The 144,179-nt window shown below is 38.0% G+C and overlaps 3 protein-coding genes and 1 long non-coding RNA gene across 5 annotated transcripts; 1 reads left to right on the forward strand and 3 right to left on the reverse strand.

Annotated features, from left to right (window-relative positions):
* Positions 1-2,489: 2,489 nt before the first annotated feature.
* CYCS (cytochrome c, somatic) lies at positions 2,490-6,422 on the reverse strand. Of its 2 annotated transcripts, none has more exons than XM_007420820.4 (3): positions 6,273-6,422; positions 4,490-4,666; positions 2,490-2,905 (listed from the first exon to the last, which is right to left on the reverse strand). In XM_007420820.4, exons 2-3 carry the CDS (start codon positions 4,656-4,658, stop codon positions 2,757-2,759), a joined length of 318 nt encoding a protein of 105 aa, XP_007420882.1. In that variant the 5' UTR covers positions 4,659-4,666; positions 6,273-6,422; the 3' UTR covers positions 2,490-2,756. The 2 variants fall into 2 exon arrangements, with proteins under 2 accessions (XP_007420882.1, XP_088006821.1); XM_088150695.1 differs by lacking the exon at positions 6,273-6,422 and adding an exon at positions 5,477-5,616.
* A 146-nt stretch (positions 6,423-6,568) lies between these two features.
* Positions 6,569-97,100, forward strand: LOC148214591 (uncharacterized). The gene is made up of 4 exons (XR_015797865.1): positions 6,569-6,889; positions 65,872-65,986; positions 76,829-76,964; positions 96,601-97,100. It is a non-coding gene; the product is annotated as an uncharacterized LOC148214591 (long non-coding RNA).
* On the reverse strand, positions 10,458-24,105 carry SPMIP4 (sperm microtubule inner protein 4). Its single transcript, XM_088150490.1, has 7 exons — positions 23,972-24,105; positions 22,322-22,492; positions 16,987-17,016; positions 15,883-15,983; positions 12,799-13,008; positions 12,496-12,587; positions 10,458-11,498 (listed from the first exon to the last, which is right to left on the reverse strand). The coding sequence occupies exons 1-7, from the start codon at positions 24,103-24,105 to the stop codon at positions 10,704-10,706; spliced, it is 1,533 nt and encodes a 510-aa protein (XP_088006616.1). The 3' UTR covers positions 10,458-10,703.
* On the reverse strand, positions 28,653-31,683 carry NPVF (neuropeptide VF precursor). The gene is made up of 3 exons (XM_007420823.2): positions 31,540-31,683; positions 29,666-30,024; positions 28,653-29,176 (listed from the first exon to the last, which is right to left on the reverse strand). The coding sequence occupies exons 1-3, from the start codon at positions 31,681-31,683 to the stop codon at positions 29,089-29,091; spliced, it is 591 nt and encodes a 196-aa protein (XP_007420885.2). The 3' UTR covers positions 28,653-29,088.
* Positions 97,101-144,179: the final 47,079 nt, after the last annotated feature.

Here is a 144,179-nt window from a genome sequence, read left to right on the forward strand (position 1 = left end):
AAGACTAAGCTGTAGTTGCCTGGCAACATCTCATGCTGACCAACCTACTTGTCCCAGGATAGGTGATGTGGTACTACATCATTCACACCTGGATGATTTGGTGGAGCCACCAGCCTTGAAGATGAACCTTACATTGCCAAACTTCCCTGACCTGCCACTGAAAGAGGAATGAGGGAATCTCTTACCTCACTTTCCAGACTTCTGGTAGTAGCCTGGCAATGTCCATCCAATGGTGAGAGTAAAGACACCAAATCATCTGAATTACATTGACTGGACCAAGGGATACTCGACTTTATGGGGAAACCCAACTTTAAAAATTGGGAAGAAGATGGTGATATGGAAAAATTGAATGGAAGCGGGGATAGTGACTTTGGACCAACTGATAGATGATGAATTTTTAACATACTCTGTATTAAGAGATAAATATCACCAACCAGATGTAACCCAATGGCAATATTTACAGTTACATTTGTTAACATTATTTGGACCAGTAGCATTTTCAGCTTCTGAGACACCTGAGATATTAGAACTTGTTAAATCCTTTAAAACTAAAAAACCTATTAGTTTGTATAGATATTTGTTATCAATAAATCAATTTGATATGCAGATGTTAAGGGATGAGTGGAATAAAGAATTAGAGGTTTCTATATTACCTAGACAATGGGAGAGCGTCTTAACTTCTATAGCAAGAGATCTTAAACTATGACTTATACAATGAAAAACAATATTTAGAATTTATTGAACTCCACTATGGTGCATAGAAAAGGATTGTCAAAAACAGCATTTTGTTGAGATGTAGTAAAAACAATGCCTCTTTAAAGCATTTGTTTTTACAATGTCCTATACATACTAGATTTTGGGAGAAAATAGTGGACTGTATAAGTATGATTATGTGACAAAAGCTAAAATTTTCAGACGATAATATTCTTTTGAACTATATACCCTAGTTCATGGAATTTGACATCGGGACAATGTAAATGGATTCTCTATGCCCTTACTATGGCCAAGACTGATATTGCAGCATTGGAAAGATTAATGTACGGCCCCATTCACTAAGTGGATTGAACAACAGATTGCACTTGCCACGTATGAGTGGATTGCCTATAGATGTAGACTTTATATATGACAAATATAATGAAATATGGACCTCATTTATATAAAATATAGATTTAAAAAATAGTCATATAAATCTATTAGAAATATATATATGTACTTGAATAATATTTGCATTAGATAAGCATATATAGAATTGTAATTGTTAATAACTTTTTTCCTCTTTGTTGTATTTCACTTTTTGTTAAAGCACTTTTAATGTGGTTCCCCCCCGTTTTTGTAATTATAAATAAATAAAGACTGGAGGAAATGATCTTCAGATGAGTCACAAGGTGTATCCTGAATGAGACCCACTTGGCTCATCTGATTGTCCCTCAGTCCCTGAGCCACCAGTGAGCATTCACACTGGATGCAAGTCCATGTAGTTCACGTTGGCTGTCCCTTTTGCCTGAGTAACAAGCGAATAACTCCCACCAGAAAACTCCAAATGGGATTATCTAGTTCTTGCACATGGGAATCACAGGGGGATTTATTCATCATCCCATTCATGGCTCCCTACACTCTCTCAATCCCACTGACATAGTCCACCTACCTTCACATGTGGACAGCAGGGCCTTAATTCCTGACCTAGCTAGGTCAAGTGAGATGCACAAGCTCTAAGGCCCCATACATTCAAAGCACACATATACGCAGCATGAAGATGATAATGTTCTGGCCAGCAAGACAAAAGAAAAAAAGAAGACTATTCTATCTTTCCCATTCATCATGCCATTGCCTGACTGCCTAAAAAGCAAGCTACCACTGTTTTTTAAGATTCCTGTAGAAAAACTGGACTTCAAGGTAGTTTGACATATGTGGTGAAATGTGGGAAGTGATATCAAAGGTATTTGTGCATGAACATACACTTCTGTTTAAGTTTACATAACAATGACTGAAATGCAAAAAGTGGTATATGCTAGTTTGGATGGTCCACTGCTTAGGGGCATATGGGTATTCTGTGGATGCTCTTGGTTTCTGCAAATGATGAGATTCACTTTTATCTATATAAGCTGGGGTTTTGTGAACAGTCCTGCTTTGACTTCTTGAGGTGCTTTGTTTCATGGAGGTTACCGGAGACTCAGTAATAACTTGATTTGCATCTCTGAACCACTTAACGTTGTTTTGAGCTCCACGTCCCCCCCCGCCCTTGACATGGCCAGTAGCATGCACAGAACCTCTTCTAGTTACTGGACATGCCACCAGAGAAGACCTTAGAAGCAACATGAAAGTTTTATTTTGCTTTTTGGAACTTGGAGGCACCAATGCCTCCAATCAACTTCAAGGCAATTATCTGTTTAAAGCATGATCAAAGCAAAGGATTCCTTCATTTGCTTCAAAAATAATAAAACTCATTTATAAAAAAGTAATCAAAAACAAGCAAAGGAAAACAAAACAAAGACATTGATAGGATTTTAATTACATGATTCAGGTAGCAATGTAGTTATCCTGACAATATTCCTTCAAGCCTGATTACACAATTCTATAAATTATGACAAGAACAAGTACATATGTTTTGACAACCACCCATGATCAAAGTTCTCTGGTTGATGAGGAGTATTTTTGAAGTGTTAGATACAATGCATGTAAAAATAGAAAGTTTAAGATCTAATCTCATCACAGAGAATGTTTCTGCTTCACAAAATAAATAAGGCAATAGACAGCCATTATTTAGAAGTGGCTTCCTTAAGGTATGCTATTAGGTCTGTCCTCTCTTTCTTACTCTTAAGGCCAGTAAAGACCATCTTAGTTCCTGGAATATACTTCTTCGGGTTTTCCAGGTACTCCATCAATGTATCTTCTCCCCAAGTTATACCTATGAGAGAACATTAGTACAACAACATTGTAGAGCTAAATTCAAAATATTTTACATTGTAAAATCAACAGTATGATATAGTGGTTAAGGTGCTGGACTAAAAATCAGAAGACCATGAATGCCTTATGCCTGGAAAGTGGCTGGGTGATGTTGGGCCAGTCACACTCTCTCAGCCCAACCCCCTCATAGGGTTGCTGAGAGAAAAATAGAAGGAGGAAGCATTTCATATGTTGCCTTGAGTTGTACAGAATAAAGGCGGGATATAAATCTAATAAAAAACAGGAATGGTATAATAAAATTATACACAATAATGATTAAAATAAAGAAAAAAACAAAAAAGGAACAAAAATATCCATATAATATTAAGCTAAAACTAGCTCAATCCTTGCCACATGATTGGGTGGGCTGTTAGCCCTGTACCCCCAATTATCTGACCTCAAAATCTGCTGCAGAGGGACCAAGCACCAGACCAATTTAAGAACACAGAATTGCCTCTTTCTCATCAATTTAATTCCATGCAAAATGCACTAGTTAGAAACAGATTTAAGAACATAAATCTTTTTAGGATCATCTTAGAAGACTGATAGGGGATGCTAAAATGTTAGACCAATCATCAGATATTGCTACTGTAGTTCAAGTGAAGACACTAAAGAAACCTAAACATACTACATAAGCCCTGAAGTAGTATTTACTTTTCTGAACCATCTGTCAGTACAGATGTAACATGATGGTTCCTAAGCCTTATGCCTGGAAACTGTACATTTACATTGTACAAAAGCAAGCCAAATCTACACAGAAAAAATAAATTGCCCCACAGTACACAACAAATTGCTGTAAGAACTAAAAATTTAAGAACCCCTGTTGGAATTTGCTTTTTTTCATTCCTCTGCTAAACCTTTTATTTATTTATTTTATTTATTTGTCTAATTTATATAGTTATCCATCTCACAAAACAAGTGACTCTGGGCGGCATGTTTTCCTTGTGTTTTATGACATTTTGATAATTTAGGGTGCTTTATCACAAACCATTCTGAGTGGAATTAAAGGTTCTAAAACTTTAAAATGGGAATTTATTAAAATTCTGTTAATTTAAAAATTAATTCTGTTAATAAAGCCTAAAAACCTACTAACTGCACACATCACTGGGAGATGCTCCTGCACTAGCAGTATCTTACTTAGTAAGTAGGCTTTTGCCATCTACCTCCCTATACCAATGCATAAAGTCAGGAAATATAGTAATCTGGGCTGCATCATGGAGTAACAGAAGCCCAAAGTTGCAATTTAGAAGGATGAGATTATGCAACTGTCTCTAGAGAGGACTGTTCAGTGGCTATGTAAGTATGGGAAGTTAGAGCACCTAAAGGGCCAGAATTAGGATTCATGACATTCCAAAAAGCATATTCAATCTGAAGGTGATATATGACATATACTAAAATACTGTGATCCACTGGAGTGAGAATCCATTTTGTTTGAATAGATGTTTTTAAACACACAATAATCCTCTGATAACATGCCTTCCCCTTCCTGTTACTAACTTCTTAGTTGCATTTGAATTGCAAGGTGAGTGTAACAATTCCATTTTACCTTTGTTTTTGTTGGCTTCTGTGTAAGAGAAACCAACAGCTTGACCAGTCTTTCGGCCAAACAGACCATGTAGATTGGGACCAGTCTTGTGTTTGCCTCCTTCCTCTACAGTGTGGCAGGTTCCACATTTCATAGTAAAGATCTTCTTGCCCTTCTCAACGTCTCCCATTGTAAATGCTGAAGAAAAGACATACAGGTGTAAGTAGTCCAAAGCCAGCTGGATTCATTAAAAAAGTATGCAAAAATGGATAGAAATGTAAAACAGGAGGCACTCTGAAACACTTCCATAAAAAACATGTACAGACACACATGCTGCGTGTACAAATGCTAAAACTAGAAGCTAATTGCCAAAACTTATACTTTCCTGATGGATGACATGCTTTAATACAATAAATTTATTAAAAGGGGAAGAATCTCATACTTCATGTTGCCAACTACATCTGGTAAGCATCTGTCCTCAAACTAAATGAAGTTACAATCAAAGAATTCACTATACAGTGAATTATTAGGGTCAGGGTCAATTCGCATTTGAGGCCTGGTCCTAGACCCCCCTTTTTTTTACAGCCCTTGGATGAGATGATAATCCAGCAGCATACTGTCATCACAAAAGAATATAATTTAAATAGATGATCAACAACTCTAATGCTGAAATTATGCATATATAAAAATTTTATGATGCACTAATACACACTTCTACTGAAAATTATTTCCATGTAAATGCATGCACCTAGGATATCATGCAGGAAGTGTGCCAAAAATATCAGTGCATACATCATTATGGAAAATATTAAGGCTGATCACTGCAAATAACTAGAATTAAGCACATTAACTCATTTGACATCACAATCAGGACTTTACATAGGACCATCTGCCAGAAATCTTGATGCCTTTTCAATAAATTATTCAATGACCCTGACTATGACCTCTAATAGGCACAGAAACCATTACGTCTACTAATAGGCAGCAGCGTAGGTTAAACCTGCTTACTCCGTCCCTTCGTTATGAATGGATGTTATTTCCAGGTAATCTAGCTTCAAACCGAAGGACCCCAAGAGGAGCTTCCTCCGTCCTTCAGCCAAGTCCCAAATACGGGGCGGTGGTTAAAGGGCAGCGGAGACGCTTCCTCTTCAGTGGAAGACTCCTTCCCACTGGCCTCGCTGGAACGAAGTTCACCCATTGGGGACACTCGTTAAAGGGCGCTCTTTTTAAATTTTTATCTGAGTTAAAGCCACATTGGGCCTCCGCCCTGATATCCCTTCTTCGTCCCATATAAGGTCGGACGCCGCAACAAGCAACGTGGGAGCTTCTGCTTCGCCTCTGCCGGAAGCAAGGCCTGGTTCCTCAGCAGTCACGGCAGAGGAGGGCGCTTGAGGTGGACCCAGCCCCCTCCCTCCCCCCCAATCGGTCACCCTCCAGACGTGTTGCACCACAAATCCCATTATCTCAGGCCGGGTGATGGGAATTGTAGTCCAACACGTCCACGGAGTGACAGATCAGGGAGGAGGGCAGTTCCTCCCGTCCAACCGACGCAGCGACAATCCAGGGTCGTTCATTCCACAGCCACGTGAGAGCCGCGAACGGTTTCTCCTTGCGGCTCTGCGCAGGCGTCGCCCGCGAGCCTGCTGGTCTGACCCTCGCGAGCCCTCGTTCCCCGGTCCGCCAATCCGCATCTCGCATCCCGCTCAGAGCCGGCTCCGGCTTTTCCCACCAAGCCTCTTTTCCGAGATTCGGGAGGCTCCGCTCACGCGTGCAGTCTTAGCAGGGGGAAGGTTCTCTTTATTACCAGGCCAGGTCGAGGACTACGTGCAAGAAGGCCGCTGTGCCACGCTCACGCCGCTCTTCCTTCCTTAAGCCGCAGCGTCTCTACCCAAGGGCATCCCGTACGCAAGACTTTGTAACCGGTGCTTCTACAGCCAAACTCCTTGCCCGTGTACTCTCCATCGGCCAATCAGACGCTAGATAGAAGCAAGACTATTGGGTAGTCTTGGTGCCTATCATCATCTAGCAAAGTAGATTGAGTTTGGAGGGATGTCTGATAAGCCGGTCTGGTTTTGCGCAACTGGGAAGGACGCAGGAAGGAACGTAGGAGGCTACGCATGCGTGCTGGGGCCGTTGTAACAAGGTCAAGACTGCCAGAAGCGGGCTGTGCTTTTCACGATTTTTTTTTCGAAGGGTCATGTGAGTGAGCTCCGCTGCCGGCAGAAAGTGACGTAAACAGGGATTCCGCCCGTAAGGCGCGGAACTTGCTGTTCCTTTGGCAGCGAAGAGGCCAATGGTGCAGAGGGGGGAAGCGGATAATTATGCAATTACGAAACTGCTGAGATGGGACTGCTTCTGTTAACTTGCATATTCAGAATAAATTATTAAGTTCGGTTTACTGGAAGGATAAACCTACATCAGGTTTGTAGCAACGGATTGTAGATCGTGTTTTTTGATCCTGTCCAAATTGGTGGCACCCCTTAGAAAACCTTGGCTAACTTCAAAAAGCTAAGCAAGGTTAAACTTGCTAATATTTGGGTGGGAGACCACGAGGGCTACAAAGTAAAGTGGGAAGTCAGAAAAACATCCTGGTAGAAAGCAATGATGAACATGTTGCCAAGAAAACTGCATGGATGTGGTTTGTTTATTTATTTATTTATTAAATTTCTCCCCTGCCCATCTCCCCCCAGTGGGGGACTCTGGGTGACTCATACAAAACATTAAAACCATAAATACATAAAACATCAAAATTTTAAAAAACATTACTAAAAAAAGGAAAAGGAGAATCCAACAAGATGAAGAATCTGGGGCTGAAGACAGCAGGCCTCTACGGAGCTAGCCATCCCCACTCTTGAAGTATTCCCTCCCCACCCCAGGTTATGTACTGGGAGTCTCCAAAAGTTGAGCTTGACTCGAGATCTTTTGTCTCTCCTGTTAGATCTGGGAACCCACATTCATCCCCCAGAGATCACCCTGCTGCCGAAGTCAAAATGGCCATGGGGGAAGTTTGCAATAACTTGAAGGGACAGGGCACATCTGCAGCGGCCAATAGGAGTGGACAAATCCTAGCCCCTTCTCAGTTGCCACCACAGTTACTGCTGAAACACGACAAATTGTGCATATGAGTGGTCCTTGCTTTACAACCACTTGTTTAGCAACCATTCAAACTAACAGTGCTCCTGAATGAGTGGTCACAGCGTCCCTATGGTCACATAATTGCAATCTGGGTGCATGGTGCCTGGCTTGCAATTATGACATCACAGCATCCTGCAGACACATGATTGTCATTTGTGACCTTCTTTGTTGGCTTTCTACAAACAAAGTCAATGCGGAAGCCAGCAGGAGGTTGCAAATGGTGACCACGTGACTCTCAGTGATTTGCTTAATGATGACTACCGGAAGTTCTGGAATTTCCATTGCTAACTTTACAACCATGTCACTTTGTGACAGAAATTCCTGGTCCCAATTACAGTTGTTAAGTGAGGAGTAGGTGCATAGCGGCCCAGACTCTTTTGATTGTGGCAAGATAGAAATGTGAAAAATAAATATAAATAAAATATAGCAAGGCTTGTTGGGAGAAGTTGGAAAATTTCACTTTTCCATTGGATCAGATAATTACAAAACTAGATAGCCTCAGGATGTTTGGGAAGGGATGAGATGAAGGCTGTAAAGAATGGTTAATGAGGCCTCATCCAGTTGCCATTGGTGGACATGTGGAACAGCCTTTATTTGAACATATTAATTGAAATCAATGCATCTTCGTTTCTGTTTATTATAGTTATATCCTCCTCTTGTAGGGAAGCTCAGTGCAGCAGACATAGTGCTTCCTCTTTCTTCTTATTTATCCCATTTTTAAAAATATATAATTCAAGGCAGCAAACACCTAATACTCCTGCCTCCTGTTTTCCCCACAACAACCACCTGTGAGGTAGGTTGGACTGAGAGAGAGTAACTGGCCCAAAGTCACCCAGCATCCATAGTTGAGGACAGAGTAGAACTTGGGTCTCCCAGCTCCAAATTCAACAACTTAATCACTACACCACACTCGCTCTCAACTCTTTTAACTCTGACACTGTTTCTATTTCCTGCCATTTTGTCTCCTTGTTAAATGGATATTTGTAAGATCCTTATTAGAAAGAGCATTCATATTCTGTGATAAACTGCCTTGTGAATTCAACGTCATTCTCTTGGATAAGTGTATATAAAATTAATTTCTTTGACATCTTAGTGCAAGTAGTAAAGATAGGGGCAGTAATTATGAATACATTTCCATGGGAAAATGGGTTTATGATTCAGTGAGTTATAGGAACCCACCCATTGCCTTGTGAGGTCATCTCATTATGCTTTATTTGTATGGACACAGCATGGTATATATACACAGGAATTGTGTTTTCTTAACTCAGGTTTAGAATTTATTATGTAGTGTGAACCCAGTGGGTGAGATTCACTTCCTAGTATATATATATAGAGGACTGTGTTGCTAAAGATTTTTGTAAATTACTAAAATAAAGATTAAAAATTAGTGTTTTTTAAGCTCAAGTGAAACCTCAAGTAGAAGAATATTGTAGCATCGGAGTCATGAAAGTTCAGATTAAAAATCAACTGCTAAAATGCATTGCATTCAATATATTTTATCCTGACCATAAAACAATCCTTGTGCTGTGCAATTATTTCTGGAAACCTTCCATGCCTGAACAAGAAAAAGTAGGCATTTGGATCCACCCTGATATGAAACTCTGAAAGGCACTTGATCTCTGTGCTACTTGGCAGGTTTCAATTCTAGTGTGTGTCAATTACACTATTTCACAATCTTTGCAATTCCAGCTTACAGCCTAAAGGAATTTTTCCCTTCGAGGCAGCTTGTAAGTATACAGGCTCATTCATTTCCATACCACTAGCAAATTTATTTTCATCTAGATGGTGGTCTACATGAGAAGTATGCAGCTTGGTGCTTCCTAGAGTTTTAGATGGCACTTCTTCCATGCCCAACCAGGGTGATCAGTACTCAGGATTAATGATGTTATTGTTCAAAATGCACGGAGGGCATCAGGTTACCTATTCTGATCTATCTCATCAGGAAAGAGAACCACAAATATCCACATCACAATACATTGTGGATAGAAATGCTTTCTGATAAATGGGGAAGGGAGAGGAGAGATGACTTGTAGACTACCCACAAGCTGTGGTGGAAGTAAAAGGATGTACCTATTTTAGATTTCATCTGAAAAAAACAGGTTCTCCAATCCAATGCCTATAAGCCAGTGTTGTCCAAACTTGGCCACTTTAAGATGAGTGGACTTCAACTCCTAGAATTCCCCAGCCAGCATGGCTGGCTGGGGAATTCTGGGAGTTGAAGTCCACTCATCTTAAAGTGGCCAAGTTTGGACAACACAGCTATAAGCTATTTAGATAGTATACAGTGGGGCTTCCATATTTCAACACATGAGGGAGACTCTGCACATATGAGGTTTGTCAGATGCAGTCAAGTTCTAAACACGTATCCCATTAGCAGCTTGTGAACAAGCCCAGAGGATTTGTTCTGGGGCTTTCCTAGCATGAGGCGGGCAGTTGCCAGTTTTCAAAACTTCTAATGCCGGAGTGCTGTCAATTCTGTACTTAGGCTCCTTTATGCTAACCATACCAGCAAACTGATATAACCAAATACAGAAGGTATAAGGCAGAGCTATCAAACATTCCTCTCCAAAGAGGGAACACAGAGTGATATATTTCTCACTCTGAAGCAGCTTTAGTTGCTTTGAACCAACAATTTCCTGTCCATGGATATGGTGCTTCCGCATCAAATTAAGTTTGATTCCTGGTGACAATGCCTCTAGGGCAGGGACAGGTTAAAATACAACTGCAAGCCTTGCCTAACGTGTCATGTGATCAGGGTGGGGGGAGGGTTCATTTCACATGGGCACCAGAACTATACATGTGCCTGGAAAGCCCCATTTTACATTTTGCTATTACAGAACAAGGATTTTAATACAGTATTTGAAAAGTGGATAGCACAAAGACAGCTAAGTGATATTCCTATTTTACAGAATAGGAACACTGAGGGTGAAAGAGACAAACAGTTAAGCACAGCTTAAGATGTGAAGATGTTGAAACAATTCCGTAATGAATAAATTATTAAACAAAGACAGTAAAATACAAAAAAATAAAAAGACCAGTTCAATAGTGGGAGACTGTGGCTGAGGTGTTTATAACTTCTGCTGTTTGAGAAGATGAGTTATTACAAAAAAAAAGCATGAATGCCCCGGAATTTATGCTTTCTGCCTTCCCTGTCATGATCCCTCAAGTCTCTTAGTCCCCGCCTTGTAAGATCATTCAAGTACTTGATGGCATCCGTCTTTGTAAAAGAATCCTGGATATCGAGCAATTTTGTCTGAGGCCTAACCATCCCGCAATTAGGAATCCACTCTGAGGTTGGAGTGTAGCTTCTTACAGTCTCTCTGACATTAGAAGCACACTGGAGATCTGGTTTGCTAGCACATCTTTCAAACTTCAGGGGTGTTGAGGTTGGTTTACTAAGGATGGCGGGATTGTGCCACACTATATATCTGTTTAAATGGGAGGGTGGCAAGTCTTCATAGTAAATGGATTCTTCAGCCTTTACAAGAGGCTGTGGCTCAGGTGGCACTGAAAGTTGCCTTTGGTACAACTGATCTGTTTTCCAGGTATCCGTAATTTTCTGAAATTTGTTCCAGGGCAGTTTCTTATCTTGACTATTTTCTTCCTGGTAAGCTATTTCAGGCTGAATCCAATTGTAGAGCAAGTATTTGTTCCTTTGACTTGCTTTGTTTTGTGTATCCTGCTGAACGGGACTCAGGGATGTTTTCCCACCATTCTGCACTCCTTCCGAATACCTGTTTATGCTGGAATGGTCTCTGCAATGAAGTGGCGGCTCGTAGTTCTCTGTAGAATACTCATGTTGAGGATGTGAGATCTGTGGTCTGCCTTGAAGGAAACGGGCAATGCGTCCTTCTAAGGGCCTTGTTTGAGACATTGCTGAATGAAAGGTTTCTCTCTGAAGAACAGATGGAATAGAACTGATGCCCAAGATTTATATTTACAATGATGCATGTCTAAATATTATTTTCTAGGACCAAATAGACCTATATATTTCATATGAGCACCCCTCTCAATCTAGTGATTCTTAGTGGCTAACGATACATAAAACATAAAATAACACAATAAAACAATAGTAGAATGTAACTGAGGCTCCCAATAAGCTGTCTCACAGATCATCACAATAAGGCTCAACTAACATCCTGGCACCAGCGCCTGGCGGGAAAACCAGGTCTTCAAGGCCTTCTGGAAGGTTAACAGGGTCAGGGTCATCCAAACTTGGGTAATGCTGTTCCACAGTGCAGATGCCGCAATAAGGGAGGCAGGCCTTTTGAGTCCCACTAGATGACATTGTTTAACAGAAGGGACCCAGCGTATGCCCATTCTGCCAGATCTGGTGGAACGGGTGGAAACATCAAAAACAGGAGGTCTGGCAATGCAAGGCATTATAGTGACAACCATCACCTTGATTTGCACTCGGAAATCTATTGAGAGCTAGTTCCTTTGGTGGCAAACCAGTAGTGTTACATGGGCATACCGTGTAACATTGCTTCGTGGTGGACCAGTTGCAGTTACTGAATGCCCTTCAAAGGTAGCCCCATATAGACTGCATTGCAATAGTCCAACCAAGAAGTAACTAAAGTATGAGTGATCATGAGCAGGGCCTCCTGATTCAGGAACGTGCACAACTGGCAGACAAGATGGATTTGTGCAAAGGCCCTCCTGGCCACTCATTCCAATCACTAAGCCCGCTGTGCAACAGAGCTTCAAAAACAACCCCAAGTTCCCTCTGAAATCCAACCAGTCCATTAGGTGCTTGGGATGGACTGATCAAATAAGTCCTTCTGTCCTGCAGTGGGGAGTGTCCACAGAGAATTTCAAAGCTAACGTGTGATTTTGCCATGACATGGTAATATCCAGCAAATCCAGATTATGTCACCACTTTCCATACTTACAAGCTCCACATCTTTGCCCAGTTCTCCAGTTGCTCTGCCAATTAACTTGGCATTATAGTCATCCAGCAGCAATGGGTTCATAGGCCCTGTACCTTAAAAAAAAGGAACTAAAATGTTATTTTCATTATTTTTAAAGTTAAACAAGCAATATCTCTTTAATATCCTCTTTGCCTAAATTTTCTTTTTCATCCTCTCTATGTTTTTTAGGAAGAAAATACAGATCACCAGATGATTATTTGAAAGTGTTTGTGATTTATCTGCTTAACTGGAACTATAACACTTTAGTTTGCTAAAAATGTATACCTGTGTAGTCTCGCTTGTAAGTAGATAGCCAAAGAGCCTTCTTTACATTTTCTAGCAAATTGGCAGCTCGAGGTGAAATATCGAGTGCTGGAGGTTGGAAAGTTGATTTAGGAGCTTCATCTCGCTGACCATTTCTTTCAGTGAACTGAAATTTGGCATAAAAGTATAAATAAAACATGTTGAAGCCATATTTTGAATGCAAACTGCTCCCTCATTGGTTTGGGGATTAGCAGTTTTTAAAATTAAATTTAAAACATCTAAAAATCTAACAGGATGTTGTATATATTTTCCATCTCACGTGTACCTCTCTTTTTATTTTAGAATAAGTTGAGTACCAATTGGGATGGAAAGTGTTTTCATTTTTTTGCCCCTGCTGTTGTCCTAAATAAATTGGACTTTTGAGCCCCTCAGTGTGTTAATTTTTTTAGAGAATGTCAGTTCCACACATACAGAAAATGATTTGGATGGAGACCACAGAGCTTACCAAAAGTTAAAACACCCTAGCTTTCCTTCTAGTTCCTGATCCAGTTCAGATCTTTAGAGAAGAGAAGAGAAGAGAAGAGAAGAGAAGAGAAGAGAAGAGAAGAGAAGAGAAGAGAAGAGAAGAGAAGAGAAGAGGTTTTAGTAGCTATATGAAAAGTCTGTTAGAATGAAATACCCATTAGATCAAGGGTACACAACTTAGTGTTCTCCATGTATTTTGGACCACAACGCCTATCATTCCTTGTCATTGGACCATGATGTTTGAGACTGATGGGAATTGGAGTCGTCAATACGAAGTTGAATACTAGAAGTGTATGCAGTGGAGGAAGTCTGGTTTAATGCTGAGCTTTGCGTGGCAATGGCAATATGTTCTGCCCCACTGTCAGGCTTCCCCTTATCAAGGCTGGCCTGAAATCAGTTAAGCAGGCACAAAAACGATAAGTAATTTCTGTAGAAAAGCTAAGAAGTTCTTACAAAAGAATTCCAAGGACTGCTGTATATCAAAAGCGAGCCCTATTTATATTGAAATCAAATTTCATATTTTTGTACCTCTTTGTCCCAACTGAACTATACAACAGCCTGGACAGACTTCACCTTTGGGTGGGAGACCTGGTTTCCATCTGTATCTTATTTTGACAGTGAACAACATATTTACTATTAGACTCTTTTACTCTGACTATCTAAGAACTTTCACACAGCACACAAGGCCAGGCTGATCTGAAGGAAGTGCCTTCTGTGCAACTGTTCACATGTATGGAAGGCACTTTTGCCAGATGAAGTGTGGTAACTGCTTACTACTAGACACCACAGTACCTCCTGCACTGAATTTCAGGGGTGTTTGTAAAGCTCCTATGGAATATCTCTGGTGTAGCTTAAGGCTTAGACACTGCAACTGATATTCCAATTGTTATAAAAATTAGTAGCTTGTGGTTGATGTGTGTGTGTGTGTGTGTATGTATATGTGTGTGTGTGTGTGTGTGTATACATACACACACACACACAATATATTTGTGCCTTTGAGTCAGTCCTGACTTCTGGTGACTACATGGACAATGTAGTTGTCCGTGCAGTTTTCTTGGCAATATTTCAGAGGCGGTTTTCCATTAACTTCTTTCTAGGGCTGAGAGAAAGAGAGAAGGCTCCAACTTCTCTAGCCGGCTTCCATGCCTCTCAGAGATAGCAGCTCTTTGAGATTTCAGACAGAGGTCTTTCTTGGCTTATTGGGAGATATCAGACACTGAACCCGAGACCTGAAAGATGCATGCCGTGTGTTCTGCCACCAAGTTAATGCTATTTTTTGACTACTAGTAGTAATTACTTACATGACGTGAGCATGCCATAGCTTCTCTATTGATAGATTCATTGACATCTTCCTTTCTGTCAGGGCCAACTGTAATGTCAGATGAAAACATTCCATTATACCATGAAATTCATGGAATTCAGCTTAGAATCCCTAAGGTTTCTGTCTAGGTTAGCACAGAATTGACATTGTTTGTGGTATTCTTCCATTACATTGTGTAGTTTTTAAAAGTGCAATGGAAATAAAAACAAAGGCAGTTCTATTTCTCTGGATTTGCAGAGAAAGTTCCATTTCTCTGATTCTGCAGGAATATTAAAATCACTCCTTTTGCTGCAGACACAAGGAGGTAAAGCTACTGGAGATGCTTTTGCATGGTGATGTAGAAGTTCTCTTGTGAGTAAGAAAGGCAAGGCAAGGCAGTGACTACTATTAGGGTATTCAATGAATGAAAGATAGCCCCTGCTTCCTCCTCTTTAAAAGAGGAGGGTCATCCTACATTTACTAAGAATATGGTAATAGAGGCAGATTAGTTTATCTATTCTTCTTTTGGGGAGAGGATGACTTCCTTTCAATAAAATAAGACATTTTGCTATGAATTAAATACAGGAAATGGTTCATTGTGTTTTTCATGTGGTCCATGTCCCAGACAGTGAGATTTGCACACTAGTTTTAGACTTTCCAGTATTACTAACAGTTACTAACCATGGGCTATAACAGTTGCCAAGCTTGTCTATAATCCAAATGGTGACTTTTCTGTATACTACTCTTTTAATCTACAATCAAAACATTTTAGGGGAGGGAAAAAACCAAACTACAGCAAAATAAATGAACGCTAAGTGTATATACTGTAGGTCACTCAACAATATCTTTATAAGAAGAAATCCCCAAAGGTTAGGCTTTAAAAAGTGTTTTGTCTGAGATGTCTTACACAGCTTTCCAAGCATTGCTTTTAGTGAATCATGTTCACATTGCATGGATAGTTGCAAAGATAACTGAAGTCAATGTGCCTTAATATATGTTGTTGTTGTTGTTTAGCTAGGGCCGTGTAAAGCATTTGGAAGAACTACTTCACCAAGTACATGGCTTGAGCAAAGTACCCTTCCATAAAGTACCAAAGCAACTATGCTCTCTGGAACGTTTGCATAGCTGCTTTGAAGACAATCCCTGGTTTTCTGCAGATGTGCATGAACAGACAGCGCTTCTGCTGGAATTTGCAGTGAAGTACTTTGCCTGTTCTCCACTGAATATTTAAATACTGACTATTTAAAACACCACCCTATAAAAAGAGAAGCACGCTTTACCTTGGATATCAATGTTGCCATGGACATAAGGATGAAAAGGACGATATCGGCCCTCTATGAGTAGAGCCCCTGGTGTTTTATATTTTAGATACCTTGCACATCTAAACAACAGAGCAGATTTTATAAGTATTTGGCAAGAAAATACAAGTAGTGTTACCTAACAGTGTATCTCATTGGTTTCCTTAATTTTAAGTCTTGCATGTAGTGATTTCTCTTTATCAAAAATAATAATATAGATCCTATGAGTCATGTGATCAACCTTGCTATTGACTGTAGATGGCAAAGGATTTGCACCTTTTCACAACATGTGCCTGAGCCCTTCATAGATCAATATATTTTCACTATATACTTCCTATATTGTCCTATGACTATATGGAGGGCCTTGCTACTGGCTTCTGCACACAAGAATAGCAAGAGCTCATATTTGGAAGCACAGAGAATGCTCAGCTCCTTGCTGCTGCCTCTCCCTTGCTTACCTAGTCTTTAGTAACCTCATTACTTATCATATGAAAGCCACATGAGCTAAGAATGAAGACTGGACAAGCAGGAACTTGGAATCTATTAATTGTGCTGTAGATTATGAACTCAAACTTGAACTCACATTGGAATATTTGAATAAGTCTCCTCCTATTTTTTTTTTACATAGCTGTACCTTTCCTATGCTTACATTTCACCATATTCCTTATATTATTATTAAGCATTTAAGTCCAACTATAAATAAATATATTGCCTTTTAAAAAATCATATTTGATCACACAAATTCAGTTTTTACCACCACCACAGATTTTGTATGCATTTAAAGCAGGGATGGGGAGCTTGTCAACCTCCAGATGTTGCTGATCTACAACTCTCACTACTGGCCATGCTGACTATGGCTGCTGGAAGCTGGAGTTCAATGACATTTGATGGCTATAGATTCCCAGTGCTGATATAAGGGAACTAGATTTCAGTGCAGCTCATACCTAAAGCAGCTGTGGAGAACTAAAATCAATTCAGAAAGCCCAGATGTATGTCCCCACCTTCCAGCACTCAGGTGGTACCAATGAGTAGAACTTAATGGAGTGATGCTCTTTGGGCAGAGAAAAATACAAGATATACACTTACTTGTTTGAATTTTCTGGCAGCTCAGGTAGTCTGCAATTAGAAAAAAAAGTATTCAACATTTATTTATTTATCAAATTTATATAGCTGCTCATCTCACTGACATGATTCTAGGAGGCGTACAATAAAACAAACAATTAAAACCAATCTTAAGTAAACATTAAAAACAATTAACATAAAACATAAATAAGATCATGGGAGAATGCACCAAAATCTCACACACAATACAACCGTCTTGCAGGCTCCCTGTTACCATGGGATTCTTAAGTCTGCTGAAAAACCCACATTTTAAGAGATTTCCAGAAGGACAATTCTTTATCAGGCTTTACAACCAGATGCTTTCCAGATATTTTGAAATGCCACTCCTTCAACCCTGGCACAATGAATAAACAATTGTAATTGGACCACTCTGATCATTCCAGTTGTATCGCTATAACTGCCTTGAGTGATTAGCAGCCATATATACACTATTCTTAACAGGATTCTGGTCAACTATAGCTGCTTAAGTGAGAAAAGGAGGAGGCTATCAAGCTAAGTGAATAAAAGAAAACAAAAACAAAAGAACCTGATACCTCCTATCTCTTTAAGATGAGTAAGATACTCACTGATAGTAGAATACAAAGGAAAACAAGGAAGGAAAAAAAAATAGAACAGATATCCTAGAAGAAGCAAACAGAAATATTTTATGTTAGAACCTCCCTGCAATTCTTTATCACTTAGGGTTGTACAATCAAAAACATATCTCAGAGATTTGTCTGTATATTTGCAAATAATTATAAATGCCGATCTATCTACCATTTCCATGTCCAATAACTACTCGTATAGTATAATTATTATATTTTTCCTTGCCTCTATGAAAAGTCAGCTGGATCTGGATTTATATCTTTTTAGTACAGTAACTAATATATTCCACTATTAAAAGATTTAGTACACAGATACGTAAGTGTGCATGTATAAATACATACATACTGATTTGGATATATACAGGAGAGAGAGAGAGAGAAACTGAGACCGAGACTGATTTAGATATGCATATACATAGAGCCGGTTTGGTGTGGTGGTTAAGGCACCAGACTAGAAACTGGGAGACGGTGAGTTCTAGTCCCGCCTGAGGCACAAAGCCAGCTGGGTGACCTTGGGCCAGTCACTTTCTCTCAGCCCTAGGAAGCAGGCAATGGCAAACCACTTCTGAAATCTTGCCAGGAAAACTGCAGGGACTTATCCAGGCAGTTACCAGGAGTCAAGACTAACTCAAAGGCACCAAAACCACCACCACCACCTCCAAAAAACAAAAAACCAACCATATACCATATACCATATACCATATACCATATACCATATACCATATACCATATACATACATACACGTACTTCAGCCCAAATCAGTCCACTGCAGAATGGTGGCCTCTTAATTGAAGGTTATAGACTGAAATCTATCATGCTGGTCCAGTCCAGGTTGATAGATTGATGTTTTTTTGACTTCCCAGTCTAGGACTGAGAGAGAGGGACTGGCACAAAGACATCTCAAAGTCAGAGAGAGGATTAGAACCTGGGTCTGCCCATACCAACTCCAGCACCTTAGTTACTATACCACAGAGATAAGATTTTGCTGGTATCAGGGCCAAATAACCCATCTATGGGTTTAAATTTTAGCCAGTGTCTAAATTGCCTATGTCTAAAATGCAATGCCTGAAATGCCTATGGCAGTTCAAATTTTAGTCAATGTCTCATATGCAAGCATTAACAATTCCAAAAAATGTACAGGTGCTCAGAGAAGTCAGGAAATAATGGGCACTAATGAAATCTTTTTTCTTTTCTTTTTTTACTATTTGCTTTCATGCCAACTGAGTATCTCCACATCCTGAACAGAAATGGCATCTTGTATTCCTTTTGTGAGAGCAGTGTTGTACTAAGAATAACGTGCTTGGTGTACTTAGTGAGTTGTATGAACCCGGCCACTGTAATTTATGAACTACGATCCTTAACTTAGCATGATGATCATCCAGTTATAATTTGTACTATATGAGCAGATCATGGCATAGCAGAATTGTCCATAGGCCAAACTATTTATTTATTTATTTATTTATTTATTTATTTATTTATTTATTTATAGTTCATTAATCAGATAATTGAGCATGAAACTGAGCAAACTCAGGGAGGCAGTGAAGGACAGGAAGGCCTGGCGCAATATGGTTCATGGGGTCACGAAGAGTCGGACACGACTTAACGACTAAACAACAACAACAACAATCAGATAATAATTGGTTTGCACAAAGTGCTTGTAACAGTTGTTCTATTATAAAAACAATTGCCCACTTAGTTATAATACCATTCTGTAAAGGCAGTTTGGAATTGGAAAAAAAATACTGATTTGCCACCATAAGCACATAAAAATTAAGTCTTTTTATCTTTTTTCTATCTGGGTAAGTGTGGTTCTTTTTTTTTTATAACTTTTAATTATGTATTTATGGTTTTAATTGGATGTAAACTGCCCAGAGTCCCCCATTGCGGGGAGATGGGCGGGGACAAATCTACTAAATAAATAAATAAATAAGTAAGTAAGTAAGTAAGTCTGTTGTCTGATCAAGAAACAGAATCAGTTATTAAAAGTTCCAAGGTGGAGAAAATTAACATTTTCTAGGTTAAAGAATAAATATTTTTTTATTGCCACCTATTGACAGTATTTATAACTATAATATTTATTGACATTCTGATTTGGACCAGTGGCATTTTCAGCTTCAGAGATACCTAAATTATTATAAGGGAAAAAGGCCATATTTAGTCTTTGTAATACTTACTATCAATAAATCAGTTTGATATGTAGAATTTGAAGACTGAATGGAACAAGGAATTGAAGACCCCTACTTTCCCTAAACAATGGGAAACTCTTAATATCTGTATCAAAAAATCCAATAGATTATGGCTTAGTCAACAAAAAACAATATTTTAAACTTACTGGACCCCACTGCGTGTATAGAAAAAGAATGAGTAAATCATCACATTGCTGGAGATGTAGTAAGAATAATTCTTCATTTGTAAATGTTTTTGTGATGTCCTAAAGTTGTTATGTTTGGAGAATAAGTAATTTACATACATTAATTTGACTTTGCAATAGGGTTTAATACTTTCAAATATTCATATTTTCAATTAGGCACCTATTACATGGAAATGACAGCTGGAAAATGGAAATGGAATATTTTTACTGTTAAGAGACTATTCCTTCAGTGTTGGAAAAATAATTGTATGGCCCCAATTATTCAGTGGACTGGAGACCTGGTATTATTTGTCACTTATCAATCTATGCTCATAGGCATAGATTATGACAATTCAATAAAATATTGTTATCCTTTATTATAAATAATAATTTTTATCCCCCTTTTTTTTTAATGGTCAGCTCAAGGTGGCAAACATCCTTCCTGCCTCCTACGTTCCCCAGAACAAAGACCCTGTGAGGTGGTTTGGGTGGAGAGAGAGAGGGACTGGCCCAAAGCCAGTTTCCATGTCTAAGAGAGGCCTAGAACTCACAGTCTCCAGGTTTCTAGGCTAGCACCTTAATCATTACACCAAATTGGCTTAATTAAGACTGTTATGTAACACTCTATGTATGAAGCACCCTTATATATATAGTTTTTATTCCTTTTTATTTTTTTCTACATTTTCTTATTTCTGTTTAATTAAATAAAAACAGCCCATCACCAGTTTTTTTTTACAGAAAATTAGGGCTTGGGTTGTCCACTAGGTGGCAGAAAAGACTTTTTCTTTCTCTTTGTTGGCCTCTAGTGGCAATTCACATTTTTATAGCCCAGATTTTGTACTTTAATAGATTTTTTGGGTGACGGGGTGCCTTTACTCCTAGTGACTGTCTGGACAAGTGCTTGCAGTTTTCTTGGCAAGATTTTGGAAATAGTTTGCCATTGCCTGCTTCCTAGAGTTGAGAGAGAGTGACTGGCCCAAGATCAACCAGCTGGCTTTGTGCTTAAGGTGGGACTAGAACTCACAGTCTCCTAGCTTCTAGCCTGGTACCTTTAATCACAACATCAAACTGGCTCTCTTTAATAGACTATTCCACTTCAAATTGCAAGCAATAGAATATATTCATGGCAAATCATAACCAGATTAATAAAAATATGGTAGGAATAGCATGTGCATTTTAAAATGAGCAACATGCAAAATTTAACATTGGAGTGGCAAGTGATGGTCTTGTATATATTAAAACTGTAAGTACATATAGCTATCACAGTAACAGTATTTCATGTTATTTTGAGGATTTTTCATCTGAGCAAGTGAAAAGTTGTTTTGATGCTATCAGATGGTTAAATTCTAGAACACAGTTTTAATCTTGCAGTACTCAACATACAAGCAACTAAGATTTAAAATAGGCGTGCAGAATCTTTGTGAGGCCAGATTTTCAAAAAATTGCTTGACACCTGCAGTAAGAAGTCCTTTCTTTTTATAATAAACCACTCTATCTGAAAGATCACCCATTTAATAAATGTTTTAATAAAGATGGCAGGGAGTGGGATCCTAAATTTTTCTCTCAAATTTCCTCATTGTTCATGGATGAACTGAGGGGGGCAGTTAAAACTCCCTAAAATCACCCACAAGCTGGCATGTAGATTTGAAAGAAAGAAGTGTAAGAGAAGCCAAAGCAGGTAAACAAAATCTTCCCCTGCCCCCTAGATGTGGTAGAAGATGATGCTAGAGTGAAAGGTGCCCAGACAGGATAGGGAAGAGTGGAAGAAGCTGAGGTAGACAGGAATTGGACGATCCGCAGCCAGGAAAAAGAGACCAGGAGGAAGGCCGAAGCAGATGAAGCCAAAGAAGGAATCTGTAAAAAGAGCCAGTGGAAAGGAAAACACAGCTTGGACTGTAGACGGTGGCAAAGCAAATGCTGAATGCTGGGAAATTGGGCAAGTGTGTGCTAAGAAGGTGTGAAGTTGTTAGCATTCCTAAGCCTTTGTTGTAAAGTAAATGTGGGAGGAGGAAAAAACAGCAGCCAAGCATTTTGTGTTAGAAAGTAAAGGAGCAGAAGTTTAAGTCATTTAGCTAAATGGAGTCATAATTAACTATAAGGTATACTAACTGTAGGGTTAGTATACCTTATAGTTTTAGTTTTATACACACACACATTCTTATACACTAGAATTCTTGTAAATACACTATATGCTAAGCACTGTATTCACTTGCTAGCTGAGTGTGTGTCTGACTTCATTCTTATCTGGACTTGCCCCCCAACACTCTTTTTTTTTTTAACTGGTGAAAACAGTCCCTGGGAATTGGCTTGGGGATTAAAATGTAATGCTAGTCAATCAAAAAGCAAAGAATGGCGATCTACTACCTGAGTGGAACATTTTTAGGATCTTCATCATGGCAGGGTCCTTGAGTAAACTTATAAGGTGGCTCATAGATTCTGTGAGATTCAGGCAGCATAGACTCCCTCCCTCCAGGATCTTGGCCTGCTTTAAAGACTGGTTTGCACAGTTGAAATGTTTTCCTTAGTTCTTCATATCTGAAATGAGATCAAACATTATGAAAAAACAGTTGCAGCTATGACATTCTAAGCTGGGGTGACAGTTTATGGCACTCCAGATGTTGCTGAATTACAGCTCCCGATTTCTCTCACTAAGGGTTATAATTCTTGTAACAGCTAGGATCTGAAGGATGTGTTCACACCTCGCACTAAGCCATGCCTTGCTTAATCAGGGCTTATTGAATAAACTACAATTGGCAGGGTTTACACAACATTCCGAATCATAGACAAGGAAACCATGTTAAACCAATACAAGAGAATATGTGTAGCTCAGGATTGAACCATGGAGTCCTTGGGGTTCTCTGAGCTTGGTTGTTTTCTTGCAAACGTTTCGTTACCCGGCTAGGTAACATCTTCAGTGCTGAGCACTGAAGATGTTACCTAGCCAGGTAACGAAACGTTTGCAAGAAAACAACCAAGCTCAGAGAGCTCAGAGAACCCCAAGGACTCCACAAACCATGTTATGATTTACTGTACTGTGTGAACCTACAGTAACTGAAGTTTAGCAATATCTGAAATTCTCTCATTGTCCATACTCTGTAGGTAAACAATAGCCTTCAGCCTAATTTCATAACTCCACTGTAAATGACCACATCAGGCTTCTAGAAAGAGTGTTATTTAATACTTGTCAGTATTTCTGGTCTCTTCCATTCCAACAAACTAGATGAAAAGCTCATAGCAAACCAATATGTCTAACCAACTCTAGAATAACAGGTTGTTGGGGCCACTAGAAACTACCTCTCTTTCAAGTTTAAGCATTCTAGATGTGTATGAAGTTTCTTTTTACATTTCCTATGCTGAGACTATTTGAACAGTGTTGATCCTAGCATGTTAGCCACTGGTTTCTGCAGGGGCTGGAGGGAAGTAAACATAGATAAGATCTTGGTCAAGGCAGCATGATCAAAACCCTGCCCTACTGTATATATAGTTGATATTGATGCTCATATAAAAAGGGCTGGGTTTTGACTGCACAGCCACAACCACCATCTTGCCTTTTTGACAGCTGCCTGACTAGCTGGCTTTGGTGAACTTTGTTCTGAACCAAATGTAAATATTATTGCAGCGAGTAGAATGAAAGCAAGAGAAGTGTTTTAAAAATCGTGTATGTCTTTGGCTTTCCAGTTGGTGAGCTGACGCCATTACCTCTTTGTCCTACAGGATTAATTATAAAAGGTATGCATCATTTGATGTCGGTGATGGTGAAGAACATGACCTTCCGTTTAGCACAATTAACCTTTCAAATGACATTTTCACAAATAATTAATACAATCCATACAAGGGTAACTATTATTCCAAATACAGAGAATTAAACAATGCTTATCCCAAAGAAGCAAGAATACACCAGCCCAAGCCCTGATATTAGCATTGGTGCAGATACATCCCATTGTATAAATATTTGAAAATCTAGATTGAAGCTATGGATGATACAGATGAAAGCAGTTAGTAGTGAATTTTTACCTTTCTGGGAACACAGGTGGGCCAGGAGGGATATGCAGTGGAGTAAGGGAATCAGTAGATTCCAAGGCTTTTATTACTACGGCTGTTCCATCTTGTACGTCATTGTAATAGAACATTCTTGGGTGCACCTCCATCTTTAACTGCTATGGAGAGGACCTGAAAACAGACAATTTTAATGGTCTGGTTCTGAAACCAAACAACTTACATTTGAGTACATTTTCAGATTGCATTGGAAAACTAAATAAGTTTGGACAAATAAGTTTGATAAGGAATTTTAGCATTTAACTTAAAAAAGAGGGAAGATTTTTAAAATGGAGAAGCAGTGATTTTGCATTTTTCAATAGGTCAGAGGTTCTAATTAAAAACAAGAATCTGATTTGTCAGAAGTTACATAAATAAGCAATCACAAAAAATGGACTTGTGGTGGTAGTGCTGATCTTTTTTACTATTGTGCATTAGATTGAGCAGAATTTGGATGTTATGGAGAAAATTTAAATCATTCTGTATATAGTGGTCATATCGTGAACAATGAAACATATTTTGATTTCCTTTAGTTCATGGCAGAAAAGCAGAACATGTTCACACTTGCAAACTCTGTTTGTCCAAATGATCATATTTGCAACTGTTAAATGATATATCTTGCAATTACTAGATATTTCAGCCATCTTAAATTTGGTGCCCTCCAAATGTAGTGAACATCAATTCCCGTGATACTCAGCTACCATAGAAAAGAGACATGCTTTCTAGGAATTATGGGAGCAGTTTCAATACAATTCGAAGGTGTTTAGTTGGTGAAACGTCTTTGAACTCTAGGGACAGAGAACTTTATGGCCTTCCAACTGGGACTAAACTAAATTCCCATTGGCTGTGTTGGTTGCTAAGATCTATGATTCAGTTTATATTCTCTTTCCTGTTGTAGCCTTACACCCACCTACCTTTCCATTTAGGTGCTGTGCAGGATACTGTATTACTTGTTTGGCCAGTCCTCCAAGTTGCATCTGACATCACAATGACTTGGTCACTGACTCCTTGTGAAATAGAGGAGATTGTCCTCACTCTTGTTTCCAGATTTTAAAAAATGACTGAATTTAATGGATTTTAATCAAATGATACTGAAGAGTGAAGCATGCTTGCTGTACAGTAGGGGAAGAAAATGTCAATGACTGATTTACTCAGACAGGAATGAAAGTTAAGTGAGCTAAGAGAAGGAAAAGCCTTTTGCAGCCAAACTATAATCTTGCTGGAAATGATAAAACAGAAGGATTGGTATCTTTCAATGGAACTAGATTTTGGTTTCCCTTCCTACACAAAAGAAAACAATCTGTTTTATCTAGCACTTTAAACATCAGTTTTAAGCTTCAGCAGACAGCTTCTGCACTCTAGTGGCGGTAGGATAATTCTGTAAAAACTCAGATCCAACTCACTCACTTAACGTATGAGTTAAATTCACTCATAACTCTGAAATTATTATTGCCTCAATATTAGAAAAGGAATAAAGAAATACACTTGGAAACAATTTCTACTTTGTCATTATTAACAAGAAATGAAAGTATAGTTTACTCTTTCTTAACTAAAAGATAGGTTAAGAAGAACAATTTCATAGATACAGTATTTCTTTGAGGCCATAAAATAATGATGCCAATATGCTGGCTGTTTATGGTCCAGCTGTTTGCCTCTTTGCTTAATGTATGATAGGAGACTGTGAATAGAAAGATTTTTTACCATTAAAATCAACAGCATTCTGCAGCTCAAAGGGTCTATGTGATCCCCAGCACTCCCAGACTTCACCATTAAAATTCAGTATTAAAATGTCCACATTTCAGAGGCACAGTTTCAGATCATTTGAAGGTGGGGTTTGCGGGGGGGGGGGTTAAGGGTGGGATGGGTCCCCAAAACTGCTCCATTCCTAGTATAGCCTCCAAAAGACAAAAGGGCCAAAATCGTTGGCTCTGCTCTCTCAGTGACATCATAGCATCACGAGAGAGTCACCTATGATTATCCAGAAAGTTGGGAGTTGGGATGCTGCTCTGACCCCTCAGACATGGGTTGTCCATGACTTAAATTAAAATCATATGTCACCATAGTGGAGAAAGCTGTCTGGATGACATTTGTGGATGATGAGTCTTTTCTGTATATGGAGGGGAGAAAATAGCCTGGCCCATTATGCATTAAACCACAGTGTTGATTGCTTAGCTTGGTTGGTTGTGATGGATGAACCCAGCTGTTGTGGGTTGCAAATGATGGTTTATGAATTAATGTTATATGGGAGCCATACTACTACAGCTTGTCAAGCCAAGGTTAGAACAAATATGGCTTTAATGAGAGGTGTTCAATCTTTCGGAGAGACTGAAATCTGATCACACGAGGGCTAAATGTGGGAGTACTGTGTTGGAAAGCTGAATTGCAGTCCTTAACAACCCTGTGCCTGAGGTACTCATCTTTTCTATCCTTCACTTCAGACTTTTAAGTATTAGAACCTGAAAAGGACATAAAGTGTGATCTTCTCCCATGCCTGGGCAGAAGCACCTTTGAAAGTACTTCTCATTCCTTGCTTGAACGAGGAAGGATCTGCTTCCTTTTCACCGGGGCAGAGAAATCCTTTAACAGCAGAGATCCAGCCGAATCTAAGCTTTAATCTTTTTTTTTTTCCTCTCCTTTGTTGGGTGAGGTGGGGACAGCAGAGGCATCTCATGAAATGCTTATGTTCCCCTTCTTCCCCTTTCCTCTTCCACAGATGCCTCTGGCAAGAAGCAGCTTGCCAAGGTTCCACAAGTCACATGCAGCTTGTGGGCTAGCTGCTGCTTCTGCTTAAGAGCTTGAAAACTGTGCAGCGTCCATACCACGAAAGCAAGACCGGAAGTGAGATGTAAATATGCTGCAGCAAGTCACAAAAAGGTTCTTAAACTTTCAGTTGTCTCACAAGGGAGAACAAGTGGCAGAATGGTACTCCTCATAGTATTTCATTATTTTTTCATTGAAAATTTTTGCATTGAAGTTGATATGAGCAGGTTCTGTTTCTGGCACTTAATGTGTCTTCTGCAAATGTGTATCTGCTAATCAACAACAAAGTTCTATGTGTGAACTTATCCTGTTGGGCATTTCCTACTAAACTTCCTGCTTTGTCAAATCCAGGTAGCATTTCTGGGTTACTTATTCAATTTTTTTTGGGAGGGGAGAGCCATGTTAGTCTATAGTGGCAAAAAGTCAGGAGTCTGGTAGCATAAATTTATTAAACATTTGTTGGTCAGAAAAGGTGCTGAAAAGACTGATTTTTATTCAAAATAACAGTTGTATCATCTCAGGTTCTTCAAAAAATGAATAGCAGTTATTGCCAGAAGGAGGGACTGCAATACGTGGGAAGAACAGGTGCAGCATCTTCCTCTTTCCTTAAGTACCATGTCTCAATAAAAAAAAAGCTTTTTTCCTTCTGAGATGTGTCACAATGAGCAGTCTATGTGTTTGCATGATTTTCATTGGGACTGTGGCTGATTTAAAAACTATTAACATTCCCCCACCCCCTGTACTGAATCCTGAATTATACATAGAAAACAGTCATGAGATATTTTTGCAAACGTGTAGACTCTCTTAACAATCGCCAGCAAGGTGTTGGCTCAGTCAAATCTCAATCTACATTTTAAAAAACGCTGTTGTTTTAATGAAGTTTTCAGTCCCAAACCCTTTTGGGTGAAGAAGCAAAACAGGGGTTGAACTCTTGAGCCCTTCCTGAACATCATGTTTATTATCCCATTCTTAATCCTCCTTCTTCCAGCTCATGAACAATATCTGTGTTCAGGTAATAAATAAACTGGCTATGAGAGCTGGACCATAAAAAAGGCCGAGCGCCGAAGAATTGATGCCTTTGAACTGTGGTGCTGGAGAAGACTCTTGAGAGTCCCCTGGACTGCTAGGAGGTCAAACCAGTCAATCTTAAAGGAAATCAACCCTGATTGCTCATTGGAAGGATCGATAATGAAGCTCAAGCTCAGATATTTTGGCCACCTAATGCGAAGAGAGATCTCTTTGGAGAAGACCCTGATGCTGGGAAAGATTGAAGGCAAAAGGAGAAGAGGGCGGCAGAGGATGAGATGGTTAGATAGCATCACTGAAGCAATGAGCATGAAACTGAGCAAACTCAGGGAGGCAGTGAAGGACAGGAAGGCCTGGCGCAATATGGTTCATGGGGTCACGAAGAGTCGGACACGACTTAACGACTAAACAACAACAACAATAAATAAACTGCCAATTGCCTTCTTTGTCCAGCCTGCCTGGATTGTCACATTTTTACACACATTAGGCAATTACTCTTTTCTTGACTCTTATGCTGAAAAAGCAAAAAGAACCTCCCCTCAATACATTTTTGTTGTTGTTCAGTCATTAAGTCGTGTCTGACTCTTCGTGACCCCATGAACCATATCACGCCAGGCCTTCCTGTCCTTCACTGCCTCCCTCAGCTCAGTTTCATGCTCATTGCTTCAGTGATGCTATCTAACCATCTCATCCTCTGCCGTCCTCTTCTCCTTTTGCCTTCAATCTTTCCCAGCATCAGGGTCTTTTCCAAGGAGTCCTCTTTTCGCATTAGGTGACCAAAGTATCTGAGCATCCTATCATTTCAAGGAGGGAAATAAAGGGCCAATCATATGTATTTGGGAGGCAGACAGAGAGAGCCACCTATGAGTGAGTGCAGGTCAAAAAAGTAATGAGGGTGGCTTTGACTGTTTGATTGAAGTCCTGCCCCTTTGTGATACCACACATAAGAAAGAGGAGGGCTTCAATCCAGCAGCTGCAAATGCCATCTTGACTCTTTTGACATCCCCCTCCCCATGCCCCTACTTTTAGCATCTATATACAAGGTAGACACCAAGTAGTTTTATTTGTCTTTATTTTGCTTATACAGATAATATTTTTCAAAATATTGTTTACAACTGAGTGGATATCAGTTGTATGGAATACAGAAGAATTTGTACTGGCAGTATAGCTATGGGAATAAACTATTACTGAAGTTATCATGACAACTTATATATGCTTAGCTAAGGACAAATGCTCTGCAACTGAAACACAATCCGAAAGCAGACATTTTTCTTTTCCCATTTTTTTTTTCTTTCTACCACACTGGCATTTCAGAAAGGAAACTGGTCTTGCATATTCCAATGGCTTGCCTCTTCGTTACCAGAATCCCTTTTCAAAAGTTTGTTCAAATGGCCAAGTCTGAAAGAAATGAAGGAAGGAAGGAAGGAAGGAAAGCTTAACTGATTATTAATGTAAACATTTTATTTTAGTCATTGACTAGCCTTGACTATTTAATTCACTATGTAAATTAATTGGATTTTTCAAGTTTTCTTCCAACTGTACAGTTTGAACATTTAAGCTCAATTAATGTTTTAATTAATGATGCATTCCCCATCCTCTGCTAATTCCCTCTTTCTTGGTGGCTCTCAGAGTTCCTCCAAAAGTAGCCACTGAATTGTAGTTTCTAATGTGAGAGCAGGAGAAACATGATTAAATGCAGGGGTGTGATCATATGAACTGATATGCAAAGCTACCTTCACATTTAGCTGACAAATTTAGAAATAAATCTGTTGTGCCAACTCGACTAAGTGTAAAGTCATTCTTCTTGTTGATCATTGGGATAACACTTAAAACCTCCAGATACTGACTGAGATGACAATTTCATCAAGCATGCTTTAAACTATTCACCTATTTTTTACTTGCTCACAATCCTGGGTGCCATGAATGAAGCTGAAAAGAAGGGATCTTCCAAATTTCTGTGGTAGGTTGGCCAGTGAATGGAAGAAACTTTGAACTGAAGGAGCTTTCTCAGAACTGTGTGAGAAATGTCTAAAAGCCCTTCCAAACCTGAGGGGCAGATTGGCTGCAGGTTTGATGTTTCTTCTTTCCAGAAAGTTCCGGCCAAATCTCAATGGCAAATTAGCTGTTGAACTTGGCACTACCTTCCCACCTGGTCCACTCATCTTAATTATGTTCTTCAGCTCCCAGTTTTTCAGTTCTTCAAGATTCACACTTCTCTGTTTTTCTTCTATAAGGTCTTCACTAGACTGGAAGGAGGAAAAATAACATAATTTAATGTTATTAAAAAATGTAGCGAAGATGACAGAAACCAGACTAGAACAAGTGGCTTGTGGGGTTGCACCTAACTCTCTAAAGGTTACAAATGACCCTTGGCACCAACGCCCTGAGCAGGTGTGTGGAAGAAGAAATGGGATTTGTGCTGTTTGATAAACTTTGTGCAAAAGAGAATAGAAGAGTTTCCAGTTTCACTACATTGTTACAGAAATATGCACAGAAGGGAAAAGCAAACAGTAGGAGAAATGTACACATGAAAGCATTATTAGTTATTATTACTTATTACTTTTTTGAGGGGAGTAAATTTAACAAATAGATCTAATGGTGGGGAAAAACTCCTGGGAGAAACCAAAATCAGCTCTGCTTAGAAATGACTCTTCTTGCTTTCCAAAAGTAGAATGTAATGAAAAGTTCCATTTTATGAAGAAAGGAAGCCAACTTCAAAGTGACACTCAGATCAGCAGGCTTTACTTCATGAAACTACAAACAGTAATTTGAGTTTAATATACCTTGATCCTCATACAATTTTCTCAATGGAATAGGTTCCTTCTGCCGTTTTGGTGCACAGGGGAGAATATTTTTTTAATTTGATGTGGATTAAATGCTTTTGGTTATTTTTTTACAAAAAAGAATAATATTTGACTGAAATCCTCATGGGTGGGGAGCAACATTCTAGTGCTTTTTCACAAATGAGTTGGCCCCAGGATATATCTGAATGTCCTGTTCTTTCTTTGGTCAGTCCTCTCTCCAACAGATGGAGGGTCCCTGACTTCCAGTAGTTCCATTAAGTCATAAAGGAACTCCTCCTACAGCCTATGTACGGTTGTGTAAAGCTTTGATCCAAGCAACCCTTCCCTCTGCTTCATAAAGCAACGTAGTCCCTTTGCTTCTAAGGCTGAAACAACCACGTTGCTTCATTTTGCTGTGATCTGGAACCCCTCTCGGCCTTTTCCCACCGAGCTAATGCTATGAGAGAGGCTGAGGAGACTCCTTCAAGGAGCTCTGCAGAGAAGGCTGGGGAATCTTCTCCTCTGTTGGATGAAGACATCTGGCTTACGCTAAAGGTTGTCCAAGCTCAGCGGCCACAGCTCACACGGTGAGCAATTCTGAAGCACCCCAGCCTGGAAGCACTTCTGATGCCACTCAGATTGCTTTGTTGAGGTGACCTCTTCTCTTCAGCAAAAAAGAATCTTAATTGCTTCCATGGCCCAAAATGTTTCACTGAAGTGAATCTTGTCACTTTTCGCAGACCAGAGAAATTTCAAAAGCAGTTAAAGAGGCTGCAGAGTAGATCAAGAGAAGCAAAAACAACAACCTGTGCAACTGGAGAGGAATAACAAGGCTAAAAGAGGGAGGCAGAAAAAACCCGAAGCCCCTATTGCAGGAGAAAGAAAACTTTCAGCAAATTGGAAGACAGATTTCACACATTCATCATAATAACAATAATTCAATCTTCACGGAAAACATCATGCCAGTAAAGTTCTTACCTCAAAAGAGTTTTGCTCACCATTTTCTTCTCTACTCCACAAACTGGTCATTAATGATTCATTATGGCAGATGGTTTTTGAAGCTAAAAGCAGACATGTAGCTAAAGTAACTACGATCACTCTGTTCACTAGCATAACTTTCATTTCTCTTAAAATGTACTTACATAAGAGATCAAAATCTCAACACATAGAAAGTAGCATCATTTTATACCAACAGACAACAACAGAATCTTTTACCATGACGTCAATATCAAATACCTCAATTTTAATACCAGATAGAAAGGCAGTGTTAATTATATATGGTGATAATGCAGAGAATTTGTTTTGATAACTTGATTAAACAAAAGAGCTTCCTGTCAAAAATGCAGATGACTTTCCAAATATTTTCTTGCTTGTTAATTAGGGTTACTAATATTGACCAATTATGTTTAATTAAATTTTAAAGAAAAGCATCTTATTACATTGTTTGCATCAGGCCCAATCATCAATACCTTGAAACAAAATGTCAGTGTCTAGACCATGGTCACCAAACCCGGAAGCCCAACACTGCCCAAAAGGTCAATGTATTTTCAGCGTAAATATGTAATTATAGAATAGAAATTGGTTAACTGTCAAGGAGTCAGGCTTAATTCCAGGTGACCATAGGGACAAATGCCTGCCATCATAGCTCCTCTGACATTTCTGAAATTTCCCTGATTCTGTTCATCATCAGTTGACATCTCCTACAGTACTTCTACTTCTCAGAGCCATGTCAAACTTAATAATTTCAATAGAAGAGAATATTATAATAGAAGAGAACATAATAATTTTCCTAGTGTCCATCCTTCACTGACTACACTTGCCCAAAGTATGAGAGTTTTAGCTTGCTGATCAAGTGAACAATCAGTTTTTATCTCATCCCAGAATGATTGATATGTTCTTCTTACTGTCTACAGTATTCTTAATAACCATATCCAAATCCTTAATCTGAAGATGACTATTTATTTATTTATGCAATTTATATGGCCACCCAACTCATTCACAGTGACTCCAGGTAGCTTACAGAAATAATTTTCCTATTTTTTCTCAGAGTCAAGGTTCCACAGCCATATATTACTACTGGAAACACCATTGTTTAACTATACTGATCTTTGTTCTTACTGAAATGTCCTCAGTCTTATTAGTTTCAGCTAATAAAAGAATATTGTCTGCAGAACTTGAAATTTCAGTATTTTGCCTGCCAGTTTTAGTTTCAGCTTTCTTAGAGGCAACATATGATGCTATTTTAGTTCAAAGAATAATATATATTAAACCTTCTTTAACTATAGTGGCTGCGTACCACGAGTGGCTATCTCTGTTTAATAATGTCAGCCTTGTCACAACACAGCATCCAGTTGGAATGATCAGGGTCACACAGGAATCAAAGAAGCTGCAGTACAGTCTCGGCCTACTGCGTACACATGCTTTCATAATGGATGGTATGGAAATAGGATCAGGAGTAATGAAAAGAGCACCTTCATCTCCTAAGTGAATCAGTTGGTGGGTTGTAAATCATTCGATACCAGTAGAAGAGAAAGTTTTAATATTTTCTGTTGCATTTCCTATAATAATATAATGATAAATCTTTATTTATTATTAACAACACATCATGCAAAAATGCAATGTGTTCTATGACTCATGTCACCAATAAGTATCAAAGGATTTCCATACAGATGAATAATTCATGGCATATTCATTTTGCCCCAGCATATAATGACCTATTTTATGGCTCATTTTGAAATAGCATGATTTAAAAATGCATACATTTTTTAGTTGAGAAATTGCCCAATGATTTTTTAAACATTATGTGAATTATACTGCCTTCTGGTTGAACTCTGAGATAGTTTCTTAGTCTAAAAAATGCTGCTATACATAAAATGGCCTTTTCCGATTTGGTCTTCCCCAGCTAGGTATGTTCCAGACATATTGGATCTACAACTGCCAGAATTTCCAGTGAGCGTAACAGGAGAGGTTGGGAATTGAATTCCCAACACTGCTAATAGACATTAGGTTGGGAAGTCTGCGATAAAGGTTATGTTAACAATTCATGCAGTATGTAATCTGCTGGTTTCTCACCCAGTAAACGTCAACCTTAGAAGTGCTGAGTGTCACTGGGAAAAGGGGATTTTGCTAGAGGGAACAGGGAGAAGCATGAAAATGACTTTCACATTATTGGGGCTCAAACAAATCCCCCTGTGGTTTATTTATTTATTTTATTAATTAATTAAATTCTCCCCCACCCATCTCCCCCCAATGGGGGACTCTGGGCTACTCACACAAATATGCGACTCACAAATATGCAACTCACATAAATGATTGCTGATAATCTTTTGAGGATTATTATTATTATTGGTGGTGGTGGTGGTTGCCTAGTCAGCCAGATGTTTAGACTTGGTTTGGCATTTCCACCTATCAAGTCCTGGGATAGGCAGATGTGGTTGTTTGATGGTATTAAAAGTAATATCGCAGGATATAATGTGTAAAGCTGCCTTTTGCAATTGACTGATGGTGATTTTGTCAATGCCAATGGTCTTCAAGTAGTGCTCCAGATGTTTTGGGATTGCACTAAGGTGCCTATAACTATTGGTACTACCTTTGCTTTCTTTTGCCATAGTTGTTCTACTTCTATTTGCAGGTCTTTATATTTTGTGATTTTAGCCACTTCTTTCTCTTCTGTTCTGCTATCTCCAGGTATTGCAATGTCCGCTATCCAGACAATGATGACGGCGATGATGACAATGACTACTACTTCCTGTTATTACTATTCCTGTTACTATCATTTTATCCTACCTTTTTTATATTTGGTCAACTCAAGGCAGGGAACATACCTAATCCTCCTGCCTCCTACTTTCCCCACAACAACAACCCTGTGAGGTGGGTTGGGCTGAGAGAGAGTGACTGACTCAAAGTCACCCAGCCAGCTTTCATGCCTAAGGCAGGCCTAGAATTCATAGTCTCCTGGTTTCTAGGCCAGCACCTTCACCACTATGCCAAACTGGGTCTTAATGGAGACTTAATGGCTGGGTTCATCCAATATGTGAGGCTAAAATATGATTACCTAGCCTGTGGCCCAGTGCTGTACAAACCCAGCCAGTATAGTTAGCTTATGGTTCAGTGTGCATTGTGTGAACCCAGCTAGCCAATTGGGTTAATTCAAGAAACCATGATTAAGGGTTAGCATGTCATTAGAACACACCTACACTGGACCTACTGGGAAGGTAGGTGTGAGATATTTCACTGCTCCATACCACTCCTCAGTTTAAAGTTATTCCAAGGGCATGGCATTTGGAGTCTCACTTTCCTGCTAGTCTTTGTAGAGCCATTCTGCCCTATTCCGATTGAATATTTTTTGTGGCTTGCTCAGGGAAGCTCCAAATGTCCTAACTGTTACAAAGCTTCTACCTGAACTACCATAAATTGGGCTTCTGTGTCTCCTTCTGAGACTTTTAAGCTCATTTTAAAATTGAGAAATAGCAAACCAATCTCAGAAGACTTGATCTCTGCCAAATTATAAAAAACAAATGTAGATGGGTGAGCCTCAGCTCTGGAAACCTTGTTTGTAGGTGGTCCTCACTTAACAACCACTCATTCAGTGGCTGTTCATGACAATGCTGAACAAGTGGTGTTTATGACCAGTCCTCATACTTATGTTGGTCACAGCATCCCTGAGGTCATGTGATTGCCATTTGTGACCTTCTTTGACAGCTTCCTACAAGCAAAATCAATGGGGAAGCTGGTAGGAGGTCGCAAATTATGACCAGAGGATGTACTCACTTAATGACCCATGGTGATTTGCTTAATGATGGCAACTGGAACTGCTGGAAGTGCCATTGCTAAGCAGCACAGTTACATGACATCGCGCTTTATGACTGCGCTGCTTAGCAACAGAAATTCCAGTCTCAATTACCGTTGTTAAGTGAGGACTGCCTGTATACACATGGACCACTCTTCCCATATTTTAGAGCAGTGTTTCTCAACCTCTGCAAGTTTAAGATATGTGGATTTCAGCTCCCAGAATTCCCCAGCCAGCATGCTGGCTGGGAAATTCTGGGAGTTGAAGTCCAAACATCTTAAATTTGCAGAGGTTGAAAAACACTGTTTAATAATGTTCTAGAGGATTGGAGCCAATTGGAGCCAATCCATCACAGTTAGAATATATAAAAGGGAAGATCAGAAGGGGTCTTAAGGATATTTTTTTATACTTACTTTTTAGTTTTGATTTGATGCCCAGACTTTGGCTATGGGAGAAAACCACATTCCTGTTGAGCAACAACTCCTTTTGTTGAATAATTAAGTGCAGATCTCTTGTATGCCAAGGAGGCAGCCGTCTTCTGTTACACAAGTGGATGAAAAATGGAGCCTCTGAGCCCTTGCTCTCTACTGTAGGGAGAAAAGATTAGTCACCAACTCTGATAAAATGATCCTTTTCTCCAAAAGGCATGTCATTTGTTGTTATTCTTGGAAAATCAATGAGTTCAGTTTTGGTCAGGTATTCAAATACTGGAGTGTTTCCTTTTCAAGCCTGAGTGATCCAGAAAGAACAAGGGCCATCGCTATCCAACCCCACAAATCAGCAAATATTTTTCTGTGCTATGCAGTCATAATGGCAATAATCATGTCCCACCTGCATCAGCCATTTGGTCGTGGTGGTGATGGTATCATCATCATCATCATCATCATCATCATCATCATCATCATCATCATCATCATCTTCAACTCAAGAGACTGCAAAAACTATTCCCATCTTCTGTTTTTCCACAAAAACAACCCTGTGGGGTAGGCTGGACTAGGCTGAGAGACAATAACTGGCCTAAAGTCACCTACCCACAATTCATACCTAAGGGAGGACTAGAACTCACAGCCTCTAATTTAGCACCTTAACCACTACAATGTACATGGCCCACAGATCTGTAAATTATTGAGCTCTGATACCTTTTGAAACTGTTCAGTCCAAATTTCTAAGAGCCTTACTGCAAGTTTCCTGCAGAGACTGTAATTTGACTGAATCTCCGTTGCGGCACATCCATGGCTTTGCTGTCTGAAATATTAGCTTAAATTAGCTTTTTCTCTGTCAGCTGCGGACTTCCATTATTTTACAGAAGGATAATTATTTGTCATTGTGAAAGGCAGGTATAATCCATCTCTAAAATGTTGTGGGTTATCAGTACAACATGCAATCTCAGCCTCCAAAGAGCCCTCATAGAACTGAAGTGGTGGGCTTTGGAAATAGCGTTCAGAAACTTTTAAGTACTTCTCCAACTTTGCATAGGATGAGCCTGCGTGGGGGACCTCTCTCCTATGACTATTTTCTACCAAATATCTTATGCTTAACTCATAGGGGAGCCCTTACACTCACTAGATTCAATGTTGTACCATCTTTGTTGCTGGAGGGAAGAACGAGAGCCAGTTTGGTGTAGTGGTTAAGTGCTGGACTAGAAACTGAGAGACTGTGAGTTCTAATCCTCCGTTAGGTATGAAAGCTCGCTGGATGTCTTTGGTCCGGTCACTCTCTCTCAGCCCAACCCACCTCACAGAGTTGGTATGGTAGGGAAAATAGAAGACGGGAACAATAGGTGCTCTGCTTTGAGTTGTACAAAATAAAGATGAGATATAAATCTAATAATAATTGAACAATAGCTGCCCAGAGTCATTGGGAGTTGGTCGGCATACAAATTTGATAGATAATTAATTAATTAATTAATTAATTCATTCATTCATTCATTCCTGGGAAAGAGAAAGCCCTTATAGTGTCTTTCTTAATTAACAGACAGGATGAATCTGATCAGGAGAATATTCTCTTCCTCCACTTAGCTGACAAGGTTATTCAAGATCAACAGAAGAGTGGCCAACTTCTGCTGCTCCACTGCCATTCCCATTCAACATTTAGCAGTACAGTTATTTTGATAAACTTATTTACTAATTGTGTATCTTTTAATACATTCATCAGTCTATCATCTTTAATTAAGTGTAAATATAATTTCTTGTCTTTCCTTTGGTGTGTAAATCAAACAAGCTAAATTAAACTAAACTTGTTCCCTAGAGTTAAACTTGTAATTCAGGGCTGTAATGGTATGGTTTTAAATTGTTGTAGTGTTATGAGTTTAGTATCTTGTAATGGTATGTTTTTAATATGCTGTTGTCATTTTATGGTTATAACTCTCTTTCATATCCCACTTTGGGATTCTAGTTATAAGAACATCTGGTAATCAATTTTATAAATATATAAATAAAAGAAAGGACTTTTAAAGAAGAGTTTTAAGACCAGCAAATAAATCTAGTGACAGTAATCAGATAAAAGAAATTGTGTAGTCTCAGAATTTGTCTAATTAAAATCTATAGGAACGGCTTAACTTACATTAGGACAGAATCAAAGACTAACAAAGATTCTCTAAATAAGCTAAGGACTGTTTATTTTGTTGATATATTTGGCTGGTAGTAACATTGTTGAGAAAAATATACATGTTTACTTCTCCGATGTCTTAGTTATTTCAATATTAGTTTGCACTGCATTTTTTGAAGTTTCTGGAAAAAATGTTTTTGCCTGAAAAATATTGCAAAATCTAAAGTATCCAAAATTCTTCTTGAATGAATGGATTTGGATGGATAGCCTGGGCAATAGAGCAGGTCTGTGATCTAGTTTTATAGTCGTTCCCTTTTGGATTACTGCACTTATTAATTTTCCCTATTAATTTTGTCCTGACCTTTAAGACTCATTGGATTTTTTAAGATGCTCATCTACTTTTGAATTACATGCTAATGGTTTGAAACTTGATAGGAGGAAAATGTAAATCTATTCTTCTTTTGAATTATACATTCATGCTTTGAAGCTTGATAGGATGACAATATAATTCTATACTGCATGTTTTTTTACTGCAAACAAATTAATACAAAGATTATAAGACATACATTCTTGGTCATTCATATACAGAACCTCTCTCTCTTCTTCAGCAGGCATTTTACTGCCAGGAGTCCTGACTAGAGAACTGTTTAAAAATTTGGACTATATATATTAATTTATATGTTTCATTTCCAATTTTTCCCAATGACTATGTAACCTGACTTAAATATTAATCATTTATTGGAGAACATGACATAAAATATCTGATTTTCATTAATATATTAAAGTATCTGTGAAGTTTTTTTCCTTTTTTCCTTTTTTCCTTTTCCCCTATTTCTTTTTATATATAAAATAGCAAACCAATAAATAGTAGAGACAGAACTTAAACATTACAATGCTATATATGACCTTTGTGGCACTATTATATGGTAACTTCTGCTAACTTTGGGGAAATTAATTTATGCAAAAAATGGATTCAGGGAATTGTGTCATTTGTAAAGAATCTATCAATCTTTATTTTTTCCTCTAATGAAGTAAATAATGCAAATCTATATCTAATAGTATAGTTTATTAAGTCTTTTTTCCCCTGAAGGTGGGCATAACAGAAGCAATACAAAAGTCAGAAAACCATCAGGGGGTTGGCAATATTATAACAAGAAACCAAAGACAATTATACCTTCTTAGTATGAAGAAACTAATAATTTTATGTTAGACGGGTTCTTCAATTATGCATTTGATTTTTGGCAATAAAACAAACCTGTTTAGGTTATAAATACACTCATAGGTTTTTACTAAATCTTTTGAAAAGAACAATACTGTAGTTACAAATGTACTGAAGCATGTACTGCTTCCGACTCATTATTTTTCCATTAATAATTACAAAAACTTAATTATTAAAAGGGCTTGAATTGGCTGCAAATCAACAGCTTTCATAAGAGCTTATAAGATCAAGAGAGAATAAATCTGAATTCAGAGATAATAATAAAGGACATGAATGAAAAGAAATCCTCCATTATTTTATATTTATGAAGACTTTCTAGAACGTTAAAGGGTATTAATGTTAAATATTAACTAAACATCTTTCAGTGTAAATGCCCATAACTTTTAAAAAGGTTTTATATTTAAATCTCTTATTTAGATTATCATAGATTTTAATTTTTTGTTTCCTCTTAATATTTGAGTATTTCTGTTATATGTCTATATAATTTTGATTATACAGTCTGTAGAGCAGTTACTATCACACTCAGCATATGCTGCTATTAGGAAACATCTCCAGATCTGTACAATCTTTTGGTGTCACGCTGGGAATGAAGCCATGTTTTTACTAGTTCCGCACTAGTTTATTTGAAGCTGGAGCCAAGCTGGTCTTTTCTTTTGCAATTGTGCAGCTCTGTAGAACTAGGGAGGTAGTCTGTTCACCCATGGTGGAATCAATATATTAGTACAAAGACCTTGGTGATTGTTCTTGAATGGCAACTATTCAATATTTATTTAATATTTTGCACACAACTATACAGATGCACATGATGTTGAACTAAAGACATTTATGGGAAGGGGGGCAGTAGTAATTTATTTCAGGTTGAATGGAGAGGAGATTTTTGTTTTTGAAGTTCAGTCATAGCTCTGAGTAGAGAACTGATTGAATACTCTTTTTTTTTTAATCATTCAGTGTTTTGAGGTTAATGAAAATGAAGACTGTGAGAGTAATTTTCAAGCCCCTTTTGAAAGATGGAGAATGGAAATGGTGGCTCTCAGTTTACATATAGGTACAGTGACCATATTTCCTTTATTATAAAGGATGGTCCTTTATTTCAGAAAGCTGTCCTTTAGATTTATTTAATTTAATTATTTAGTTTCTTGGTTTTGCTCTTGAATTTTCCTTTGTAAAGCAAAGCTACAGTATAAACATAAATATTTTTTAAAAATCCTTATGAACCTCTTTCAGATTGTCCCTTTTTCAGGTTTGTCCTTTATTTTTTCCAAGAAAATATGGTCACTGTACATATAGGAGTAATTTCCCAACGATTTGAGCAACACACACACACGCATACACATACACACCCAATGTCAAAACATAGAGTTTAATATTTTCCTCTACTGTGTGGAAATAGTTCTATGAAGTTATACCAGAACTTCCTTTCTCTGCCCATATAGACAGGATATTTTCTGTAGGTATTGTGTGTAGCTATCTAGAAGAGTTTGAGAGTGAGGAGAAGACTCTGAAATCGACTAGGAAAGGATAGAGGAAGAATGACTCTGCTAACTAAAGAGCAGGGAGTTTGTCAAGGGGATGATGAGAAGATCATTGCTTCCCCTAAGAGTTCCGTGGACAGGAAAGGGTTTGCACACATATTATGTATGTATGTATGCATGTATGTATGTATGTGTGTGTATAGAGACATGAAGAAGCAGTGGTAACAGGTGGAGCTTGGAACTGCAAAGTTTGCCCCAGATAGAGCCTTTCAAGTACCTTTTTCTGCAGCCTGAGTGGGTATTTCAGGCTCATGTTATAAATACTGCAAATAATATACACCTCCCTACTTCACAGGAGGATAAGAAAGGTGAAAAGATACATCACAGTCAGACTTGCAGGATTCTATTATTATAGCCAATCTCAAAAAAAGTAGTTTTAGTTTTCCAATGGAATTGATTTCGTGGTCTGGTCTACCTAGTGGGGTTGACATCTATATTGAACTATGTAATGGTGCACCTGCTTGTTAAAGTTTTACCAACAAATGCTTTAAAAATGAAATGTTCAAATATGCAAGTTTCCTGGTACAACCCTAGTAATTACTCTAAAGTAATTTGTATTGTGCTCAGCATCAAGAAGACTGCAGGCTAAGGGTACTTCCACATTTTGCCAACATTTTTGCTCTCCAAATCCACAGATACACTTTGAAGGCAATCTGCGATGGTCTTTTCCTCTGTTGTCTTGAAATGCTAAGAATAAGGAGAAAATACACCAACAAAAAACAGTTCATTCTCCATACAAAAGGAAAAGAAAAAAAAAGGGGGAAATCCAGACATTTGCCCCCTTTCTTGCTGGTTTGTGGAGTGCTGAAGAGAAAAACACAAGCCAACATTTCTGTCAACTTCAGCAATTTTTTTTGTAGGCAATCAAACTGTTGTTTCTTTATAGAGTCTGAATTTAGGACCAGGAAAAGGGGTAAGTTGGTTTCTTCATGGGGGACAATGGAACCACGGTGTCTGAAAAGTAAAAGAACAAATCCTCCCCACCCCTCCATGCATGCTCACACATGCTCACACACACACACACACACACACACACAGAATTTAGTTTTGATGTTGAGAAGGAAAAGGGTTAAATCAACTTTTTATTCTAGCTATTGTTTTCCTTAACTCCTGACTACTCTTCCAGAAATGGCCTTAAATCCCTCCCCCATCCAAAAGCAGAGACTGAAAACCCCATGAAGTCATCATTTAGCTCTGAAGTAGGGATCTATGAAGTAGGAAACCATGGAGAATGAACAAGAAAAAATAGGGAAATGTAAAAATCTTCAAATAGAAGTTGAGTGAATGTGGAAAAAGAAAGAAGTAATAGCCCCAATAGTGGTTGGTGTGTTGGATGCCGTACCAAAACTACTAAGATTCTAATGAATCAAGGTGACAATTTTATTGTGTCTTTCTAAATACTAATTCTGCACAATCTTCTTATTTCCATATATAAGGTGTTCAACAGTCTTCTCCTGCTCTTTGCATAACTAGCATTTACTGTCATGCTGAGTTTTCTCAATTCTAGCTTTCATTACATTTGTATGTAACAACTGTGCTTGAGCAGCTAATGAGCCCTTCCATGCCTTCTTTAATGTGTCTTTTTTTAATCATTGGCATATTTTTTCATTATTAACCACTCTGTGGATGTTTATTTGTTAAATTTAATATGACCACCTATTTTGTACAACATAATCCTCAGTGGCTAACAACAACATTCAAGAAAACAGAACAGCTACAACTTCCCATCAACTCCACATTTACTGGGCTCAGTCCCATCCTAGCCAAGTGCCTGGAGGAAGAGCCAGGTCTTCAAGGCTTTCCAGAAGGCTAAGAGAGTACGAGCCCTCTGAATATCAGTGGAGAGGCTGTTGCACAGGGCCAAACCAGCTGTGGAGAAGGCACATCTTCAAGGGCCCACCAGATGACAGCACTTGAGAGCAGGACCTGGAGTGTGCCTACCCTATCTGATCTGGTGGGATGGGCAAATATCCTTAGGGAAAACAGTCCTGCAAATTACCTGGCCTTGTGCCATTCAAGGCTTTAAAGATAATAACTAGCACCTTCAATTGCATCCAGAAAGAAACTGGGAGCCAGTACAGTCATTCAACAACAGTATAATATGGGCAAACCATGGGGTGCCCAAAAGTGCATGTCCTGTTGCATTCCAGACCAGTTGTATCTTCCAGGTAATTTTCAAGGGCACAGTTCATTGCAGTATTTCAGTTGGGAAGTGACTAAGGTGTGAATGAATGTGAGCAAGACCACCTGGTCCAGGAATGGGCACAATTGGCACACAAGATGAATTTGTGCAAAGATCCCACTAGCCATGGCTTCCACCTGCTGCTGAGCAGGAGCTGCGAGACCAGGAACATGTCCAAATTGTACACTAACTCTGTCCAGGGAAGCGCTAACCTGTCCAGACTCAAAGATGACAACTTACCAGACTCTGGTGAACCAGTTGCAGCTGGTTCCTCCCAGGTCCTAAGCCCTTACAAATTCCAGGCAATAGGCAAGCATCCGAACAGCATCACCTGCCCAGTCTGGGGTGGAGATGTATCACTGAGTATCAACCACATATTGATGATACCACACCCCATGCTATTGAATGACCTCACCCAGAGCTTCATGTAGATTTTAAATAGAAGAGACAAGAGACCCAAGTCATGAAGTGTTTCACGTAAGAGGGGCCTAGGGCTAGACTGCTCCTCCAAATAACACCAGCTGGAACCATCTACAGAGAAAGGAGAACCACTGCAGAAAACTGCCCCCCAACCCCCAGATTGATCCAGAAGGATACCATGGTTGATGGTATCAAAAGCTGCTGAGAGATCCAGGAGAGCAAGGGTGGACTCCCATGTTATGTCCTCCAGAGGTCATCCACAAATGCAACCAATGCCATCTCAGTACCTGGCCTAAACCTTGACTGAAAAAGGTTTAGATAATCTTCTTCCCTTCTAAAACGGGAAGGTTGGAAACTAGAGTAAAGTTGTATAATACCATCAGGTCCAAGGATGGCTTCTTGAGAAGGGGGTGCCTCACTGTCTCCTTCAAGGCAGGCAAAACCACCCCCTTCTACAAAGGGGCATAAACCACCACTTGGACCCAACCACATGCCACCTCTTGGAAGGCCTTACCCAGCCAGGCGGGGTAAGGGTCCAGAATGCAGGTGTCTACTTCCTCAGCATTGACTGGCTTAAACTCATCCCAGATAATGAAGCTAAGACATGCCTCGGTCACTTCCACAGGACCCACTCAGCCAAGGTATAATTCAGAGCAAAGCAGAGCACCTTTGTTTGACAGATGCTCACATCGGCCTTGCAGGGGCTTCCCTAGAAGGAACCTGGGCACCTGAAACACGGCTGCTATATATGGGTGCAATAACAGCACAAATATCCACATACTTTGCCACTCTTATCACCAAAAGGTAAGTCCTTATATAGGCTCTTACTCATGCCCAGTCTGCTTTGTTCTTTGTCTTTTTCAAGTGGTGCTCTAGGTGTCTTTTGCATAACTTCATCTCCCAGAGCAACTCAGAAACCAGAAATCCATGATTACAGAGAGTCCATATAGGTGTGATCTGATCCAAGGCTCCAGTCATGAGCTCATTCAAACCCATGACTAAGGCCTCATTTGAATCATGCACCACAGCCTCAGGAATAACTCAAGCTCCCTCTGAAACCCTACTGGATTTATCAATCACCTGGGGCTGGCCAATCAATTAGGCCTTACCTCCTTGCAGTGGGGGCAGCCCTGCAGAGAACTCTAGGGCTAAGAGGGAGCGATCTGTCCATGACAAGGGATTGATGTTAACATCCCACCACTGCCCCAAGGTAAAAACCGATCTGTGGGACCTGTGAGAGGGCCCCTGATAAATTGGATCAAGTCCACAGTGGTCATGGTGGCCGTGAACACCTGAGGTACCTCTGACTCCAGGCCTAGAGAAGGCAGGCAGAACCTTCAACCTGGGGAACTCTACTGTAATGGCTTTTTTTTTTTTGCTAGCTTTGCCCTTGCTTCATTAGCTGCTCATTCTTTCATACATGCTTGGTTTCATTGTTTTTCAATTCACCTCCTCTTATTAGGTCATTTAGTATATATTTTTGGCTACCCTTAGTATATTCAGCCAACACTCCTTTTTTTTCTTCAACTCTTTGCTGAACTTGCAGCATTCCATGTCTGCCTTCACTAAGGGCAATTATTATTATTATTGGCAGCAGCAAACCCACAGTGTTATTGTAATGGTAGCTGAGACAACATTTAGGAAAAGCTGCATAAATACTCATTGTTCATGTTCTAATTATTATTAATATGGAGATGGGAAGTAACTGTGTATATGCTAGTATAAATGTGATTTTGATATTCAGCAGCTAAGCTGAAGTTTATAGCACATTATGATAATCAGGTGGCTCACTGGGACTGCTCATGCCTTGCACATAAAAATTGGGCGGAGCTTTGATCACACCATCACAGCCCCTTTTACCACACTGTATGGCAAGCCTGAATAAGTCTGGTTGTTTTGCCAGCTGATACTTTTATTTTTTAAAAAAACTGTAACGTTAGGATCTTCTCCCACTGGTTTGCTGGGGGAGAGAGGAGGGAAAATACATTGGACATTTTTCTTGACATGTGCACATACATCCTGTCACACAGACAGCTGCTTTGTTTGGGCAAAGGGACCATCAATTCCAGGGGGATTGTTGACTGCCATCTGCCACTTAACTGTTTATCTGGCAGGCAGGGAACTCTGCCTCTAGATCCAAATCACTTTCATTGAGTTGTGGCTCACAGCCTGTCTGCTTCATGCTTCATTTCACACACAACTGGCAATTATATTTTGAATGTTGGGAAAATCGGATAAAGCTCCTTCTTCCCTAGAAGAAAGGTTGACTCAACATTTGAGGGTGGGGTTGACAGGTGGCCCTAAACCATATTTCCAGCTTGCATGATTTCATCAGCTCAAGTTTTACTGGAAGCCCTTCTACTCATAATATTCATGCTTGTTCATTCATTTGATGTTTTCCTTTCTTCTTCAAATATATGCAAAGGACTTCAAGGGTATCATAATTTCTAGGGGATTTCTGGGAGAAAAATGGTAGCCCTTAGTTGTCCAGAGCAGCCCTTTTGTCAACAAAGCAGGATTTTCTTCTCAATTCTCTCCTCAGAAATTCTCTGACCTGCTGTATCTCCTTTCCTCTCCTTTCATGCCATCTGCAAGTGGAGAGATGTTTTGAGTAAGCACCTCCAGCTTTTAGCCTTCCAAGCTTTCTAAATGTGAAGGTCATGAAGGAAGTAGGATTTACAAAACCATGCTTCAGTCTTTTTGTAGTTTTAGGCTGTGAACAGATGCATTCTATTGGATCAGATTTTAGTTCTTTATACAAACTTGTGGATAGCTTTTTCTATAGTTTAAACTCTTCTTGCATGAAAAAAGATCTATAGCCACAATTAAAAGACTTCACAGGTCTGTTTTGCCTGATTAAACCTCTTCTTCTATGATCGTCATACCCTGACATTTTTTCAACCATCTCTTACAACAGTAGTTAGGAAATGTTGGACTTTGCACTTAAGTCCTGTATAACTCGTTTCTTGCCTCCACATTCAGCAAGCTATCCATGCTATTTTGGAGGACTGTCCTGCTAATTGTACAGATTGATTGTTTGGATTTCTTTGCTCCAAAGTTCTGTCACAATGTTCCATTGTTTCCTGCAGGGATTGTTAAGCCAGCATCTGTGGGAGCCAAGATATCTGCACCCCAAAATTAAATGAAATGAATTTGAAAACATCTAAATGTCCATGGGATTGCAGAGATTGCTCAGGAGGTCATAAATAATTTGGCATTCTCTCTTTAACTATGTGAGATCTCAGGGATGAGTATACTGAAATATTTAATTTAAAAAATATATATTTTTGGGCAATCACACTGTTATGTAAGATTGTGTTATGATGCCTATTGAATGAAAAGAAACCTCTTCTGGTGGGGATTAATGATGGTTTAGCAAATCTTCGAGGACAAAGACAGCACCACAGCAGAGATCAGCAACCAGAAGCCAGCGCTGGATGCTGAACTTCCTCTGAATAAAGAAGTGTGAAGTCAACTCATCTGACCTCTGGTCATCTGCTTCCTACCAGTTACCTGAAAAAATGGAAGCTTTTGCGGTTTGTTTGAGAGTTGAGCAACTGGGAGGTTTGGGATTCTCTCTGTACATGGCTGTGGTGCAGCCTGTATGAATACATGAACTGATCAATCCTCATTTCTTAACCATATTTGTTATAACTATTCTTCAGCCTGAGAGAGATTTTCTTTTACAACAGTAACTTCTCTTGGTGATTTTCATTTTTAGGGGGATTATACATTTATATGAAGATTTAAAGACTTAAAGTATAAGAAGTATTGGGCAAAAAGCTTAATAAAGAATGATATAAGAAAGAAAGTTAAAAACAGATGAAGGGGAAGGGTTTTTTTTTAAATAAAAAAATTAATTTTTCTATGAAACTACATTGTAAAAATCATAACTGAGTGAAAACAATTGACTCAGATCTTCCATGGGGACGCTGTTTGCCCTGCATTAAAGACTGCCGATAATTGGCTGGATTTACAAAACAAAAGATTAAGGTAATTTGAGATGGAGGACTTGGTTGCAACCATGGAAACATTGATCTGACAGATACCTGTAATTACAGCTATAAAGACTCTAGAGGGAGTGAAGTTTGTGTTTATTTTCTTTGCTGTTTAACACTTTCATTTCCAAATAATGATGATGCACAAGGCAGCAAGACTGGAGGCGAGAAGAGGTTCCTCAGAACAGCTGTTAGAAAAAGAAGATAAAACAATTCCTTTAAGCTTACTTCAATGTTTTGATGAATTGGGAACTAAATTGGCTCAGTCACTTGAAGCCAAATTTACGGCCTTTGAAAAAAAGATAGATGAAAGGCTTGACAAGATGGAAAATTCTCTAAAACAAATGTCTGAAGATATAAAGCAAGTCAATGATAAGATGGAAACTTTAGAGAGTAAATCAGAAGTTAGGGATAGAGAAATGGAGAGAGAAATGGGTAATGTGGCTTTGCTGGAACTCAGAGAGAAGGAATTTTGTTTGAGATTTAGAGCTATTTCAGAGAGTTCTAATGAAGTTATTGGAGGAAAAATTATACAAGCATTGACAAGTTTCTTTAACTGGGAAGAGCAGGATACCGAGTTAGAGGTATATTGAATAAATTCATGTTTTGCAAGAATAAGAAATGTTCCAAGAGATGTTTTGGTGCATTTTGTGAGGAAAAAAATAAGGCATTAAGTTTTGCAATAGCACTTTAATACAAGATTAAAGATTGATTATGCAGATACAGGTAGTCCTTGCTTAATGACCATTCATTTAGTGACCATTCAAAGTTACAAAGGCACTGAAAAAAGCTACTTACAACTGGTCCTCACCCTTAAAACCATTGCAGCACCCCTGTGGTCATGTGATTGCCATTTGCGACCTTTGCAGCCAGCTTCCGACAAGCAAAATCAATGGGGAATTGCATGATTCGCTTAACGACCATGTGATTCACTTAACAACCATGGTGATTCACTTAACAACTGCTGTAAAAAATGTCATAAAATCAACAACATTCACTTAATGACCATCCTGCTTAACAATGAATTTTCCAGTCCCTATTGTGGTCGTTAAGCGAGAACTACCTGTATAATTATTTTAAAAGAAATGCCTATTAGAATTTTATGTAAGAGAAAAGAATATTCTTTTTTGACTGAGGTTTTGAAGCAGAAGAAGATTTCATTTCGCTGGAACAAATTAGAAGGTGTGATTTTTACTTTTAAACAGCAAAAAATTTGAATGAACTCTGTTCAAAAGGCTAGAGAATTTTTGGAAAAATTTAAAAGAGAATTGGAAAAGGTTCGAATGGAAGCTGTAGTGGAGACTGCTCCAAAATTACAACATATGCAAAAAGATTCTGAAAAATATGATTTTGAATTAGGTGCTATAGGCATTGACTTTACTAAATTACTGGCCTAAATATGGATTATAAATATTTAACATGGAATATAAATGGAACAAATGCTCTTCAAAAAAGAAAAAAAACCTCTTTCACTACTTAAAAAATTAAAACAAGATACAATTTGCCTATAAGAGACTCATATTAGAAAAAGAGGAAGAATTAGAGAAATCACAAGAAAAAATAAGCATTTCATGTCAAATTAAACTTTTACAGCAACAGTTATCGATATTAACAGTAAGACAAATTGAAATAAAGATAAATTATGTAAAGCAAAAGAATTTTGAATTTGCGAACAAACCAGGGAAATGGTTAGTGTATAAATTAAGAAAAGAGAGAGAAAAGAAACTGATTTTGAAACTTCAAGAGGGAGATACTATATTAATGGACAATGTGGCTATACAAAAAACCTTTCATCAGCATTATTCTAACTTGTATAAAGGGCATGATATCTCTTTTGAAAAAAATAAATGAATACTTCAAAATTTGAATATTGTAAGACTGAATTTGAAACAGAATTATGTACAAATGATGAACATGTTATTGCTAAAATGTATAAACTTTTATTGAGATTTGAAACAAAAGAAGAACAAGTGAAAGAATGTATGATAAAATGGGCTAAAATTTTTGGTTATAACATACACATGGAACAATGGGAGAATATAGATGAAAGGACTGACATTTACATTATGTTAGAACTTTAAAGAGAATTTTTATAAAATGATGTATTGCTGGTAATTGTCACCAGAAAAATTGTCTAAAATGTATAAAGGTACTTTGAATCTATGTTGGAAATGTGAACAACAAGAGGGCACTTTTTATCATGCTTGGCTGACATGTAAAAAAGCTAAAAAAATTTGGATCCAAATATATACATTAATTCAGAAGATTTTAAAGATTAATATATAACTGAATCCAGAGATGCTTCTTTGGGACTGCCTGCAAAGAGTTGGAAAAAACCCATGGAACTTTGTTTTTATATAACGTAACAGAAGCAAGACTTTTATATGCACAACAGTGGAAAGATTTGACATTAGCCACAATGGAAGAGCGGATCGTGAAGATGATGGAGTTTGCTGAGATGGCTAAACTGACAGTTCTGATTAGAGAAAAGACATTATTAAGTTCAATGCTGATTGGAAACCCCTTTTGGACTTTTTGCATGAAACAGAAAAAAATGAAATTATGATATATGGGTTTGATGATTAGAAAAAATATTAGGTGATAGAAAAAATGAAAGTATGTTGTAAATCCTCGAGTAAGAGTTCAATTTAAGTTTATACCTATAACTGTTGTAAAAGAAAATCGGAAGTCATTTCTTTATATTTCTTTTTTCTTTCTTTTTCTTCTGCACTTTTGGCTTTGTTCTTTCTTTTCTTTCTTTTCTCTTAAATATTAGTTCTTGTTAGTTTTTATCTTTCTTGTTTAAAAATGTAATAAAGTTCTTATAAAGATGAAAAGATGGCGCTGGGGTACTAAAACTTGCCATTTTTTCTTCTTTCAATTTTAATACAGATTCCGGCATTGTTTGATGGGCTTAGACCCCAAACAGAAATGTAGGATGAGGTTTAACATAAGAAGCTTCCATTCCACCAACTCCTCATCCTTACGTGCAAAGCCACCTTAAATTAATCATCCACTAGGTTCGTAGCAAAAGAAAAAAAAATATCACCCAAAGCTGACATGAGGTATGCAGATATCCCTGAAGCCCATGCTGTTCATGGAGAGAAAAATATTCCCAACAGATGCCCGATGCTTCAAAAACATCCTATTACACAAACCCTCTTCCCCCATTCCTGATCTTCAGCAGTGGCTGGCTTGCTTCTCTATCAGCCTCTGTCATCTCTGTACTGAAATGAATAGAGACACCAGTTTCACTCAGGAATTTGAATCAGTTAAGAAATATGGCATCCTTTTGTGGAACTAAGTCAGTTTATTTCTAAGCCAGTCAGTTGAGAGCCAGGTAGAGCTTTTCCATCTCTAGCATCAATTGTGATGGCAGCATGAATATAATTCAGCAAATGGAACAAGAACTTTTTCGATGTTTAATAAATTATAATCAGTTTCAGATTTTTTCACTTTCCAAAAGCAATTAATAATGAAGACGGTCCATTTCCTTTCCATGGAGCATCATTTTTAGTCATCTTTGTTTTGTTTTCTAAAAACAGCTATACAATCTTGCTGTGCAGCTTAAAAAGGAAGGATATTTTCGGCAGTTTTTCAGTTTAACCACATGGGGGCAGAAGATGTTTGTGTAAGATCAGTTTTACTCTTTCAGAAGAATTGTCCAGGTTTGTTGGCCTTTACAGTACTGTGAATTGGAGGCTTGGTTACCTAGTGCTTACTAATTTGCCTACAAATAATGCATGACTGAAAACTATTGCACAATGAGCTTTATATGAAATAAATCTAAACTCAGTTACAAAGCATAGCTTTGTTTGGGAGAGAAGATATAGAAAATCCTACTTAATCTATCTGGTTTCTAAATATCACATTTTTCTTGTAATACAATATCCCAAAGGATCTTAAGTGTTAAAAATACATTCTTGAGTGTGTTTAACCTATGCAGTTTCAGCTACATTTCAGGTTAGACCAATATAAATTTGACTTATCGATATTTTATTAATTGAACCATTGTTATTAATATAATTCCAAAGTGGAAAAAATGCCTTTATACATGGCATGTATATTGTATTGACTGTAGTTAACGGCTCATTTTAATTGGCTTAGAATAATTTTAGCTGTACTTTCAGAGCTGATGATGCTTATAGGCTGCTGTTCCTTGCATTTTATTTCCTAATTAAAAGGCAAGCAGGCAGACAGAAAGAAAAGTTCTTTAAAAGAGCTTCCAATGGAATTTGAACTGCAATATTCCTTTGTGGTTTGTGTTAGGAAAAATACTTGTTCAGGAATCCCTTCTGAGAGAACAAATATGAAACCTATTTATCTGCTTAAGTGGATGTGGGTAAGATTGGATAGTTTGCTTTGCTTCCTCTCTAAATTTGTCCATTTATTTTACTGGTTGACTTTAACAATTTGAAGCTTGTTTTTTTACAAGTATTTCTGTCTACGCGATAAAATACAGAACTGTCCTTTTTAAGAATAGCTGTAGAAAAGCATTGATATTTAGCTATCTATGATTAAGAGATAAACTTTACATTACATGTGGTATTAAAAAAAATCAATTTTTTTTTTAGGGCAACCAATGTGGGTAGCTTTCAGTTTGTTCTTTAAGCAGCCTTTCTTGGTGACAGGAAAGCTGTGGGGATCAGAAATGAGAGGGTTAAGCAATCTCTCTCCCAATTACGCAGTTTCTCCCATGGCTGTTTTGCATAAAAGAATAGTTGGGGAAAGAATAATGGTGTGATAAAAAAGGAACCCTGGCAGGAATACAAAAAAGTAGAATTCAGATTACATAAAATGCTGTTTTATTCTGAATAATTTGAACATTAACCCTGAGCCTGCTTCACTTAAAGTTCTGAACATGAGTTTAAAAGAAAGAGAAAAGAAGATGCTTGAATCTACTGTAGTTTGCTATTTTTCTGTGGCAGGTAGTATCCCCATCATCCTTGATAGTTGCATTGTGAACGTCATCATTTGGTTTTAGGGTTCCCAGAGAAGGGAACATCTTGGATTGTATTCTCCAAAGGATTGCTACAATTTTTATTTCAACAGATTTCCTTGAAGTCAAATTTGTGGTATCCTATCATCTTAAGCCTTATTTCAGCTTTCTAATTATCTGTTACCCCTAAAATATGTTATATTTCAACTCCCAACCAGCATGATCAAGACCAAGCTGACTAGGGATTATGGGAGTTGATCCCAACAAATTTCTAGCGTACAAGTTTGGGGAAGGCTGATCTAAATGGCTTTGGTTTAATTTTCCATTGATGCTGAAGTGCCAGGGAGGATGACCATGAATTCATCCCTACCATAGATCTAGGGCAATCAAGTAAGAAGTCTGTGATAGACAAATGCTCAGGGACTTTAAAGGAAGCTTGGCTTTACTGTAATTCCCACTCTCAGTATATTTGTTGAGGTTGATCTAGAACATAGCATCCTGCCGTACTGACTGTTCCTAACATGCAATGAGCCCTTTGTGTGATCCTCACCCTGAGCAGTTGCTGGAATTTAGCCTTATTTATTTTTCTTACAACAAAAATGTACTCTCTCTTGGAACTGTCTGGTCCTGCTGCACACTATATCTTCCCATTAACTAGAAGGGTGGGACACACCACAAAACCCAACAGATGTTTCAATATGGCTCTCAGCTCAACCCTTTCTACTCATCTACTTCAGTTTTGGTATGACTTTGTGTTTCTCCTATCCTTTGCTGCCTTTTCCTGGTAGTGTTGAAATTCCTTGGGGCTCCACATTTTTACTACAAAGTCTTCCTTTCATAGCAACACTGGTGATAATGATGAAAAAAACTAGTGCCCTTACTTAGTAGAAAGAGCTGAAGGATAACTAAAGGAGCATTGGCACTCATTTGTAATACTGTTTGTGTAACTCCAGTTTGGTTTAGAGGTTGCAATTTTATATTGCTTTCAATTGTCTTTGTATTCTTTTATGTATTTAAATTGTTAAATTACCTGAATGTTGTTTATGGTGAACCTCCTAGACAACACTAATATAGTAGGTGTGCTACATTATAGCTAGCTAGATAACGAGAAGCATAACCTGTCTGCTTCCCCAAAATAATGCAAAAAGGTTTTAGGCACTCTATGCAGTGATATTGTTTTGGCCATAGGCATTTAATAGAAGACACAGTGACATCAAACATAGCATGCATCCTTACTGGATCATTACATCATTGCTCAAATGACATGAATGATGTAATTTGCATCATTCATGTTGTGATGCAAATAATATACTTTATGTTATTCACACCATTTTTATGACGACATTGTGACATCACTTCCCATCTTGCTGTCTTCCTTGGATGCCAATTGTGCTGAAAGCTCAGAAAGTACAGGTAATACTTGTGTCATTTCATTGAAGCATTTGTAATGGATTGCTTCTTTAGACTCTGTAATGGTCAGAAGTGCAGATCAAGGCTTAGAATTGTCATTCCAAGCCCAGATTCAACGTGGGCAAACTCTCTTCCTTTAGTGATATCAGAATGGATCAGGTAATTTATGCAGAATGACTGTACTCAACCAGTTATATCAACCCTACTCACCACTCCTCACAGTAATTATTAAGAGTATTGTTTTTGCTAATATTTCGGAACAGCCGGTATGCTAGTGAGAAGGACCTGATTTGGCCATGTTTCTTTCATATATTTCTTGGCAATAAACAATTTGCCTGTAAACCATCATCTCATTTACAGCGTCTGAAAATTATGGTGCAATGAACACAGTTGAGAGCCTGTTTGTGCTCTGTTAATACACTGAATGCCCTTGAATTCCAAGATTTATATAATGTTTTATGGAATGCTATTAAACCAGCTTGTTGCTCTTGATGATAACTGTGTTGCAACATTTACAATGTTCTATAGCAGTAGTGAAATCATTATTCCTGGTTATGTTTTTCAGATGCTGCAAATTGGAATAGCAATGGTGATATTAAATATAGCTTATTTTTTGCCACTGAAAACTGCTTAGCAAGAGTAATTTAACTTTGTATAAGAACAGGTGAATATAAAGAAAAGAGCCCTCCAAATGTGTTAGCGTATTGTCACCTGTAGCCCAAGCTCATGCATACTTACTTAACAGTAAATCCCACTGAATTCTATTGAGAATTGTTGTTGTTGTTGTTTAGTCGTTAAGTCGTGTCTGACTCTTCGTGACCCCATGAACCATATTGCGCCAGGCCTTCCTGTCCTTCACTGCCTCCCTGAGTTTGCTCAGTTTCATGCTCATCGCTTCAGTGATGCTATCTAACCATCTCATTCTTTGCTGTCCCCTTCTCCTTTTGCCTTCAATCTTTCCCAGCATCAGGGTCTTCTCCAAAGAGATCTCTCTTCGCATTAGGTGACCAAAATATCTGAGCTTGAGCTTCATTATCGATCCTTCCAATGAGCAATCAGGGTTGATATTGAGAATTAATCTGAAGTAAATAGGCAGAAAATGGTCTCCTCCATATGAGTAAACCAGTTTTCCATGGAGATACTCTTTCATTTCTCAAATCAAAGCTCACTGAAAACCAAAAGCTTTTTTCCCAAAGACATCTGGAGCTTTCTTTCAAAGCTGACACAAGCTTTCATCTAGACAAGAAAGGTGATCTTAAGATTTGGATCAAAGTCTATTTTGCAGTTAATTAGTGTTAGTGAGGTAGATTTGACAGACTGACACATGGCTTTGGAATGTCCAATTCTAGTAAGGCCTGTCAATTCTGACCCAGTCAATATAAATATATCAGCATTTGCTGTTTTGACTTTTCCTTTGGAGAGGAGAATCATAAGAGCTTACCAGCTTTCACTGCACATATTTTCCATAGCTATTCAATTAATGTCAAGAAATCATCATCATCATCATCATCATCATCATCATCATCATCATCATCTATGAAAGAAAAAGTAAATTACACCGAGACACATTTATTTATGGAATGTCAGATGGAGAGGATCAAGATGGTTTTTTCCTTCTTTTTTATGTTTAGAGGAAATCTACAAGAAAAACAGGAAGTGACATGATCATAAAGAGAAGGCTTTCTCAAATAATATAATTTTCAGGAGTTAAAATAAAATCTGATCACAAGCATCCCACATTTCATTTACTTTCTTCATAACATGCAAATGTGTATCTGAGTTCAACAGCTTGAATTTTGATTCTTGGGAGTTCTCACATTGCATTTACTCTTTCCCTGGTGGGTAACATAAAATTGTAAAGTGATTTCCCATAATTCTCAGTGGCAAAGAAGGCTATCAGAATGGAGAAGAAGCAGAAAGTTTTAAGACTATAAGTAAACAGCTCTGACTGTGGTCTCTTTGGGATGTTATTACTGAAGTTTCAACCCCATAACCCAGCATTGTTTAGTATCATTTCTGTTGTACTGTTGTTGTTGTTTTTATCTGCCTTCATCTGAGGCAGAGGAGTTTAATGGGAGATCCTACATAACAAATATATGCATGTTTACTTGAAAGTAAATCCAACTGATTGCAGTGGAGCTTTTTCTAGGCATACTGTATCTGGTTTGCTGTTCAGAGTTTTGAAAAACAGATATGATATGCCTAACTTTATGCCAAGAAGGGGTGCAGCTTTGCTATGTCAGCTCACTAGAAATCTGAGAGTCACTGCAGGGCTCCTTACTTATCACATTTGCACACAGAAGGACACACAGAAAGCTAGAAGTGGTTAAATTAGAACAAGCTGAACTGGAATGAGCTAGGAAGCCCATGAAAAAATAGTAAATGTGCTACCTGCTTGCATTTTTAGACAGCCAGATATCACTAATACAGTATTAGTTTCCAAAGCTTTTTGAGCCAATGGAAAATATATGTTTGTAGCATTGCCCTAGCTCTTGCCCTCACAAGGTACCTGGGGGAGCACAAAACAACACTTTGCAATATACACAAATACCTAGTGAAGATGGGAGGTGGAGAGATTTGTGAATTTATAGCATGTTCTCCCCCCCCACACACACACTTTTGTAGCACACAACTTTTCATCCATGAAAATGTCATAGGTCGATGGATGGAGATATGAAACCAAAATGGCCATAGTTGAATAATAGCTAGAGAATGGATTTCTATGGTTACAGCAGGTTTATATACTTAGGAGATTTTTTTTCTTGAGGTAAATGTTGAAATATTCCACACTGTCTCTATTTGTGAAACTGTTTTGTGTCATCTACTTGGGATCCTTCCATTATGGGGAATGATTCTGGTTTTCCTTATATCTGCAGTGTTATTCTTTCCCACTTTCCACTAAGGTTTCAGCAAAGTTTCTTTTGAAATACAAGTGACAAATATACTTAACATCCTGGAAAATGGCAAAGCACAATGCCAAACTGCTTTTCTCATTCCAGAAGGCAGCAATTGATGAGTTGATTGTCAGATTACATGCATAAACTCCAGTTTTCTCCATTGCAACAGCTTTTTAAGAAGCCTGAGGTCTAGGAGCTGATTCAAAGAGACTTCTGATGGAATAACCAGACGTTATGCATTAAACTTGAATGGCATTTGAATATATTTCAGCTCAATGTTTTAGCTTTGGCATAGCCAAGATTTACTTCTAAGTCTCTTTCAAGAAAATTGAAGCTGTTTTACATAGTTTTTCACATATTTCCAGAGAAACGCAACTGGAAAAAATGGGACATTTGGCTATGCAATCTTAATGACTTTTTTGATTATTTCAAAATTTAAGTTATAACCTCAAGCTAGCTTTTTATTTTAAATCTAGCAATATTCTGTGATGAAAAAACTAAATAAAAAAAAAACAGGTTCACAATGAAACAGGACATTTATCAACTATATAGATATAATACTTCTATGCACTGTGCCTTATTGATATATCAAGATTTATAGGAAGAGCTTGAATTTTTTTGGTGTTCAAATATTTCTGAAGTTCTCCTTCTCTGAGCCACTACACATATTCCATTGTGCTTCAATATATGCAACACATAACTGCAAACATATGTTTTCACGTGTGTAGCATAAAAATACATGTATGAATCAGAGCTGGTCATATTTTCATTTAATGGGAGAGGCCAGGATCCAAATAACTGGGAACATAAGATAGACTTGCCACCTGTTCCATATTCCAAAGCAGCATTCTTTATCTATGGTGAAAATGTAGTTTTATATTAACAGGGGACAGAGTTTATTGGAAGACATAACCATGTCATTTTCTCATCATCATGGTTTGTCCTGGACCTCTCTGTGTTAGAGGATCCATCATAAGTTTACAAAGAAAATTTTAGTATGTAAATAAATTGATTTTATCAATTATTGCTTTCCCTTTCTTCATGTTTCCTTTTTCTAAATAAATTCTGTTTTTGTAGCTAGAGTGGTGAAAGATTTTTTAAAATGTGATATTTATTAAAATCAAAACATTTTTGTTCAATTTTGCTTTTCTGAGCAAGTCCTATCCATTTTATGTTTCCCATGAAGGAGGCAAAGATATGGGAGAGAGGGGATTCTTGGCAGATGGGCTCAGAAGCTCTTGAAAACAGCTGAACAGAGTTAGTGAAGCATAGCCAGGGTTGTAAATGTATCAGTAATTCTTTGAAGATAACCATTATAAAGAATAGTCCTCTAATGGGAAAACTATATCTTCTTCTATATCCATTACAGCAAATTTTGAATGAAACCATTCAACCAAGTAAAAACATTACTGGCTGCTCTGGCTTCTCTGAATTATTTCTTACCATGACTTCCCCTCTGGATGGACTCATCAGAGTCTTTCTGGAACCTCTTGGCATATTTGGGTTAATTCCAAAACAGAAGGCTCCTCTCCTGAGCTACAGAAGGATCCCCAGGTCACAGCAAGTTTCCTGGAATGTAGGAACGTGTGCATGTAGGCTTAGTATCAAGTCAGTCTTTCAGATCATCTTGAACATAAGGGTACTTGGCAGCAACAGCCTTGTTCTCAAGGAGGGATTGTTGATGTACAGTATGTTTAAGGACCTATACTGCAGCAGTTATGTGGCTCTCAAGATCACTGGCAACACAGATATTTTGCTATGTAATTTGAAATCTTGTGTTCCTCAATTTCTGGCTTTGACCTTGTACCACATTCTTGTATCTCATTGTTGGGGCTGAGATGTTGGCCTCTAATACCCAGTTTGCTCTTTTGATTCTCCTTCTAACTCCCTTTTGCCTATGGAATTAATCATGCATAATGGTTAGGTTATGTAATGGTATGTGGGGATGACCTTGGGAGACAGAAGGAAGAGCTGCAGACTAGACAATGGTCAGATAAGAGACAACTTAGCCTGCAGAAGCAATGGGGCATGGAAAATGTCTCAAAAGGGACCTTCCCTAGTTTCTTGGACTGTAAAGGTGAGGGAGGAGAGATGAACTTTCAGACGTGCAAGATTCTGTTAATGTAACCTTACAACAAAGTTAGAGCTTCTAACTTTATTGTAAGTATACTTCTGGGTGTGCTTCTTGTCTAGACTACCTTGCCAGGCTGATAGGTTAACTCTGGACTGTTGCTTATATAACCTTAAGTATGTCTCACTGACTTGAGGTGTTAAATTATGCACTTCCTTTTTTCTCTTCTGGCATGGACACAAGGAAGCATTTCAAAGTGTTCACTTGAGTTCTTGATTAACCATGGTTTGTTATGTATAGGAAAAAATAGGGAAAGAAAAAACTAGTCACCTGCTCAGAACTGCTCCCACAATCCTATATCCCACTGGTTACACATCTCTCTCTCTCTCTCTCTCTCTCTCTCTCTCAATATATATATTAAGGGTGTACCAAAAGTCAGGCCGCATAGACCAATCACAATATGTTTAATTTTTTTTTCCCAGAGAAATTGTTACTGTACTTAGGAATGTTCAAAGGTCATGTGTCAAATGAGTAAGGAAGTGTTTAGAAGAAAATGGCAACCAATTGACCATTTACTGTAATAAATTGTCTGTGAGGCCTGACCTTTGGTACACCACACACACACACACACACATGCATGCATACATACATACATACATAGACACACACATACACAGTATGTAAACTTTAGAACTGTGTGATCATCTCCATATGAAATAGCTGGGAAACAATTAAAAAAATGTTAGGAATTTAAACGCACACATACTTATAAGAAACATAAAGTTACATGTGACCAAATACAGGAAATCTATTTATACTTTTTCTTTTAAGTTATGTTTACTGACAATCTATAGTATATAGGATTTATGCTTGCATTTTTTTCTTCAGTTTGTGTCCAAAACTCAATCTGGATCCTCAGGAACTCCAAAACGGAAACTTTGACACAAAACTATTCTTAAACCAATTATAAAAATACTGTACCCCAAAGTGAAAGAACTCCCCAGAATCTCCAAAAATCCCATTATCAGGCTACACACCATCATTTCTACTGTATATGATGTTGTTGAAGTACCATATTTTGATTGGTTTTCTAAGCTTTGACTCACTATTATTTACTGAATCATGTTAATATTCATGAATGTTTGCTGTGTCTGCATAGTTGTTAAGTCACTCAATTTTCAGCAAAACCCCTCAGTATTCTGCTTGAGCCCATTCTGATTTTAGCTATACATTCTGGGTGTATTTTGTTCATTTGTCCTCAATTTACATAACTTGAATAACTTTTAAGCCTGACTGCTGAGCAAACATCTTCTTTATTCCTCAGTTCCTGGCATAAATGTTTACCTGAGCAGATTCATATAGTGTCCTAACCCTCATGGATGACTCATTTTCATGAAGAGCATCAGACTAGACCATGCAAGCTGATAAAGTCACCGACCCAAGCCCCAGCACAGCAAGCAGGAACAAGTAGGCAAGAGTTCTGCATCTAAGGGTTCTGACCTAGAGTCCTTAGAATGATCTCCAGGCCTACAGAAGGGCCAGCATTATGAGGTAGAGAGTTGAAAGGCTGAGATGGGCAGAACTATCAGGTTCCAAAGAAAACCTTCCTAAGAATGCACTCAGGATAGGCATATAATATATGGGGTACAAAAATCCAGATGACAAGTAGATGGCAGCAAGGAGTTAAGAGTGCTCTGTACCTCTTTGCTGCCATCTTGAAGTTTCCTCAGTTTTTGCAGCCCAGAGATGGGCTTATTCAGTAATCAATGTTGCTCTCAAGTCACCATGTCTCTTGAATGAGTTATGCATGGGCTAGCTGTGGTAGAGACGAAAGCCTGAAGCTTTTTCTATATAACCCTTCATTCTGAAGTAATCGATTACTGGAAACAATGTTCTTACCTTATCTGTTTCTATGACCTTAAATCTTACTCTGGGCCCTTGGCTTGAATTTTTGGATTCTGACCTGATTCGTACTTCAGTTTTTCTTGTGTCTTCTGGACTGGAACTCTGATTACTTGGCTTAGCTGGACCTTGGACATCCTACAGCTGATGTTTTCTTTCACACTCTTGGACTACAAATTAATTGCCTGGGAGAGGACTTAACACATCCAAGTATATTCTCTCAGTTCTGCTGAATCCACTGGTTGAGACAGATCATATAGCTTGATCAAGCAAGGCTTTTCTGTAGAAATTAATATGTTTTTATCTCGCTGTACCATTATATGATGTAATTATGACCCTTCCTAATTACATATTAGGTTCTTAGATATATGTAGATATTAGTTAGGTTCCTCTGTATCTGTAAATATAAGAAACTTAATGTATTAGGCTACCAACATATATCAACCAAATATTATGAATCATGATTATTTTTGTTGGAAACAAGCTGACTTTAAACCATGGCTTATTAAACTGTTTTGATAAATTAGCATTAAGGTTAACTGCTGTGTCACATTTAGATGATGTCTTAAACTGTCTAATTTAAAATGGAAGCAGAGACCTTTAGTTACCTCTGTCTTGTGGCACACAAGGAGAGACATGGAAGGCACTAATCATAAAATAACCACAAGTTTCCATTGAGCTGGACAATCCCCTAGAAGAATCTGGACTAAGAAAATGGAGCCATCTGTGGAATGAAGCCATTAATAACACATCTCTCCCAGGATGTACCAACCTGAATATTAAAACTCCAAGCAGGTGGCACATTATTCAGCCAAATGAGAGTGAGCACATAGCGTTTGCTTGAATCAAAATGAAAAATGTAAAAATCTGAAGTACACGGCTGCATAATGGCATCTGAACTACTGAAGTGAGTGTCTGCATACATGAAGAGATCCAACCAGAACAGGAGGAAGGGCTCCTATTTGTCTGCAGAAAGTCAGACACCCGATTCTTCATTTGAGATTTTCATGGATTCATCACAGCGTTAGCCATGGCTACATTTAGTTGTGCATTCCCATCGGATGAGCAAAATGATGGCCCGGAAGAAAACTGTCACTTTCAAACACTCCAGCTGTGCTTTGCCACCATCACAGCATTCTGTTTCCAAATTCTGTAATTTATTATTTCTCTCTTCTCCCCACCGCCATGAAAATATTGCTAATCTGTTATGGAGAGAATAATGCAACGAGAAAAGAAATTAAACATACATTGGATCTGCTAGAACTTAAGAATTGTTGATGGTCTGCTATAAATAGTGAGGTGCTCTCCCTGCCTCCAGATATTATAAGCTGTATTAGCAACGAACGACTCTTTCTTTGGGGAAAACTGTATGGCCAAGTAGGCATGCAGAATGTGATAAAGAATACAGTATAAAAATAATAAATAACCCGGCATTAAATCTTGTGATTTATTTAAGCTCAGAGAAAAGCTCTAGAGGACCAATTGTGGTATTTGTATAAGGAAGTGGAAGCAGGCTTGGTGCTGTTTTTTGTTAAGACAGGTCTATGTTTATGTCTGTATCAACACGGCACAATGCAGGGCATAGATCTTTTTCTTGCAGTCAGACAAGGCCCTGTAACCTCTTTGCTGTCAAAAAGAAACATGTTTTCATTAAAAGAACGCTGCCTTTCAGTTCCTGCATCGTATATGCAGAGAAAGCAAAAGAAGTATGTGTTGGGGTTTTCCTTTGTTTCTAAAAACATTCCATGGTGCCGCATTTGTATGGCTGGGGGTGGGGGAGGCACACAATGGCGAGAGCTGGTTGACAGCTGAAGGATGGTCTGATTGGGAAATCTGAGCAGAAGAAGCCAGTGTTGTGGACTCCCCCAAAATGGGGCTCTGCTAAGCCTACCAGCTCCTTCCACGGCACCAGTCCGTTTAGTGATCCGAAAAGCACAACCTAAAGAGAAAGAAGAGTTCCTAGGAGGAATTCCACCCTTTTATCCTTCAGCAATATTTTGGAGGAAAGAAAAACACAAGGGAAGCAAGCCAAAGTGAAAAGTTGCCATAAATGTATAATGTATATTGTATTATACATATATTATACAATGTATAAATTCCCATAAAAAAAGAATTAAATGAAATCCTCGCCCATCTGCACCAGCCAAATTCAAACCGTATGGCTTTTCCCAACACAGAAATAAGAACAAGAACCGTCTTTATCCTATTTTTATCACTGGGACTGAATTTTCACATGGTGGTGTTCAAACAGAACATTGCTCCGCCGCAAAGCCAAATGGGGGGCTGAGAAGGGAACAGAGTTTTTGTCATTTCAAAACATTCAGGCTGGTTATGCATATTACTGAATCTTGAAATTCATTTGTAAGCAATTGGGATGGACCAGTCTGTGGCTTCACACTCTCCCCACTCACATTTCTAAAATCTCAGGTTCCTTCCATCCTCTTTATGAAGAAATGTCTAAAATGTATAAATTACCATAAAAAAAAAAGAATTAAATGAAATCCTCGCCCATCTGCACCAGCCAAATTCAAACAGTATGGCTTTCCCCAACACAGAAGTAAGAACAAGAACCATCTCAAAATTCTAGCCCAGCATTTGCCTGAAATGACCCACAGGAAAAGTCAGAGCACCAGGGTATTGGAGGGACAAACCTGCTGGAACATCCAAGGAGGGAAATTGGGGGGAAATTGGTAAATAAATACTAGCTAATCCCTCCCCCCACTGAAATCCAGGGGAAAAACCACAAATGTGTCATAATGAAGTCTGCATGTCATATTGGAAATTAATAAGGCTGAAGAGACCGTGGTAAATCCCTTCTGTTTTTCTTTTTCCTTTTAGGTATGGCTTTTGATTTGGCCAAGTTCTGATCCACTTTTTAATTAAAAACCTGGCTGGAAATTTTGTGGATTAGACCCAAGGGCAGGAGAAAGGGTTTTTTTTACAGTAGAAATTATACAAGTAATCAAGAGGTTCTTTCTTTTCTTTCTTTTAACCCTGAAAAAAAAAATCTGGCAAGTCTAACTGCACAAAGCTCTCTAAACAGTTCTTTACTATTAAACATTTTCTGGGCTATCCTGTGATAGGTCCCTGTCACAGGGTTTTTTTGGTTGCAGAGTAATGGGGTGAAAAGATAAGTCATTTTGGCTCATTTCATTCATCCCAGTGAGAATCCAGTGGGAGTCTAATAGTGTATGTTTTAGGAAGATTTTTTCTGGAGTAAAAACCCCAAATTCAGACCTGCACAAAATCTGAGAGGAGGTGTACAGCAGTGAGTATACATTTTGCTCAACGCTTGTAATGGTATGTGGGAATGACCTTGGGAGACAGGAGGAAAAGCCACAGCCTAGACAATGGTCTGATAAACAACATTTGAGTCCAAAGGAGGAGGGGTGGCAAAAGTGTCTCAGAAGGGACCATCCCTAGTTTTTGGGAAAGTAAAAGTGAGGGATGGGAGGGGTACTTTCAGACTTGCAAGATTCTGTTAATGTAACCTTACAATAAAGATAGAGATAGTACTCCTGGGTGTACTTCTTGTCTGGACTACCTCACAAGACTGACATCAATCTTGCAAGTCTGAAAGTAGATTAGGCCCATGGACTGGAGAATCCCCATCCCTCTTGTAGTCTTTTTCTGTATTATGTACCCAAAGTGGAATAAGATGCAGTTCTCATGAGCATAGGAATAGGTCCACAGAGTCTGCAGAGATAGATGATGCAAAGTAGACATGGCATTAGGTCGAGGGCCACTTAGTCCTGCTGAATACACTGCCACAAAAACCTCTGGAAAACAGTAATGCTCAATTATCATCATGGAGTCCTTGGTGCTCTCTGAGGTTGGTTGTTTGCTTATAGACGTTTCATTACCCAACTAGGTAACATCATCAGTGTGAGTGAGTGTGGGGTTTTCTCCCTGTTTATATACGGTAGCTTGCCCTGCCAGTGTTGGTGGGAATGTGCTTTTCTCCTTGGTAGTTCCTTGATTGGGGTATTGTTTTCTGCTTGATTGTTTGCCTGGTGTTAATCTCTGCTTATCTGGGTGTTGCTGGAGCAGATGTGTTGTGGTCTTTTTGTTTCCTTCTTAGCTTTTTATTGTCTCTTTTGAATGGCATGGAAATATGGTTTATACCTATGTGTCTATTGATGGCTGATTTGTCTGAATGCCAAGCTTCCAGGAATTCCTTAGTGTTTTTGGATTTAGCTTGGTCTAAGATGCTCACAACTTCCCAGTTGAAACTATGGCTGAGTCTGTCCATGTGTTGTGATATTAACGAGTTTTCATTGTGTCTTCTGCCTGCTAGTTGGTGTTCATGGATGCACTCTGCTAGTCTTCTGTCTGTCTCTCCTACATACAGTAGTGACTGTTACAGTCCTTACACTGTATGTTATAGATGACTCCTGTTTTTTTCTTCTTCTTCTTCTTGGGCTACTGGGTCTTTTGGTTCACTTAAGATGTTTTGGAGGGCTTTAGTTGGTTTGTGTGCTACAGTAATGCCGTGTAGTTGTAATAGTCTGTTGGCTGTTTCTGATAGGTTTTTGATATATGGTAGTATTACCTGTACACTGTAATTCCATTGTCATCCTAATCCAATCCAAGCTATGTTGTATCATCTAGTGACAAGCTGTGAATTGCTCTAACTTTTTAAACATCTTTCCTTTGCTTTAATGGTTCTGGACACCTCAGTTCCAAGACCTACCTATTGTTTGGGGAATATCTGTAATAAAAGTCTGTTTCCAGATTCCTCTTAAGGGACTGAACAGGAATAGAATGAGCATTTGGTGTGTGTTCCTATTATCTAGTGGAGTCTGCCTCATTGTTATGTTTCATCTCTTGCCTGGCAGCATCTTAGAAGAAACAGGAGGATGCTACGATGTTCTGATGACCTTCTTAAGACCACTATCTTCCAGCCCTTCAGAGGACATCAGTTTCAAAAGGCTGATTTGTTACATGTTAATTATTCTGCTCTTCATTTTATGTGTATAACCCTCTGAGAGGCTCAGTTGATTGTTTTCCTGAGCATGGAGAAATTTATAGGACATGGATATACTTCTCTCTGCTATATTAACTAAAACAAAATCAGAGGAAGGAAAGAAAAAATGTTCCTCAAGTTAAATGCATATTTTCCCCCTTTTTCCATGACAGACGTTTCACTTCTAAACTAATCTTGCTAAAAAGAAGTGAAATTGCTAGACATTGCCAAGATAATCATCCGGCTATATATATATTTTTTTTACTTTGACTCTGTTCCAGAGCTTATCTTTTCCTACAGACAGCTGCTACCTGGTAGAGACCTGAAAAAATGTTTCTTGTGGGTCCAGGTTTTTCAGCTGCTGATGTCTGCTTGTGATACAGAAGGTTTCCTGGTCTTCAATCACTCTTCTTGCTAATCCATCTGTTCCTCTTATAGGGCCTGGACATGATCATGTGCACCAAGGAGCTGAAGCTTAAAGGCAAGAGAACCTTGAACATCATTCTTCTTTGCCATCAGAGCAGTCCTACTGGAAAAGCTGCTGTACTAGGAGGTATTGATAAATGGTGGTTTGGGATGATACAGTGGCTGTACTGAAGCCATAACAGTTCAGTCGTAGATGATGCAGTTGTTTCAGAATGCAGCTACAATAATTCTTGCTTTAAATTGTGGTGATGACAATTCTTGGAACTTAGTTTTGTTGGACTCCTATGTTTCTTCGCAGTAATATTCAGAACTGGCTTTAGAGTGTACTGAATGTGTGTGTGTGTGTGTGTGTGTGTGTGTTTGAGCAAGAGAAAGCTGCTTCTGTCTTAGATGTGCTCCCCAAACCTCCTAAAGCTGCTGCCAGTTTTAATTTTTATTGTGATGGAAATGAGATATAATTAAATAAATGGAAAATAACCAAATTTACCATATTGCATGGTCAATTGTATGCCTGTGTTTGTTTTGGCCACTTTGGAGAGTTAAGTCCCTGATGTGCTGTTTCAACATCAAGTCCATATCTTGGTCCAGAAAAAGATTGCACACCCCTCCTGTAGAATGTTCAAGGCCATCAGTCAACAGGGTATGTAAATTTCTTTTGTAAGAAATGGGCAGAAGCATCCAGACTCCTTTATCCAGATGATTTATCCATGCAAGCCATAGCAGTAAAATGATGAGAAAAGGCCTAGACAAAAAAGCTCATAATGAAATCCACAAATCCCATTTCCTATCTCCACTTCAATTTTAATATCACCATTAACTTTCTTGTAGTTTTCTAAAAACCATAGCTAGGGTGGAACACCACATAGGGTAAGGAGACTGCCTTTCCATTGGACCCACTGTAATTCAAGCTTGTCTGTCTGTCTGTCTGCCTGTCCGTCCGTCCATCCATCCATCCATCCATCCATCCATCCATCCATCCATCCATCCATCCATCCATCCATCATATTTATATAGTTGCAAGGTATATGATAACACTGATGTACAAATTAGCATTTTTCAGCTGAGGGGAACAGTAAGACAGATTAAGACAAAGAGAAATCAAAAGTATCCTGTTGGTGCTTTAGAACATCTTGTCCAGTTTTCTCAGCCATTGTCTATGAGCATGTCCTGGCTATGAAGATGTAGCAACTCCTTGTTGGGAAAAGGCTGTGGTTTAGTAATAATATAGTCTCAGTTTCAATAATGGATATCTTTAGGTATGGCTGAATAGAACCCTCTTCAGAATATGTTGCCAGTTATTGTAGACAATACTATAGACAAATGGTCTGATTTGATATAAAAAGCTATGTAGAAGAAAATCTTCTAGAGATGGAAGGCCATGTCCAACATGGTTATACTCAGACAAAAAGCAAAGGCTGAAAGTTAAAAGGAGAAGGTCAAAAAGCAGAACTTCAGTTTTGAGTCATTTAAAAAAAGAAGATTAATGATTAATCAGATATCAGATGGCATCAAGTTTTATTGTTAAATGAAAAACAAAAAATGGGAACAAAACAAGCTGGAGGAAAACAATTGATGGCTTTGCTATTCCACCAAGCTTTCAATAATTAATACAGTGTTTTTGGTTTTAGATGGATCCCCTAGCTTACTTTAATGCATGTATTTTAGCAGTTTTGTTTTTAGCTTTTAAAAATTGTTATATGTGTAGTTCTATTTTAAAAGTGGAAGGATGCTTTAAAATATGGTTTAAAGAATGAGAAGATTGTGCTGAAGAAATAGCAACTAGTAAAATATAAAAATGGAAACTTAATGAAAGAAAAAAGGCTGAAGGTGCATAGACTTGATTATTAATACCAACAAGAATGAGAAAACCTAAGCACAAGCAGAAGGAATATATGATTCAGAGATTATTACATTATAATTACAGTTAGCCCTGATAATTTTCCATTCTGGTTGGTTGGTCTTAATAGAGTCCCATTATCTAAACAGCCATGGTTTATCTACCTTGGTCCAAAACAATAAAAAAAAGCAGGTGCCTCAAACTGAACCTTATTCAGTTAAGTTATGATAAGGTTCATCCTAATAAGAAGGGATGCCAACAATAATTTTTTAATTCATTTTATTTTTCATGAAGCAGCAAAGCCACCTTTGTTTCTAACTTTTATTCCTATGTCCCACCTTCATGCCATTCAGAGCCCATTTTGCTCCAGCATTTGCTCTGGATTATCCCTCCAAAAGCGGCCACCAAGCTGAGATGTTTAAATGAGACAAAGGGAAAATGGTGGAATATATGGGTATAAATAAATACATAAAAGTAAACAAACAAATAAATACATAAATAATCATGTTAGCTCTATTGTATTAATTAACTGCAAGTTTAATTCAGTCCAATGTTGTTCTTTTTGGAATGGCATGCTATTGCCACTCAAGGACCAAATCGGGAGTGTCAGCAGGGTATGGTCAAAAAAATAAGATGGTGGCCATGACAGTAAGATTGAAGCTCTGCTTGTTTTTTATGTGTGGTAGCATCAAAAAATGAGGAGAAATTTGATCACACTATGATGGCTGCCATCTTGGTTTTTGTGACCATACTCTGTGGACAACCCTGGACCAAGTGGATGCTGCCAGCTTGAAGTTTTTGACCCTGCTATATGATTCTGGAACCTGGCTTGCAAATTGATTCCAAACTAGCAGCTGACTCCATTTCACTGTTTGGCTGTGAAGTTATGTGTACAACTGTTCTCTTAAACGCCAGCTTCCTGCTGTTTTGTTTTGTTTTTGCTGAGGAGCAATTGACCATAGACAATATTATTTTGGATGTACACTGAATTGGTATTTTTTGTTGCAAATGGGAGCTAGAGTATTCATTATTTATAAAATGGTAGCTAAATTTCACAGCTGTTTCTCAGTCTGCTTCTGATCTATATCAATTCTGCATGTGTTTATTCATACATTCTTTCCCTTCTGTCATTTAAGTGGGAAGTGAGTTGGAAGAAAGAATAGGAAAATTCACATGATTTTTACATGCATATCCAAGATATAAATTTTAGCCCAGGAGGGATTAAATAAAAAAGGAGGATTAAGGCCAAAATGTGTGCTTTAAGCCTTGGAAAAGCTTTAGAAACCAATTTCACCCACTACAAATCTTATTCTCTTCCAAAATTACAGACTGAATTTCTTGCTTTGGAAGGGTAAGTGGTAAAATGGGTACATTAAGTCTCTGTAAAAAAAAATGGGGGGGGGAAACGTTGACCCCATCCACTCTGGTGATGTTTTGACATCACTTTGCGGTACACCCTTTGCAGTGGCCAGGCAGGTTATTGTCTTATGTTAGTAGTCTGAATTAGCAAGTGCTTGTTTAGTATTTCTTTATCCACACCAAAAAGAATAAATAAAAGGTCTTCTGTATGAAATAATGCAAAGTAGACATTGTTATATTCGGATTGTCTTAATTATTCGGTTACATTATTTCAGACTTGTACATTGGTCCACATCAGAGGTGAATGGAGTGAGAGGTGGAAACCTAGAGATATTTCAAAGCCATTCTTATTAGAATATGTGCAAATCTAGCATCTCTCTCTCTCTCTCTCTTTAAGTGAAGAATCAGGTTTCCAGGATACTAACTTCTGTGTCGCACAGCATTGGAATGTGTATTTCTGCAACAAACAACTGAACATTTAGTTGATAATTACTCATGGTTAATGGGTGGGAAATTTAAAAAAAAAAGTGCAGATGGTATGAAAATGAAGAGGAAAATTATGTATCCCAAGCCTGGCTTTTGTTAAAAATGAGCAGTTTAAGTCAAGGTTTTTTTGGTTTGTTTTTTACATTGTTTTGTTTGTCATTTGGCTTTACCACAAAATGAAGCCTGGACTGAAATCCCCACCAGAGCCAAGTTTCTGTTCTGTTCTGATTTTAAAAAGCAACAGTTTCTGGCTATTGATCAGACACCTGTGGAAATCTGATTTTCTTTCCAAGAAGGAAAAATAAATTACATAGACACGAACAATGAAATGTTTGCCTCAGTAAAGAAAATGGAAGCTTCCCTTAACTCCTTTATTTTTTAATTCTTTCCACAGATTTGACTTATGGGAGGGGGGGCAGGAGTATTTGCTTTCACCCTCTCTGTGTCATTGCTTTGCTTTCTGGACATCAGGACCAGTTTGGCGTGGCTTGTTTTTCATGGAAAGACTTGGTTGAGATAAGAGAGGAACAGGACAGTCCCAACTCAGTTCTGAAGAGCAGGTTGAAGCATTCATAAAGAGAAATGTATTACAGATCAGTGTGTTGTTTTTTAATCTGGAAATGAAATATGTGGGGAGTAGAATGAAGTGACAGGTTTACATGGAATTCACATACTTCAGTGGCGTCATGAGTTTGTTTAGTTTGTAGTTGAATGGAAACCTGTCTAATGTTTGAAGCAATATACAAACACAACCACCAGAGTTTCTCTAAGCCTGGTCTGGAAACGAATTTCAGGGGCTCTTAAAGGCCCATCTCAAGGAAAAAATAGCTTTTATGGCAACCCCCTGAAACTCTGATTTTATTTAATATTGAGGTTAAATCTCAGTTATAGTATGAAGCACGGGCTGGACTTCCTTCCATCAGTTTAGAATGCCTTCTATATTTAGTAGGACCGTAAATGTGGGCAAGAGGTTCTGTATGGGATGGAAAAAGTCAAGACAGTGTCACAACCATATGTTTGAACCCTCACCTCTTTTTATGTTTATCATGTCACACAACTAAAGAGGAGCACAGCTTCAATTGTACATTCACAACTACTGTCTTGACTTTTTTTGTCCCTTCCTGCAAATGCCTCTGTACGTGGATTAAAATTAGGACACTCAACTCACTCTGAAAATGTCAGATGGGATGCTTGCCAAGAATAGCTAGGCCAAGTAGTGTGAGAAGGGGTATTATTCAGTTCGGACCACCATATCAATGTTGGTATCTGTGTATTATATCAGTGTAAAAAAGGAATGAAATAGTCAGAATTGGTAGCAATTCTTCCCCCCTCCCCCTCCCCTTCCCCATGGTCCTCTTTCTTATACATGACCCATGACCTATGACCCATGACCAGCAAAAAACAGTTTGGGAAACTTGTGTTTCTTTCCCTGAGGAAGCTTTTTTCAAGACTGAGATCAGATGATCCTGTTGGTCTGGGTAGTAGACAGAAAAGAATTTTGACAGACCCAGATTTGTCGGTGTATTAAACTGTAGATCTGCCTGAAGGAGTTCTAAGAGCAATTGGAGAACATGACCATTATACCTCACAGTTTCTGTTTTATTATTTATTTATTTATTTCCTTACTTATTCCTGGAGACTTTGGGCCTTTAAAAAGTAAAAGCACAGATAAAATAACAATACAACAATAAGATAGGAACAAAGGATAGCAAAAAAAGAGCAACAAGAAGAAGCAAACCTACACTACACAAAAGAGGGCTTCAACCCCCCCCCCCCGGTCAAAGGCTTGGGTGAACATCCAGTTCTTCAAGGCTCTCTGAAATATCCCTGGGTGGGATGGGGTGGGGGAGAGGATCCGTATCTCAGGAGGAACCTCATTCCAAAGGGCAGGCACAATGCAGAGAAGACACACTTCCGGGTTCCTGATAGATCAAAGGAACCTGGAGTTTGCCAACCCTGCTAGATCAAGTCACTCCCATTTAGATGTGGTTGATGCTAATGTTTAGCAATTATAAGAAATGTATAAAGCTTCTTCTTATAAAGGTAGCAGTTATTTCCTAAGTCTATTTGTTAAGAATTTAGGCAATATCCTCAAGGGCCATCAATGACCCCTAGATGACAGCTGGGAAGCATGGCACTCTTATAGTATTTAGTATTATTTTGAGGCCATCTTAGACTCTGCCCCTTCAACCCAACCTATTATATAGAACTTAGTTTCTTGGATAAACTGAGGCATTTTTGATTGTGGCATCTTAATCTAGACTGCTGGTATTATTTGTTTCTTTATGTATTATCTCAGGTATGTGAGATGTAATTACTAACCGAAGTACATTTCACCCTTAATAACTAAGGAGATTCTCTAATAAATAGAATGTTCCAAGACAGCAGAGGTCATATTCTTGTTTTATATATATATATATATATATATATATATATATATATATATATTCATTTTTTTCCTGTTCTGGAACGAGATGTTAAGTTGTCCTCTCAGCAGTTTCCAAACGTGAACTTGCATTACAAGTTTACCAAATAATAAACAGCCTTGGGCTATAAAATCTTTCAGATTGTCGTCCACAGACTATATTTGTATGCTGACTCATACCCTCGATATTTATAAGCTATTGCCAAATGAAGGCAACTGCAGGGTTTCTAATAATGCTATGGAAATTGCTCACATTGCAATGGGAGTTGAATAAATTTACATTTCTAGGATTTTGCTGTCTCAAAATTTATGGTAGATTACCTTGTTTGTGCATGTCTTGGTTTTAATGGTTATTTTTATAGCAAAAATAGTAGTTTATGATACTATTCCCTGTAGAGATTGATGTGAATCCACCATATGGAATTTTATAATAACCCCTTTCCTGCAACACACAATTTGCATCAGTGATTCTTTCACAGTGAGATAACGTTTACTGTACATAATTTCCACATAGAGATTTCAGGAATATTTTAAAATGCTTTCGAATATTAATACAGTTATGTATTTTGTTTAACAAGGAACCCAATTTACATTATCGCGGGGAAAAAGGTGTGTATTCATTTGTTGTCACGGACAAGAACATGCTGTCAGTTCCTAACACAAGTCACTTGAGCTAGTCTGTCAGCCAGCCTTGTCTTCATTGAGGAATTTATAAGCTGAAAAAAGAAATAAAATGGGTTGTTAATTAATTATGTCCAAGCTATCATTCAAACTGGCATACACAGAACTCCCATCCTTCTATTTTTTACCACCACCACAATCCTGTGAAGTCTGTTGGGTTATGACAGCCCCAATAGGTAGACCAGTGTTTCTCAACCTTGGCAACTTTAAGACGTGTGGACTTCAACTCCCAGAATTCCCCAGGCAGCCATGTTGGCTGGGGAATTCTGGGAGGAAGTCCACACATCTTAAAGTTGCCAAGGTTGAGAAACACTGAAGTAGACAGTGAAATCAGCTCCCCAGGATGGCTAAAACTACTTTTATTGAGATTGGCTATGATAACAGAATCTTGCAGGTCTAATTGTATTGTACTTCATCTTCCTTCTTATAGTTTGGTGGATTAAGGAGGCATGTGTCTGAACCACTTCTGAACGTTATCTGGATGTTCTGTATTTAAAAAATGCTTTAGCCCCCTTCTGTCTAGGTAGCAGAACCTGCATATCTCCATCAAGGCCATCTTCCTTATTCTCTGCAGGTTGAGAGACAGTAAGTGACCCAAAATTACCCAGTGAGCTTCCATGTCAGACCTAATCTAATCTAATCCAAAATATAGCACCAACTCTTTAACTTCTCCTGTACAGTTTTCCATTTTTAAAAAAAATTTTAAAAGGACAATCGGACTTTGACGACAGACTGCCATTTGGTATTTTGATTTTCTTTACCCTATTGTTTAAATTGGGTTAGAGTAGGAAATCTTAGATTTCCCTGAGCTTTCAGATATCTCCCATTTGTTTAAGGTAGCCTTAGTTTGCTTTACTCCTGTCATCATGAGTGCACTGATTTAGCTATTGGAAGAATCTAGATTTTGATACGATCCAGTAAAGCTTGGGCTTTGCAGAAATTGTGCTAAAGGTCACTTGGACCATCTTGAATTTTAAATATTTAAAACTACACTTAGCTATGTTTTCCAATATACATGGAAGATACCAGGTTTAAGACAACATCCTTAATACATTTCAGAAAAGGTAGTTCTATAGTCGGGACTTTTCAAAATCCATTGCCAGTCATTCAGAATCTTGAAGATGAATGCATCTTGGAGGACTCTGGCAATCAGAACTCAAGAATCTTCTGTGAGAATATTAAAATCTAATGCAAGATTTCAGAATTCTAGCATGAGCTCATATGAAATTTCACGTTTGGTGAAATTTTGTAAGAATTCATAGAACTTGCATGATTTTTACCTTTTTTAATTAAAAAAAATAGGGGGATTGTGGGTAACATTTTGGAGGATACCCTGACACCATGTGGCAGTTCCCTGCCCTACAGACTCAGAGGAATTGCTTCATGACATTTTTGTAACTTTTAGAGGCCTGATCCCATTAGAATTCTGGGTCAAATTACTTATTACTTTAAAAAAATGTATAAAGCAGTCATGTCTTTTTGTCTTTCCTTTCTCAAAAGTATAAAGGCCATGATCCACACTGGGACTTTATTCTGATGTAGAGGCATTAACTTCTGCTCCTTCATTATGGTTCCAATTCACATTCACCCTCCTCCCCTTGGCTATCCCCCCATCCCACCTATTTGTTTTAATGGATCATATTTTTGCAACATGTGTGTACTTGTGTGTGTGTGTTTGTGTGTGTGTGTTAAGTTTCATCTAATATTCACATAGGAACACAAATAGGAGCTGGTCACCTGTACTTCCATTTAAGTGACCCCAAAGTTGGGGGAGAGACATGTTGGAAGTATGACCATCTCACCATCCATGTGAAAGAATGTATATCTGGCCTTGGGAAGAGGGAAGAGAACAATAAAATAAGGGAGGAGAAACAGCAACTCAGTCCTGAGAAAGTGGAAAGGGTGAGAAAGAAACTCAAAATAACCCTGCTTTGATATTGTTTGGTATAAGATAGGACAGAGAGAAGCTTTGACAGGCTCTCAAGATTCTATTATCCTATTTTACAAAAATAATAAACATACCTGGAATCTGTGCTACTTCTGGTTCTTGACCTTGCTCACCTGGAAGAGCTGACATCTACTGACCATAACGGGAAGCAGGGTGTAGATTGTTAGACATTTCCTTGTGTTCCTTCTTTCTTTCTTCTCTCCTTCTGCTTGCTTTTTGTATGTGAAATTGCTAATCTCAAGGGGCTTCCTTCCTGCCTTTGTCTTCCCAGGACACTTGCTTTCTGACTTACTGCCAGTCTGATAGGATGTAGCTTGCTAGACACTAGGCTTTGACTCTGTATGTCAGTCATCCCACATGGGAGTGATAAATCTTTCTGCTAAAGTTACATAGGCCTGCTTCCTCTCACAAGACATAGAGGTAGTTACGTCCTTGAAGTAGCATATAGTTTGACCTTGAGGTGAATAGGAGATTTGCAGGCCAGCATAAGTTTAGTTAGCAAGCTTGCAATTCAACTGTACAGTCTACCCCATATAGTCCTATTGGCACTATTTATTTATTCAGGCTAGTGTCATTGCACTATATATACTATTTAATAAAATTTTATATTATTTTGATTAAAATGTCAAGGAATGAAGATTTAGGATTAATCAAAGCAGTTTGCTTGCCTTGTGCCAATGCTTTAATCAGCCAGTTTCAACCCTTGTTATGCTAGAGATTAAAGATACATAACACTCAGACCTAACACTCAGACATGGAAATAGTTTAATTTTATGGAGGTAAAAAGTGACAACACGCAAAGGCTTTGCTGAGTAATTCTCACTCACTTTGGTGTAAATATGGCCAAACTTTAACAATGAATATGGTGGAAAAGAAAATCAGGATCACACCTTACGGTTTTTTTTGTTTTTATGGGGAGAGACCATTGTTCAATTAAAACACTCATGTTTTAGTTGGAGAAGGTCCCAGATTCAAATCCTCCAAAGGCATTTTTATAATTAGTTTTTATTTTAAAAGCTCATGTTATATTGAGATAGTGGCTTTTTTATATTTTTAAACTCATACTTTTCTCCTGTGTTATTAATATATTCTCCTGTTTTCATATGAGAAAATATTAAGTGATGTGTGTGTGTGTATGCCTGTTCCCTCTCTCAAATCTAAAAAAGATTTTTAAAAAATCAAGTGGAGCAAGAGACCTGATTAGTATCCGAAAGTGTATTAATGGCCATGATGGGCACCGTTCTTGGGACTCCACCCTGAGATTTGTGCTCTTTTTCCATGGAATACTTACAGATCATTAATCTTCAGAAAGTATACTGATACAGTGTGATCCATTAATAATACAGTTCCATAGGCTGTGGTGCTGCTAAGTCATTATCAGCCTTGGTCTTCATGGGCTTATGAGTTGTGAGGACCTTTAAGAAGTTATATATAGTATCTATAATTATGCACAATCACTCCTAACAATAAAATGTTCTTTACAATAAGATGAAAAGAACAGAAGTAGTGCTGAATAGTGTCAACCTTTGTAATGGTATGTGGGAATGACCCTGGGAGATGGGGGGAAGAGATGCTGCCTAGGGAATGATCACATAAAAGGGGGGAGGGTAACTCACAGTTGCATAACAGGCAGAGAAAGAAACTCAGAAACTCCCTAACTTATCAGGCTGTAAAAGAGACAGCAGGAGATTTGTACTTTCAGACTTGCAAGATTCTGTTAATGTACCTTTTACAATAAAGTAAAATTAGCTCATGTTTCCTGTCTGGCCTACCAGAAAGGCCAACAACCCTGTTGTAGTTGGCTTGTGCATGAACACCAGGCTTGAGCTGCCTTCATTTCCTGGTGGTCCTAGGATAAATTTTTTTTTTTGGAGCGGGGGGCATTGATTGTGTTGCTGCCTGAAGTCTAACCCTAGCTGCAACATTGGCCACCGGTTGAGTAGTCAGTGTCAAACTCACTAATTGGTTTTGTATAACACACTAATAAAAAATATAATTTAGTTTTGGCTTAGTATGATGCGTTTAATTGGTTTTGGTTAACATGCATGTGAACCCATGATAGTCATTTGTTTACTATGGGTTATGGTTTAACATAAGGCGTGAACCCAACCAATTGTGTCTTAGTGAACAAACCAGGGTTAAAATATAATAGTGCAATGTGTGTACTCAGTCACAATAAATAGTCACTGTTTCACCAGGAGAATTTTTTTTCTTCCATGTCAATCTATTGCAGCAATAGTGTGATGGGTCTGATCTGGACAACAGCATCTCACGGTATTAAGAGGAAGACACAAAACAACAGGAAGCTGATGTACTCATACACATATCTGGTCCAGGAATGACAGATTCTAGCTTACCTTATCTGTAAGGTAAGATTCGCCATTCTGTCTTCATCCTCTCATTCAGATCTCATCTGCTTTGTTTGATCTTGTTATTTACATCAGAAATATATAATCATAAAACCAAACATGTAATAAAATGTGATTTATGCTAAGGAAATGAATTTAAAGCATCTGTTATGGCTCCTGCTTATTTTTTTCTGTTATTTAAGAGTTTGTGCTGGATTAGGAAATAAAGTAGATATTATATAAATGAATATATTAATTTGAATGTATTTGATCAATCTGAAAATGAGCATTTCATAAATGCTAAATTCTAATCTTATTTAAATACCAGGGTGGTGCATATTTTGAAATCTGTCATAAAAAATATCACCCCTGAGCTATTCATTAAAATAGTTAGTGGTTTTTATTTTTCTGTATAAACCTAGAAAAAAAAGTTAGAGTTGCTTTATGAGTCATATTAACTTTTACAAAACAACTCCTTAAAGCAATGCCACTGATTTTTCAGCCTTGCATGAAGCTCTGAAAAAGATGGGTGATTTTAATGAATAACAGAAAGATGCTGTATGTGTTCATGATCCAGAGCAATTTTTAAAATCATTTTTGAAAAATGCATAGCCCTACTAAATATATGCCAGTTCTCTGAAAACATTGGAAATCAGGCATGTTAGATAATAATCTTAGGAATTGAATAAATGGGTAGGATTATTATTAGCTATAATTATTAGCTAAAATTCAAAATGCAGGTAAATTCCCCCCTCCTAAAAATCCCCAGGGCCCTTGTAAACAGTATGAAATCAGGCAGTAATATTGGCAATTTCTATCAAACCAATCCTTTGCCTTTTTATTCCACCAAAGAGTCTGCCAGTGAGCCACCTAAGCTGAAGCACTGTACATCCAAGTTACATTTATTCCACAAAATTTTAGCCTTGATGCCCCTTGGTTCTGAATGCAGCATTTTCCTGAAAAGGCCCCAGTTTCAGATAATTTCCATATCAATTCATATGAAAACCACTTTCAACACTCTTTTCTCTGCATTCCCTCCCATGCTGAGTTTTCCATTTCTCAGTCTTGTATGAGAATAAAGAACTAGTCATACAGCCCTTCAAGGATTACTCTTGGCATCCAGATCAGGTGGGATTTTCAAAGGCTATCAGTCAGTTTCCAGCAGAATTAAGCAAACTCAATGGACACTGACCATTGCCTGATCTTTGCTCACACTATTCTATTAGAACTACATTTGCAGTAATAACTAGAAGAACTTTCAGTGTACCACTATTTTAGCAAGTTGTTTAGAGGTAGTGGTTAGAAAGGTATTTCTAAAAATGTATGTAAGAAATAGGAAACAACAAAATCCATAAGAGTTAGAAAGAAAAAGAAATTAAGACTAAAAGAAAAAAAATGGGTCTATGTATGTATACCTAAGTATGCTAAAGAAGAAATACATTTAAAATATCTGTATTCAATTATTATATCCAGAATGATATTTATACAGATGAAAGTAATCTAATTGGAAAACTATTTCTAAAACAGCTGATAAGTGGTAATTAGGTTTGAATATAGTACATGTATTCCTCATTTTAGGGATTTTGAAAGCTGTTTGTTACTGTGATCATTTTCAGCCAGACCAATCTCCCACACTTTTGAATACCACTGATCCAATTAAATGTGTATTTTAATGTTCCAGTAATTTATGAAAATAAACTCGGCAGCTATTCAGAAAAATTGAATCCATGTTGCTTCAGTTAATATGCCTTAGAAGAGATGGTCAATGAACCACCAACAAAATTCACCAAGAAAGACTGTTGGGTAATTTTCCCAGCATCTTCAGAAATTTTCCATCTCCCCCATCATATTTTAAAATCATAATTATAAGAATATGATGCTATGGAACTATGAAGTTACTTTTCATCCTAGGCAGATCATTTCCCCTGCATTTCCTCCCTAGCAATTTTCCTCTGATTAGAATTTTGCTCCAGATATTTTTTTTTTTCCAAAGGAAGATAAAATATCAGTGAAATTCTGATGGGTGGAATGTAGTATTCTCTCTCTGATTTAATTCAATGTAGGTGTGTGATTGCCCTGCCTTTTATTTTATCCCTTGGGCAGCCTGCATTTTCCAAGATCCTTGCATTTGGTGGGAACTCATTCCATTTAGAGGTGCTTCTGCCACTGCTAAGGGAGAACTCTCTCCTTGAGAAATAGTAGTAGAATCTCTTTCTCATGGAGAAACAAGGCAACATTGTCTGTCTACTTTCTCTACTCACCATTTTGATTAAAAATATTAAAAGGGCATCATGCTCAGTTACTTTTTTAAAAAGTATATGTGTTGCAATGTAGCAGAGGGTTTGAGTGTTGGATCATAGGAATTCTCTGAGCTTGTTTTTTTGCAGGCATTTAATCACCTTAGATACCATCTCCAGTGTTATGATCTTGAAGGTGTGTTGGTAAGTTGTGGAATATATAGTTGCCTGTTGTACCACACTTGTATGTGATTGGATGGACAGCACTACTGAGTTTTGTATTTTGATGGAAACATTGTTATCTGGTTCTTGTTATGCTGATGCAGTGGCATCTCTCACTTATCTGGGTGTAGATTAATAGTTGTGGGATAAAGAGATTTAATTTTGTGTTCTGTACTGTGCACCCCTTTGTTTGGATATTTCTTTCGAATGTTGGAGCTAAGCCTATGTTGATTGATTGATTGATTGATTGATTGATTGATTGCTTATTTATTTATTTATCTATCTATCTATCTATCTATCTATCTATCTATCTATCTATCTATCTATCTATCTATCAAACTTATCCCTGCCCATCTCCCCCCAATGGGGGACTCTGGGCGGCTTACAACAAACAATAAATAAATACATAGTTAAAATTTATTAAAAGAAACACATTTACACAGAGTAAAAGGAAAAGGAAAAAGGAAAAATCCAGGAGGCCAATGGATTTTGTTAGAAAGCTGTGTCTCTGGGAATCTGTATGTATTCTTTCACTTGGAGGTTGTCTGTAAAATTAATGAGGTTTTATGGTGTCTTCTATCTGCCAGCCGGTGCTCATGGACGCATTCTGCTAACCTTCTACCTGTTTGTCCTTTGTAGCAGTGTTCCCACTCCATGCATTTTATTTTATAATGACTCCAGCTTTGTCTTCTTTGGGTACATGGTCCTTGGATTTGCTTAATATGCTTTGGAGGGGTTTTATTTGGATATATGCTACAGTTATTCCAAGTATTGGTAATAGCCTCTTTATGGGTTCTGAGACGTGCTTGGTGTAAGGGAGAGTTATTCTTCTTGTGGGTTGAGGTGGTTGTGCTGCTTTTACATGTGTTTCAGCACCTCTTAAAAGCTCAATTTAAAAAATGAACTGGTGACAAACATGGCACCCACTTCTAGAGGTATCATGAATTTGTGCTGAACAGTGATAGATTCAGCTACCTAATAGGTTTGCTACCAATACCAAAATAATGTCCCTTAAAAGAATAGCAATAAGGGCACTGATGTGGAAGAACATGATGGGCTATACACAATGTCCTCTGATAGTGTAGATAATCAATTGTAATTCCACCTGCACTTTTCAGGGGAAGAGCAATGATTTATTAGTCCTAGGAGCCATCTGTCTGAAAGCAGTCTGAATTTATTTTATTTCTGCAGTCTCAATTGATACCTACATTGAATGTGTAGGCTAGACATCACATTAAGCTATAATTATTTTTAATCCACACTGGATAGGAATTGTGACTGCAGTGAATTCTAAATGTCAGGTGATGTGACTTTTAGTGTTTGGCCAAATGAGATAGCCTCCGAGAAAGTAGTTACACCAGCCAAGGAGCTATTTTATACTGATAGGCCAAAGTAGACCATGTAGTACTGCTTACCTCTCAAAAACATCCAGACTAGGCTTCCTTACAGAATAAGATGCTCTTGCTCCTGTTTTTAAATCCACCACTCATTTATTTTGTCTGGATTACGTCCTACACCTCAACACTTTAGAGTGATATTCTATATACCATGGATCCACCATCTTTTCTGTACTAAAGGCTCAATTGCCTTTTGAGCATCAGGGATGGGGGGAAATGCAGTCCCCCCCCCCCCAAAGAGAGCATTAGGAAAAAGAAGTTGGTAGAACCAGAACAAAAACTAAATTGATCTGAACTTAAATTCATGCCATCCAGCTGGTAGGATTCATTCCGTTCTTCCTTCTGTTGTGGGATGTGATGGAAAACCTTTGGGACGTTGATTGTGAGTCTGAGGTTTTGGACTGTGCACCCTTGATACATAATTACAGCATTCTGAACTCTTTCAGAATGGACACTTTCATAGATCAATGTGATTCAAGCACAAGATAGAGCCATTACTAGGTTCTGGAAATTCTAAGATCTGCAGAGCAGCAACATCACATTTTTGGAGATGAAAGCCCTCAGAAGGGGAGTTAAACAGTTCAGTGAAAAGCTGACTCTACTGACTGGCCACACAATGATAGCTAATTGTTAAGGGTAGAGTAGGAAATAACAGAAAGCAAGAGGCAATATGAAAATAATGACATATCTGATTATTACCCAATAACTGCCTGGTTTTACCCTTAACTAGAGTTAAGCACTTCAGAAGAATATTTTGTTGCAGGTCCTGCTTATTGTTGCTCATAAGCTCCATAAAAATATATTAGGATATGCTATTATGAATGAATAAGATTTAGACAAATAAAAGGCCATAGCATTTGATTGAATTTGCCTAAAAATATTTTTTAAGCCCTGAAGTTGTGAATATAATGCAAAAAATAGATGTTTGTTTTTAGAACAGCAGCTAAAGAAGGTGAAATCTTGTCTGTCCAGGACAGCATTATATGTAATCAAAACAAAATAAAATATATTAAAAAAGTATTTTTCATCAGTGAATTTCAAATAAAAATTCATCAGTATTTCAAATAAAAGCAACCACTGTGTTGACCTACATATTAGCAACCACAGTACTGCTTAGATGTGACATTGATTATAAAGGTGGCTGTTAAGGAGTTTACTGACAAAACTGTAAAATCCTCAGTTAATATTGATTTAGTGTTATTACTGAGTGAAGAGAGAGCCTGGCAACTTAAATTTTTTTTTAATGTTTAATTTTAAAGTAATAAGTGGTGAATGATATGGACAAACTCATCAAAAAGAGATCCTGGAAAACTAAAAAAAGCACAAAGACAAAATGCAAAGTAACAAGATATTGCTGAAAATGATCTCAAGAATTTAATGTTGAACTTTGCAAAATGACACGGGCAATTGGACAAATACAATTCTGTATTCAGCTGAAGCCATTATCGGTGATCTGATAAAAAATTCTGGGTTAGGGCAATAGCCCAAACCAGTCTTTGTATTATTAGGTCAGGTTGTGTCTCAGATTGTCTAGGAAAATAGCTACCTTTAATGCTAGTTATTGAAAAACATTGGTTTTATCCATATCTATCTATCTATCTATCTATCTATCTATCTATCTATCTATCTATCTATCTATCTATCCATCCATCTATCTATCTACATGCACACACATATATATACATACCCACACTCACACACATATACATATACATATACACGCATATATATACATACATACACATATGGAACTGTGTAAGTAAAGATACCAACTCATTGCTAATAATACTGTACAGTAGGCTGTTGACACCTCTTGATTTATATATAATAATATCATTTCTCTGGGCAGGTGAAAATAAAGGTTTAATGAGTGAATTTCTATATCCTCTTTCTCTGATTGAAAATAATATAAGACAACTGGCTTGGCGTCCAGACAGATTACATAAGCACAAGTTAAGTGGTCGAATAAAAATGAATGATATCCCTTCTTGACTTAAATACAGCACTAAGTAGTGTGTCCTCCAGTTCAACATAAAGCAATTTTCTCTTGCTCAGTAACAGCTAGGGGGCATTCCAAATGCAAATAGAACCCGCTTTGCATTTTTAATATTTCATGTATACATAATTCACTGCCTTGGTTTAGAAGCGTTATTGCTACTTCTTTGGAGCATTTAAATTATTCCCCACCTCTGAACTTTCATATTAACTTTAATGCCAGCTCCTAAAATGTATTTTTCCCCCTTACCAAGCAACCCTCTGCTTATAGCTTTTTTTGAAAATTCATGAACTGGGTAAATGCATATTCAGGCTCAAATTGAGTGCACTGTTTAACCTGCATCATCCTATTGAGACCAAAAAAAAAACAGTAGTAGTCTTCTATGGAAGGTGTATTTATTAACATTGATTATAGTTATGCCAAAGTCATTCAAATCAATAGGCAACACAATAGATTCCATCAGTGTTAGAACACTCCATTTAGGGACAGAGAATAGTTTATGTCATACCACCCAGGGTGTTGTGAAAGTTCAGACTGATCAATACGAGACATTTCTGTTTCACAAACTGTTTCACAAACTGTTTCACAAAATAGGTGGCAGCCTGAATTTGGAAAGGGATGAGAAAAGTCATCATGAGAAAATAAAACCTGACTTTAGTTAGAGCAAGACTCATCTCTGACAGGTAAGGAATAATATGTGTAGGTAAGCAACAGGCAGGCAGAGACAGCTTTTCAGTACATTTCTTGTCAGAGATCAACTGTAAGTCCCTCCTTCTCTTTGCTAGTCATTAACAACCCAAACTGAATGTGGGAGGACAAGAGTTTCTCCACTTCCTGAGATGACTTTGGCCAGCTCACATGTGGGTTTATCAAGTGTTTCAATTAAAAATTTGTGAAATTGGCTCAGTAATTCAAAGAGGAATGGTTTTATTAAATGGCGTGTCCATCAATTATGTTTCTCTGGACCATTTGTAAATTCATCAGCAACTTTCCTTGTGAATAAATCCAACTGATTGCAGTGAGGTTTACTTCTGATTCAACAGGTAGAGCATTGCATTGTGGATCGCTGACTCCTTTCCCCTCAAGATTGCTCATGGGACATCTTTTAAACCAAAGGTCTCCAATATGGAGAACACTCCAAATGGGTGGACTTCAATTACCAGAGTTCCCAGCGTTGGCAATGCTGGTGGGGGGATTCTGAGATAGCACCAGGCAGCACATCTGCAGATGGAGTCAAGGCAAATGATGCAACAGGCATCATGCCATTACAACACAAGCTCCATTCCTTTTCCACATGTGTTGTGATGTTGCATGCATGTAGAAAAGGGGCAGAGCTACGACAACAGCATCAGAACATGCAGATGCCTCGGATGCCAGGGTGGAAAAAAACTGTTTTAAATGTATGAATCTGGTTTTTTTTAATGTAAAAACATTTCAAGAATTTGCAGAGTTTAATATTCTCTTTTAAAACAAAACAAATACCCTCTTCTTGCCATCAAAGTTTCCACTCTGTAATCCCTCCAAAACACTTTGAAACTAATACCAGCTTCAAAGTATAGGGAACATGTTGAGATCATCATAAGCCATCACCCTCCAGCTGACCAACAGAGAGTGCAAATATGTCATCCAATCAGTTCACTGCCCTGAGCTACATCCAGTCCAGGAACAACAAAAATCCTACCTTTCTCACTGCATCCTCCAAAAGGAAATAAAGTTGTTGTCTCTGTCTTTCACGTGTGCAGCTTTATAGTTTACTTCCTTCCTGCCTCCACTCCAGTGCATACAGTCTCAGGAATCCCACTGTAAAATGTGGAAAGGCTGCTTTGGACCTTTTGACTGTGCATCCTTGCAAATCTTCCTCTCTTGACAAAGAAAGCAGGGGTGAAACTGACAAGTGTTTTGTTTCTCCTTCCTGCAGAGATAAGCTACCGATTTTTTTTATAAGTGACTGCTTTGAAATGGAATAGCATGTTTGAATCCTAGAGAAAAGAAGCTGGGGGATGCAAGAGTTTCTGCAAATGGGAGAATGGTGCACTCACAAATTCTAGGGCTGCAAAACACCTTGCCTAGAAGAATCATAGCCTCTTGGCCTACACAAGAATTGGGCTGCTTCCGTAGTGTATCTCATTCTTGTGAAGACAAGCCACCACGTGCCCATGTCCAGGGCATATATTCTGAGGCTCCAGGACTGAATATAGTTCCCAAAGTCCTCTCTGTATTCTCAAACAACCTCTGAAAGTTATTAATTTGTTGTTATTAAATGCTAGACCTCTATGTAGGAGCCCTAAATAGCCTCATAGAGGCACTTTGTGATACAGAGGCACAACTATTAATCTAACTGAGGCATGAAGGCAATATCAATCACTTCATCAAGGCACCTCATCTCTGATTGCATCCTCTAGCACATCCAGTAGTCAAAAGAAGCATCTGTGCAGCACATATCAGAAGCTACTTCTGACTACTGGATGAACTGGTGGAGGCTGTTGGAGAAACTCAAAGGGAAATAATCTGGTAGCTTTTTGAAAACAGGAGGCCTCACAAAGAAGTGTTGAAAAGGTGTTTCTCTCAGGACATAATTGAAACTAAGCACATATGCAAAGCTTCACTGAACTATCAAATACTAAGACTGTGAAAGGCATTGGAAAGGGCAAAGCACCCTTGCTTGAAGCACTGAGGCAGCCATCTCCTCTAGAGGGCTTGATGAAGCTGCTCTGAGGGCTTCTCCAGATCATCTCAGTGGGTGCACGCTTGCCCTATGAATCTCTGTGCTGGCACTCCCAATGGAAGTGTTGCCTTTTCATGCATATTGCTGCCAGACAATCTGGGAAAACCCTCAAAACAGTTATATTGAGTCTTCCAGAAGAGGCGAATGCCTCAGTACTTTGATAAAGGGTGTTTTGTTCATGCCAGCATGTTTTATGCAGCGCCCCTTTGAATGCTTTCGTAGTCCTATTAAATGCCAGAATCAACCATATTAATGTTCATGAAATTCAAATCCAACTCAGATAAATTTAAAAAGAGTTTTCTGACCTGAGTCCTCCTCCTCTTTTTTCAAACACACCCTGTCCCCAGCATGATCCTCCAAAGTCCAGTTGGAAAAGATTGTTCAGCCCTGAGCTACTTATCTCAGTGTATATGCATATCCTTACATTCGATTTGTAATATTGTGGAGTGGCTTTGTTTTGGTGTTTTGTTTTGTTTTTTTGCAGAAGATGTTTTTTCATTACTGAATAAGTGCAGCCTTCAGGAGAGACTCTGGACCTTCTTATGCATATCTGAATGCAACCAAGTCTTTTTTTTTTTTTTAGAAATTATCCACCTTATTTGATGTCACTCTAAAAACAGAGTCTAAACTTATAAGAAACTTTTAAAGCCCTAGAGTTTTAAAACTGTTAAATCTTGAAGATTTTTTAAATTATTCCTAGAGGTTCCTTTAGTAAGCGGGGGAGGGGGGAGAGGTGCACAGTGAAATGGTATGAGCTGTGAGGTGACATAGGTAGGATGAAGACGAGGCATTGTGGTCCTTTTTTATTGTGTTATTTCTTCCCTGCTGTAAAGCCCAAAGAGTCCATCTCCCTGTTTTTTCTTTTTTATTCTTCACTATTTTGCTTCCAGGCCCTGTAAGTTTTTAAAACCCCATTCCCACTAAGCAGGAGTGAGATATGAGCATTTATTTTGATCTTTTCCTTGAAATGGCCTATTTCATCATGAAAGAGATATACAGAACTTAGGGTGACCAAAACAGAAAAGGCAAACTTGACAACGTTGTCCTTCTTTGGTTCATATTCAAGGGCTCTCAAATTGTCACAGGCAAAGAAATGGACAACAGTTTTAGGACCAGCAGAGTTGATCATAATGGCTAAGAATTATGACAGATGCAATTCTATGCCCTTTGGGATGGTTTTCCAGTGGCTACAGGATAGATGGAAATTACTCTCTGAGATTAGAGGAAAACTTCTCCAGAAGGAGATCTGATTTCAGACCTCCCCTTTCTTCCCCTTGATGTTCTACACACAGCTCCTGTTCTCCTGTGTTGAAGCTTGGGGACATATACTGAGAAGGTAATAAAAGGGTAACATGGGAGGTTCTGGTTCTGTGGGATTTAATGTCCTTCAGAACTGCTCAGCATAATTCTATGAACTGGAGACCTGGAGCTGGTACAGAGTGAGCAATGGGGACGAATCTTCCCCCCCCCCCCCTTTAATGGCAGGAATGTCAGTGAACATTCTTTTATTCCTTCTCTCCTGCCAGGGATTTCAGACAGTTCTGAATTGGCAAAACTATGCCCTATAATTATTCCTAGCAGTTATTTGAAAAATCCTTCTAATCAGAGTAACCTTTTCCTGTAACAGATCATCATGGATTAAAAACTGTTCTGATATTTTTACTTCATTACATAATGGCACCATCCTGTTAATTGCATCCATTCACAAGTGAAGTGTGTGCAAGTGGGAGGGAGAAACATACATTTATATAATGTACAGGATAGTGTTATTGCCTAGGCTGGTGCCACACAAATTTCATTCGCCTCAACCCAGTGACATGGTTTGCATCAACGAAGGTATTTGCGTGGCCTAACTGTCTCAACTGTCACTGATATGAACTGGATGAGGCTACTGTGCAGGTTCTTGCCATGATTTCTGTAGCTGTGTGAGAATTGCACCTTCAGGGTAGATGCAATGGATCTACAAATGCCTCTTCCAGTTCTGGCCTGTGCAGTTTAAGGATGCAGAAACTTTGGAACACTGTGCAGAGATGCAACAGAGCTGCTCTGCTCCTTGCTATTGAATGAAAGGAGGGTCACGTTGTTTTGCAAAGTTGCTTTGCAGAAATCCTCTGCCCAAGATCAGACTAAAGTAAAACACCACCTGGAAGATTGCACAGCCTTATTGACGCTGATTTCCACCTGAACCTTGAGCAAACCAAAAATAGATGATAATGTGGTATGTTATTTGCCACTTGAGTTGCGTATTGCACTTTTAAAAGGTTATAACTTGTGAGACAATGGATGGTTTTATGAAAATGGAAGCCCTAGAAGTAAATCATCCTTCAGTAATGAAATGAAGGAGAATGCTATAATTTCGATTTGTCAAGGTATAATGATGTCACCATCCATTTATCCTGTGCACTTAAAGGTTGAAGCTATTCAACAAATCTCTCCTAAGCAGCTTACATCGGTGACTTTAATGGTGGGCCACAGCCAAATATTCTGATTAGTTCACACATCATTCATCAATTAAAGCAGAAGGTGAAAGTGATTCCTTTTTCCTGCAATACTTCATTAAAATAAAATATTTCCCCTTCTTTGGAAGAGGAAACCTGATGAAGCACTGTTGAATCTTTATCAGATTTATCCAGTTCTTGTTCAAAACTATATGGAAACCAGATATCTGAGGAATTGCTTCTCTTACATGAACTAAAATCTGAAGAAAGTTTGAATATCCAAAGGAGGTTATGTTTTTTAGACACCTGTGGCATTTGTGGAACTCGCTCTATCTTTCTTGCTTTGCTTGACTCTTCTCTACTTTCTTCACTTTTGTATAGGCGTTTGAAACATGGCTTTGAATGATTTGAAATGTGTTAGCTCCACTCTTTTACCTTTTTTCTCCCATTCATTTTGCTGGCTGTGTTGTTTTAAAATGTCTAATCTAGGACAGCTGGTGCAACTGGAACATTTTATAAATAAAATATAAAAATATGTGGAAGCCATCATGGAGGTATCTGTGAGTCTTTGTCAAATGGCTCAGTGAATAGACCTCAGTGAATGAGGGGGAGAAAAGGATATTGTGGCAGAAGACTTTCCCCACAATTTTTGTCTGTTGATTAGAATATGAATAGGACCTCTATATGAGTGGCACTTTGTGCATATAACTTGAGAAAGTAGCCTGTGTCATGATCAATCACTTCATTAATATATTTAGGCTAAGCAATATAGTTCTGTGAGAATCCATGTACTGTGGACATCTCCCTGGCTCTTGCTCCACCTTACCTTAATATAATCTTTATTTATAAGATAACCTCTGGGGATTCTCAATAACAAAAATGGTGGGTGGGAAGCTGTAGCCCAATCCTCTTATTAGATTTGTCTCGCCCACCTGTCTAAAGGTAAGCTATGTCCCCAAAGGCAAATTATGCTGATTTAATTTTCTTTGCAACATTATAGAAGTGGTTTGTCTGCAGATAGGATTTCCTGCTGGTTTCCTATCCAAGTACAATCCATGAACCAAGTTAGCTTGGACCAGTTAAGGTCAGTGACTAAGCTGAAAAGAAAAGTAGTTTTAGGACACTTTTCCCCAACATGGTACCTTCCACTAAATTGGGAATACAACCCTGCTATCTGAGAATTATTAAATTTATACTCCCAATATACCTGGGGGTGGGGTACCAGAGTGAGGAAGGTGGCCCTGAGACTAATTCCACAAAATGTAGTCTTATTGTGGATAGCTTGTATTAAGATTGCTGGTTTGATTACAGTAGAAAGATGTGCCTTCAAATAGCAAACCAAACTTATTGATTGGATACCCAGTTCCTGCTGTGGGAATAAACATTTGCCTGGATTTTGTTTGGGAATAAAGACATTTGTTTAATCCCTGTTGGCTTATTAGAATGTTATGTAGTGCTGCACCAGTTGGGGAAATCAGCACATATGGCTGAGGTCATTTACTAATGTTGGGTAGGGGGAGAGGAGCAGGCATTTCCTAAGCCTATCCTCACCTACTCTCTCACAATCATTGCATCAGATTTATTTTCCTTTAAGAGGTGGGGTTTTTGCTCAAGGCTGTTTTTCACCCATTCTACGTTCTTTTCTGGGTGTGCTTTAAGAGCCGGGAGGAAAGGGAATATTCTGATTTTTTTCTTTTTTATTGCTTCCTGTAACTGCCCCTGGTCTGCATATGTTTGAATCTTGCTTTTCCCCCAATTTTATTATGCTTGAGTTACCTTTTACCAAAAAAATGCCTTTGAAAAGCTACTGTCTGGGTATTTTATTAACCACTACACAATAGAGCCTACTTTGCAAGAGTTACATCCTCTTGGCAAATGTCATCCGACCAGTGTATGGAGGATGATGGAACTAAATGATAAGAATGCAACAGGGTCAGTGAATCTGGGCCAGCTCTCCCCTTGCATTATTTTAATCAGGCAAGAGGATAAATATCTGAATATAGTTCATATGGACTGTTGTAAATGGAATACGTTGACCAAATTTGAGTCTAATCAACAGTTGAACAATGAAGTAAAGATTAGGAAAAGCAGTCAGAGTAGTAAGTAGGAATGGTTCCTGGAGTTTAAAAACTGATGCTGAAATCCCATCTCTGCTCTGATCTCACCATATGGAATTTAGCAAAATGCTGACTCCTAGCCTCATTATTTTTATTTTTTTTTATTTATTTCTATTTCAAATTTGGCCACCGCCCATCTCACTAGGAAGTGACTCTGGGTGGTTTACAGTAAAAACAAAGAATAAAAATTAATTATAATTAATTAATATACAATGTATATCTATAATGGTTCTTGGATTTCTGCCTTCAAATTCTTGCCTGTGGTTGCACGTCTATGAATGCTTATATGAGAGGCAGCCTTACTCACCACAGCAAGAATTATTAGAATTTCCATGATAAACCTTTCCTCTGTTTCAACCTCATTCTGCAAGAATATCTGACTCAGAATGCCCTCAGAATGTCAACTATGTACAGGCTTGTCTCTGAATCTCAGTAATAAAAGCACATTGTCAGCTTGCTTTGTCTGTTGGTGCCCTTATTTTATTTCTATCAATTAGTGAAGTACCAAGCACATTACTGATGTACTTCATGTACTAAGTATACATGGTAAGCTTTTTTATTATAGATGTATGAATCTAATGAAGAGTCATAAACTTCTATCCAAAATTTCCATAATAAGACATTGTATATATGATGTATCTCACTTCTCTGAAAATTGTAAAAGACTGCAGTGACTGAGCACAAAAATGACATAAAGAACTATGCATCAGGTTGAATGATACATAATGTAATTTGATTATGAATTGTATATTTGATGCAGAACATCGATCATTTGCCAGTCTCTAAGATTCTATGTGATCTGCAGTTTTATTAAAGATGTATTATGATGTGTCTTTGTGATTAAAAGGTAGAAAATCAAAGAAGAATGGTGTACCTTAGAATTTGGGAACTCTGTCCTTGGACTCTCTCCATTGCACCATTGCTGACAGATTGTTCATTACCTGGTAGAATTCTCAGCCAATTGCCAGGTTGATGGTACACCTGTTGAGATACTGCTTTATTCTATGTATCCCACTCTTTTTACCCAAGGCAATTCACCTTTGCAAAGTGATTTATTTATTTTAACAAAAGATAGATCCCAAACACAAATGGATTTGGGAGCCACAGTCCCAGGGAATTTGTAATAATTTTTGGTTCATCCAACTGAATGTATGCATTGGACACACAACACTTGGTTTCATCTCTACTATTGCTCACTGCCCTGAATGAGGCATTTTACTTTGCTTAAAAGAGGAGTTGCCCTGACCAACAGCATCCCCAACTGATTAGTTCAGATATAAATAGTGAGGAAATGCTTTGTATAATGGCAAAAGACAGAAAAAGCTAAACTCTACCCTAGCATTTCATAAACATTTTCCAAAATGTAAGTTGCTACCTCTCAAATAGACTGAGTATGAAAAATACAGAAGTTAGAAACAAGAATTTATTAGGAATAAGTTAGAATTAATATACAAAATAGCATTAACACTAAATGAACTGAAGATTGATATTGATTAATCTTCAAAGCAAAAAAAAAAAAATCTGATACAGTAGATCTAGGAAACAGGGCCCTAATATTTTTAGAACACTGGCCTTAAGTTGGCCCCTACAAACAAAAATTAATTTCTAATATGTAAAACAATAGGTAAAACAGTAAAACAAGAGGGAGAAGATTACACCTATGATCTTCTGGTGGCCTCTAAACGTGTTCAGATGCAACCTCATTGGACGATGGGTATACTGTTTGGGACTCATGGGAGTTGTAGTCCAGCATACCTGGAATGTGGGTAACTTTGGTTAAGTACTAGACTAGAATCCTACAAAAAAAATTTAAAAATGATAAGCACAGAACCAATACACTGTTACCTCCTTTCTTTCTCTCATCATCAGGACCAAATTAGAATAAGGAAGCATAGTTCTATTTCTCATCACTTATTACTGTGCAGTTGAAAGGTTCTGAGTAGAAAGATGATCTATCAAAGAGATGGTTGGATAGACATTTTGAGTAAAATGTGTCTGAGCTGAAGGTTAGAGTAATAGAGTGTCAGTCTATTTCCCGTCACCCTTCTTGTTTGGGAGTCACTCAGCTCATGACGAATGATGAATGGAGAGAAAGAGTCCCATTCATCGTGTTTTCCAATTTGTCCTGAAACAAATATCCCCCCCCCCTCAAAAAAGCAATGCTTCTGCAAAGTGAAAGGGCCTAGTGGAGAAGCAATCTAGGATTTGAAATGTGAAAAACCTATGCTTGCAGTTAATCCTTTCAGGTCAAAGGCATACCACCATTAAATAAAAGAGATTGACTTCTGAAAAATATGAAGAGAACGTTTGACTTAGTATCACACAGGTAAATATAGGTAGTACTAATTGATCAACAAACTGAGATCTGGTGCCTCTCTTGCAAAAACCTCACAATAAACTATGAAAACAAAGACAAGTAGTAATACTATTTAAAAACAGATGTAATTTGGAAGATCAGTTCTCCCTATGTCTTTTCATAGTTCATTTTTGCAACAAAAATGGGATTAAGTTGTTAGAAATGTAAAAGTTGATGTCCAAAAAGTTTTCCTAGAAAGTTTTATCTTGCTTTTCCAGGTGCATCTGCAAGGGTGTGGGTGTGTGACACAAAAGTCAAGACGGAGGCCATGGGAATACAGTTGAAGCCCTGACCCTTTTTATTTGTGATGCATATAAAAAGGGGGCAGGGCTTCAGTCACATGGTCCAGGGCATCTTTTAAGTCCCTCCCCCCAGATGTCTCTAGGTTCTTCCTTGTGATGTCCAAATGAATAAATAGAGTTTTATGAAGCAACAGTAAAAACTCTGCTTATCATGCTAACATTTTCACTGAATGATTTCTGCATTGTGATCAATTGGATGAACTTACCTTGCGATACAAACACACACACACACACACACACTGTGGCTCATAAGTTACATCCTAAACGAAACATAAAGGAGCATAAGTAAATAGGTTTCTTTTTTTTTTTTTAAGGCATTACTGCCACATTTATTGAGCCCCAGCTGAAAGAAATAGCACACAAACGTAAATACTCACCTGAAGATCTTTCTACAAAGGAATACAAGAGATCATAACAACCATTATGATCATTCCATATGCATTCCAAATGTTGATAAATTCCATCTCCCTGAATTTCTAAACTTTTCCCACGTTGGGTAGGGCTGCTGTTATAACAAACATCTCTCTAAAATAATTTTATGAAGCGGAAGATCACAATTGAGATATACTACTTTGATCTGTTATGGGTATTAAACTTTGAAATCTCCTTGTTATTATGACTTGCCTAAAATAAGGTAATTATTAGGCTATTTTCTTATTTTAGGCAGCAATATGACTCGCAGGAACTTTCTGCAAGGCTAGTATATATGGCCTTGCCATATATACAGAACATTTTGCCTTGCCTAAAGTAATTTTGTTTCGTTTTTCTTGCATCAGTATAAATGAATAAATGGGAGATAACTTCATTTAATACATTTTGTTGCATGTACCTGATCAGAAAATTTATTTATTTATTTATTTATCAAATTTATATGACTGCCCACCCCACAAACAAGTGACTCTGGGCTGCGTACAGCAAGGCTAAAAACAATGAATAAATACCAAACAGTTGTTGTTGTTATTAAAAACTATAAAAACTATAAAATACAGAAAACTAAAAAACAAATATTAGGTGAAGAGCAGATGTTAATAACAGTGGAACCACCTCAATATCTTACCAGTCCCTTGGGGTCCCCAGGCCAGATGGCATAAGCAGGTTTTGAGGGGCTTCCAGAAAATCAAGAGGGATGGAGCTGATCTCACTTTGGGGGGGGGGAGGATGCTCCATAAAGCGGGCACCACAGCAGAAAAGGCCTGCCACCTAGGACCCACTAAATGTAGCTCCCTAATGGATGGAGCCCATAGCATGGCCTTTCTGTTGAATCTTTTTTTTTTTTATAATATTTTATTGAAATTTTAAAGTTACAAAGTTAAAAGTTAGAAATGAAAAAGAAAATTGAAAATACAAATTATAAAGAAAAGGAAAGGAAAAAGTGAGATAAAGTAAAAGAAAAAGATATGAAAAATAGATAACTTCCAATCTATCTCTGGTCTTAGGAATAGTAAGACTATCATACGTGCTAGTTTTTAATACATTAAATAGGAATAATTCTTTGTCAAAACATATCCCATTACATTTATAATCTAATCTTCAAATCCCCATGTAAGCTTCACCCCACCTGCATTTTGCAAATAGCCCATCAATGGTTTCCATTCTTTAAGGTAATAGTTATTTGAGTTTTCTTTTAATAAGCAAGTCAGTTTATCATTCTCTGCCATTTCCATCAGTTTTAACAACCATTCTTGTATTGTTGGTAGTGTCTGGGTTTTCCAAAATTGTGCAGCCTTCTGTTGAATCTGATGGGACGGGCAGGTACAATCCGGGAGAGGCAGCCCCTCAGATAACCTGGCCCCAGGCCATGTAGGGCTTTAAAGGTCAAAAACAGCACCTTGAATTAGATCAAGAAGCAGACTGGTAACCAATGCAGCTCATAGCCCAAAATTCTTGAGTCAAATGAGCTTATCTCTGAAATAAACAGAATATTCATTTATGACACATGCCTGCTTTAAGTCATATCTTAAATTTGCACAAGTGAAAAAGGCTTAATCTTCAAAACTGTTTGTTTTGATCAGTATAAGAAAATAGTCTATAACAATGTTTCTCAACCTTGGCAACTTTAAGATGTGGGGACTTCAACTCCCAGAATTCCCCAGCCAGCCATGCTGGCTGGGGAATTCTGGGAGTTGAAGTCCCCACATCTTAAAGTTGTCAAGGTTGAGAAACACTGGTCTATAAGAAGCAATTGTGTTGCATCATCATCATCATCATATATGCTGTGATCTAAACATAGTTACTTATTGAACATACAGGGATTTTATAGTAAAAATGCAAATAAATTAGCAGTTATTTAATAAAATATTTATTTTTGAAAAAAAATGCCATTTTAATCATTTTAAAGATGTTGCATCAAAACTCAGTTTCTCTGACACAATACTCTTTTTCAACATCTAAACTTTATTTTACACATGTCTTGCTTTTACAGTTTTGCTTTCTTTGGACTTTGAAACATGTACTCCAGGAATAAAATTTATTCTTGAAGAAATGTAAAATTCCAGATACATTTTGGTAAAAGTTTTCAAATCCTGCAGACAATCTACAACCAAAATTTGGGCTGATGAATTCCAGTGGACAAAACCTGTCCTCACCCAGGATGAATGTACTGTACATACTCTATGTTTAAATTATTTTCAGCAAAAAATTTAACAGACAATAGGGCACCATCATCATCTCAGCTTATGCACCCCATTACTCATGATAACATTATTCATGATTCACAAGCCAAAAAGCTTTGTCAAAATAAAGACAGTAAAAGATTAGAAAAAGAATGATTGCAGAGGTATGAAAAAGAATAGAAACATTTTTTTTAAAAAAATCTTTGGCCTCAATCTGTGACAATAACTTTTGCAATTAAAATTTAATGCTTTGTAATTAAGCTTAACATGGTAACAGTTGCAAAAACTCCAAGAGAACTTCATATATAATTTATGCTTATGCTAAATAAAGTATTGATCCCACCATCATGCAAGAAAAAGAAGTTCTTTGTACTGCCTTTCTTCTAGGTGACATCCTTGCAATAATTCCCCCAAATTCAAGGCTTTCTCCATAAAAGTCTGCTTTGGGTAGGCTAAAATGGTGGTCTCTGAGATGCTTGGCTACTGTTTAAGTCAGACAAGATAATACTGCCTGTTATAATGAATTGTAAAATCTTTGTGGATAAGTTGTTAATCAATTGTTTGCAGTCTCATAAGAAATAGTAGAAAAGGGGGTTAATGACATTTTGTTTTTAAGTCAGGGATGATAACAGAATCTGAAGCATGCTGGTAAAGACTTCTTTGGAAAGTGCATAGAAATTAGGAGTAAGGTCTGTTAGTTTTCTGAATGTTGAAATACTCTGTAAAATAGAACATTTCTGTTCTGTTTAGTGCCTAGGACATATAATCAAATTAATACTGTATACTGAAACTAGATGGCTAAATACCAGCACCGGTGTCAAGAGTAGTTGTGATTGCTATGGCCTAGACTTCTCCAAGAGATCCAAAGCCCATTTTCTGAAGTCTCCTAATTCGTGCTTATCTTTACTGTTGCCGCCTACACACTTTGCTGTCTCCTTTTTTGAGCTTACCAGATATGTGTTTTGAAATACTTTGGCTGAGATCCCCATGCTGGCTAGGGAATTCTGGGAGTTGAAGTCCACACATATTAAAGTTGACAAGTTTGAGAAAATTGGTTTAGATGCTGCTTTCATCACTTGTCTTCTCCCAACCCTCTGGCAAGGCGGATATATCCAAACAAAAAACTGCATATAAAGATATGCATGTTAAGGGAAATATAAATGACAGATATTAAAGAAAATATGTGCATAATCATGTATAGGCAAAGTTGCATATAAAATGTATACATTAAGAGATTTCTTTTTTAAACATGTAGATTGATGTGAGTCTGTGATGGAAGAGGAGGAGGAGGAGGAAGAGAAGGAGGAAGAGGAAGAAGACGAAGAGGAGGAGGAGGAGGCCCATTTTGTAGAAGAGAACTTTTAGGAAATGGGGAGGCAGATTTTGGTACCCAATTAAAATTCACAAAGATTTTCATATCTGCATTCAGTTCAGATCCAGATGATCAGTGTAGCTAATGCTCCCTAATCAGGTATTATGTGACAGATACCTCTGCAGAAGCCAGGGGTCTGGTGTGTCCCATGGCCCAAGCCAAAATGGCCAGCAAGGGCAGTTCCCACTGGCTGGAGGGGAAGAAGCATGACCTTCTCAACCACTGCTCCCCTTTTCTGGAATAGCATCCCCCAGAGATTTGACTTGTCCCAATACTGTTCAGCTTCAGAAAAAGAATTACACACTGGCTATTTCAGCGGGCCTTTGAAAAGGAGAGAAACCGAGAGAGACTCCTCCTGTGTATGAGCACTGATTACTGTATGTCCCTTGTCATAATCAATACAATAAAAATATAATACAATAACATTCTAAGTCTTGGCCGCTATCTAATTTGCCAGATTTTTGCAGGCAAAGAGGCTTGTTCTGACTGATTGTTTCTTATGGATGGAAGCCCTGAACTTACTCCATTTTTCTGCTGATCCAAACTCAGAACAGGTAAACCTTGATGAATGCAGCGGATTTTCTTCTGAGTAAACAGATGTGAAATTGTAAGGTAGCATTTCAAAATATCTCCAAAATACACACTGAGTTTTTTTGTTTTTTTTTTAAGCGTAAAACATAATTAACACCTGCAGAAGAATTCAAAATGAACAAAGATTCAGCTTCCTACTTCATTGCTTCGGCTTTCAGGCTCACACATTCTTCTATTTTGCATCTTTTGGACCACAGAAGGTGTTTCCATGGTGACAAATAGATGTTACATTTATTTACTGGGCAGCCGGGAATGACAATGTCAGCAAATGACATTTTCTGTTCTTTTCTCTCTTTTCCAGCTGAGATTTGTTTTAGTTAATGAAATTGGCAACAGAATGGGCAGCTATTTTTTTTCTCTTTCCTTCTTGGTGGGGTAAAAATAAGCAGCAGTTAATCTGACTCTGTAATTCTCAGAACAACACTTTGGAACCTCTGGCTCTATTCGTTATGCAAATAGCTATTGGGATATGCAGATGTCGGCTGCAAAGTGAAAAGTAAATTTCAGATTTTACTCAAGGGAAATGATGGGAATACTTTTTGCCTTCCTGCGTGCTCCTTAACTTTCATAGGGTTGACATTGTAAAGAGTTATATTGTCCATCTGAAAGATTGGTTAAGAATCTGCTGTGGCTTTATTTACATATATGGATGTTGGGGGGAAGGTACGTAAAGCTGTGGCTTTACTTATATACATGCACGGTGGGGGGAAGGTACTGTCAACACATTGTATTCTTTAGGACGAAGAGCATTTTTAATAGTTAAAATAATAAAAAATGAATTATTTGGGGAATTTGAAGGAGTGTTTTGGCAAGGTGATTTTTTTTTTTCTGGGCTGTAATCTCCCTTGAATTTGTTTCAGAAATATTTCTGGAGAGTCAATAGGGATACAGAAAGGAAAGCTACAGATTTGTGGCCATGAGGCTCATAGGAATCTGCCTTACATCCAGGACCCCCTCAAAAGGGAGGGAGTCAAGAGGGCAACTGCAACGGTCCACCAAAAGCCTGTTCCTTTTTATGTGTGTTGTGCATGTGATGTATGTTAAAAGAGGGGTGGAACTTTGGTGGTGGTTTTTTAATCCTGGTTTTTTTGACCTCTCTGTGGATGCCCCTATTTACATTAACTCACATTGGTATCTCACATCTTACTCTGGCTGACATTTGCTCTCCAGCATAGCAAGTAACTTGGAAGTGTGGAAGGCACTTGCTGAACCTTCAGCTACAGCCTTTTGACCTGTAGCTTGTTTCTGTAATATTTATCTTTTAAAAATGGACTGTACTTTTAGTTTGCCCAATAACAAAAGTTCTCTGGGAGAGTTACATAAAATAAAGAATAAAAACACAGTGCCCAATAAACCAACAATGGCAATCATTATCACAATGGATAAAAATAGCTATGCCAGCTATTATCAGTCAAAAATTTAAAGTGTTCTGAAGGAAAGGCATATCTTTGCCTGACACCAATACCAGTTTACTATAGTTTAGGTGTTAAGTGTGTTTCTCTGGTGACAGCATTTCCCTAGACATGGTATCAAAACTGAAAAGGCTCTCTTAAAAGACTACTGGCCTAAGAGAAGGTATTATGTATGCCTCATTGAGCTGTACAAAATACAGGTAGTCCTCATTTAGCAACCACAATTGGGACCTGCAACCTGGCCATTAAGTGAAGCAATTGCTAAGTGAAACCACAACTGTGCTTATGATCTTACTTCAGCTTTTCCTAGCTTTACAGACCTGTGGAGGTTGAAAATGTGAGGATTTATGTAAAATTACTGTTTCATCACTGTCGTAACTGCGTATAATTGCTAAAAGAGGCAGTTACTAAATGAGGACTACTTGGAAAGGTATAGATATAGATATCATCATCATCATCATCATCATCATCATCATCATCATCATCATCATCCTTGTAATAGTGACAACTTTGACAGTGATTGGATAAGCTAGTGAGATAACTTGAAAGTTCCCAACTGATTAGAGAATAGCAACAATTAACAATTAAAGGTTTAAAGTTCTGCTTCTGTGGGAAAGGACAGTTTTCTAGATTTTTTAAAATTCCACCTTTATTATTTTTATAAATAACTCAAGGTGGTGAACATACCTAATACTCCTTCCTCCTCCTATTTTCACTACAACATCAACCCTGTGAGGTGAGCTGTGCTGAGAGAGAGCGACTGCCCCAAAGTCACGCAGCCGGCTTTCATGCCTAAGGTGGGACTAGAACTCACAGTCTCCTGGTTTCTAGCCTGGTGCTTTAACCACTAACTCTTGTCAGTTAGGCTGGGACTGCAACCTTTTACATGTTTTCCAGAAGGAAGACTCAGATTAATACTGAGAATCTGTCAGGGAGAAGGTTTCAAGAAAACTCAGAGGCAGGGTTCAAAGCAGTGAGACAGAGATAGCAGTGGGCATACATGAATGTAACACATGAAATTCTGATGAAAAAATTTGGAACTGTGGAGTGAGCCTTATTCTCTTAAAAAATCGAAATAACAGATTATTAATGTTGGTTTAAATTCCATAATAGCAAAGTACACGTGCAAATTCCTCCTGAGAGAGGAAATAGCACTTTTCCCTTAGAGTCTTAAATTCAAATTTTCATTAAGTGAAAAGTCAGCAGATCATCTTCCCAACCCAGTAATCTGAGTTCCAAATATGTTGTAAAACCTCCCACCTTAATCTGTTGCAAGATTGCAAACAGCAGCCCTCCAATGAGAACCAGAACCATAAATATCAAATGAAATGCATCTCCAGGCAACAGAGACCATTATTAAGCCTGTAACCTAGGCAAAAAGCCAAAATAGCTGGGTAATGCAATTTGGCATAAAATAATACATTACAGTCACCCTCTGGTCTTCATGTCTGTTTCATTCTTGTTTGGCAGCAACTTGATTTTAAATGGTAACCAGTTCACAATTTCCTTATCATACCATGGGTCCTGGTATCCTTATTGTAATTACTAGCATGCCAAGGATTTTTACATGATGTGAATTCCATGTATATCTTTTGTTTTCTTTTCCTATTTCAATACAAGCTTTGACATCTTAAGCATTGTTTCACCATGAACCTGGAGCCATGGGGGTAGCAAAAATGCCAGTGGCTATGAAGAGAGGGTTGGAAACATCATCTACCACAGCATTTCTTTATTCCCTTATTCAGTCTTCAGAATATTCCCTTATTCAGTCTTCAGTTCTTTCTAAGGACTTTTCACCTGCTTCTAAATCCTTGTTTTTTAACCATGGCCAGTAATATCTCCATTCTGCACTGAAGGAAGACTTAATAGGACCAAATTCAGCTCCTTCCAAGCCAGTGATTTTTAGGATTAGATTGATGCAAAATACAACAAAGAGGCAAGTCCTTCTGTTGCTTACCAAAGGCCAACCTACCTGGCCAACAGGCTTTTCTAAGTATCCAGGTTGTTCCACATGCTGTTTGGATCTATTATTATACAAGTTGCAAATCTGATTAATTGCAGATCAGAGTGAGTGTAGATATCAAGATTGTCACATGAGTTGACCTGATGGGTCATTATTCAAGTGGCTTATTATAGAACTGACTGATTATCCTAAATGTGATGCTATAGTTAATTAATTTTAGATGGTTCATCTTAATGGCTTTATGATAGCAGTCTCCTTTGGATGCTAAAGTGTAAGACTTATATCAGTCCTGAGGATACTTTGGTTTTATACTGCAGTCATTTAAATTGCATTAAATATACTATACGAATATGCAGGTTGCAAATTCTGATATTCACAGATATCCAGTCTATTTTCCAGATGAGCTCAAAAGAGTCATATCCACAAATGAAGTATGGCTCTTGATGACATGAAGAGTCAGGCCCTCCTCTGCTGAAGATGTAGATTTGGAGGTATTTTTAAAATTAAGGGCAGAAGTTGAGGAGAAGTTTGGAAACCAAGGCTGGAGACTATGGCTTACCATCTCCTCAGTGACCTCTGTTTAAAGCGGAATCTCCCCCAAAAGCTTGAGGTAGCTTTTTATACATGTGTGTGTGTGTGTGTGCATGCACACGTGCATGTGTACATACATACATACATACAAAACAGGGTAATGTTTCCTTTGAAAAGTTAGCTATTTTCATTTAAATAGGTAACCAGTCTAGCCAGGAATTGCGTTAGTTTTTTTCTTTCTTTTTCTCTGTGCTAAGTCTAATAGCCTTTTATTTCTCTGTACAAGTTCAGGAATTCATATCTCAAGCTATGCATGAAGAAATAATACTGCCTTTAAGCTACTCTTGTAACTTACAATTTAAACTTTTTTCAAGATACAAAGATCACTCTATTTGTAGCAGACCACCATCCTTGATCTGAGCAGGGCATTTCCTTGTGCAAAATTTCTTGTAAGTTGTCAGCAAGATCACCTTGATTTCGGCAGCTCTTAATTTATTTTTTTCAACATTTAAAGTTTGGATTTCCAATATTTAAAATTAATAAGATCTTTATATTTTGTTTCTTCTTCTCTTTAAAGTAAAGTTTGGTTTTGTCTTTCTCCAGTGAGATTGGTCTATCTTCCAAGAAAGGAAGGAAGAATGAATAATCTAATCACAGCTCTAGTCTACATGGCCAAGAGGTCGCACAATTTTAATATCTCATTTTTTGCATGTTTACCTTTTAATTGCCAGAAAGGCAGCACAAGTTTTGAGAGCCCTATGTCTCACATACCCTGGGGTTAGATGGAGGATGTCAGGGGAGGCTTCCTCTGGAAGATAGGTGGTGGCAGCAGAAACTACAAAGCTATTACCCTCTGCAGGAGGCAGAGGCAGGATGTGAATTCACAGAAGGCATCTGGGAGAGGGGATTGAGATGTTGGGCTTTCTACCTTACAAGCTCAGCCATCTTCTACATATATGTTAGACAAAAATGATTTGATTTCAAGAAACTTTTTTCCATCTCTAGCCTAATATATGTTGAGGAGGGTTGGTTTATGGGATAGATGGGCTCCAAACCTACTGGGAGAATTTTAAAGCATTTGTAGGAAACATTCTATATAATTCAAATGGTTAGGATAAGGCTCTACAGATACTTATTTATTTATTTAAAATACTTGTGTGGCTACCTGTCTCAAAACCAGAACTCTGAGCGGCTCACAATCACAATATGAAAACAACATACAAATATTAAAACAAAAAAACAACAGAAACAGAAACAACAAAGACTTGGCACCACATTCAAACTCCCTTGATGCAACCCACAACACTTTTTGGCTTCACTCTATCCCAACTCTTAGGGGAAACACCATCTCTTCACAGCTTTCCAGAAGGTTAAAAGGATAGGGGCCTGCTGGATCTCAAGAAGAAGGGTGTTCTATAGGGCAGGGGCTGCCATGGAAAAGGCACACTCCTAGGTCCCGCAAGGTGGCAACATGTAAGAAAAGGGACCTGAAGCGTGCCTACTCTATCCAATCTGGTGGGACAGGTAGATACCCTCAGGGAGAGGCAGTCCCTCAAGTAAACTGGCCTTGTGCCATGTAGGGCTATAAAGGTGATAACTAGGTCCTTGAATTACATCTGGAAGAAAACTGGGAGCCAGTGCAGCTCATGGAACAGAGGTATATCATGGGCAAACCTAGAGGTTCAGGGCATTGTGCATGCCACAGCATTCTGGACTAGTTGCAACTTTTGGGTGTTCTTCAAGGGCAGCCTCATGTAGAGTGCATTGCAGTATTCCAACCAGGAAGTGACCAAGGTGTGAGTGACAGTGAACAAGGCCTCCCAGTCCATGAAAGGTGCAATTGGCACACAAGATGAATCTGTGCAAAGGCCCCCTTAGCCATGGTTGCCACCTGCTCCTCAAGCAGGAGCCATGAATCCAGGGGGACCCCCAAATTGTGTACCAGCTCAGACTGGGCTAGTGTCATCCTGTCTAGAATAAAAAATGACACATCACCAAACCCTGGGAAGCCAAAAACTCAAACCCGCTCCATCTTGCCAGGGTGTAATACAGTTAAAAATTCAGAATGGCAGTATTTTTAATGTTTGGTATAGGGCTGTGCATACTTTGAATATGATTTAGAGGTGCGTCCTCTGTTACTCATTAAAATAGTCACACCTTTTTTCAGGCATGCATGCATAAAATGAATAACAGAAAGGCGCTGAGCATGTATGCACATAGCCATAGTATTCTGCTTTTTGTTTCAGGAAAAAAGGGTGGCTTGTTTACAAATTTCTGGCATGTGATTTTATTTGATTTTAGTTACCCTATTAGTAGAAAGATATGGTATAAATTGAAATGATGATAATTGTAGAGCACATGACCAACGCCGAAGTGAAGAGCTTGCTACAGCAGTGATATGAAGCAAGCCTTTACATTTCTGTTAAGAAAAGGAAGGTTGTAACATCTTGTTTTGTTTGGAAGAGTTCATTCTCATTCAACAGAATATTATTGTCTCATCCCGTTTTGCTGACAAGATGCTCAATTTTTCTCTTGCTTGCTGACATTTGGAACCAATGTTCTCATGTTGCAGAGATGCCAAGAGCCCAGGCAACATTATAACTCAGGTTGCACTGCTGTGATCATTGGAACTAGGACTAGCACATGATGCTTTTTATTTCAGATGTTTTAAAGGAAAGGCATCCCAGCTGTATCTGGGAGCACCAACTTATTTAAGATTAGGAACCTTCACAAGAACTCAAGGTGTGTATTTCTTTGACAGCTTCATAATGTCTAAATTCAGTTTGTAGGTCACCTATGTAGGATCACAGCTGCAAATCTCTACTAAATCAACAATACTTGTTGCTTTTAGACTAGCTAATTTTGTTCATATATTAAGTCCTGCACTATTTTAGGTATATTTTGTAAATCATTTGTCAATGTTTAATTTAGTAACCTCTGTTGCTTCCAGTGAGTTAATCATCTACAGCTTCTTCATGTAGAGTTGAGATACTCAAAATAAAAGCCAACAACAAAATACACAAAGAGGAAGATTTTACTCTAAAGGGGAGGAAATCCAGAAATGCTCCTAAGTTGTAGAAACTGGTGACATTTTTATTATTTCTTTTCTTCTTTGCTTAATGTGTTACAAAAATGCATTGCTAAAAACAAGAACAAATGAAAACACAGATTTGAATAAAAATTGAATATATTCTTTTAGTTAATTAGCTATTAAGTGTAGAAAATTAATATAATGTGTTGTGTATTAATATAGTTACATTTATAGTTGCCAGTGAAAATCAATTTCCAAGAGCTGATTTATTTCTTAATTTACACAATTACTAAAAATAACTGCTTGAACAAGATAGTTAATATGTGGTGTGGATTATTACATATTGTGGATTCACTTACAACACTAATATTATCCAAATTGTAATTTAGTGATACTTTCTATTTACATTTAATAGCATGATGCAGTTATGGAATTAACCCAGGGCACCTTTGCAAGTTTTCTCAAAATATGATTGCAATATAACTGGCATATACTAGCCTGAATGAGCAAGTCCTTGTTCATTTCACCATAAGGTTCTTAGTCTCATGAGGCTACAGTAGTGGGAGATGACAAGATGATTCCAATCACCTTTCTGAAATACCAGTTTAGCTGGCTTATCATTAAGCTGACTTGTTTCCATTCTACTTCCCCATTATAATAATCATTGCTTAATTTTGCAAATGGTTTCCCCCCCCCCCTTACTTTCCTTTTTTCTTTCTCTATAGATCCATTTTGGCAAATTATATATTTCTTTTATCCTGTTACAGCAGGTGGCAGAACTTGGCAGCCTGTTCTGGGCTTAAAAGCTAAGCAGAGTCAGGCCTGCTTGAAGAGCAGGACCATCTCAGAAGAAAGTAGTGAGAAGCCGTTTCCAAATTGCTGCCCATATCACAACATGGACACGTCTGTGAAGTCACCAGGAGTCAGGCTTGACATGAAAGCTACTTACTAAGCCACTCTTGAGACTCTCTCGGTTGAAAAAAATAGGATACAACTCTCCAAAAGAGATTATGAATGGTATGAACTGAATTTGCATACCAGACTAAAATAATGTTACATGAGCAAAATCACAGGGCAGTATACCAAATTAAAATTTTAAAAAAGATGATAAATACCTGATCAATACATGATTTGAGAAGGGTTGTTGAGGGCTGCTGAAGCTAGGCAAATCTGGAAAATCAGTATCTACCAGCATGTGAGGGAGGGGCTTAATGTATGCAGCCTTGCCCTTCAAGATATACATTTAGTGGAAATAGACTGAATATTAATACACGATGTTGCAGGAACTGCAAATTGATACATTGCTCGTAAAAGCAATATATTATTTAATTCATAAGGTTTCTGTAAAAAGGCAAATGAAATTGAGTTTGAATCAGGCAATTAAAATGGACTGTTTTTTGTCGTTCAGAAGGATTTAACTAACTTGGAAAAAGTTGCCTTGAAACAACAGCACAGCTAACATAAAGTCTCTTGTGATAACAGCTTAGGCATTTTCCATGACAAATGTATATGTAGTAATTAAGAGAAAAATGTTCTATATTTTTATCATGTATGGTATCATTATGTGTATATTGTATTATTGTATTTTAAAATACTTACGACATCTAGAGAATCTATTTCCTAGTGGTATATAAAAATAAATACAATATCGTTTTTATAAATCTGATGTTCCTACATTTGAGTAATAGCATGCTAGTCCTTGTTCTTTGGAAAATGCTTTTGTATTGATTCAGCAAGAGAAGATGTGTACTTTCAAAGTTACATCTGGAAAGCCAATTTTCAGCTTGTTGCCAGTTAAGGTAAAATATTGACGTGGTGATTTAATTATTGGCTTAATATCCCAAGCCAAAATTACCAACCATTACATATTTTACAATAAGATTATTCCCACAAACCATAATAAGGACTTGCCAAATTACAAATGAACACATTTTTATAGCCTTCAATAAGAATGATTTATTCTTACTGAATTGTATTGCTTGTTTAAAAAGTCTCCTCAAATGTAGAAGGAACCACTCAGAAAGAATTAAAGATATTTTTCAAAATTACGTGTTGTTACTAAACAGTCTGAAACTGCAACCTGGGGTAGAGAAATAAAGAAGTAGGATTTCCTTTAGCTGTCTGGCAATTAATGTTTTCGATTCGATTCTGGAATGAAGGCCATTAACTTCTTTTATGGGCTGGGACCCATCTTACGTTTAAGTAGGTAGATAAGATTTTGCAGAGTGGGGATCAATTTCAGGTTTGAATTGAAGAAAGCTATATAATATTATTGTTTTGTACACTGCATCCTTCCTTATTGCACCCTGATCCAAATACTAGGCTGCTTCAACACTTCTCAGAGAATATATCTGAACCTTGTAATGGTTCATAATCTTAGCAGTAGATAGTAATAGACCCACATACATAGTTAATGCAGATTGAGAGGTTTTCTCAACCATAGTTTGTTGAATTAATCCTGATCAGATAATGGGGACATGGATAGCTAGGAGCAGCTTGGAAAGAATAGATTCCAGTTACTACTCAGCCATGATGATCAAGTGGCCTTGCATAACATGCTAAACCATAGTTTCCATCCCCATGGCTTCTATAAGCCACAGCTGCTAGGATATCACACTGTGCTATGTAAGAAACATGGTTTACATATTCTGGGTTCTCCTGACACACTAAGCCAAAACAAACCATTTTTTTTTTTGGCTTACTGGTTATTTGATTATTTTTTAAAAGCAACATCCATTTCCAAAAGCAACACTGACAGATTTCCATGCCTAGCAAGCAACAGTCTTCTTTCAAAGTCAGGGTAAATTAATTTACACACATACACACACTCTGAGTACATTGATATCATTCATAGATAGATCTCATATCAGAGCAACTAAAGTAGGTGCAAACAGAACCATTTTACTTTCAAATATTAATCTTTCTCTTGATGATTTATGTTTTCCCAATTTGGTTCCTACCATATATTAGACTTCAGCATCAGGAACAGATAACTGATAATGTATATGCAAACAAGATCACTTTTGTGATCTTCAAATTATGGTTTCAAAATACAGAGAAAGAGAGAAAGAGATGGATAGATACATGTACACACACACACATCACATAATCTCCCAGTTGACAGAACTGTTGGGCTGGCTGAGGATTATGGGGATTAAAGTCCAACACATCTGGAAGGCAAGAAATACATTTTTCAGAGATCACAAAAGTTGCTGCTGACTTATGCAATATACTCTGTGTGTGTGTGCCTTCAAGTCAGTTTTTGACTCCTGGCGACTGCCTGGACAAGTCTCTGCAGATTTCTTGGCAAGTTTTTTCGGAAACGGTTTGCCATTGCCTGCTTCCTAGGCTGAGAGAGCGACTGGTCCAAGGTCACCCAGTGGCTTTCATGCCTAAGGCAGAACTAGACTCACCACCTCCCCGTTTCTAGCCTGGTCCTTTAACCACTACACCAAACTGGCTCTCTCATTCAATACTAGTAATCCTGTATTTTATTCTTTGTGCAGAGGCTGGACACATTCACAAAAACTTCTCCTAACCTAATATAGGATCCAGGCAAGTTACCGAAGAAACATTTATTCCTGAACTCACTATAGGTTTCCATTTGGTCACAGGATAATAACGCCAGAGACAGAATGAAAGAAGCAGTTGACATTCAGAAAGTTCTCTTGCCAGCCCCTAAACTCTGTGGTAAATTTTTACATTATCATTAATTACAAACATGCAAAAGACTGCAAGGACAAAGTTGATTCATTGGCAAGTTGACAGACATATAGCCCACTTTGCAAACTGTGAGGTTTCTGATCAGCAAAGGAGGAGGACGACATTTTGGGGGAATTAGTTCCACCAAGATAAAGAGAGCCACAAGTGGCCATAATTGGATGTTTTTCCTGACAAGCTTTGCTCATTCTGAAATTGGAGTCATAAACTAGAACCTGTATGTAGACTTTTGACAAACAGCATGATGAAGCAGATGAGCACACCAAGGTGTCAGACAATTCGGCTTCTTGATGGAAGATTGGTATGGTTTATACATTATTTATACACAGTTGGAAGCTGGCTTCCAAAATCTCGTTCATGCTATTCTTGGCAGTCTACCAATCCTGCTTTTAGTCTTTAGTTGTCAGCTTGGCATTTGAAATTAATGCTAAGTTGAAGTGGAGTATAAAACAAGGGATGGTGTGAAGCATTTCCTGTTCTTTTTGTTCATCTATAAAATGTATCCTCTCATTATGCTGTTCCTATGCCCCTTTGCAGAAGGTCACATTTTTAAATCAGGGTTCATATTGCTAGGATAAGAGGGAACATACAGATATCTTTTCGACAGCTGCTATTGGTTATCATGGATCACTCTGGCCTGTATAAGTTGTCTCAACTTTTTAGATTCATCTCTATATATTGTTGTACACTCTCAGCATGGTATTTTGCATTTTTGAGTAAGCAGAATGTGAATTGATATGGATAAGTGTATTAAAAAGGGTATCATTAAGCCCATGCTAAATAAGTAGCGTCATGGATGCACTGCTGAACTGGCAAACTGATACGTAGATTTTGAGAATCTGATCACACTTAGTCTTCACATGAAAATGCAGTTCCTCAAAATAACTCCCCCCACCCCTGTGGTTCCCTTATGCTATTTAATAGCCGCCGATGTACTAACCAGCTCCTTCTGGCCAGATGGACTCCTCGTGGCTCTGAAGAATTCCTGACTACTGATCCACCTGGTGAGCAGCAGAACTGCAACCTTTGACTAGAGTCACACAAGCTATTGATTATTGCCTCGTTTAGTACACCAGTTTAGTCTAACTGTCCCTATCCATTCTATCCACTGGCTTCTCCTGGGTAGGAAGATTATAAGAAGACTTATTTTCCTGGTGGAACTTTGTCCACTATAGCTTACCTGAGGTGTTGGTGTTTCTGGTTTCTCTTTTGGTCTTCCTTCCCAGCAACTGGACTAAGCCAGGCTGCTGTTCGTGGTTTATCCCCGATAATCCTTGAAAGAAAAAGGACATAGACTTTTTTTTTTCAGGTAGTGGTGCAAAAAAGCATTTGAGTTTGGCTGCAAAATCCGTCAGCCCAAATGTAAGCATTCTTTCTGAGTGAAATCCTGACACCTTACAGAAATCAAGGCAAGCGTAAGAGGATCATCAGTCTAGAAAATAAAATCATAAAACGAATATATCACAGTGGTAGAGCATAGGCTATGCATATAAAAGTCCCAAGCTAAGAGAATAGTGTTTCCAGGGAAAAGGACTGGAACATATATGTGAGTCAGTGTAGGCAATCCTGTCTATGGTCTGACTTGGTATAAGGCAACTTCCTACATTAGGGTTAGGGTTAGGGTAAGGGTTGGACTCTTATGTGCAAGTCTGGACCTGCAAGCAAAAGGGTCCCTAAATTTAATGTTACAATCCTTATACACACACACAATCATGCATGAACATACAGAGTTCTCCTCCTCCCTTCCCCTCTACTTCTGGCCTTCTGGAAGAAAGAATGAAAGAAAATTTTGCTAAGGCCATTTCCTAAAAAGGGAGAGAAGAGAGGAATAACAGTGAGAGAAAGAGCCCTAGAAAAGAGCCCTACCAACAGAACGTGCGCTAGCATCAGGTTAGGTCTCATTCAGCCCTAGCAGCACCGCTGTGTACTTTCAAAGGTTGCAGTGGGTACTATATGAGGCTAATACTACTTTTCTGCCAGCAGGGAGCAAGGCCTTGGGACTAAGCAGACACCCTCTACTCTTCCTTTTTTTCCTTCCGTGCTATATTTTTATGCACATTTAACATCAAGTTTAGCCTCAGAACGCTTGTAAAATCCTAGGTCATTGAAATGATAGTGCTCATTTGCTGCACTCAATTTAGCACTAATAATCGGAAATTGTTGAAGAGGGATGCTTTTACACGGAACATAAACTTTGCTCCCCCTCTCCCGCCGCAACAATAATTTTCTACAAAATTATCTTGGCCTCATTTTTGTGACCAAGTGCCTGTACATAGTGCTCTTTCCCCAAACAGCTTTAGTACATATTGCATGCATATATTGCACAATGGGAAACTGATGGAGCTTGTAAGATTCCAGGGGGGTTACAAGATGTTCAAGATTATTCTATCAATCAATGTTCTTCTCGATTCCTGGAATTAATACTTGAGTATGACTATAGAGACATCCCCTTTTTGATTAACTCTATTCCAGTCTTGTAGAACTGGAAGGTGACTTGGGCTTACGAGTACTTTTCATCCCAAAACCACCACCTCGTTGTGTTGCTGTAGAGTAAAGGAGTCAATGATCATTCATATCACCCAAAGCTCATTGGAATATAGTTATGGAAAACATAAAATAATAACCTGCACTATTTGATGGAAGCTAAAAAGTTTAAAAAGCATACATACGCAAGATAGACTATATTATATTGCAGCAACAGGAAGTGTCTAAGGCAATTGTCTGTTAAACATCTTGTTCCTTTAGGAGTAAACTGGTAGGGATCTTATGTTGGTGAAAGGTGGAGTCAGAGTGGGAGCTACTAGCACAAGAAGTAGCGATAGCGATATAGCAATATATAGTGATATAGCCAGCTCTAGAGCCCAATGTGGCTGGTATTTGAAAAACATGTGTAGGGTTTAAAACTAGGTGAAAGTCCCCTAGTTGTGGCCCTCATAGGATTCCCACTTACCCATCTCAATCTAAACGATTAAGAGTAGCACTGTGAGATAAAATATCTAGAATTGGTTGTCAGAAGGCAGCCTGTAGAGAAATGGTTATTTCGAAGCCATTTTGCTCACACCAAAATAGGTTGCTTTGATTGAACAATTTTTTTACTAAATGGTGTAATAGAAAAGAATGGGAAAAAGACTGTTCTTTTGCAAAAAGCCTAATGTGTTTTATTCAAAAGCATCCTGAGCAGTTTAAGAGACATCTTATGCTAAAATTTTGGGGAGGGGAGGGGAGGGGAGAATCAGAGATTCACAGTGGAACCCATAATCTCTGAATCCAACAGAACTTTCCCCCAAGTAAATATCTGAACAGTCAGCAGACCAACGATGAAGGAAAACCATTTCATGAAAACATTTTTCTTCATATTACATTTCTCACATTTCAATTCGTCCGTTGTTTCTCATTAGTGTCTGTAGAGTAACTACATATTCATTGGTAAAAAAAATCAGTAAGATGCAGTTGCCATTTGGATCATGCAGACAACTTTGATAGGCTATATTCTAGAAGCCTAAAACAGAGAACAGAAAACCCTTCACTCCTTTAATCGGACAGTGTTTTGTATTGTTAGTCATTTTTAATTATTATAAACACTGTCTCATTTTATGTTAAGTGTACCTTTTCTTATAACAGTAATATCATTGGCCTGTCTTATTCCCTAGCAGTAATTAGATTTCTTCATTGTGATAAACTACTCAGCCTTTGGTCTCATAACTTATTCACTTGGGAATTGAGTTACTGCCTCATGAAATGGAGGATTGGTTTATTTAATTACTTAATTAAATGTTCTAACTTCGTCATTGCTGAAATGCATTTGGATTCACTAGTGACATTTGGAAATGTGTGACTATTTTCTCTAAGCCCTTGTGCTTAATAACCTCTCCCTTCACCCTGTTCTTAATTGTGTCATGTTTCTAAGTTTAAAAGGCTATCTGTGTGGTCCTAGATAATGGGCAAATAACTAGGCAAATTGTTTTCATTCATTCACTTTATTTATTACATGCATTTGTTTCCTGTAACCAATCTATCAGGTGCAAATCTCAAAAAGGCTCTGAGAAAAAAACAGAAATTCTAGGATCATATAAGATCCAAAGATAAAAATAACAGGTATATTCAACTTATCAAAAAGAGTCCTGAAAATAATAATGATCAAGATCATATTAAAAATTAAAATTAGACCTACAGCAGCAGAGAGTAATGAGAGCGAAGCTTACTGAAATTTCCAGGTATCAAAACAACCACATTTGTACCTTCCTGTTAGCTACCAATCTTTTCATATAATGGCTGTATCCCCCAGTTGGCTTAACTTTCCTCAGATTTCTGAGAAACTGACTTTTTGTGAAATCTTTAACTCAGTTTCCTAATTCTCACACACCACTGCAATTAAGACAGTTAGTAAGCTCTGAAGTAACAACATACTTTCCACCTGTTTACTCCTGCCTTTACTTCCTGCTTCCTACATTTTCTTTCCTCATCTCAAACTTCAGTTTGTAAGCTTCTTGGGGGTCAGGATTTTGCACAGTCCCATGCACGCTCATATGAGACAGATAACGTCCCAGAAGAGACACACACTGCTATTGACATTTGACACAAATATCTACTAAACAGTAATAGAAGTTAACCCACCCCTTCTCTGAAATGTTTGGGAAAAATGTTTCTCATTTTAGATCACAAGGGATCTGAGTGAAAGGAATTCTGCTTCCCCTCTGGCCACATACACACACTTAAAAGCATGAGGGTTCTTTTTGGTCTTTAGTTTCATATTCCTCCAATGTTCTCAGCATTGCAAGATAGGCAACAGTGAAAATGATGCAGGTTTTTTTTCAAACTGCTTCTTTGGGGGGTTGGAGAATGGAAACCTGGAACGTTTACTGGGGAGTTGTCAAGAAATTCAAGATGCTGACTACAACCACATGATTGAAACCCTATCATGTATAAAACCCAACATGTATTTAAAAAACCCTATTTTTTATACATGTTGCACATGGAAAACACATTAAAAAGGGGCAGGGTTTTAGTAATGTGGCCACCATCTCTTTCTCTATTTTTTTTAACTTCTTCCCCCACCCCCAAATAGGGGTTCCTCTGCGGGAAACAGTCATAATATGGAAGTATCCTGGTTCTAAAAAGTAAGTTTATAGGGGTCATTAAACTGATTTCTCATCAATTTGGTATTAACTTAAATTTTGCAGTTTCGTTCCAGAAGTTTGAATGCCGAATCAGATTAAATATGATTTTAGAGAATAAAAAGAATAAATTCAGCAAAAAGAATAAAAATATAGTTTTAAATTTTAAATCTAACGGAATGTTCAGGCAAGACTATTTAAATCCAGCCTGCCAATTTCAATGCTACTATATGTCATTTCTACTTCTAACACCATACATTTATTTTACATTATAAACAGTTGAAAATGCTGAAATAGAAGGATGAGAAAGAAATACATGTAATCTGATACTGCTTTCTCTTATTGTTGCCATCTACATGTGTTGACTGCAACTCTCTTAATTTCTAGCTAGCAGGAATTAATGGCCAGAATGGCTAGGGGGTTCTAGGGGTTGAAATCCCACACATCTGAGGAAAAATGGTTCAGTCAGGAAATGAATATTACAGGGTATTATCATTATATACCTTATGATATTTCATTGTTGCTTTGTTTCAGAGAAGGAAGGGACAGGGCAGTCACAGTTTTCAAAAACGTCAAATGGTGGAGCTATTCCATACCTTTCAGTTAGTTAAAAACCTCATAGGAAAAGCTGCATTCAAAAGGAGCTGTGAAAATGAATTCCGTCGTTAGGAAACTGTACAGAAAATATCTGTGTAACACAGACATACACTTTTCTATTATTCCCCATTGCTTTGTTCCTCAAAGGTTAAACAGTACATTCTTTTCTTTTCCATCTCAGCTAGGAGTGCTTAAAAAATCACTGCACTGTTACTCTGAGGCCAGCTGTATGTGGTACAAGAGTATTAGGTTTTCCATAGTATTACCAATGTCACATCTGACACCTTTTATTAGTCAAAGTGCTTACTGAACACAAAGAAAACAGATTTCATGGGAAAGCTTATGTAAGTTACAAAATAGCATTGTTACACTCAGAATCAAAAATCAGAGAAAACAAGATACATGTCGGTGAGTTGTCCATGTATATGTGAGTATACCCCTACATTGTACAGTATGTTTAAGTAAAATACAAAATCAGGACCCAATCCTCCATATAATAATGTAAAATTATGTGCAATACTTTGCAGGGCAAACATCCCCATCCCCTAGCAAAAAAATACTTAAGATTTTAACTGAGCCAACTAAACAAGAGTATTGGAATGGAATTCTACATTTGCATTCAGTTAGTAGAAATGTATGGGTACAAGCAGTGGACAATCAGTGCGTGAGACAGAATAAATGAAGGGAAGATCAGAAAAGGAGAAACTTATCAGAAGGAAAGTTAAAGGGCAACCACGGACTTTTGGCTATGGTTCCAGCTTTGGCTTCTTTGACTAAAGAAAGGTTGCCATCCCCTGCCCTATATTATCTTTAAAAAAGACCTTGTTTTGAGAGCTTGCACATATGAAATATGGCCTATCCAGTTGATTCAATATTTTGCAATCCAAAGTGGGTACTTTGAAAGAATATACATAGTTAAAAATGGTGCGTGTATATTACCTAGTCTATAATTTCTTTATTTTTATTTTGAATACTTAGCTTCTCTCTACTTTTTGCTAACTTGACATTCTCCAAATATTTTACACCTTAATCCCCATTATTCATGCCATTGATCATTCTGGCATGAGCTGATGAAAGTTGCACTCCATAGTTTCTGTAAGTTTAAAGTTTGGAGGTGACTAGATCAATTTTCTATTCGCAGTAGCCCATAGCTCATGTGTAACTTTTGGTTGATAAAGACATTCATATCCCTTTCATATGTACTCATGTCTCTCCCATCCTATATTTGTGATTTAATTTTTGTTACCCATGTAGAACTTTATATTTCTTCTTATTAAATTTCATTGTATTCATTTCAAGGCTTTTGAATCTTCTCTCGTTCATTTTCTGAAATCTTCCTGCTCATCTGGCATTTCTCTCTCCATGTATGACTGTTCTTCTTTGTAAACACTTAAGCAAAACTTGTTGATACGAGGAATTAGTGATATGCTCATGTTCTTGTATTTTTCTGATTTGCAATAAATATATGCACCAGTCTTTTCAGATCACTAGCCCACATATTCCATTTTTGTTGACACTGAGCTGTTAGCACCTTAATTGCCTCTTACCTCAGGGCTAAGCATGTTAACTCATTGCAGGGCCAAAGACATTGTGGTAGATTGTGATCTAATGTAAAGAGAAGGAATTCTGTGTCTGCTTATTAATATCAGCTGAAAACTTGACTGGTAAAGCCTAACTGAATGCAAATAGTTAGTATCCCATTCCCGTAGTCTTGTTTAGTTGGCTGAGTTAAATGTAAGTATGGGGGTGGGGGTGTTGTGTGTCCTGCAAAGTATTGCACATAATTTTACATTGTGGATTGGGCTCCGATAGCAAAGAAAGCCATTTCACGTGTTCTTTCCACCTCACTGTAAGCAAGATCACCAGCTCAAGCCCAGCCATCTGTTTGGCTTATACCAGCAATGCAAATGTTTCCCAAAGCAGAATGCTGCTGACATTCTCCCCAGAGGCCTGTCCTCTGTTGCAGACTGGGGGCAGAGGCAGCCACCATATCATAGGATTTCCACAACACCAGCTGAGATAGCTCATCCCAGTGGCTGCTCTCTGGAGGCAACTGAGAAGGCTGCCATGCCACTTTACAATGTGTTCAGCTGTTATCAGGATTTATAGAGTAATTGAGGGGAAGGTGACGGTGTGGCTCCTGGGATTGGTTACAGGGGAGAAGCCTTTCATCTTCAGGTCATCTAACAGCTGTTGGGTGGCTTGTGCTGGGTGACATGAATGATGGTGGAGGCCCCAGTGATTGAAAGACATCACACAACCAAACATGAGGCACACAATGCCTACAACAATAAACACTAATTGGCAATTTGGCCAGACATCATCAGAATACGATGCTGAACTCCAGGAGAAAAGAAAAGAGAAAAGAAAAGAAAAGAAAAACCTGGAAAATAGGCTTTAGGTAGTCAGTTGGTAAAACTGAAACTGACAAAACAAAAAAGTTTAGGCAATTGTTTCAGCATGTGAAACTGCCCCTTGCAATAACTTAGTATTGCTGCTATTACAACTATTACAATCACTATTATTTTAAAAACCTGGAAAGAAACTCCGCTAAAGGAGCTCAAGATGTGCACAGCGTCAACCCAAATCTACAGTGTGAATTGAGCACATGATCCTTCCATTGCTTCAAAGTCAAAACAGCAACTCATACAGTAACCCACCTCTCCCCAAAAAACAAATAACCATCGATGTGACTATAGAGAAAAAGGAATATATTGCATATTCATTACAAGAAGGTAAAAATTTCTTAGTTGAAGGTATTCCACAGTAACCAGTTTTAGACAACTATTTAGAATTAAGGGTCAGAATTTGAGCAACACAACTGTGTGGCCATCCCATTGCTGTGAGCCCCAATTTTAATAACCCTGCCATTGTATCCAATGGGCTTAGGCAGAAGCTGGACTGATAGTCCTCAGATGATGAGCCCTCTTATCACCTTTGGATGGCAGCAGTTCCCCAACTTTTAAACAACTTGTAAGAAATGCTTTTCAACCACTGGGAACAGAGATGTTCTCCATACAAACCATATGTTCTGTTACTAAGCCATTATGGTGCCTCTTCTTTGAAAAAGAAAATTACATGTTTCTGACCAGTTTAATGAAGTGTACATACATACATACACACTATTTCCTTTCAGGTAAGTAATGTTGTACAAACTGCAAAAAAAAAAAAAGAGTATAAGAAGTAGTAAGCCAAAGAAATCAAAGGCATGAGATGAAAAGAAAAGAAACTCTAATTAAAGCAACACAACTTTATACTCTTCATACCTTTTTATCCAGGCTTGCGCTATGTCTATACACCGATTCAGACACTGCCTTGTGTATTTCACCTCTCTCTTTGTGGGATTCTCATCAATTCCATCCAACCATGACATTCTCAGTTTTCCCCTTCCTCTCAACCCATTCATTCTTCCTTCCTGTATTTGTTTTGTGATCCTCTCCTCATTCACTCTTGACATGACCAAACCACTTCAGTGTACATTACTTTTATACTGATAACTGACTTTTATATTTAATCCACAATCATTAATCATCCATTCATTCTTGACCCCGACACCCACTTCTTAAGTAATGTATTCCTACTGCATTCAACTTGCTTTTATGTTTTCCTAATAGACCCTAACTTCTGCATAACAAACATGCTCTTATACAGAGCAATTTTTGTCTCTTTCAACAAACATACATTCCTTACAATAGACCACATGCTATTCACTATCCTATCTACCTGCATTGGCACATCTTAATAAATCTACATCCATTTTCCCATCTTTGGAAAACATTCTACCAAATTTATCTACCAAATTCAATTACTTGCTGTAATTGTTTGCCTTTTATATATAACTTGCAATCATTCACTTTGTTTTCCCTGTCAAACACTTGGTCTTGGTCTTCAGATCCATACTCTTTGTGGCATCAAATAATCTCTCTAATATTCAGTGCAGATCATTTGGGTTCTCAGCTAACAACATGGCATCATTCATGTCCCTAACCAATATGCCTCTGCCACTACAGCAATTCTTCATACATGTCTGATATGTTCCAAAGTTCCAATGAAATGTTATTGGGGGAAGCAACTACTTTCTCTGTGAATATTACCTATAAACTGACACCAGTAACTCTATCCGTTCACTTGACAATGTATTCACTCTATAATCTTCATCAGAACTTTGGTCTTTTGCAACATCTGATGAAGCATTCTGGAAAACCCAATGTGTGCTACCCAGTGCCAAGGATATATGGCCCCCATAGACCACATTGACTGATGGTGCCTTCTCCTGCCAATGCAAAGATTTGCATTTTTAGAATGATTTGGAAGGTGGGGCAGCATTGGCATCTCCTAAGCTTTGATGCCTGGGCCAGTGCCTACTTGGCCTTAGCCTAAAGCCAGCCCTCGTACTACCATTTGTGCCATTTTATTTGGTTCTAATAAAGGTTTTATCCAAATATGAGCTTAATTAGTTTAATCTGCCCATTGCCAAAGAACATTTCATTTGCCCTTATTTATACAGAAAAAAGTTATTCTAATCAATTTTAGTGATTAAATATTGGGACCACAGATGGTGGTTAGGGTTAGGGTTGAATGATTAAAAACACCACCGTTTTTGCATACTCAGGAAACAGATTACAAATCATGGACCATTGATACTATAAAATACATTTTTGCTTAACCAAATTACAGGGAAAGTGCCAATGTCATAGGAATTCTGGAATAATGAAAAAGGAGTAACTGAGGACCTTTCTTTGAGCAAGAGGGCACTTGCATGTTCCCAGAATGCTATGGGGCTTCTGGCAGCTTTCCTACATTGATGTATTTAATTGGCTTATTACTGCTCTGGAGGAAGCACCTTAAAGGTGACATACACAAGGGCTACATTTTCCTGAAACAGGGCAATGAGGAAATGTGCTGCAAAGATATGCACAACCAAATTTTCCTGTAGTATTTCATCCGTGCATACAGGCCCCAATGCATCTTTTCATCAGTAACCTGAATTTTAAAAAATGCACTGAGGAACCATACATTGTAGAAAATTATTCATGTATCTGCTCTATGAAACTGTAGATTAGCTGATCAAAACATGGGATGGACTCAGTCATGGGTTAAGTATGGAAGGCTACTGTTCAGTAGTGTCTGCGTCTTCTAAATGACTGTCTGTTGTTTCCGCTTTAACTATCCTTATCCAGCTTATCCTTCAATACTTTTTGCTAGAGATTAATTTCAAGGCCTTCTAAAAGGTAGCTGCTAAAAACATCAGAATCTTAGGGATACTTCAAAGTAACTTTCATAATTTTTCATGCACAACTTTAAGAGGTCCTCATTCTTCTCCTAAACACAGATTCTTTCAAAGATCACTGCAGTATGCCTCCTTAAAGAATATCATCGCATTACTTTTCTGATTTGTACACATTTAGCAGGCTAGCAAAGGTTAAGGAGTACAATTTTATTCACTTATATTTCTTTTAAAAATATTAGACTGCTATCATTGTTTTCTTTGTGGAAGAATGACGGGATGTTACTCTTGGAATTCTCTATAAGATTCATCTTCAAGTTATCTAATACTAGGACTATTGGATCTGGATACCGCAGACACATTTGAATCTCAGCAGTAATATCCAGGGCCTTAAAGCCTGGAGGACCCCCAGTAGACATCAAACAGGATCACTGTCAATGCTGGGCATGCCAGGACCCACTGGAGTTTTAGTACTGCTCACCATCATTTCGTTCCATGAAATTCCATGCAGGGGGCATCATAAACAATTGTAATCTTGGATACTTCATATTGTTGCCATCTTTCATTTTTATTTTTTATTTTATTTTATTTTATTTTATTTCATTTTATTTTATTTTATGAGTGGACTTCAACCCACAGGTTGAGAAATAAGGATGGACTATTTTGTTTTCTCATTTTTGCATGTAAGTCAGGTTTAGTTAATTGAGAATTTTTTTAAAAAATCACTAAAATGCATTTTCGTTTGCACTTCTCCAAACATATCCCTTTTTGTGCAGAACTATGCCTAATGTACACAGAAATTGCTTATAATTTCCTTCCTTCCTTTGTATGGTATTTTCATGTCTGTATCCATTTTATTGCTGGCTTTAATCCATGTATTGGTCAGCAAATAAGCATTCAAATGTGAATTAATGTTTTCCCCATCTCTAGTTACACATTTGTGTGAATATGACTAATTGTAAAAGGAAGCCTTTTTGTCCATAAGCACTGTTCATTCTCTGAGGAGTTAGGAAGATTGTATCAATGAATAGAAACGTATCATGCATGGGTCCCCCTCTAAACCTCTCATTCGTGGCAAATTCCTTGTTTCTTGTTCTTCCTTCCATTCCACTGACATGTGCTCATTTCTGGGAATGGGAAGAATCAAACGCTGGTAAAATTTGTATAAATAACTCATTTATAGGTTAACTAATTTATACATTTTACATGTTAAGTGGATTGTTGTACATATATGCCTCTCCCCCCTTGCTGGCCTTTCCACCAAGGAGATCTTTTGCAGTGAATGGTGCAACTTCTCATGCATGTTTGAACTAATGATAAGGAACATTACTGTCACACAGGTAAATTTATAACATCATTGCATCTGAGATGTAATGTGAATTATTCTAGGATACTCTAGCACGCCCAGGCAGGTAGCCTGTGGCATTCATTCTAACTACTAGAGCCTATAGCCTAAGGCTGGGTGTGATTGCCTGGGAAAATGAACTCTTCTTCAATTTCTCAAGATACAAACCAAATGCTTCACAAATTGGTCATGTTCCATTTAACTCATATTAATCTGCATTGTATCTCCTGAGGGCAGGAAATGCTACATTTTCTTTCTTTCTTTTTTTAGTTCATATAATTTGTTTTGTTTTGCTTTATTTTTGATAAAATATATTTGGAAGTGGGCATGAAATTATAACCAAAGGGAACACCACCCCCACCCCCGAAGAGATATTATTCATTTAATCAGCAACTCTAGCTGCTAGCTTAACTGAAACAACTTTTTTGTCCTACCATATCCAACACAATGTACTGTATATCTGTACAGTAATATGTTTACTAACATGGAATATATTTCTTAAATCCCAAGCAGATTTACCTTCCATATACAGCCAGTGTAAGGATTTCTGAAAGTTTAGTTTGGGGATGGTTTTTTTTCCCTTTTTAATCAAATGGTGAACACCCCTCTAAAATAAAAGATTAATGGGAAATGTATTATTTGTCCTCAGCTGGTATTCAGATTCTTGCATTATCAAAGATACAGGAAGCTATGGTAGACATTGAGTTCTGTTTCCTTTATTGCCCTATAACTGAAAACCCGCCCAGAGTCCCCTATTGTAGGGGAGATGGGCGGGAGAGAAATCCAATAAATAAAATAAAAATTAAAAAATTAAAAAACCTATTATACTCCTATAAGAGTTATCTTGGATTGCCCTCTCCAAAGGATGAGAATGAGGACCACCTGGAGGAGGATGTGTGTATTCTGGAAACCTTCCAAGGCCATTTCTTGGCCAGTGTTGGAACTCCAAAACTGGGGGAACTTGCTCCGCCAAGTGTGTATAGGGAAAAGTTGTGGATCTTTGGAATTCTAGAAATGCAATTCCCTAGGTCTTTAGCATACCCCAACAGAACAGCTTGCTCTATTAATGTAGAAGAAAAGAAGGAAGTTGATATGCTTGCTTAGGTGGTATGTAAGATTTCTCTTGGACAAATTCACCAGCATGCCTATAGAAGAGGCCTAGGATTTTTTGGCGTTGAGGAAGAAAACTGGCAATAAACACATATTAACTTGCGATATACCACCAGGAGGAACAAACATTTTGACAATTCCTAGTAAAGTTGAGAAGCTGTAATGATTCTTGCTCATGATGGCTGATAAAATTCCCATTTATTCCACATGATCCAAGAGCCAGTCATCAGTACATTACCGATATAAAGTCATTTATTGGTCATGGCAGCCTATCAACTCAGGTGTTGAGCATCTCAAAATCTGAAATTCAAGGTAATGACTCACAAATAGGATCAGGGTGGGGGCAACTCCCGGGGGCAAGGAGCTACAGTTTATGCTCTTGATATTTTAGAGGGATGCAAAGGCCTTCTGATGATGTGGAGATGTCCCCAGAAATACAGCTGATTTTTTTCAATTACTTTCTAGTGTTTTGGGAGCCTTCAGGGGAGAATAGAAATGACTTACAGAATGTTTATTTTAATTCAGACTAATAAGAAAAAGGCAGTCCAGGGAAAACTGACAAATCATGATGCTTTCCAGATGAATGTTTCATATATTGTGTTGACATGTGATGGGGAGGTGGTCCCAGCCAACCTGCTTCATCTTAACGAAGCCTGCTACAGGTAACTTCGTTCCCAGCATCCACTCATATAGTGCTAGTATCTCTAGGAAAGGGATATACTGCATTTCTGATTTTTGTTATTTTCCAAACTATGCCAACATAAATGTAAAGTGGGTTTTGTCAGTTGGTCCTGTGGTTTATCAATAAGACTGCTTCTCTTCCATCATTGCTTTTGGGCCAGCAGATCTATACAAGTTGGCTGCAGTTCACTTCAGTGAGATGTTTCACACTGCAGTGGAGGCAACACTGTTTGCCCCATAGAGGCTTGGTGGTGGCAGTATTCACCTTGCTGAGATGTTTTACTTCACTCCGAAACCTCTTCTGGATACTAAAAGTGCTACCACAGAGACTGCTTCATTCTTTAGATGTAGCAGCTATGCTGCATCATGAAGCAGCTTCAAAGGGGTAATTTGCTCAAAGTGTTCTCAAAACAAAACTTCTGTTCAGAATTTTCCATGGCCTTAAGGGTTAGCGTTATTCCAAAAACAGAAAAAAAGTTTTAGAGCTCTCAAACAGGCTTCTTCTAGGCTAAGCACCCCATGAAATATTTGAGTAGAAAACTAGGAAACACATTACAAAGGCTAATGGTGGCAACTAGGACAAAAGCTAGTTTTCATTTACATATGTATTTAAATAAAGATATAGTTGATTCTCCAGTCATGTATTTCATAATTTTATTTTTAGTCACATTAAACATTACAATTTGGTAACAGCTTTGGAGGTTTATGGTAGGCTGCATCCAAGGCTTTCAATGATGATGTGGCTATAGATGATAGATTGAATAAAAACAGCTTTTGCTGTCAATGATATTCTCTAGTTAGATATTCTCTAACTATCTTAATGGCAAACTAGGGCAGATGTGATATCACAGATTCTAAAAGAATGATTTTACCAATCATTCTTTGGAGACTACCTAGAGGTCTTCTTTGTAAATGAGAACAGACACTAAGCACAGCAGACTTCTAAGCAAACAGTGCTGTTCTCCTTGAGCTCTCTTTATGATACAACCCAGCCTCATCTGTGTTTTTGAAGTGAAATATTGTAAAATTGCTAATCAATATGATGAGTGACAAGATCATTTGTCAAAGACAAGTCAGCATGGCAGCTGTTGTTGTCAGTTTCCCTTTTTCTGTTTTGCAGAAAGCTGGGTAGAAACTTGATTATTGGCCTTAGGCATGGCCATTCAAGCATTCTAGCTAGGCAGAATAGCTGCTATCCCTCTGCTTTTGCTAATGTTCTTTGTGGCTTAGCAGCAGTTGAAGGGAATAAGCTGCCAGGAGACTGGCAGGAAGTATAGAGTTTCAAACAATGGGATGTCAAAGACACCAGACACCCTGCAAAGGACCAGATGATCTTTGAGAGATGAGAAGCCTATTGACCTATAAAAAGCAGATCACTGGTGTGTATATGTTACCACTGGGTGGCAGATACTCTTGGCTGGGCTTCTTGCTAGAAGGTCACAGAGTCTTCAAAAGCTCCAGCAGATTGTAATGAACACCTTCCTTCTGCTCTAGTTACAAACCAGGCAAGCAGCAGATCATTCCTGAAAAAAAATCTCCACAGATGATAAATAAAGATGATCATGAACACTTCTACCTACCCACCACACTTTTTTATAATAACAGTTCTCCAACATTTGGGAGCAGGTTCTGGAAGGATAGGAGCTTATTTCTAAAGGCATTGCAGTGAGGTTTGGAAGCCTTTGAGGAAATGAATGCAGTTAGCCACTGTAGTTCTGTATTTAGTGCAAATGAGCAGAGAAGATAATTATAAACAAAAGAAAACCAGAAGTGGGAGGTGAAGCCCAGGAAGCAGGACCAAGGATGAATGAAGGATAAGACACAGAAGTGAGTGAGTGGGATTGGGGCACAGTAACAGCCACATAACGGAGAGTATAAAAAGGTAGCAGATATGAAATGACAAGAGGTGAAGGAGGAATATCAGAGGAAGTATATGGAGGTCCCCCTTAATCCAAGATACTCTGAGGAATTTTAAAGTAATATATGACATTGTGCAGTGTTGTTCAGTTCTTATCACTTTTACAATATGCATGCTTCCTCTGATATTTAAATGAAGTTCAGGATGTGACATTTTTTGAATAAAATTGGGGCTACACCTTAAATATGCAGTGGACATTTGTGCATGTTTCTTATTATTAGTCCATTGAGATCCTTCCAGCTTAAAGAGGCCCAGTAAAAATGTGTTCTTCAAATTCCTGTATAATTCAGGAATTATAATAGAAGGGAACTGCCTGTTTTTCTTTTTTCTTTTTCTTTTATTTATCTGGACACAGATTTTGCCCAGGCTCTTCCACTGTATGAATACCTACAGAAGACCTGCTTCCATTTGCACTTCCATTTAAGACCTAAAGAATGCTTGGACAATCTTTATAAATATGTTAATCTTACATATGATGACCTGTGTTCAGAATGTGTTCATTTGGTATAAGTATATAAATTTAAAGTTTTAAACTCACCTGCCCAAAATGCAAGCAATAGTGGCAGTAACAATTGTAAAAATTGGATTGGAAAGTTTTGAGCAAAAAGCGTTAAAACCCTTAAAAAGAAAAAAACAGTTCCAAGCCTATTAATCTATAGTTTTATAACCATTATTATACAATGTTCTCTTTGTAAAAAAGCTCTTCTTTTAAGACTAAGATCATTGTCTTTCATGTTTAATGAAGATGGGACCAAAGTACAATTAAAATGAATTAGAATTTTTTTTTACATTTTCTTTTGTATCTTCTCCTTTTATTTCTCCTTTTATTCTTTAGCAGTGAATAGTATCTTTATTATCTCTCTTTTGATTTCTTCATTTTAATAAGATGCTGCAATACATTCCATCTGAGGTTTGCCAATAATTTCTTTATTAGTCAGGGAGTTCATACAATAACTATACTTGCAATATCATTTAATTTCTATTTTTGAAGAGAATCCTCATGTCTTTTGATCATGGAGGCTACAAAATGAAGAAAATGTGAACATGGAATGAACAGCAAAAATGGATAACCCATAGACCGCTTGCAACCCCTAGACCCCTTTTTATAGTCCCAAGAACACCCGTAGATTGCATTGTTGACATTCAGAAGCCAAAATGCTAATTCCTGGTGACATTTTTTCCTATTTTATTGCCATTACACTCTAAAAAATCCCTCAAACCTCTACAAACTGAACAAAACATTTAGCATAGCCCATTGCAATGTTATCATGGTGTCACTCTGTGGCCCTTGAAAGCCAGATAAAAACTAGCTGCAGACATTGTTCACGCACCTCAATCTACAGAAGGAAAAAGACAAAGATCTGTAAGAGAACTCTTCCCCACCAAAATAGCTTGTAATTCAGAATTTAGCACATGGAAGATGATAGAAGTAGGGAAGTGGGAGGAAGAAATTAACAGGAAGAGGTTTACTAAATGGAGCAGTTGTGCTAAAGGCTTCAGAGAAAAAGGTGATTGACACTGTGCACAATTACAATGGATAATGATGATGATGATCTCCAGTAATCAGTTGCCCAATGTAATATACCCATTCTTTCCTTTAAAGGAACCAGAATAAAAAGAAAAGGCCTACACTGAAGAAACCAGAATAGGGATAAGGACTCAACCTTGCATCTAGGTTTGGGGCTGCAGTATCATTAGAGAATCTGGTCAAACTTGTCTGAAGCCCTGCAGACCTTCTGGTCAACTTGATATTCAGGTTACACCTGTGAGTCAGGGATTCCTCATCCCTGACATGGGGTACAACCATATTAAAATTTAATAAAATGAGCTAAGAGCCCATCAGCAGAGACCTGTTGATATGCTTTCTTCCTGTTCTCAAGTTGGGAGGGAAGAATGCCATTTTTGAAAACTACTGTCCCCAAAGCATACCTTTTACAAGGTCAGTGGAGAAGCTGTCCTTACGTGAGGGTGGCTGCTGCTAGCAGTGGTGATAGTTTCCAGGGCAAGGGACCAAAGAGAAAGTGGTAGCAATCTTCCTTTCCAACTCTTTTTTTGTCCTTGCCTTGACACATTTCCTCCATGAGTAGTAGTTGCTTTTTTTTTCTTTTGCCCAGAGCTCCTCTTTGTCTCATAACTTTAAATAGAGCAGGACACACTACAGCCGCTTATTCTCTGGTCTTATAGTATTTTGCCTCTATCTTTGCTCTTTCTCTTGTCAAGAGAGGACAGACTGATAAGGTTTTCTTGTGCTGCATGTGTGTGTCTTTGTTCCTCCTGAAAAGTTATGTAGTGGGGTTGCTGGTAGGCTTCGTGGCAGATCTGATAACAGCACTGTACCCTCTTTAAACCAGGCTAACAATGATTAAGGAACATTAGGGACAATTCCCTGAAATCTTTAGCCACTTTTCCCTCAGTTTGTTCAGTAGGAATATTGGTATGTACAATGAGAACATTGACCTCATGGAAGATCAAGATTTGGTCTTCTGTGAGGTTGATACTCCTCTTAGGCCAACTAGAGCTCATTAACTTCTAAAGATTCCTGCAACATGCAATGTAGAATGTTTGCATAGGAGGTTTTCCTCCATTTTTCCATGGAGAACACCACTTTCTTGCTGGATCATCTTGAACTGGTTTCAGCCTGCCCCAATAGTGGCTTTGCTATGAGATTATGTCCTCTGCAAAAGTGGAGAGTTTTCAAGCCAGGGCAAGGAGGGTGTGTAAATGAGTTTTAATACTCTACAGGGTGCTACCAGAAAGTATTTCCAAATAATATTATTTGGATATAGCAATTTTTGAATGGGAAGTTAACCTTGACCAAAACTTACTTTCTTTTCTCCAGCAGAATATACCAATTCTTTTCCTTCAAGAATATACCAGTTCTTTCTTTTGAATGATGATTCCAACCCCCTTTGTAGGGTAAACTAAAGCAGTTCATGGGGGTCATGCCCAAGATCCACATAGACATATGTACATAAGCCCACCAAGGCATGCTACCTAGACAGTCCAAGAATGATGGTGTTGATTGTCCAAAAAAAAAAAAATTGTAAAGGAATGTAGAAATGGCCTTGAGTGTAGAGAGTAAGGAAGAGAACCTTGACAGAAATATGCAAGAACTGTTACCTTTAGCAAAAGGGGCTGAAACATTTTTAAAGTCCACAGCAATGAAATAACATTTGGAAGTAGCTCAGGCAAGAAGAGAGATGAGGTACAGCACAATCAAATTTGCAAGATTCTGCTATTATAGCCAATCTCAATAAAAGTAGTTTTAACTTTTCTTTGAAACAGATTTCCTGGTCTGGTCTACCTACTGGGGTTGACATCAGGGAAGGACAGAAACAGCAAACTGTTATGGGGGGACTGGCAGAAGAGATTACACAGTCCTGAGAAAGGGGATAAGTATAGGATGGGGCAGAGAAAAACTAAGAGAGGCTTTCAGGGTTGATGTTAGCCCTTTGAGGTAGACCCGGTCAAGAAACAGGCATGGCATGGCATGGATTCTAGGAATGCTCTTTATTGAAGTAAAGTAGAATAAGAGAATCTTGAAAGCCTGTCCAAGTTTCTGTCTGTCCAATTTTATACTAAACAAAATGAAGGTGGGGTTATCCTGAGTTTCTTTCTCACACTTCCCTCTTTATCAGGACTATGAACTCTGTTTTGCAGTCCATCCTTAATAGTTCATTTCTTCCCTTCCAAAGGTCATTTTTATATTTCTTTATAGATATAGAAGCTGCATCCCTCACAGAGACACCCATGGGCAAGGCTGCCATTCCTATACCCTCTTATAGTACCACGGTTCCCAGTAAAACAATAAAGTACAGCACACAGACAGAGAAAGGAGATTTAGCTGTATGAGATAACCAAAAAGCCATCCTCAAATAGGTAGCTGTATAATTATAGAAGTCTACCCCATCTGATTGAGGAAGGCACCTGACTGGGAAACATGGACTACATAAAGGTATCAAAAACCAAGTTAAGACCCAAAACATAATTCTACCTCTGATATTATTGTCCCATAAAGTTATAAGAGGGTTGGCGTGATGTCATCATATGGGACCCAGGGGGCATGCCTTCTCTGTTGCTGTGCCTGCCCTATGGAACAGCATGTCCCCCAAAGTCTGTATGGCCTGATCTGCTGCCCTTTAAGAAAGCCCTGAAAACCTGGCTCATTCCCAGGCACTGAGTCAGGATGTTGTGTGAGTCACCATTTCAGCTGATGTAATTTAACTGTTATAGTTGCTGTCTCCCCCACCAAGCATTGGTTAATTAATTGTTATTACTTGTTTTAAGCTTCTGTAAGCTTCCCTATATTCCTTTTCAAATCATGAAATGTGAAAATGGAGAGAAGAAGCTTCCAGCGATTCCTTTTAAATATGGAAATCTTGGCTTTTAAGAATATTCTTAGAAAAAACAAGAACATTTTGGTCTTGCAATGATGTGCAATACAATAAATGATTTTTGGTACTAAAGTCTCTCTGATCCATAGCTGCAACATTGTAGGGAGGGAATTTACAGCGGATCACTCTGTATTTTACCAGTGTTCATTCCCCACTCAATTCCAAGTGGCAACTTGAGACATTACTGAAAAAGGTAATCTAAGATTTGGAGAATATACTCATTATTCATGGAATGAATCTCAGATATATTCTTAACATGATTTTATTTTATTTGCTTTTGAAATAATATAAAATGATATCTTCCCTGTTTATTGTGCCTTATTTCTGTCTTTAGGAGCAAAAGGATCCACTCAAAATAGCAGTTACTACATCACAGTAGGTATCATTAGACAAGACTATAATGGGCAAGTACAGGAGCGGGTGTCACGGATACAATTTTATAGCTACTTAGCTGCAAACTAATGCCCCAACATAAGGTGGGAGTGAACATTAACACTGATCTTCAATCTCAATTCCCTCTTTGTTTTACATTTTAGTATAATAAACTGCTGCAGCAGAAGAAATCCTGAGAGCCAAAAATTTAAATTGGTTACTGATACAGCCATAAAATGCCTAATATATTTTTGACAAGAATGGCCTTGAGATAATGCGTATTATAAAACATTTACAAAGAATTAGATAATAGATTTTGAACTCTAATGTCATCTAATACTCAAGTGAAGTCATCATTTCATCATCTAATTTTAAATCTACTTCTAAAAATAAGGAAAACCCTGCTGATATATTAGCAAACATATTTTGTATTCCACTTGTTAATATGGTCATATATTAACTGCTTACCAATATACTCCATGAAAAGTGGTAGCTGATAGGGATGCAGTTAAACATGTACAAAGATCATTGCAAAGGTTATGGGAAGTGGACCTACAAGAGTCTTTCTGAATCTGAGGCTCACATCAAACATCACAAGCAATAGAAAGTTCTTTATGTTTATTTTCCCTGTAGCTAGCAGGCCACTTCCCCAAGTGCTCCAGGTTACATTTTAATCCAAAGGCAGAACATTCTCACTATTTAAATTGATGATCAGTCAGAAGGACCATTCTTGGGTTCACTTACACTCCACATTAACCATGGCCTGACACACAGGACCTTTGACCTGATCTTTGCAGAGTTAAAGAGAGAGAGAGGCCACAACTGCAGGACAATGAAGGAATAAAAGTATATGACAAAAAGCCCAGTGAAACATTTTCATAACAATAGGGATGGTTTAATAAAAATCTGGGCTCTAAATGAATGAAAATAGTTGGATTTAACTATGGACTCAATTCAAGAAGGGGGAAAAAACCCTCTAAAACTTTTACTGGAAGATAGAAAAAGTTAACTGCTTACTTTTGATTAGAAACAGAAATATGTATTCCATCAACGACAGCGTGCAGTATTGCTAGATTCTTTAAACTCAGTTCTAAGTAGTGATTTCAGGAAGAGCTGAAAGAGGATATTCTTGAAATGAAATTACAGAAGTTCAGGGACATGATCCACGTGAAATCAGGAGGAAATTCAGCCATGATGAATGTCAGCAAACAGAGGTGTCCACAGGGGATGGTGTCCAGTGATGAAAGCAGATTGGGCTGATAGAAGGCAAGTTCTGCCCCTTTTGTACATTCTTCATGATGTTGAAAACATATATGAAAGGGGCAGAATTTGGATTGCTCTAGTGTGACACTGCTTCATCATTTTGTTGAAAGCACTGGACCTGCAGATGCTTCTAACAGCAAACATTACAAGACAAATACATCTTTTAGATCTGACATCTAGTTATTATTTGGCTGCTGCTTCTACTAGCAATATTATAAAAAATCGTATGCCAATTGTTTTGTGTATCTTGGCTGATCACAATGCAGCCTAACATCAGAGGACAATCAACACCCAGATAAGCAGGGATTAACACCAGGATTAACATGAGACAAACAATCAAGCAGTAAACAATACCCTAATCAAGGAACTATCAACTCAGACAATCAATCAGTTAACAACATCCTAATTTAAGAATTATCAGGAAAAAAAAACTCTCCCACCAACACTTACAGGGCAAGCTACAGAGAGCAAACCCCACTCCCACGACTGTAGATGTTACCTAGACGGGTAATGAAATGTTTGCAAGGAAACAACGAAGCTCAGAGAACCCCAAGGACTCCACAGTTCAACCCTGAGCTACATATATTCCCTTCTATTGGTACTTCTAATATTTAAAAATACTAAAATCCAGAGCCATCCAATGAATTTTAATGGTGGAAAATAAAGGAAAATGAAATCAAACACTTCTCCATTATTTTTTGGATGTTGAAGTCTGCAGGGGTGTGTATGGTTGATGTGGTAATATTGCTTGAAGCTGTGGAGCTGCAATTTTTGGCTACTTTGTTTATGCACTTGGGGTAGGGTTGAGATGCAGGAATTTTATTTTTTTGTTTTTAAAGAAAATAGAGTTTTAAACATGCTGAAGGTTTAATTCATCAATTTCATTGTTTGCTTATTTTAAAGTGAAAAATCATGCCTTCAAAATTAAAGTTTTATACTAAATTTGACAGACTGGCTTCAGGGTTCTGAGAACCACAAAAAGGGTACTGAAGGGACCACAAGTGGCCCATAGGCTGAAGATGCCTACAGCCAGGTCTAGGTATATCTGTACCCATCTATCTAAACCATTACTTTTCTATGGGATCCAGTGGCTACAACCTGAGATTTAAGAAAAAATGAAAGCTTAAAATCTATCCACCCTTGTTTAATGAAGGTGGAGTGTTTTCTTCCCCCTCCAAATCCTGTCAAAAAGCTTAATGTTTATCACATAGGGCTGTCATTGCTATCAGTTTCAGATAAGAACTCCCAAATTTATCTCTGCATAACTGAAAAGCTGGCCCTTTAAAATATAAGTATTTTGTTAATAATTTTGTAGTGTTGCTGCATACTTGTCAGGAATCATAAACTGTTCACAACATACACTTTATCCAATAAAGGTGTAACAACCTTCTATAACTACTTTGAGAAGCCTAACTATATTAACCATCTGCAGCAAACCCCAAATAGACAATAATCTTGTGTGGCTTTTAAAATATCTTTTGAACAATGACTTAATCTCAAAAGAGAACAATGAGCATGGTCATACCACTACCCATTCAGTTTACAAACCACTCCTGACATATTTTATTGTCACTGTGTATGTCCCCTACTTTGAACTGTGGTGCTGGAGAAGACTCTTGAGAGTCCCCTGGACTGCTAGGAGGTCAAACCAGTCAATCTTAAAGGAAATCAACCCTGATTGCTCATTGGAAGGATCAATAATGAAGCTCAAGCTCAGATACTTTGGTCACCTGATGCGAAGAGAGATCTCTTTGGAGAAGACCCTGATGCTGGGAAAGATTGAAGGCAAAAGGAGAAGAGGACAGCAGAGGATGAGATGGTTAGATAGCATCACTGAAGCAATGAGCATGAAACTGAGCAAACTCAGAGAGGCAGTGAAGGACAGGAAGGCCTGGCGCAATATGGTTCATGGGGTCACGAAGAGTCAGACACGACTTAACGACTAAACAACAACAAATGTCCCCTACATTGTCCTCAGTATGTGCAACTCCAAAATGTGTTGGCCATCCTGTTATGTAGTTTGAGGCTCACAGACAGCACCTTCAGTCAAACACTGCTCAGTTTAAACCAGTCAATAAGGAAACACAGAGAAAAACAACTCCCTCTACCTGACACCTTCAGATAACTAACACTCATTCTGGCTGCCTTAAAAGTTCCAGTTGCTGAGTTTACAGCTTCCCCCGGTCTATGAATTCCCAGTTTGCAAAAAGAGAAATGAAAAGACTCTACAATGAAATTTTGTAGACTCTTTTCACTTAAGAGTTACAAACGTCTGTAGTATCCCTTTCCATGGACACATAGTCTTGCCTTGTGGTTTACAAAGCATTTGTTAAGATAGTCTTAAGATAGTTAAATGTATGTGGTTGAAACTGATGCTTTTTGAAATTATTAGCAAATGCCAGGAAGCCCCCCTTCCACTTTCAAGAAAAAGGGTTTCCTATTCATAGAGCCAAATCAGCAAAGCTGGTAAACTGCATTTATCTCAACTAATCCTAAATATTGCATGGTTGTTGACTTTCAAGACAACATTACTGCATTCAGGATGAAGAGCCAGTTTGGTCTACTGGTTAAGGCTCCAGGCTAGAAACCAGGAGACTCTGAGTTCTAGTCCTGCCTTAGGCATGAAAGCCGGCTGGGTGACTTTGGGCCAGTCACTTTGTCTCAGTCATTCGGTTAATTCCTATCACAACCAATAGACCGATCTGAAAAAAAGTGGATTCTGCACCTGCAGGAAAAACACTAAGAAGAAAAAAAAATATTGCATTCAGGAGCATAGACAGGATGTTGGCTAGATGAAACATTAGCTGGGTGGTGGGTGGCATGGCAAGCAGGCTACAAACCTGTAGAAATGAGTGTTTCACTCATAACTAAAGCAAGAGGACATCAACACCAGCAACACCCTTTGATTTGAAAAGGTGTGAAGGAAGCAGAGTATTTTAGAAATATTCAAGGCAATACTGCTGTTTTGTTCTTAGAGACATGATGTGCTCAAGAGGGTGGATTCAAAGTAAATGCTTTACTTTTCTTGTGTCCTAGAACTGAATAAAGAGCAGAGGTCAGGTTCCAAAGAGCAGGTTCCAAGCAAAACATATGAAGCTAACATTTAAGAAACAGAACAAGCAGGTTCAAATTCTGTTCAGCAACTAACGAACTCAGACCAAACTCTAAAGAGAGCTGCATCTGCATCTGCATCTGAAGTGAAGTTTGCTTTAACACTCATTGGATCTAATGGTTTGGATGAGATTATGACTCTACAAGGCTTCTGAGCTGGAGACTCCCATGTCCAAGGATATCAATGTTATCTCTTAAGACTGAAGAAGTGTGGGCAGATTCTTGCACTAAAGCTTTCAGAGCAGTGGGAATATCCAGGGCTGGCTCTGAAAGTTATATTTTCTCCCACTCTGAAGTTTTCTCTGAACTAATGGTCTTGTCCACACAAAAAAGAAAGAGTCCACAGTCAAGATATTATGAATTCCAGAGATTCAGATCAGGTTCTTAAGTGTCCAGTGTTCATAACACAAAAGCAAAATTACCCTTGTTTAAATGAACTGAACTATGTCTGGGAAGAAACAGGTTTAGTTGTAGACATGTTGTATAAGGCTGGTTGTGGAGGGATATGAATTTTGTAGATTTTTTATTTCAAAAGATTTGCTTACATTCAGAAATTTCTTCATATACAGAATGAAAAGAAGATGAGATTTTAAAAATTCAAATATAGAAGAAGGACAGATTCACCTATCCAGGATGAGGCCTTTAACTGCCTACCTTGTAAAAGTGCAAGTTTGACTTTCACCAATATTTCAGATGCTGAATGAATCAATATTCCAAAAATAATATAATCAATAATTCAGTATCATTATTTGTGATGCTGAATTAAGATTAAAATCTTTTTTCTTTCAGAGCTATAGTAACTAATAGTAGGTACTGAAGGAGAAAATATGGCATTAGGATAGGCCCCTGCCCCAAATACATTATCCCAGGGAAAAATAAACTGCCAGCTCAGCTATAAAGCATTAAGAAATCTGATAAGGACAGATACCAGGAGGTGAATGCAGACTCTGGGAATCAGGGACAGTCTGATAAACTCCATAACAGTAACTCTCTAGAAAGAAACTTCATATGATCATGAAATACTGCCTCTTTGTTCTCTCAAAACCACCATTGTTTTTGTAGTCCTGCCCTCATTAACTAATAGTTCTGCCCTAACTACCTCACTAAACACCTTATATGTGGCTATATGCAATCAGATATGTATATATGTATTTATTTGATTTATTCAGTTTGGATAGTGCCCAACTCCAGCTCACAACAATAAAATAACATAAAAAAACAACAAAATGCAGACAATGAACCCAAACAGTACAAAAATAACTACAAAATAATAACAAGATGACAATCCAACAATAAGGCAAACTTTTCTGTGCTGGTTGCTGGCTGCCAGCCAACGAGATAGCAGGCTGGATGCCTGCCACAGTTCGGTGATATGCAAGCTCTGGCAGAACTTTTTGAAGAAAAGAGTCCTTTTTACTAATAGCTAAAGACAGCAAGTGTAAACATAGTCAAAGGCTTGGCACAGGTTGAGACCAGGAATCCAACAACAAGGGATAAATCCAAGGGGCAAGACTTGAACTTCAGAGTCTGAAAGGCCATCAGTGAGTCAGTCAAGGAGTCATGGGGCTTGCTGGATCTGCCTCAGTCAGAGTGGTTGTTGGCTTCAACACTGCTAGAATTCCCCCCCACTCCCTGCCAGGACTATTATCCCTAGAGGCCCCTGCCTCTACTTCCTCCTTCTCATCAGAAGACCAGTCCAGCAGGGCCGTAACACAAACATCACAAAAAGGGGAATTCTATCCACCCTACCCAAACATCATCAAAATCATATGGATCATATAGAGTCATATGGATCTTGGGGGATCTCATTCCAGAGTGCAGACAGTGCCACAGGGAAGGCATGCTACCTGCGTCCTGAAAGATGACATTGTTTAATCAAGGGGATCCAGAGCATGCCTACTTTGCTGGATAGTACCAGATGGGCAGAAACCATGCAAGACAGTTGGTCCTGCAAATACTTTACTGTTGTATCCAGTCACAGCTATATTCTAATTTGTGTAACGCTGTATGTAGGGTTGCATCTCCTGCCCTTTTAGACTTGTTCTTTCACCTCCAGGACCATCAAAAGCAATTAGTGCTTCAGTGGAATTGTGTGCTGGTCTCCAGTTCCAAACAAACTACTAAAAATTCTCCTCTACATGCTAGAATAATTGTATCTACTACATTAGGTCAGTGTAAATTTGTGCAGTGCAGTTCAAGCAACCAAATTGTTGTGAGTGACTTTGGGATCAGGGATTGGGAATGAAAAGTGATTATGTACAATGAGCCCATTGGAGGATCTCCTAAAGCTTCTTGTCGTCTAGCAGCACTCTTTTAAATCAAAAATATTACTTAGCTACTAGCAATTAGGAATGTCTACAGACCATTCAAAATACAGCTTTGTATTATCACATGCCTCAGTTCAACAACATGCAATTTCATGGCAAGATTCAGATATTCAAATAAAGTTGCAAAAATATTTATTTGGGTGTTAATTAAAATAATGAGCTTGATTAATATCAGATCTATAGTATTTCTCTGTGTTATGTTCCAGTAGAATTAAAAGAAGTTATCATATAAATGTATGCTGAAACAGTAGGGTATAATCAGAAACTAAATAGAGTTTATACAGGTCGTCCTTGCATAATGACCACTCATTCAGTGGCTGTTAAAATTACAATGGTGCTGAATGAGTGGTACTTATGACTGGTCTTTAAAGTTTTGGCCATCGCAGTGCCCCTGCGGTCATGTGATTGCCATTTGCAACCTTCCCAGCTGGCTTCCCACAAGCAAAGTAAATGGGGAAGCTGGTAGGAAGCTGGCAAGTCGCGGTCACATGAGGTTCTCACTTAACAACCGTGCATGAATTGCTTAACAACAGGAACTGGGACTGCGGGAACTGCTGTCGCTAAGCAGCATGGTCACGCTTAACAATTGTACTGCTTATTATTGTTAAGTAATAACTGTAATATTCGGATTGTACGATTACCTGCCTAGACTAAAATGTTGGATTATATAGGTTTTTGATCATTATATGATCTCATGTTCTTATAAAGAAATACATCATGGATTGCATATCATTAAATAATATATATATATTAGGACTTACCATCTGTTGAAAGTTATTCCTGAGCCTCAAGATGCTCTCAATAGCACTGCTGAAATTGTGAAGGTGTTAAGCTCAAGTCTTATTATGGATGTTTACAATAAGTGCATTTCAAGCCACAGTGTTAAAAACAATTATGCAGAGTCAATGCCATTAAAGTTAAATAAGATTTATATCTTTGTACAAAGAAGATCTGTAATTTGGCAAATTAAATGTGTACTGGAGGGAGTGGGTCCTTGGGCACTGCAATAACACCAGTTGTAATAATCATGTAAGTCCTTCTATTTGTTTTTCTACGGAATACTCTCAGCAATAAAAAAATATCCCACTGGAACAAAAATCATTCAGGTTTTTGTCGATCTACTGAGCTCAGTTAATTTTTCTATAGTTATTACAAGCCCTTCTTTTGATGTCTTATTTTCCCTTACCAATTGTATAGGTCTCCTAAATGGCAGCTTTGGTTTTATGTTAAAATACTAATTATAACTATTTAAAATGTTTCAAGTACTATATGATCAGCAAATCTGCAAAATGCCTTTGCCCTTTTAGAGAAATAAATTATTTCACTTCTTGATTGAATGAAAAATTTGGCATTAATTAGAAAATACGATGTCGTTCCACTTGGCCAGGAGTGACTCATATTTTCATGTGGACAACTGCTACTTCATGTATTTTCTTTATTTAATTATTACTTTTACATTGTATCTTTCCTCAAAGAGCCTAACGTCATTCCTTCTTTCTCATTATGCCAGTAGTTCCTCCATCTCTAGCTTCCTATGGTTCAGTTTAATTCCTATTGCATTTTATCCCACTGGAATTTTTTCAGGTTAAGAAATGGTGGCAGCCAGGGAAACTGCAGGGTGCTTGAAAGATGGGTAATGAGGGTGGGGGGTGGGGATTCATTTCACAATTAAAAAACATGCTCAGAAGCATAATCAAAATACTTTTCTAATGAATTGTGAACATCTCGAGAGAAGTAGGAAAACAGAAACTTCTTTTGCAAAAAAATTCAGGAAATTGGCTGACAAAAACCAGCACAGCATTTATGGTTCTATTTTAAAGATGCTAAAAAAAAGGTAGGCTGGGTGGAAACCTATACAGGCAAGAAGACAAACCAAGAAACAAAACCAAAAGCCTCTAAGTGGTTGTGGAAGAAATCACGACTCTTCATTGAAAGAGTTTTTTAAAATCTGATTTGGGAGATAGATAAAGTCCATATCACAAAATTAAAAAGAAGAGTTTATGGGAAATCACTGGTTGAATAAATAAATGTCTTTTCTTCAAGTCCTTATTGTCCAACCAAATTTCCAAAATGTGCAGACAAATCACACACAGAACATTTTCAATAGTCTGGAACATATTTATTTTACAATAGAATAGTTGTTTTGATATTGAGAAACTAACTGGAGGTGAACTGTAATGGTGCAGAAAGCTGAGAAGAGGCCATTATATTGCCAAATGAAACTATAATGTGCAGTCCATTGTCATGAGAACATTTAAACAAGGTAATCCAGTAAGAGTCTATAAAGGTGACTGTATGGGTGACTGCCACTTGTGCAAGTCTGAGTTTTCATGATAAAATATCCCAGATATGTGATCTTTAAGAATGAGCCAATGATATACATCTTTCATGGAAATGCATTAGAAAGCCATTAATTAAGAGGTGGGGGGAGGGGAAATGAAGACAAAAATGACTGATAATTGACAAAAATCCTCAGCTACATCTGAGGTGGCAAAAGCCACCTGTAAGTGAACTGTTCATTACATAAACAAAATAATCATGGTTAGGCCTGGATTGACTAAGTGATAAACATATGTAGGTACTTTATGACAATTTAGCAGATTGACTGATAGCAGGAGAAAGCAAACTGGTAAACTCTGGATGGATTGAACTATAGCTTCCCTCAGCCTCTGTCAGCATGGGCAACAGCCGGGCAGGTGCTTGCGTGAATTGTGATCCACGTTTTCCAGACAGCCACCAGGTAGCCTACCGCTGATCTAGGAGGTTTTAATGGTGCTGTCCATTGGACATTTCAATACTGAGATCTATGCAATCTTAGCTGGAAAGTACTATAGTGATATCAGAATTTCAGTATCTCTCATAAGCAGGCATTGCATAAACAATCTGGGTTGGCATTCTCCATTTATTGTTATTTGAGAGCTCCTTAAATTTAGGGAGCGTTGATGGAGAGGATAAAATAAACTACAAATACCAGGAAAGGGGGGAAATGTTCTATAGAGTTCCCCCATACTAAAAGGGTGCCACAATATTGTTCATAGTAACATCTAAAATAGTAGTTGCTTGATGTTTCGATCCTCCTGGACAAAGTCTGTTCCTCTGAGTTTATAAGTTATCATTACTGAATGTACTGTAACAGACAAAAGCAAAGTCTGAAGTTGGTGATGTTTGTGTATGTCCCATTGAGAATTGTGTGAGGCATTTGGGCTGATCATTGCCTGCTTCCCAGGGCTGAAAGAGAGTGACTGGCCCAAAGTGACCCAGCTGGCTTTGTGCCTAAGGCACGGTTTCCGGCTTTCCAGAACTCACGGTTTCCAGCTTTCTAGCCTGGTGCCTTTAATCACTATAAGAAACTGAAAAGACTATTGAGTAGTTAAATTTTAAAAACTAGCAAAATAGTAAACCCGTTAATAAATCCATAACAGGAAAGAAAATGGATGGGATGGAATAGGTAAAAGCCAATCTTCCAATAGGATGGAGACCACTGGATTCCTTCACTGGGCAGAGGGTTGGGTTACATGATTTCCAAGATTCCTTCCAGCTTTGACATAATAAGATTCTATAAATGCAAAACTAAACTATTAAAATTTAAAACTTGATATGTTTAAAAAGAGAGGACTGTCTCAGTTTGTTGTGCTAAGGACAATAATATGTTTCCCAGGTATACTCCACTGCCAGGGCTGTTCAATAAGATGGGCACCACAACTGAGCAGGCCCCTCTCATAGCCAACTGAACAGCCTCACTGATCCAATTTGGCAATTCCAATGTTTCTTCCCCAAAGTTGTATCAGTGAATTTAAATGAAGGATGTTCTTGCAATTTTATGAAATGTTGTTGTCATAAAGACTACAGGCTGTATATTCACAAAATGTTTCCCACGTTGAATACTCCAAGAGTTGTTAGATATCAGATTTGTCTGCCCTGAGCCATCACAACCTCATACATACCCACAATTATGCTGGGAAGAGAAAACATTTGTACGAATTGGGCTTTACACATATACACGTATTCGGCTGGCAATAATTTCTGCAATGATGGCTGTGCTTTTTCCCATCACAGAGATTATCAGAAGTGCTATCATTTCTTCCACGTACAACCTGGTTCACAATCCTAGGAAGGCTATGCTCTGACAAGAGGTTGTTTGTCCACAGCGTCCTGCCAATTACCTGATAACTATTTTGTACTTTCTTCTACTCCTTTTTCTAGGGCAAAAAAAAAATTGCAGCTACTTATAATGGGAAAGGAGAAGAGAAAAGTGGGAAAGCAGATGTGGGATCTGTTTCTCTTTTTGTTGCTGTGCATCTATTTGATATAGGCAACAGTGAGAAAATTCACCAGGCATAGCGCTCTCTGCTAGAAACGATGTATAAATGGCTTAAAGTAATATCTTAAAAATTGATAGTTATGTAGTGGGTGGATAGTTATGTAGTGATCGAAACTCCATCAAGCTGCTTGTATATTTACCTAATGCTTCAAATCAGATTGCTGTCCTTTTTACTTTTTCCCCACTGTTCCCATCTGGACTTTTATCTTATTTTTTAATCTGGACATTGATTTCTCTTTGAAATTTGTTGAGGTGCTATTTGGTGATGGTAGCATCTGAATGTAGATGCCAGCGTTGTTTCTACTGTTTCAGGCTGGGAACCGTGCTCTGTTTGGATTCGCCATCAGCAAAATAATAGCAACATCACTCAAGGATAACTTTGTTTTCATAGGCTAATATTAAGAAAAATGGTGGCTTCTCACAATGATGCACAGTTCTGTCAGATCCACACAGCACTTACCCTTTGGACTGAGAGTGATGATGTTTTATGGCATCAATTCTACAGTACAACGTTAATAAATTTATGTTAGGAATAAGATTGCATCATTTTGATGCTGCAGCATTAAATCACAACGGGGGAACCAACTGCAATAATAATATAAAAAAAAAACCCTAGATTTTCTGCAGGGAAAAGAAATCAATGGCAGGATATGGACCACAGTTTGAAAACTTTAAGCAAGTAAAAAAAGACATAAATCTTTATGATGAAGATTATGAACTGGCCTCTAAAAATAATAGCCAGCATTAACACTGCCATTGCAACAATTTTATGAGACAATAACCTGGGTCTAAAGTGGATAAACTATGAGGTTGAAGACTGGGTATTTTATATCAGTGAGGGAGCTAGATTATTGCCCACTAAAAAGAGAAAGAATAGTGGCATTACCAGCAGAATATAATAAGTAACACCTATTAAAATAGATTTTAAGTAATTCTGAAAGAGCCAAAAGAGAAAACAGAACTCCGTTGTTGATTGTTAGAGTTCCTGGAATGGTTGGAAGCTCCCTTTGAGTATTATAATGGGGGTGGGGAGGCTACTCAAGAAATGATTTAATACACTGGCATAGACTTTATGCACACTCAATGTTACTATCTTTTGATTTAAATAAGGAGGACCCCTTATTTGTACAGAGAGCATTCAGCAAAGCAAGGATCCATATATGAAGACACTGTAAAACAAGCTGGATCATCAGTGCAAGAAATGCAGCACTGTTCAGTTCTGACAAGTAGGTCTTCAGAATTTATGTCAGAAATCTATCATAGCCTTCTACAACAACTATGTTAACTAGAGAGAGCTAGTAACTGAATCCAGAACTTGCTACAAATCAGGGAGTAGTTTGGCATCTCCCTGCTCCAGAAGGAGATGCTTATGATGGGAAGGCTCTAAAAGAATTGACATTTTCCTGGCTTCTGAGACTTTAGGGTTTTCCACCTATTGTCCCCTGCACATACCACCCACCACCCTGGAGAATAAAATAATAGATTTTTGCCAGCAGGTTTCAGTTTTTGAAATCTGGGTGATAGGATAAAAATCCAAAGGTTCTTAATTGCTTTTTCCTTAATGAAGATCTCTAAAAAGATTTTTTTAAAAAACCCTGTACCCTCAAGTCACATTATTGTCATACAATAAGTACAACATGTTCTCCATAACTTATGGTGAATTCTCCTCCATTCCCTGAATAATGAAAGAATCCAGACACAAAAGTACAGGATACAGGTCTGGGGAGATAGGGCAGCACTGAAGGCTTGAAGAATCCTTGATATTTTTTTTATTTGCAGATTGAAAGCAGAACGTTCTAGAAACACATAAATATTCCTATAGCAGATGGTGTAGTCACTAACTCAGCATCTGACTGTGAGAATGTCCTTGCATTCTAATTCTCACTCTTTAATTTTCTCCCAATTCCAAACTGAAAACTCAACACAAATAGTATTTTTCTCTCTCCACTAACTGAAGACTGGTCCTTCTCAAATTCACTTGGGTAGGCCACTCCAGATACCAAAAGGATTTACACATCTTTGCTTCCATGTGTCCATTTTATATGAATCGAATGAAAGCAGGCCTCCTGCTTTTGATTCCCATATTATCTTTCCCAATGTCTCACCTATGCTTTAAATGAGAAACTTGTTACAAGTGAAAGAACTTCCTTCTCCTATTACCACCAGTGAGTTGGATTCCTTCAAATTTACATAATTGTGTTTATTGCACTTAGGCTTTGGGTGGAACAATGAAGGTTATAGGGTTATACTGGGTAGCTTTTTTTACACACATGCATCTGTTTTTTCCCCTATCAGTTTTCAAAATGTTGATTTTCTATCTTGCAAAGAACAATAGAACTTAGCAAGGAAGAACACACTATAACAAATGCTGAGGTTAAATTTATTGCTTATGTGGTACACATAAATCTAAATGTAATTCTGATGCTAGGAGAGAGGAGAGTAACTGAATAGCCAAAGTCATTGCTGTTTGTTGGGGAAGCAGGCCTGGAAGGCAATGTTGAGCACTTTCTTGCAATATTAATAGCATCATTCACAAGCGAGCAAGCGAAACAAGCCACACAACTGTCCCCAGTAGTTCTCTTGCCTTGACTACTAATTAGCTGCAGGGATGGAGGCAATGATTATCATAAAGATGTGTTTTTCTGAGAAGGTTTATTTCAGATAATATCCCAGCACCTGATTTTGCTGATAGCTTCCTCTGGTTCAATTAATCTAATAAGACTTATGGTGTAATGAATAAAGAAAACTGAGCCTGTGAGGTGTACAAAAAAGTGCTGGGATCTGGGTGATTTAAGTTCAGATTGCTACTGAACCATGGAGCTCACTGGATGACTTTAGGGCCATCACCCTCTCAGCCTAACTTATTTGCTTACTTACCTTAAAATACCATATCCCACTTTTCTACTAAAAAGCAGTCAAAGCAGCTAACAAAATAATCTGAAACAATAGTGTTGATTTATAGGTATTGTATATGTACATACATGCACAGACTCCTCTTAAGATTATTGGAAGAAAGGCAGTGAATAATAAATAACAAACATTTAAAATGCTCTTAAGTATAAGTTGCTTTTAATGTTTTTAATATGTTTAGTATTCCATATTCAACAGTGGAAAACTAATAAGAAATTGTCAAAATAAATAAATGAATTGTCCTGGCACTTGATAGTCATGTTCCATTTAATACATGGTGATGTGTTTAAAAGTGGAAGCTGTAGCTTCATCTTGAAATCAAAGTTGCACACTAATCTATTGACAACCTCCGAAGAGGTGCTCACATGTGCAAAATATATTACACTACATGTGTGGAAACCATTTACTAAAAAGTGGCCTGAAAGTCACATAGGAGTCTCTCCCCCTAAGGTGAACCCAATCATTTATTCAAAAAATTGCAATATGTCCTCAAGATATCTTTTTCAGGCACTATAACGCACTCGGTTTTCACATTCCTAAGCTCCTTTTATTCCAACATGAAAGTGATTAAAGATGTTTATCTATGGCAAAAGACTGAAGACTATGCCTGCTTTCATCATAAGAACAATTAATTAATCTTTGGGGGAAGCTCAGCACTGAAGAAAACCATCTGAGAACCCCCCATTCATCACATTCCCTTTCTTCTCTCAAGAAAATCTTAATACATAGGCAACTCATGCACAACAGTGATGGGAAAAATTAAAATGATTTGAGGCAGGAAAATGGGCACTATGAACAGGACACTGGTGCCCATTTAGATAAATTGAATGTTTGGGGGTTCAAGGAGAGCAAAAGCAAAATGTTTGCCCAACAGAAGTGAGAAACCAATCATCATCATCATCATCACCATCATCATCATCATCATGGCTTCACACTACATAGACAAAAATACAAGAAGTACTGGTACATCCTGGACAAAGAACATTTCTCTATTGCTCTCAGTCTTCTTCTGCACAGAGAAATGTATATTATTGAACACAAATTACGAGATAGGTTTAGGGCTCCATTCAGTATAGATGCTGACCCCATCTGTTCACTCCCCCAACTTCCATGTAGTCACCTGGGAAGCCTGAAGGACAGCTGTCCACATTTGTTTCAATGCAGCTGCACTGGTTTTGATTCTACACAGACAGGAACCTGATTTATAAGGTTCCAGATCACACAAAGAGGATTGTAGTTGCTTATGTATATCTATAAAAAAAGGAAAAGTATCATCAAAAGATGTGATGAAAGAGAGGACTGATTTAGAGAAAATTGACTTGTGGGTAGGTATCATATGGATAGATGCAAATTTGGAAAGAATTAATGTAATTGAAATAGAGATACAGGACATCTCACTATAATGGGGAAGACTGTGACCATTATCTATGTACTGATACTAGATAGGCAACTTCAAGTGTTCTTATGTTCTTTATCTTTAAACTGGACTTGGAACAATATAAGCAACCCCATCACCCTTGAGAA

This window comes from Python bivittatus, unplaced genomic scaffold (assembly GCF_059951505.1).
Source record: "Python bivittatus isolate LINGU-HERP-01145 unplaced genomic scaffold, Pbiv_v1 ctg000610_np1212, whole genome shotgun sequence".
Lineage (NCBI taxonomy): Eukaryota > Metazoa > Chordata > Lepidosauria > Squamata > Pythonidae > Python > Python bivittatus.

What these genes read in the sequence shown, in the direction of transcription:
- NPVF (XM_007420823.2), bottom strand. Translation starts at nt 31,683, where the DNA reads ATGAAAGTTATGCTAGTGAACAGAGTGATCGTAGTTACTTTAGCTACA. An exon ending in GTGAGCAAAACTCTTTTGAG is followed by an intron (nt 30,025 to 31,539) that starts GTAAGAACTTTA and finishes TCCTCCTTCCAG; the next exon opens with TCTAGTGAAGACCTTATAGA. An exon ending in TGTGAGCAAGTAAAAAATAG is followed by an intron (nt 29,177 to 29,665) that starts GTGAATAGTTTA and finishes CATTTCTTTCAG; the next exon opens with ACTTGGCCATTTGAACAAAC.
- SPMIP4 (XM_088150490.1), bottom strand. Translation starts at nt 24,105, where the DNA reads ATGGAGGTGCACCCAAGAATGTTCTATTACAATGACGTACAAGATGGA. An exon ending in CTGCCAGAAAATTCAAACAA is followed by an intron (nt 15,984 to 16,986) that starts GTAAGTGTATAT and finishes TCTGTTGTTTAG; the next exon opens with ATGTGCAAGGTATCTAAAAT. An exon ending in TTACAAGCGAGACTACACAG is followed by an intron (nt 12,588 to 12,798) that starts GTATACATTTTT and finishes CTTTTTTTTAAG; the next exon opens with GTACAGGGCCTATGAACCCA.
- CYCS (XM_007420820.4), bottom strand. Translation starts at nt 4,658, where the DNA reads ATGGGAGACGTTGAGAAGGGCAAGAAGATCTTTACTATGAAATGTGGA. An exon ending in AGAAGCCAACAAAAACAAAG is followed by an intron (nt 2,906 to 4,489) that starts GTAAAATGGAAT and finishes GTTCTCTCATAG; the next exon opens with GTATAACTTGGGGAGAAGAT.